Consider the following 126338-nt stretch of genomic DNA (forward strand, 5'->3'; position numbering starts at 1 on the left):
TGTATAGTGCTGTCTTTAGTGATGGGAAGTTCAACTATTTTTACTGACTTGGATCTTTCCAACTCGTTCAGTCAAAATAACAAATTATTTATAAAAGTGTGCATCAAACAATACACTTTTGTGATTGCTAGGCATACAAATAAGATTAGTTCTTGATACCTTTGAAACAAGGTCTATTTGCGGCCGCAGCCGGACTAGATTGTGAACAATTTTTGTCAGAATGCAATTGCTTGACTGCGGTGAGGGAGATTAGCACAATATCGTTTGCGAACTGCAGCAGCCCCGCAAAACGAATGATTCGTTATGGAGTTCGAGTTGTTAAACAGAGTCAGCCTATAGGTTTTGGTTCCACAAAGCTTTGTCCATCGATAACATTAAATAATCAATGAATTGCATTAATTCTTGCACCATGCGATCAATTAATGTATATGATCATATATTTTTATTCTCTATGCTGCCTGCATGATCCATTTTTCTTTCCTTATATATGTTTGTCTGGAGCTGCTCAGCCGGAAGAGTGAGTGTTAATCTTACTGTATTGTCACGCCCTGACCTTAGATATCTCTGTTTTTCTATATATTTTGGTCAAGTCAGGGTGTGACTAGGGTGGGTACGCTAGTTTTTGTATGTCTAGGGTTTTTGTATGTCTAGGGTTTTTGTATGTCTAGGGGTTTTTGTATGTCTATGTTGGCCTGATATGGTTCCCAATCAAAGACAGCTGTTTATCGTTGTCTCTGATTGGGGATCATATTTAGGTAGCCATTTTCCTCGTTTGTGTTGTGGGATCTTGTCTATGTATAGTTGCCTTAGTGCACATCAGTAGCGGCACGTTCGTTTGGTTGATTGTTGTTTTGTTAGGTGATTTTCAGTTTATTAAAATGATGTGGAACTCTACTCACGCTGCGCCTTGCTGTCATCATTATGACGAACGTGACATGTATTCATTGCGGCCAGCATGTCAAACGAAAATGACTTAAATTAATGAGTCACTTGAAAACAAAAACATGACTCTCAGGTCAATAAAAAGAGTCGTGAATCGTTCGCGAACTGCACATTATTAATTGTCTTAATTTTAATGACAACGTGTTCACTTAGGATCTCACTTCTGAGGGCTACTGGACTAAAAATGAATGAACGCAACAACCATGTCTCTGTCACTAGCAAACACGGTCATGGGTGGTACTGGTAACACTAAAATAGACTCGAAAGGCATCCAGGGAAACATGCAAGTAACATGCTGACCAAACTACACACGCAAGTTGTTTGTTCACCCACACCAGGTTGAAACACACAGGTTGAACCAATTATATTAATTTGGGTTCCGGTCAAAAAGCATGAAACATTTATAGCAATTTAGCTGGCTAGCTAATTTGTCCTGGGTTGTTATTTCACCTGAAATGCACAAGGTCCTCTACTCCGACAATTAATCCACAGATAAAACAGTCAACCGAATTCTCCTCCTTTCTTCAGGCTTATTTTTCTTCTTTGGACTTTATATGGCGGTTGGCAACCAACTTTACAACATTACTAAAACCAACCGGAGTGTGGACCTGAGTTCATCTTTCAATCACCCACGTGGGTATATGCTCCTAAAACACAATGATGAGATGGGAGAGGCCGGACTTGCAGCGGCGTTGAGCGCCACAAATAAAACCAATTGCTATTTTAGCGCCTGGCCACGCAGACGCTCGCAGTATGGCTGCAACGATTGAATAATGTGAATGTGTACATTTATTTTGCAACGCAACACGAGTGGTGTGGTCAGCGTGTAAGGCTTAAACAGCAGGGCTATTCAAATCCGGTCCTGGACGGCCAAAAACATTTCTAGTTTGTGATTTTCTTATGATTCCTTAAAGAACCATCCCATTCATGGTTGGTTCTTCAGAGACCCTAAAATGGTTTCCCTATGACATAGCTCTCAATAATCTTATTTGGTTCTAACTTGCACCTTTATTTTTAAGAGTGTACTACATCAACTCATCCTGATCTTATCTCTCCCTCAAGTCTTCCTGGGGTATACCCCTCTAGTCAGCCTGATGGAACTATATCTTATTTGATTGGCTGTCATCATTATCCTTTATCCTTGGAGTGTGAGTGACATGAATAATCCTCTCTTTGATTACTGATTGAGCATGCTCAAGCCCTTTGGTTCCTGCCTGATTATATCAAACTATGATTCTACCTGCAGGCCAGCAAAGATCAATTGCACCCCCCAAAAAATGTGCCTGGCCAATCACGGTAAAAAGAAACACATCATAAATGTTACACTTTAAAAAAAAACATTTATTTCACCTTTATTTAACCAGGTAGGCCAGTTGAGAACAAGTTATAATTTAGAACTGCGACCTGGCCAAGATAAAGCAAAGCAGTGCGACACAAACAACAACACAGAGTTACACATGGAATAAACAAACGTACAGTCAATAACACAATAGAAAAACATCTATATACAGTGTGTGCAAATGAGGTAAGATTAGGGAGGTAAGACAATAAATAGGCCGTAGTGGCGAAGTAATTACAATTTAGCAATTAAACACTGGAGTGATAGATGTCCAGAAGATGAATGTGCAAGTAGAGATATTGGGGTACAAAGGAGCAAAAAAATACAAAAATACAATATGGGGATGAGGTAGTTGGATGGGCTATTTACAGATGGGCTATGTACAGGTGCAATGATCTGTGAGCTGCTCTGACAGCTGATGCTTATAGTTACTTTACATGGGGCTCAGTTTCCTCTGTTTGGATCCCATGAATGTCTGGCTAAACCAACACAAGGCAGTAGCCCTCTTTTCCATAAGCAGTGAGGACACAGCTGTTGTTAATGGGTGCAATATTGACATTATGAATCTGTGCCTTTTTTTATGACCTCACATCTGACATAACTCATATAAAGCAGAGTACACATCTGCACAGAAGCCTCAGATACATGCGCAAATAAATCAACAACATTACTCAGCTCTCATTTACACTCAACAACAAGATAAACAAAGTTAGTGAATAAATCTACTATCCAATCCCCACTCACAAGGCCCGAGTCAGTTCCCCCTTCATGTTCTTCCCCCACTGCCCTCTCTTTCCCTCCTATCCTATTTATTCCCTCATCCCTCTCTCTCTCTCCTCCGTCTCTCAGTGGGAGTGTGCAGTAATTACACAGTCAGACTGTGTTTACAGATGAAAAAGCTATTTAATTTATTCCAACAGTTAGCAGTAATTCCCCCACTTTAATTTATAGCTCCCCCACCCCAGGGAGAGAGAGGGAGAGGGAGAGGGAGAGGGAGAGAGAGGGAGATGGAGAGAGCATACACTGAGTGTACAAAACATTATGAACACCTGCTCTTTCCATGACATAGACTGACCCGGTGAATCCAGGTAAAAGCTATGCTCCCTTATTGATGTCACCTGTTATCAGTGTAGGTGAAGGGGAGGTGACAGGTTAAAGAAGGATTTTTAAGCCTTGAGACAATTGAGACATGGATTGTGTATGTGTGCCATTCAGAGGGTGAATGGGCATGACAAAATACCTTTGAACAGGGTATGGTAGTAGGTGCCAGGCGCACCGGTTTGTGTCAAGAACTGCAACGCTCCTGGGTTTTTCTGGTGCCAGAAGTCAACATGGGCCAGCATCCCTGTGGAATGCTTTCGACACCTTGTAGCCACGACAAATTGAGGCTGTTCTGAGGACAAAGGGGGGTTGCAACTCAATATTAGGAAGGTGTTCTTAATGTTTTTCACACTCAGTGTATATTATAGTATCAACCCTACACACTGCACACTACTATACTTTAAGAGGTCTAACAATCTGTTTCAGATTTTTTAGGCCTTTTCCTTTGAATGTTTCAGTTCTATTGAAAGATTTCAACCCACAGGACATTTTAAGGGACTTTACTCTTCTATTGAAACCAATTGGAATCAGTGGCATAGGACGCACACCTACAGCTGGCCACCGAGCTTTAGTGGAAAGGAAAATAACCCAAATGATCTACTTTAACATGACCCATAAATCTGTTCATTCATTCATGTCCCTGGAAAGTATGTGGTGTTTGTGTGCTGACTGCTGTGCAGTGGTGGGAAAAGTACACAATTGTCATACTTGAGTAAAAGTAAAGAAACAATAGAAAAGTACTCAGTAAAATACTACTTGAGTAAAAGTAAAACAGTATTTGGTTTTGAATATACTGTACTTAAGTATCCAAAGTAAATGTAATTGTAAATGCTATGAATCATTTCCAATTCCTTATATTAAGCGAACCAGACAGGACGATTTAAAAAAATCTGTTTTTATTTATGGAGGCCAGGGGCACACTCCAACACTCATGAACAAACCAAGTATGTGTGTTTAGTGAGCCACCAGATCAGAGACAGTAGCGATGACCACGCGTTATCTTGATAAGTGTGTGAATTTAACAATTTTCCTGACCTGCTAAGCATTCAAAATGTATGGAGTAAAAGGTAGATATCTTCTTTAGGAACGTAGTGGAGTAAAAGTAAAAGTTGTCAAAAATATGATTAGTAAAGTAGAGATGGCACCAAAACACAACTTAAGCAGTACTTAAAAGTATTTTTACTTAGTTACTTCACACCACTCCTCTTAGGTTTCATTATCACCCGTTAACAACATCTCCAGTGTGACAAGCTGGATGGCATGCAATGACATTTCAGACACTGTGTTCGATGACGTCAAACGCCACGTTTAGCTACAGACAGATCAATAATGGGCGTGGGGTGAGCGCAATGTCTGGTCATTATTCATCTCTCCACTTAAAACACATGCAACACCTTTCACTCTGAACAACGCTTTGGCCATATTCAAGGCATTATTTTCTGCTTTAAAAATACCTTCCTCTGCGTATTTTTACAGAAAGCAATAATGGAGTTAAAGATGAGTTATTAACATGTCGTGCTCTATCAATGTGATTCCAAAACAATCAATGACTTTGTGGCCATTAGCATTGTGGTTAATGGTGGTCTTGCTGTGGGAGTTAGTACTTCATACACTCAATATTGACAGTCAGAGGACCCCCATCCACCACGGAGGCCAGAGCGAACAGCATGAGAGAGAGGCACTCTGTCTGGGCATTAAGTGGTGTCGTCAGTCCAGCCTTTTAGTGTTTGGACTTCATATCTACAGAGAGCCTCTGTCCCCAGGGGGAAAGCGAGAGTGTTATGTACTCATGTTGTGTGTTTTCCATGGGCTCCCAGAGTGTTTGTGTCTAATAGACTTTTGAGTGGGAGATGCATGGTGTATCGCTAGACTGGGGATAACCATCCTTTACTTTAAGGAAGAAGGAGAAGGTAGATTCTCCATTCAGGAAGGATACTTTTTAGTCGAAGAGTAAGCTTATCTGGGTCGAGAGAACTGGTCCCAAGATATCCTGTGTCAGACATGGACGTGACATGTAGAGTAGGTGTTCTCTGTTCTGGTGTCAGCATGGATTGAGCCTGGGCTGAGCATGGGGAGAGGGAGGGTTGTCAGTCTGATAGCAGGCCTGGTGGCCCCTGGAGGGTGTTGTACCACTGCTGGGTCGCAGCATGGGGCTGCTCCTAGTGAGGGAGAGGGGCGGTGGGAGGGTAGCAGGAGGGATACTGTATGTGCAGCAGGGAGACATTGTAGTTTAGAGTTGAAAGGCAGTAAAAGACAGGAGGGGCCTGGTCTTGTGTTGATTACTTTTTGGGTGTTCATGGTGATAGGGGTCCCTGCACCAACCTGTGTACCACCGGAAGGCTCACCCCAGTGGAGCAGGTAGAGACGGAGAGAGAAACAAACAGCATTCATCATCAAGGGGACCTGGAGTCTGGTCTCTCTACCGTCGGTGTAATTAACATCAGTGAATGCCCCCATGGCCTAACACAAACATATCCCCAAGGTTCTCGCTCTCTCTCTCTCTCTCTCTCTCTCTCTCTACACACTACCGTTCAAAAGTTTGGGGTCACTTAGAAATGTCCTTGTTTTTGACTTCATTAAATAGTACCCGCAAAACACCAGTCTCAACGTCAACATTGAAGACGCGACACCGGGATGCTGATGCTCCAGATACTCAACTAGTCTAAAGATGGCTAGTTTTATTGCTTCTTTAATCAGGACAACAGTTTTCAACTATGCTAACATAATTGCAAAAGGGTTTTCCAATGATCAATTAGACTTTTAAAATTATAAACTTGGATTAGCTAACACAATGTGCCATTGGAACACAGGAGTGATGGTTGCTGAAAATGGGCCTCTGTATGCCTATGTAGGAAACGGCAAAAATCTGCCGTTTCCAGCTACAAGTCATTTACAACATTAACAATGTCTACATTGTATTTCTGATCAATTTTATGTCATTTTAAAAATGGGCAAATTTTTTTTGCTTTTCTTTAAATAACAAAAGGACATTTCTAAGTGACCCCAAACTTTTGAACAATAGTGTATGTTGAAAACGTTTTTGGGAGATGCGATGGATCATTGGGATCATTCAATATTCCCTTTTGTTGTTCAGTGAAAAGCTCCCATGTGAAGAGTCAACTCATTTAATTAAAGTTCAATTCGTAACTAAATTGTTTTCTTTATTTCTATTGGAAGGATTTAATCATTTGCAATTATGTCTACTTATAAGGTAAAAGGTTTATGTTTGGCTGCATAGTCATTTACAACATTAACAATTTCTATATTGTGTTTCTGATCAATTTGATGTTATTTTAATGGACAAAAAAAAAAAAAATATTTCAAAAACAAGGACACCCCAAACCTTTGAATGGTAGTGTATATATATATACAGTACCAGTCAAAAGTTTGGACACACCTATTCATTCAAGGGTTTTTCTTAATTTTTTACTATTTTCTACATTGTAGAATAATAGTGAAGACATCAAAACTATGAAATAACACATATGGAATCATGTAGTAACCAAAAAGTGTTAAACAAATGAAAATATAATTTAGATTCTTCAAAATCTTGAGGAAAGCTTTGCACACTCTTGGCATTCTCTCATCCAGCTTCACGAGGAATGCTTTTCCAACAGTCTTGAAGTTGTTCCCACATATGCTGAGCACTTTTTGGTTGCTTTTCCTTCACTTTGCGGTCCAACTCATCCCAAACCATCTCAATTGGTTTGAGGTCGGGTGATTGTGGAGGCCAGGTCATCTGATGCAGCACTCCATCACTCTTCTTCTTAGTCAAATAGCCCTTACACAGCCTGGATGTGTGTCGGGTTATTATCCTGTTGAAAAACAAATGATAGTCCCACTAAGCGCAACCAGATGGGATGGCGTATCGCTGCTGTGGTAGCCATGCTGTTTAAGTGTGCCTGGAATTCTAAATAAATCACTGACAGTGTCACGAGCAAAGCACCCCCACACCATCACACCTCCTCCTCCATGCTTCACGGTGGGAACCACACATGTGGAGATCATCCGTTCACCTACTCTGCGTCTCACAAAGGCACAGCAGTAGGAACCAAAAATCCATTGCTCATGTTTCTTGGCCCAAGCAAGTCTCTTCTTATTATTGGTGTCCTTTAGTAGTGGTTTATTTGCAGCAATTCAACCATGAAGACCTGATTCACACATTTAATTGGGCTGCAATCTGATGTGCAGTTAATAATGAACTTATCCTCTGCAGCAGAGGTAACTCTGGGTCTTTCTTTCCTGTGGCGGTCCTCATGAGAGCCACTGTCATCATAGTGCTTGACGGTTTTTGCGACTGCACTTGAAGAAACATTCAAAGTTCTTTACATTTTCTGAATTGACTGACCTTCATGTCTTAAAGTAATGATGGACTAACGTTTCTCTTTGCCTATTTGAGCTGTTCTTGCCATAATATGGACTTGGTCTTTTACCAAATAGGGCTGTCTTCTGTATACCACCCCTACCTTGTCACAACACAACTGATTGTCTCAAACGCATTAAGAACTTTTAACAAGGGACACCTGTCAATTGAAATGCATTCCAGGTGACTACCTCATGAAGCTGGTTGAGAGAATGCCAAGAGTGTGCAAAGCTGTCATCAAGGCAAAGGGGGCTACTTTTCTCAAATATAAAATATATTTTGATTTGTTTAACACTTTTTTGGTTACTACATGATTTCATATGTGTTATTTTATAGTTTTGTTGTCTTCACTATTATTCTACAATGTAGAAAATAGAAAAAAAGAAAGAAAGAAAAACCCTGGAATGAGTAGGTGTATCCAAACGTTTGACTAGTACTGTATATATATATATCTTTTTCAATGCCTCCCGCTATGACAATTAACTATATACTTATCTCGAATGAAATCCCTTCTAAAGCAGAGAACATCAATGATGTTACACATTTAAATGTTGTTAAGAGAAAGAGGACTCTTAAAGTTCTGAAGGGGTGTGGAGACAAATACAGATGTAGGATCTTAATTTGACACAGTTTGCTACAGCTGGAAAATAATCCTGCAGCAACAGGAAATGTGAATTATTATGTGGATTATAATTAATGGACATTTTTGTAGGGGTTGATACATTTTTCTTAAGTCTGAAATTTCAAAGTGGAAATAACCAACTTCAGAAGCCGTTTTAAACCTCAAATACACTACAAGTATAAAATGTTCTCCTGCAGCAGGGTGATCAAACTAAGGTCCTACACCTATAATGTCATTCATGAAATGCAGATCAGAGCTGTGGTATTGTTATTTTGTTGTCTGTCATGTCACACTGTTGTATTGTTACAATGAGTTCTGTAAACTGTTCTCCTCCGGTTAGTCTATAGCACCTTCCATCAACTCAGGCATTTCATCTGTCCACCTCAGTGTTTTTAACAGTTGTTTCTCATTCCCTTCATCTACTGTAATCTGTTTAAAAAAAACTATATTCCAGTGGTGAAACAATCAACATACCAACATGAATAAAACATTTTTTTATCAAATATACAATATGTACCTATATATATATACACCTAACTTACCTTGTGGCAAAACTTCTTATAGGCAGCGTGCTTTGCATTGAAATATGCCCTCTATACCGTTGACTGCATTTTGATATTACATTTTTTTCATTGTTATGGATAGCTTTGAGGGAAAACCCCCTCAGAAAAGCATTAAAACCCCTTAAGTCACGAAAGGTCTGGATTTGAATGGATTCGGATGGAAGCAGAAAGAGGGGAGGTATTTAAGCTCCCAGACAGGCAGACAGAAAGGCCACCAAATCCATCCTTTTATAATTTTAATTATTTATCTCTTTTATTCTCTGGTCTCAACTCAAGTGCCTTTTCTCCTCTTCATATCTGCCTCTTTTCGTTGGCTGGTCACCTGAGAGAAAAATATGGGAGGAGAGGAGACAGGGCTGAGGGGGAGGCAGGACAGTGAAAGAGAACGGCAGGGGTAAAATGAGCAGATAGCCAAAGGGAATGAGGCCAGGGATGCTTTTGTGGCACTGTATGGTCAGTGTGTCTGCTCTGCTGAGCACCAATGGGGAGTGGCGATACTGGTGAGGCCATCTCGCGGTCCCATACCACCACTGACAACAAAAGTAAAACCACTCGCTGCATTACAAATAAACCGGCCTTCTGCAAGCAAATCTGCACCCGCACACACACATGCCCTTGAGATGTTTCAATTTGAATTGGTGCTGAGACATAACTGACAACAGCACTACTGAGTGATTCTGTTCACTCTGAATGTGCGGTACACATTTCCATCTCAATCAAATTGATGAGCAAACAATTCGCTAATGCTATCTCACTTCCTCTCCCTTTCACACCTTCTCTCTGACATGCATACACTCTCTCTCTCACGCTCTGTTGATGTATGGCCTAGGTGACAGGTAAAACAAACACAGGGCCAATCGATGCTGTAAACAGGAGTGGAACGAGGTTGTAAATAAGCCGTCGTGGCAGAGGAACAGGACAGCCAGAAAGGGGCGGAGGAGGAGAGAAGTTCCTTTTTCATTTCCTGCTTTAATATCTAATTTGTCTGTCAATGCAATCAATAAAATCACACGCCTCCCCCTTTCATCATCATTTTGTTACGCCGCAGACCTTTTAGAGGACCGGAGGGGACTGAGCAATATCACTGAACCACTCTGATCAAATCTGGTGCCAGAAGGCAAATGAACATTTGACTTGACAGGAAACACTCCAATGAGCAATACAGAACTGAGATGAACAGATAACTAGCAACACGTTCAAAGTATTTTATACCTGTTTAGTATGCAGCCTTGGTGATGTCATCTGTGTTATTGGTGTGATATATGATACTGTATGATTAAACCAACCAACCAATGATATCATTCATCCCAGCAGGTCCATTGTGTCTGTCCTTGGAACTCTTGTTCCTGCTGTTGTTGTTTCTGGGGGAGATTTAAAGGCGTCACACTGGGACTGCTATAGTAAGGTAGGGACAGGGGGCTGAGGGGGACAGGGAGTTGTGTTGAGTCAGTCTTGCCTGGCAGTTTATTTTTTATTGTCATTTTTTTTACCCCTTTTTCTCCCCAATTTCGTGGTATCCAATTAGTAGTTACAGTCTTGTCTCATCGCTGCAACTCCCGTACGGACTTGGGAGAGGTGGAGGTCGAGAGCCTTGCGTCTTCCGAAACACAACCCAACCAAGCCGCACTGCTTCTTGACACAATGCCCACTTAACCCGGAAGCCAGCCGCACCAATATGTCAGAGGAAACGCCGTACACCTGGCGACCGTGTCAGCGAGCACTACGCCCGGCCCGCCACAGGAGTCACTAATGCATGCGCAATGGTACAAGGACATCCCTGCCGGCCAAACCCTTCCCTAACCCGGACGACGCTGGGCCAATTGTGCGCCGCCCCATGGGTCACCCAGTCGCAGCCGGCTGCAACAGAGCCTGGACTCGAACCCAGAATCTCTAGTGGCACAGCTAGCACTGAGATGCAGTACCCTAGACCACTGCACCACTCAGGAGGCCCTAGCAGTTTTTACGAACCCACCAATCATCACACAGAGGCTAACATAAATCAGACATGTGCATGCAGCATCCACATAGCCATTGAGTGAAGACACAACAGAGACAGAAGGGCCTGAGGTCGGTACAAGCAGACAAACAGCAGAAAAGGAGAGAACCAACAAAATGGAGAGAAGCACAGGGTAGAGGGGACAGTGGAGGTGCAGAGAGACATGCATCTCAGAACCACCACACCCTGTGTGTTTGTGGGTTATCGTCACCACTCGCCTGTGTGTTTGTGGGTTATCTTCACCACACCCTGTGTGTTTGTGGGTTATCTTCACCACACCCTGTGTGTTTGTGGGTTATCTTCACCACACCCTGTGTGTTTGTGGGTTATCTTCACCACACCCTGTGTGTTTGTGGGTTATCTTCACCACACCCTGTGTGTTTGTGGGTTATCGTCACCACTCGCCTGTGTGTTTGTGGGTTATCTTCACCACACCCTGTGTGTTTGTGGGTTATCTTCACCACACCCTGTGTGTTTGTGGGTTATCTTCACCACACCCTGTGTGTTTGTGGGTTATCTTCACCACACCCTGTGTGTTTGTGGGTTATCTTCACCACACCCTGTGTGTTTGTGGGTTATCTTCACCACACCCTGTGTGTTTGTGGGTTATCTTCACCACACCCTGTGTGTTTGTGGGTTATCGTCACCACTCGCCTGTGTGTTTGTGGGTTATCTTCACCACACCCTGTGTGTTTGTGGGTTATCTTCACCACACCCTGTGTGTTTGTGGGTTATCTTCACCACACCCTGTGTGTTTGTGGGTTATCTTCACCACACCCTGTGTGTTTGTGGGTTATCGTCACCACTCGCCTGTGTGTTTGTGGGTTATCTTCACCACACCCTGTGTGTTTGTGGGTTATCTTCACCACACCCTGTGTGTTTGTGGGTTATCTTCACCACACCCTGTGTGTTTGTGGGTTATCGTCACCACACCCTGTGTGTTTGTGGGTTATCGTCACCACTCGCCTGTCTGGGTGGTGAGTTATTCTCAACACAGGGCTCATCCCCCACAGACTCCAAAGACGTGTGAAATTACTAATCAAGGATTCCTTCTTGAAGATTCCCAATTAGAGATCTAATTTTCCACACCACTGGGTCGACTTACTCCGTCACGGAGCATAGGGGACGGAAAAATCGGAGGTGGAGAAGGTTGGAGGTGTTGCCATAGATACATATGGTTAGACGTGCTGTGTGTATCTGTAGAGAAGAAAACCTCTCCGATGATGGCACTTGAATGCATTCAGATATACAGTCCACAACAGGATTGACAGGAGGGACATATACTGTACCACGTAGGGTAAAAAAGACGTCCATTGAGAAGACGACACAACCGCTCCAATGGTTTCAGTCCTTCAGAGTGCAGTCCTAGCTGGCAGAGTGAGGGAGTGTCTGAAATCCATCTGACCTGTTTCCTGTTGGGCACAACTGTTGTGATGACTGCCCCAAACGGTTTCGTCCTGACATACTAGATTGTGAGAGCAGAGCCAACGATGATAATGATGCTGAGGGGGTGGATTGACTGGTTCTGAACGATGAGGTTGCACTCCACTCCAACTGTTTGCTAGGCATGGTTCCCTTCTACTCTACATTTCCCCTACTCCCCACTCCGCCCTGCCCCGTAACCATGGTGTGAATCCCCTCAATGGTAATCATGATGCTACACTGACACTCTGTTTGTGCAGAAGGGTGAGAATGTAGTCAGTGCATCTCTCAGTGGTTTGAGCTAGCTCCAGCACACAGGCAACCTATTAAAGGCATCAGGCCTGTGAGGACTCAGTGACTCTATGCACTGTGAATACAATTCAGCTTCAGATCAATAGAGAGAGAGATGGAGAGAGAGGACGCTAATAAGAGCAGCGGTGTCTCCACAACGCAGTTGATTGTGCTGCCTTTGAAACGGTGGCCCTACACGAGTCGTCTCTGTGCTCGTCGGACTGGACCCTTAAAATGCACACACATGAGAGAGATGGCCTTGACCTAAATCACAGATGGACACGATAATTCATGACGGTTCATCCTTTTGAATGCTCCTCGTCCCAGTAGACAGGCCAACCATTTCACAGCCTCAGTGTCTGATGCCGTCAGGCTTGCATTGAGTTCCCCTCAACGGTCGCCCACATAAGGGACAGTAGGCTACTCATAAAGTACTAAATGGGTGGGGCAGCTTATTTATTTGAGAACAGAAATATGTTTGTGTTGGCTAGTTCATCCCACCCCCTACAGTCCTACATCCCCCATCTCCCCCCGACTGTCCGTCCCATTGTGTTTAACCTTGTCAGAGATGCACTGCAGCATCCCATTAGTGTCTGTCTGCTGTTTCCAGAGAGGGGTGAGCATTATAAGCTCATTTAGAATGACTTTCACTTTTTAATAAACTGCTCACGGCCCTGTAGATCAGATACTGGGGGAGGTGCACTTAACAATGACAGAGAGACAGATATGAGTCGTTATTTCGTGGAAATGATTTAGAAATTATACCAACCAAAGGGCATATGTCTGAAGCCCCCTCTCACTTTGTGCCCTTCCTCTTCACCTCTTCTCCTCTAATTTGACATATTTGACACCTTCAGCTGGCGTCTCATCCTCTCCTCGGTTATGGCCCTAGTGCTTTTTCATACCCTCCAGCTAAATGTATTCCTCTTCTTTTTTACAGCCATGATTCTGTGTCTGTTCCTCACGCACACACTACACTTCCTCGGCCAACTGGGTCAGTGTGTCAGCCGCAGCAGGCCCCACCTGGTGCATTTGTCGGAATGTATGAATATGCATATGAATTAATCAGTGTTTAAGGGACATTCCCGTTAGTGATAACATCAGTTTGCATTTTATTCATTTGACCGGTCAGAGAGAGAGAGATGGCTGGTGGTCGGTCAGGGCAGAGAGGGGCAGGATGAAGATAATTGGTGTTAAGGGTGGGGGTCAATGTAACATCACAGCCAAGCGACAGAGAGAGTAAGAAAGACAGGGGTCATCCCTCTCTCTCACTCTTTCTCTCTCAAATGAACCAGAAATGAAGGGTTAGGAAAAAAGGGGAAAGGGGGAAAGAGAGAGCAATAGAAGAGGGGGATTGTGCCAGAGGGGAGGGCGAGGTTAATGGAATTGCAGGAGTAAAGTGTGTGTGTGTGTGTGTGTGTGTGTGTGTGTGTGGGGGGGGGGCGGGGTAAATGGCATGTGAATTCAAAATGCCTTTTTAGCCACTGAATCGATGCACAGCCTCTCTCTGTCTGAGAGCCTGTCACAGTAGGGGATGGGGGTAGACGGGTACTTATGACTCGTGGTATAGGGGTGAATGGGTGCAGGGTGAAGAGAAACTGCAGGAAACCGCTGTTAATATTCAAGGAATTAGAAACTAAAATGTCAACAATCGCATAAATGTATTTTAGGCCAGAAACCGATGCACTGCTGTAGTTGCCTCGCTTTGCATTACACATCTCAGACAAATTAATGCTGAGTTTGGAATTAATTGGTTTTACAAGATGAGTTTTTACCAATAAACAAACAACGGATGAATCATTTACGATACATCTGTGAGAGTTTATGCAAAGACTATGCACGCTTCTAATCTCTTTCATTGGCATGCAATGAAAATCATATGCAGAGGACATAGGGGAGCCAACTAAAGAGGAATATGTCCTTATTATAGGAATGATTTTAATTTGTTTAAAAGGAAACACAACAGCTTTTAATTAGCACAAAAAGACCACCAACTGAGTGTTTCAAGCAATGACCTCCAACAATCACCAGTCACAAACCAAATCAACATTCTAATTACTGTAGAAAGAACACAGAGGATCCAGCGTAGGCTAGGCCTGCTATAATTATGATATAAATATTCAATACTGTTCAATAATCCAAGGCCCTCAACAACAAAGCTGTTCAAAGGAAACATCTATCAATGTTTAAAAAGTATCCACTTGAAACAATGCACGATCATTTTGTTATTTATCAAGCTATTTAACTGCCAGTGTCGAAGTGGACTCTCACTGCAGTGACAGGAAGATGCAAGCGAGCGAATGTGTGAGGGTGTAATTGTGTGTGTGCCCACACGCTGTGGCTGCATTTACACAGACAGCCCAATTCTGATATGTTTTCCACTAATTGGTCTTTTGACCAATAACAGATCTTTTCCCGTCAGATATTTTTCCCGAGCTGATCTGATTGGTCAAAATACCAATTAGTGAAAAAGAAAACAAATTGAATTGGGCAGCCTATGTAAACTGCAGTCTGAGTCCGATGTCTCAGCTCTACTCAGATTTTGACTGTTGCAATAATAGTGTATTGCGTAAATGTCATTGAGTGAGAGGCGGAGAGCGGTAAAGGGGTAGAGGGACAGACACAGAGGATCACTCTTACCTCCTCGTGGCAGCTGGCTAATGCAGTATTCAGCAAGCCATCTCCCAAAGCAGAAGGACACTGACACTGCCACCCCGCACTTGCTGTATGGAGACACACACACATTCCTTCCTTGTTTCCCCTCTGCGCCAGCAACACATCAGTCAATGTGACTAGTGCTTGGAGTTACAAATGAGCACTCACCACCAGTGACCTTGCATGCGGACACCCTCTTCGCCTCTACAGTCACATGATTTCTGGTTTGGCTCTTTCTACCCCCTACGACAGGAACTACTTGGGCTCCATATAGTACATGCTGGTGATGGAATGTTACCTCATCGAGTCCTATGGTGCGCAGAGGTCATCTTTAGTTTTAACAGGAGTTGTCGGAAAGCAAGTTACATTTTGACGGTACATCTGCCATGAAATCAACCTCACTGCATTGACTGACTCGGGTAGAGCTGCCCTTCTCTACTGTTCCTTATTTAAAAGCTTGGTGGAGGAATGCGAGACGAAGTCTGTATGTGTGGTCTGTTCGCAGGGCTTTCGGGTCTGCCAAGAGTTTGTGTGTATCTGTGTGAAAGGGCTGGTGTATCTGCTCACGTATACATTTCATCCATTCCAGTGTGTGTGTTCTCCACCGAAGGCAGGCTCAGGCCTCTTGGGGCACTTCCAAGGCTGCAGATTGTAATTGATGGAATGGTTTTGATTTAGCGTTCCATCTGTGTCATGCTCAATATATCACAATTTCCTATGCAAATGATCCACTCAAGGATCGTTTTGATTAATGGCACAATGAGTCACATTATAGCCATTGGTTTTCAATGGCTCATTGTGCCTGTTGGCCTGGTACTGGTAAGCAGCCTACTGTCCCCTGCTGGCAGCGTAATAATACTACAGGCCATTTCTGTCAACTCTCAATAATACAATTGATAATGTATGTCACACATATTTCCTGGATCCACAAAATTAATACCAAGACCGTTGAATTTAAAAACATAAAATGGTCATCATACTAAATGCTAAATTGATGTCTGAGACTAGGAACACAGACTACGAGCAGATAGAGAAAAGTCATTTATTTTGCTCCAGAATGAAGTGTTCTTGACCCAAACCAAGCATCACAAGCTATCGTGACATAGGGAATCTCAACGTCATGATATGCTTTGAAGAAAGAATTGAAAATGTTGGGCAAAATAGGACGGCAAAACATGAAGTGGGTAGTAGCTCATAAAAAAAAGTCAAATTCATAACATTAAAAAAACACAACACACGACATCAACAGCCAAACAATAGCATTGTGACAAAAGCTCCCGACAAAATAATGTTTAGGAGTAACTAATAAAAGATGTGATCAAAACAATTATTTACTACAGTAACTTGCAATAATACTTTACCTGAAGACTAATAAGGAAGAGCACATCCAATCCCCAGAACCAGTCACGCCGCACTTACACACACGCACATGACAACCATTACCACAGCATTATAAAAACACATGACATGTAATAAATACTAAAATAAGCACTGTTTAAATCTGAAATAAGTATCGCTGATTAAAATGACTACATTTGTGTGATATCCAGGTACAAATCAAATCAACAGTCAATATATTCCGGTAAAAAAAGTGATTAGTAAATGATCAGTGTAACTGACATTCAATGATCAAACACCTAAACGTCTACAAAAACACTAACCTCTAAATCAGGGTGACAATATTTACTCACAGTAAAAAATTATTCATTTTTTTCATTTGGCCCTTCACACAATATAATGAAAAGTTGCCCTGCTCAGAAATGTACATCATAAGCCTTAGGGCACTGTGTATGGGACTATGGTATCAAATCAGAATGTCTATCACCAAGTGTTCCATCTCCCGGTCTTCCCTGTCAGAATCATGATGGTTGTTAATGAAGCACACTTATGCATACAGAACAATGGATGCCGTTATTTGATTCGCAGGTGAACTTCAGCGAACCAGTTAACTATGCAGACAGACACCAACGTCGATAGAAGGCTGATATCTCAAGCCAAAGGAAATGATTCTACGGGTCCTGTAAATTGGCAGTATGTGACTAGAACCATTGGGTTACAAAGACAGCGTCCCATGGACTGGGACCATCCCGCAAGGTCAAAGTTCATTTGAACAGCTGTCCAACATTCTTAATCTCAACCACATCATTAAAAACAGCGAGACTTCCAACAGACTCCCAACCACTGCCTCTCCGTTTTGCCACGCGATGAGCACTGTGTATCGATCCATAAGTGCTCTGTTGTAGAGGCCATGACCTCCCTGTGTATATATGGCTTGTGCTCATTCATGGCTCTGCATTTCCCCCTTTAGGACTCTCTCACTCCGCTTTTCTCTGACACGTTCTACGACAGGGCTCCTTACCTCAGGTACTGACAACATGCAAAACGTCAGCATAATCTCCAACTGCGTGCTCATCGTCACCCTGCTAAAAAAGTGACTGAAAACTTCATAAGTATGATCTTAAAGCCGACGAAAATGTCTTCCATAACTTACCATACTGATGTAAAGCCTCTGACCGGAATTTAGAAAACAATAGTCTAAAGCTTTGTTCCATTCAAGAAATGACACGTTAGTTCATTTCTTGAGAAAAGGTACGAGATGGGACAAGCTACTGCAGTGTACTGCAGCTGGTATAAATACATACAAAGTCCTTGCATCATTACGATAATACAAAATGCCATTCAGCATATTCTTTCAAAGGAAACAGGGACGTGAACCCTTTTGTTTCATCTTAAGTATTGGACTAGTCTTAGTTTGTTCATAAATAAGATCTTAGAATTTGGAGATTCTATATGACTTTGGACTTAGAGGGGATATAACAAATCAAATCATCTCTGGTCTTTCAGAGCCAGTATTCCAATCTGTCATAGCTGAATTAATGTGCTTTATTCTCCTAACTCCATTCCTCCCACTCCTCTTGCTCCCCTCCTCGGCTGCTAGCTCTTTTCTAGCTTCGGGGGCAGAGTTTGGTGTGGTGGCTGTGTTTTTAGGTTTGTTGTAGAGGCAGAGGCAGCCGAGGAAGATGACGAGGAGGAGGAAGAGGAGCTCCGTCGAGTCTCCACACCTGTACTTGTCATCTTGAGCTTGCGTCGCTTTGCAAGGGGGGCGTTGTCGACACTCTTCAGAAAGAAGCCCTCCCTCTTCCCCTTGTTGAAGGCCTAATGGAGAGGATGTACATAGAATAAGTAGGCTATATTATTGTATTACATTGCACATACACCTCCATTATATACTCAGTGGACAGTCTATTAGGTACACCCCATTGTTCACGAAAACGCTTCGCTCCTACAGACAGTGAGTCACGTGGCCGTGGCTTGCTATATAAAAATCAGGCAGACAGGCATCAAGGCATTCAGTTACTGATCGATTGAACGTTGGAATGGGCAAAAAGACTGACCTAAGCGACTGAGCGTGGTATGATCATCGATGCCATGTGCGCCAGTTCTAGTATATCAGAAACGGCCGGCCACCTGGGATTTTCACGCACGACAGTGTCTAGGGTTAATCGAGAATCGGGCGACAAACAAAAAACATTGAGTCAGCGGCAGTTCTGTGGGCAAAAACAGCTCGTTGATGAGAGGTGAAAAGAGAATGGCAAGAAGCTAACAGGTGGGCCACAAACAGGCAAATAACTGCCCAGTACAACAGTGGTGTGCCAAACGGCATCTTAGACTGCACAACTCGTCAGTCCTTGTCATGGATGGGCTATTGCAGTAGACGAGAGAAAAAAAGCATCTCCAGTGGGCACGCAATCACAAACTTTACAATTGAGTGAAAAAACACATTGCCTGGTCTGACGAATCCGGGTTCCTGTTGCGTCATGCTGATGGCAGAGTCAGGATTTTTACGTAAGCAGCATGAGTCCATGGCTCCATCCTGCCTAGTGTCAACAGTACAGGCTGGTGGCGGTGGTGTAACGGTGGGAGGAATGTTTGGTCCCTTGATACCAATTGAGCAATGTTTCAATTCCCCTGAAGAATTCCGGATGTTCTGGAGGCAAAGGGGGCTCCGACCCAGTACTAGATGGTGTACCTAATAAACTGGCCACTAAGTGTATTTCTCTATTGTCGTTACATTGCACATACCATTTATTATATTAATATATCTTATAGTCATATTGTGTTGTTAGGCCTGAGACTAAGTCAATATATCCTCCAAAAACCAGCTTCGAGGGAATGATCACTTTTACATGGGTTACCAACACATTCAAATATTGATTGACATACTTGTCATTAAAAATGTTATTTTGATGAATTTATTCATACTATTTCATCCTTCCATGAGTTATAGTTCCAACGCAAATCTAGGGTTGATACCCAAGTTGGCTGGTAGCTCATTCTATCGGTTAGGTTGCCAGAGACCCAGTCCTGAAGTTTCTACTCCACATCTATGGTCGTTCATTCTATCGGTTAGGTTGCCAGAGACCCAGTCCTGAAGTTTCTACTCCACATCTATGGTCGTTCATTCTAAATGTTCCCAACTGGGGCTAACAGTCACGTCAAACATTGCAGCCAGATTAATCGAACATTTTCTCCATTTGCGCTTCTTTAAGCTGCTTAAGTGACATTTACTTGGATACATCCATAACAATGAGCTAATGATGCGCGATTTCGCCTGGCATAGAAAAGAATTGGCTCTTTTGCAAGGACACTTTAGTGGAGCTAGCCAACTACACAGCTAACAATGATTCAAACTGTTGGAAAGACAGCAAAATAGCTGCATTTCATTTGACCTGTTTTTCTATTGACATTTCTCTGCATATACAGTACCAGTCAGAAGTTTGGACATCTACTCATTTAAGGGTTTTTAAATGTTGACTATTTTCTACATTGTGGAATAATAGTGAAGACATCAAAACTATGAAATATCACATTTGGAATCATGTAGTAACCAAAAAAGTGTTAAACAAATCAAAATCTATTTTATATTTGAGATTCTTCAAAGTAGCCACCCTTTGCCTTGATGACAGCTTTGCGCACTCTTGGCATTCTCTCAACCAGCTTCATGAGGTAGTCACTTGGAAAGCATTTCAATTAACAGGTGTGCCTTGTTTAAAGTCAATTTGTGGAATTTATTTCCTTCTTAATGTGTTTGAGCCAATCAGTTGTGTTATGACATGGTAGGGGTGGGGTGGGTATATAGAAGATAGCTCTATTTGGTAAAAGACCAAGTCCATATTATGGCAAGAACAGCTCGAATAAGCAAAGAGAAACAACAGTCCATCATTACTTTAAGACATGAAAGTCAGTCAATCTGGAAAATTTCAAGAACTTTGAAAGTTTCTTCAAGTGCAGTCGCAAAAACCATCAAGCGCTATAATGAAACTGGCTCTCATGATGTCCGCCACAGAAAAGGTAGACCCAGAGTTACCTCTGCTGCAGAGGATACGTTCATTAGGGTTACCAGCCTCAGAAATTGCAGCCCAAATAAATGCTTCAGAGTTCAAGTAACAGACACATCTCAACATCAACTGTTCAGAGGAGACTGCGTGAATCAGGACTTCATGGTCGAATTGCTGCAAAGAAACCACTACTAAAGGACACCAATAAGAAGAAGAGGCTTGGGTCAAGAAACATGAGCAATGGACATTAGACAGTGGAAATCTGTCCTTTGATCTGATGAGTCCAAATTTGCGATTTTTGGTTCCAACCTCCATGTCTTTGTGAGACACAGAATAGCTGAGCGGATGATCTCTGCATGTATAGTTCCCACCGTGAAGCATGGAGGAGGAGGTGTTATGGTGCTTTGCTGGTGACACTGTCTGTGATTTATTTAGAATTCAAGGCACACTTAACCAGCATGGCTACCACTGTCATCAAGGCAAAGGGTGACCACTTTGAAGAATCGCAAATATAAAATAGATTTTGATTTGTTAAACACTCTTTTGGTTACTACATGATTCCATATGTGTTATTTCATAGTTTTGATGTCTTCACTATTATTCTACAATGAAGAAAATAGTAAAAAATAAAGAAAAACCCTTGAGTGAGTAGGTGTGTCCAAACTTTTGACTGGTACTGTAACTATAAAAACAATATACCAATTCATGATTTCGACTGGCTGAGAGAAGCTGCCTGTCTGTCTGGTCCCTACACATTCATTACTGTGTGGGACAGCTGGAGATCGAATTTCAATATTGAAACATTGCTGCAAAAGTCAGAGACAGATGGCAAGGTTTATACACGTCTCTGCTGTTGAAAATCAATTGCTAGTCTAAAAGAAATGGAAGATAATGTCTAGATTATTTTTTACAGTGGAGATCTAGTTGATAAATTGCCTGGCTGGGCTGATGACAGTGGATTGATTGCACAGGGAGATGGAACAGTAGATAGGCATTCCAACATCATAGCCTTAGCCGGTGGTAACTTGTGGAACAGCTGGGACACGGTTTTAACCAATGAGCATCCAGGATTAGACCCACCCGTTGTATAAATACTCATATTTTTTTCACTATATTTTTTTATTGAATACTTTTTTATAAATGTTGCACTGTTAGAGAGAAGAGCTTGCGAGTAAACACTTCATTGTACAATACGCAGTACTCTGCAAATGCCAAATTGACTTTGATTTGGTTAGGGAGAGTAGGAACAATTAAATCAAAAAGTTAAAAGGAACACAAGGAATGCAACTACTTTTCCCGCACTGGAATTGAGTAAAAAAAAAAAAAAAAGAGATTAAGAGTTCCATTACCTTGTAGGTGGCGTTGACATAGGAGCGGACGATGGGGCCACTGGACTCGAGCACATCTGGGGTGCAGAGGGGGGTGGAGGATACGATGGCCCCGCCCTGCAGCCAGCTGTTCTCTCTCAGAGCAGACAGCTTGAGACGCCGCTCTGGATCCACCGTCAGCAGCCCTGAACACAAACAGGGAGGGGGGTTGGTTTAGAAGATTTAGGGAAGGAGAGCAAAAATTAGAGGTGGGACAGGGAGGGGTAAGGAAGGGTAGGGAGGGGCAGAGAAAACAAGACGATAAGGGAGTGACAGATAAAGGGATTTCATTATTTTTAAATATACAGTCGTATGAAAAAGTTTGGGCACCCCTCTGAGGCTGCATAATAATTTACTCTGTCGTCACAGAAAATGATCACAGTGGCATGCCATTCATTTTCTAATAAAAGCTGAGTACTGGGGTATTGTCTAGACAAAGATTTTTAGTGTAGCAATATTAAGTTGTATGAAATTAAATCAGATGTGAAAAATAGGCTATGCAAAAATGTGGGCACCCTTGTCATTCTGTTGATTTGAATACCTGTAACTACTTAGCACTGAATAATTGGAACACACAATTGGTTTGGTGAGCTCATTAAGCCTTGAACTTCATAGACAAGTGCATCCAATCATGAGAAAAGGTATTTAAGGTGACCAATTGCAAGTCGTTGTTCTCTGACTCTCCTCTGAAGAGTGGCAACATGGGGGCCTCAAAACAACTCTCAAATAACCTGAAAACAAAGATTATTCAACATTATGGTTTAGAGGAAGGCTACGAAAAGCTATCGCAGAGATTTAAGCTGTCAGTGTCCACTGTGAGGAACATAGTGAGGAAATGGAAGACCACAGGCACAGTTCTTGTTAAGGCCATAAGTGGCAGGCCAAGTAAAATATCGGAGAGGCAAAGGCGAAGGATGGTGAGAACGGTCAAAAACAGCCCACAGACCACCTCCAAAGACCTACAACATCATCTTGCTGCAGATGGTGTCACTGTGCATCGTTCAACAATTCAGCGCACTTTGCACAAGGAGAAGCTGTATGGGAAGCCTTTTCTGCACACACGCCACAAACAGAGTCGCTTGAGGTATGCAAACGCACATTTGGACAAGCCAGCTTCATTTTGGAATAAGGTGCTGTGGATGAAACAAAGATTGAGTTATTTGGTCATAACAAGGGACGTTATGCATGGCGGCAAAAGAACACAGCGTTCCAAGAAAAACACTTGCTACCCACAGTCAAATTTGGTGGGGGTTCCATCATGCTGTGGGGCTGTGTGGCCAGTGCCGGTACTGGGAATCTTGTTAAAGTTGAGGGTCGCATGGATTCCACTCAATATCAGCAGATTCTTGGGAATAATGTTGAAGAATCAGTCACAAAGTTGAAGTTACGCTGGCGCTGGATATTTCAACAAGACGACCCAAAACAATGCTCAAAATCTACCCGGGCATTTATGCAGAGGAACAAGTACAATGTTCTGGAATGGCCATCCCAGTCCCCAGACCTGAATATCATTGAGAATCTGTGGGATGATTTGAAGCGGGCTGTCCATGCTCGGCAACCATCAAACCTAACTGAACTGGAGATGTTTTGTAAGGAGGAATGGTCCAAAATACCTTCATCCAGAATCCAGACACTCATTAGAGGCTATGGGAAGCGTCTAGAGGCTGTTATTTTAGCAAAAGGAGGCTCTACTAAATATTGATGTGATTTTTCTATTGGGGTACCCAAATTTATGCACCTGTCTAATTTTGTTTTGATGCATATTGCACATTTTCTGTTAATCCAATAAACCTAATTTCACTATTGAAATATTACTGTGTCCATCAGTTATTTGATAGATCAAAATGAAATTGCTGATCCAAACACCCAATTATTTATAAATGGAAATTGTCAGGGGTGCCCAAACTTTTTCATACGACTGTGTGTGTGTGTGTATATATATATATATATATATATATATATATATATATATATATATATATATATATATACACAGTGGGGAGAACAAGTATTTGATACACTGCCGATTTTGCAGATTTTCCTACTTAAAAAGCATGTAGAGGTCTGTAATTTTTATCATAGGTACACTTCAACTGTGAGAGACGGAATCTAAAACAAAAATCCCGAAAATCACATTGTATGATTTTTAAGTAATTAATTAGCATTTTATTGCATGACATAAGTATTTGATACATCAGAAAAGCAGAACTTAATATTTGGTACAGAATCCTTTGTTTGCAATTACAGAGATCATACGTTTCCTGTAGTTCTTGACCAGGTTTGCACACACTGCAGCAGGGATTTTGACCCACTCCTCCATACAGACCTTCTCCAGATCCTTCAAGTTTCGGGGCTGTCGCTGGGCAATACGGACTTTCAGCTCCCTCCAAAGATTTTCTATTGGGTTCAGGTCTGGAGACTGGCTAGGCCACTCCAGGACCTTGAGATACTTCTTACGGAGCCACTCCTTAGTTGCCCTGGCTGTGTGTTTCGGGTCGTTGTCATGCTGGAAGACCCAGCCACGACCCATCATCAATGCTCTTACTGAGGGAAGGAGGTTGTTGGCTAAGATCTCGCAATACATGGCCCCATCCATCCTCCCCTCAATACGGTGCAGTCGTCCTGTCCCCTTTGCAGAAAAGCATCCCCAAAGAATGATGTTTCCACCTCCATGCTTCACGGTTGGGATGGTGTTCTTGGGGTTGTACTCATCCTTCTTCTTCCTCCAAACACGGCGAGTGGAGTTTAGACCAAAAAGCTCTATTTTTGAATCATCAGACCACATGACCTTCTCCTATTCCTCCTCTGGATCATCCAGATGGTCATTGGCAAACTTCAGACGGGCCTGGACATGCGCCTGCTTGAGCAGGGGGACCTTGTGTGCGCTGCAGGATTTAAATCCATGACGGCGTAGTGTGTTACTAATGGTTTTCTTTGAGACTGTGGTCCCAGCTCTCTTCAGGTCATTGACCAGGTCCTGCCGTGTAGTTCTGGGCTGATCCCTCACCTTCCTCATGATCATTGATGCCCCACGAGGTGAGATCTTGCATGGAGCCCCAGACCGAGGGTGATTGACCATCATCTTGAACTTCTTCTATTTTCTTATATTTTCTAATAATTGCGCCAACAGTTGTTGCCTTCTCACCAAGCTGCTTGCCTATTGTCCTGTAGCCCATCCCAGCCTTGTGCAGGTCTACAATTTTATCCCTGATGTCCTTACACAGCTCTCTGGTCTTGGCCATTGTGGAGAGGTTGGAGTCTGTTTGATTGAGTGTGTGGACAGGTGTCTTTTATACAGGTAACGAGTTCAAACAGGTGCAGTTAATACAGGTAATGAGTGGAGAACAGGAGGGCTTCTTAAAGAAAAACTAACAGGTCTGTGAGAGCTGGAATTCTTACTGGTTGGTAGGTGATCAAATACTTATGTCATGCAATAAAATGCAAATGAATTACTTAAAAATCATACAATGTGATCTTCTGGATTTTTGTTTTAGATTCCGTCTCTCACAGTTGAAGTGTACCTATGATAAAAATTACAGACCTCTACATGCTTTGTAAGTAGGAAAACCTGCAAAATCGGCAGTGTATCAAATACTTGTTCTCCCCACTGTATATATATATATATATATATGTGCCTTCAGAAAGTATTTAGACTCCTTGACTTTTTCCACATTGTTAGGTTACAACCTTATCCTAAAATGTAATAAATAAATAAATACATCTACACACAATACCCCCTAATGACAAAGCAAAAACAAGTAGACATTTTTGCTAATTTATTCTAAATTGAAAACAGAAATATCACATTTACATTAGTATTTCAGACCCTTTACTCAGTACTTTGTTGAAGCACCTTTGGCAGCAATTACATCCTCGAGTCTTCTTGGGTATGACACTACAAGCTTGGCACATCTGTATTTGGGAGTGTTTCTCCCATCCTTCTCTGCAGATCCTCTCAAGCTCTGTCAGGTTGGATGGGGAGCGTCACTGCACAGCTATTTTCAGGTCTCGCCAAAGATGTTCAATCGGGTTCAAGTCCGGGCTCTGGCTGGGTCACTCAAGGACATTCAGAGACTTGTCCCGAAGCCACTCCTGCATTGTCCCGTTGGAAGGTGAACCTTCACCCCAGTCTGAGGTCCTGAGCTCTCTGGAGCAGGTTTTTATCAAGCATCTCTGTACTTTGCTCCATTCATCTTTGCCTTGATCCTGACTAGTCTCCCAGTCCCTGCCGCTGAAAAACACCCCCAGAGCATGATGCTGCCACCACCACGCTTCACCGTAGGGATGATGCCAGGTTTCCTCCAGATGTGACGCTTGGCATTCAGACCAAAGAGTTGAATCGTGGTCTCATCAGACCAGAGAATCTTGTTTCTCATGGTCAGAGTTCTTATGGTGCCTGAGTGGCGGCTTCCGTCTGGCCACTCTACCATAAAGGCCTGATTGGTGGAGTGCTGCAGAGATGGTTGTCCATCTGGAAGGTTCTCCCATCTCTGTCAGTGACCATCAGGTTCTTGATCACCTCACTGACCAGGCCCTTCTCCCCCAATTGCTCAATTTGGCCGGGCGGCCAGCTCTAGGAAGAGTCTTGGTGGCTCCTAACTTCTTCCATTTAAGAATGATGGAGGCCACTGTGTTTTTGGGTACCTTCAATGCTGCAGAATTTTTTTGGTAACCTTCCCCAGATCTGTGCCTCGTCACAATCCTGTCTAAGAGCTCTACGGACGACTCCTCATTTTTGCTCTGACATGCACTGTCAACTGTGGGACCTTATATAGACAGGTGTGTGCCTTTGCAAATCATGTCGAATCAATTGAATTTACCACAGGTGGACTCCAATCAAGTTGTAGAAACATCTCAAGGATGATTTATGGAAACAGGACGCACCTGAGCTCAATTTTGAGTCTCATAGCAAAAGGTCTGAATACTTCTGTAGAAATCTCTGAAAACCTAATTTCGCTTTGTCATTGTGTGTAGATTGCTGAGGATTTCATTAAAAAAAAATGTTTTTAATCCATTTTAGAATAAGGTTGTAACATAACAAAATGATGAAAAAGTCAAGGGGTCTGAACACTTTTCTGTATGTAGTGAACAGATGGAAAAAATTATGAATTGCCTCAATGTCAATGAGTGAATAAGGAGGGATGCACAACACACCTTTCACAAGCTCTTTAGCCTCGTCTGATACACCCTTCCAAGCCTCTCCAGCCAATGAGAAGTCACCCTCTTTAATCTTATGCATGATGTCGGCAGCATAAGATGAGGTCATCCCCGCCCGCTGCTGCTGCTCACTCTGAAAGGGCACCTGTCCTGACAGCATGGTGTACTGCCAGAGAAAAACACAAACATCATCAATAACATAACGATAATTCGTTTTACTAATGACACATTACAGAGTCAGTTAGTAGTGTAAGTACCAGGATGACCCCAAGGCTCCAGAGGTCGCAGGCCTGGTCGTAACCGGTGCTGTGGAAGAGCTCAGGAGCCGCGTACTGCAGTGTAAAGCAGGGAGTCTGCAGGGGTGCACTGCCCGCAGGGCACAGCCGGGCAAAACCAAAATCTATCACCTTGAGCACCGAGTCCTCCCCCTCGTCTGCAAACAGCACATTCTGCCAGGCGGAGAGAGAGCGAGAGCAGTGAGTGGGTAGTGCAGGACCAACGGCGTCAACAGAAGGTTACATTCATTGGCTGATGTAATGGAGCAACAAATGTCAATTTATTTCACCCTGAACCAACAAAATAAAATAGGCCATGCTTAGTGGTTTTTACAGCATTGCTAAACACCTTGATCTCATTACACTCACTGCCTGCAAAATGTGGTCGGTGTAATATTGCAGCTATTTCAATGTGTGACTTCTTCCTGGCCATATATTTCTATAGATTCTAGAATATATTCAGACTCCCTCTCTGTGAGTCAGTCTGTTGGCCCACCTCTGGTTTGAGGTCTCTGTGCACCACTCCAGCCTCGTGCATGAAGCCGACAGCTGACACCAGGCTCCTGAGAAGCTGACTGGCCTCTGCCTCCCCAAACAATTTCTTCCTCTTGATCCTCTCCAGCAGCTCCCCCCCACACAGCAGCTCCATCACCAGGTATGTATGGAACTGAGAGAGGGAGGAAGAGACAGGGGTGATTGAGATGGAGATGGGAGAAGAGAGAGAGAGAGAGAAGATTAAGGTTGTGTCTGTGATGAGAAAATTGTTTATTGCTGCATGATTGCTTAAGTTTCCCAATATATTCCCCAAATGTCAAACATTATTGTGATTCGAGTCCTGCCACCTTGTAAGTAAACACAGCCAATGAGAAGAGAAAGAACACCTGACAGTTTTGTCAGTGCTTGAGTGTGTGTCTGCTGATGGCATTTCTACCATCATTGTGTACCTGATCAGTGTAGACCTCGTGCAGTTTGACAATGTTGGGGTGAGCCTCACACTGCCTGAGGGCAGCAATCTCCCTCTGAGTGTTTACTTCCATTCTAACGAGACAGAGAGTGACACAGGAGACAGAGAGACAGACAGCCAGAGAGACAGACAGACAGAGTTCAAAGGCATTCATGCACTAAAGGTCAACAACACAAACCACCTCAGTGCACCAAACAGGTATGGTAATGCATTGGAATAGAATATATTAAAACACAGCAGCGTGAAGTGTGTAATTCATCATGCTGGTGTAACAATGACACATTGCATTAGTGCGTGACAGTCTCTCAGCCAGCGCCACGCCCGGCTCACCTGCGGCTGATGATCTTGACGGCGTACTCATGGCCGCTCTGGTGGTGTCGACACTTCCTGCACACAGAGAAGCTGCCCTCGCCCAGGGGCGCCCCCTGCAGGCACAGCTCATACAGCTGGAAGAACGTCGAGTCCTGCAGAGGACAAGAGAGGGAAGTCAAGTACAAACTACACAGGAAACTGTGAAATGTGTCAAAATGTGCTCCACTGCAGGAAATGTCCAAATCCTACCCTTGCTAAATGTGAAAATGTTGCACATAGATTTTTTTTTTACTAATGAAGCACAGGTTGAGCTCATGTCAAACAGTGTTGTACATAAGACCCTCTCTGGATACATTCCAGTGATAGTGATTTGTCAAATGCCTATTTTCCAGTGGCAATTGACGACACAATAACTGACTGAATAGACCCAGAAAAAAAAAAAAATGTTTCCCCCCCCCATTTCGGTTGATGAAAACGAGATGAAATTATCTCTGTGACTAAAATATGACTAGTAAATGAACTGGAAAAAACATTTGTACAGAGATTGAGAGCTTTTTAGTGTTATTTGTTTTGTTCAATCAAAAACATGACATTAGCAGAATTGTAAAGGCTTTCTCAATGCAATGTTGCAATTCTGTTATTGGTGGGAAATAAATACCATGCTCAGGTCATTCATGATTCACCTCTCTGCCCGGCAACCGTTATCCAATCTGGCAACACAAATCATTGCTGCAAATAAGGCACACGCCGTGGCTACTCTCCCGGTGGTACAAGCTCCCGGTAGAAAAAGGGGCGATGTTTGGAGCCATCTTGTCAATTCAAACAAGACCGAATGCAACGTTTCCACAGCGTTCGCACCCACAAGTCGACAGGGAATAAAATTCTACCAACTTCAAGAGACATCTGATAACTCCGATAACAGATTGATAATCCTAGCTAGATAGGTTGCAGCAACCTGTCAGACCACTACTGATGACAGAACTTTCATTACAGTATAGCTACAGTATGTCAAGGGGTGGGATTTTTATCTGCTGCAGAGTAATGTGTTCTTCTGCCAACTTGGCTGTTGGGTAGAGAATCATGCGATAGGATGTTGTGCAGAAAAATATGTCGGTAGGACAAGGCTATGTATGTTTGTGCGCATGGAAGACAGTGATTTGTGTTTACTATAGGTTAATGAGGCACAAAAAAATGAATAAGTGACTAAAATTAAAGGATTTAGTTGACTAAAACGGCCCACTGTTTATCATTTTGACAATAACTAGACTAAATAATTATTCAAATGACAAAAATGTGACTAAGACAATGATATTTTATACAAAATGACTAAGACTAAATAAAAAATTAAAGGAAGTGCCAACATTAACACCGATACATTCACCGAACCTCTTGTCTATCCTGAGGCCATGAGAGGACTAGTTCCATACCGCTAACATAGCACTGCGACGAACAGTGGCTGAGCCTGGCCGGTCTGCTCCCATCTGGCCCTCCATGAAGTCACCCATCACCACGTTCTTGTTGAACAGAATGGAGGGAGCAACGAAGGAGTAGCCCTGAAATGGAAGACAAGAGTCTTGTGTATGTAGGGTGTTTTTCTGTGACAGTGGAAGCACACAATGTGTATTTAACGTACCTGGAACAGGCGGTCAGTGCTTGGTGGGGTGCTGGCTGGAGAATAGACAGGATTCATGCCAGTGAACTCCTCAGCAAAGTTCCCTGTATCCAGCTCGCTCCTGATCTCTGGTTTGAATGGGCTGACTACCTTCTTCTCAGCAAGGTCTGACCAACTGAGACCCTATGAATATAGAGCAATTGGAGGAGAATGGTGAGCAGAGTGTGTGTGTGTGTGTGTGTGTGTGTGTATGTGTGTGAGCATGTTGGGAGAGAGAGAAGGAGATGGGCCTAGAGACAGAGAGCGGCAGGAGAGAAGAGGAGCACCTTGAAGAAGGCATGACTCTTGATGTCCTCGGCCCCTCGTGGCCCCGAGCCTAGTCTCTTGTGGGGGTCTTTAACCAATAGCTTCCTCAGCAGGTCCTGAGCCACGACTCCGATCATAGAGGGGAATGGCGGCTCGCAGCGTAAGATACGCCTGAGAGGAGGGCAGGAGGGGGCGGGCCGAAGAAAAGAAACAGGGAAGAGCAATCACTTTGCCTTCAGTGCCTTCAGAAAGTATTCATAGCCCTTGACTTACTCCATATTTTGTTGTTACAGCCTGATTCAAAATGGATTCAATAACCATCTACACACAATACCCCACAATGACAAAGTGAAAATGAAATGCAGAATTTTTTTTTTTTAAATTATCCCTTTGCTGAGACTCCAAATTGATCTCAGGTACATCTCATTTCCTTTGAACATCTTTAAGATGTCACTACAACTTGATTGGAGTCCACCTGTGGCCAACAACTGTTTGGACATGATTTAGAAAGAAACCCACCTGTCTATATAAAGTCCCACAGTTGACAGTGTATATCAGAGCAGTCCAAGGAACTGTCCGTAGATCCCCAATTGTGACGAGGCATATCTGGCGAAGGGTTTAAAACCATTTCTAGAGTGTTGAACATTTCCAAGAGCACAGTGATCTCCTTGGAAAACATACGGAACTACCCAGACTCTGCCTAGAGCTGACCGTCCGACCAAACTGAGCATCAGGGCAAGAAGGACGTCGGTCAGGGAGGTGACAAAGAACCCAATGACAATTCTGACAGAACTACAGAGTTCCTTGGTTGAAATTGGAGAACCTACCAGGACAACAGTCTCTACAGCACTTCACAAAACTGGGCGTTAAGGGAAAGTTGCCAGACAGAAGCCACTCCTGAGAAAAAAAGCCTGACGGCATGCCTGGAGTTTGCAAAAAGGCAAGTGAAAGACAGATCATAAGGCATAAGATTCTGCGGTCTAATGAGACAAAAATGTTACTCTTTGGACAGAATGCAAAGCGCCATGTCTGGAGAAAACTAGGCACAGCTCATCACCCATCTAACACCATCCCTACCGTGAAGCAAGACTGGTAAGGAGAGAAGGAACAATGAAAGAAGTCAAATACAGGCAAGTCCTTGATGAGAGCCTGCTTCAAAGTGCAAATGACCTGTAGGAATGCTCAACCGGTGTCGCTCATTCAGCCGAAATAAACTTTCAATCAGTTCTCCCCATTAAGCAACGAGTCGGAGTCAGAGGCCGACTCCATTACCAGCAGTATTAGACTTAAAAATAATCATCCAGCAATCATACACTGTTTACCAGGGGGCAGAGCTACCGAAGTTAAGGCTAATCTGAAGATGGTGCTGGCTAAGGCTAAAACTGGTGAGTGTAGAGAGTACAGGGATATTGTTATCCACGTCGGGACCAACGATGTTAGGATGAAACAGTCAGAGGTCACCAAGCGCAACATAGCTTCAGCGTGTAAATCAGCTAGAAAGATGTCGGCATTGAGTAATTGTCTCTGGCCCCCTCCCAGTTAGGGGGAGTGATGAGCTCTACAACACAGTCTCACAACTCAATCGCTGGTGGAAAACTGTTTTATGCCCCTCCCAAAAGATAGAATTTGTAGATAATTGGCCCTCTTTCTGGGACTCAACCGCAAACAGGACCAAGCCTGGCCTGCTGAGGAGTGACGGACTCTATCCTAGCTGGAGGGGTGCTCTCATCTTATCTACGAACATAGAGAGGGCTCTAACTCCTCTAGCTCCACAATGAGATCAGGTGCAGGCCATACAGCAGACTGTTAGCCAGCCTGCCAGCTTAGTGGAGTCTGCCACTCGCACAATCAGTGTAGTCAGCTCAGCAATCCCCATTGAGACCGTGTCTGTGCCTCAATCTAGGTTAGGCAAAACTAAACATGGCGGTGTTCGCCTTAACAATCTCACTGGAATAAAGACCTCCTCCAATCCGGTCATTATTGAAAGAGATTGTGATACCTCACATCTCAAAATAGGGCTACTTAAATGTTAGATCCCTCACTGCCAAGGCAGTTATAGTCAATTAACTTATCACTGATCATAATCTTGATGTGATTGGCCTGACTGAAACATGGCTTAAGCCTGATGAATTTACTGTGTTAAATGAGGCCTCTCCTCCTGGTTACACTAGCGACCATATCCCCCACGCATCCCGCAAAGGCAAAGGTGTTGATAACATTTACGAAACCAAATGTCATTTTTGTTTTCCCAATAAAACTTTAAAAAACACTGCGTTTTCATCTTTTGAGCTTCTAGTCATGAAATCTATGCAGCCTACGCAATCACTTTTTATAGCTACTGTTTACAGGCGTCCTAGGCCGTACTATTGTTTGTACAGATGAACGTGGTACCTTCAGGCGTTTGGAAATTGCTCCCAAGGATGAACCAGACTTGTGGAGGTCTACAATTATTTTTTTGCTGATTTCTTTTGATTTTCCCATGATGTCAAGCAAAGAAGCACTGAGTTTGAAGGTAGGCCTTGAAATACATCCACAGGTACACCTACAATTGACTCAAATTATGTCAATTAGCCTATCAGAAGCTTCTAAAGCCATGACATAATTTTCTGGAATTTTCCAAGCTGTTTAAAGGCACAGTCAACTTAGTGTATGTAAACTTCTGACCCACTGGAATTGTGATACAGTGAATTATAACTTAAATAATCTGTCTGTAAACAATTGTTGGGAAAATTACTTGTGTCGTGCACAAAGTAGATGCCCTAACCGACTTGACAAAACATTAGTTTGTTAACAAGAAATTTGTGGAGTGGTTGAAAAACGAGTTTTAATGACTCCAACCTAAGTGTATGTAAACTTCCGACTTCAACTGTACATAACATTGCAAAAATCAGAAACTTTGTCTAAAAATGATGCAGAAAAATGTATCCATGCTCTTGTCACTTCTAGATTAGACTACTGCAATGCTCTATTTTCCGGCTACCCGGATAAAGCACTAAATAAACTTCAGCTAGTGCTAAACATGGCTGCTAGAATCTTGACTAAAACCCCCCAAAATTATCATATTACTCCAGTGCTAGCCTCTCTACACTGGCTTCCTGTTAAGGCTAGGGCTGATGTCAAGGTTTTACTGCTAACTTACAAAGCATTACATGGGCTTGCTCATATCCATCTTCCCAATTTGGTCCTGCCGTACATACCTACACATACGCTATGGTCACAAGACGCAGGCCTCCTTATTGTCCCTAGAATTTCTAAGAAAACACCTGGAGGCAGGGCTTTCTCCTATAGAGCTCCATTTTTATGGAATGGCCTACCTATCCATGTGAGAGACGCCGATTCAGTCTCGACCTTTAAGTCTTTATTGAAGACTCATCTCTTCAGTAGGTCCTATGATTGAGTGTAGTCTGGCCCGGGGGTGTGAAGGTGAACGGAAAGGCACTGGAGCGATGAACCACCCTTGTTGTCTCTGCCTGGCCGGTTCCCCTCTCTCCACTGGGATTCTCTGCCTCTAACCCTATTACGGGGGCTGAGTCACTGGCTTACTGGAGGGGTGTGTCACTTGAGTGGGTTGGTCAACTGGCAGCTTCATTAAATTGTACCCGCAAAACACCAGTTTCAACGTCAACAGTGAAGAGGAGTCTCCGGGATGCTGGCCTTCTAGGCAGAATTGCAAAGAAAAAGCCATATCTCAGGCTGGCCAATAAAAAGAAAAGATTAAGATGGGCAAAAGAACAGAGACACTGGACAGAGGAACTCTGCCTAGGAGGCCAGCATCCCGGAGTCGCCTCTTCACTGATGACGTTGAGACTGGTGTTTTGCGGGTACTATTTAATAAAGCTGCCAGTTGAGGACTTGTGAGGCGTCTGTTTCTCAAACTAGACACTCTAATGTACTTGTCCTCTTGCTCAGTTGTGCACCGGGGCCTCCCACTCCTCTTTCTATTCTGGTTATAGCCAGTTTGCGCTGTTCTGTGAAGGGAGTAGCACACAACATTGTACGAGATCTTCAGTTTCTTGGCAATTTCTCACATGGAATAGCCTTCATTTCTCAGAACAAGAACAGACTGACGAGTTTCAGAAGAAAGGTCTTTGTTTCTGGCCATTCTGAGCATGTAATCGAACCCAAAAATGCTGATGCTGCAGATACTCAATTAGTCTAAAGAAGGCCAGTTTTATTGCTTCTTTAATCAGGACAACAGTTTTCAGCTATGCTAACATAATTGCAAAAGGGTTCTCTAATGATCAATTAGCCTTTTAAAATGATAAACTTGGATTAGCTAACACAATTTGCCATTGGAACACAGGCGTGATGGTTGCTGATAATGGGCCTCTGTACGCCTATGTAGATATTCCATTAAAAATCTGCCGTTTCCAGCTACAAGTCATTTACAATGTCTACATTGTATTTCTGATCAATTTTATGTCATTTTAAAAATGGGCAAACATTTTTTGCTTTTCTTTAAATAACAAAAGGACATTTCTAAGTGACCCCAAACTTTTGAACAATAGTGTATGTTGAAAACGTTTTTGGGAGATGCGATGGATCATTGGGATCATTCAATATTCCCTTTTGTTGTTCAGTGAAAAGCTCCCATGTGAAGAGTCAACTCATTTAATTAAAGTTCAATTCGTAACTAAATTGTTTTCTTTATTTCTATTGGAAGTATTTAATCATTTGCAATTATGTCTACTTATAAGGTAAAAGGTTTATGTTTGGCTCCATATGATATGGTAAATATATTCAATGCAAAAAACATGTACATTTATATGGTATTAATATTAATTTGCATATATTTCCGTTAATTCCCATATATTCCCATTAATTTCCAAGGAAAGTCTCCACCTCTGAATATCCTCCAAAATGTGCAACCCTACTTGAATCACATTGAAAATCTGAGGAAAGGCTTGAAGATTGCAGTTTACTGCCGCTCTCAATCTAACAACAGCGCTTGAGAAAATCTGCAAGGAAGAATGGAAGACAATCCCTAAATCCATATGTGCAAAGCTGATACAGACAAACCCAAGACGTCCTTAAAGCTGTAATTGTCGCCAATGGTGCTTCTACAAAATATTGACTCAGGGGTGTGAATACTTACAGTACCAGTCTAAAGTTTGGACACACCTACTCACTCAAGGGTGTTTATTTTTACTATGTTCTACATTGTAGAATAATAGTGAAGACATAAAAACTATCAACACATATGGAATCATGTAGTAACCAAAAAAGTGTTAAACAAATCAAAATATATTTTAGATTTTAGATTCTTCAAAGTAGCCACCCTTTATGACAGCTTTGCACACTCTTGGCATTCTCTCAACCAGCTTCACCTGGAACGCTTTCCAACAGTCTTGAAGGAGTTCCCACATATGCTGAGTACTCGTTGGCTGCTTTTCCTTCACTATTCGGTCCAACTCATCACAAACTATCACAATTGAGTTGAGGTCGGGAGATTGTGGAGGCCAGGTCATCTGATGCAGTACTCCATCACTCTCCTTCTTGGTCAAATAGCCCTTACACAGCCTAGACGTGTGTTGGGTCATTGTCCTATTGAAAAACAAATTATAGTGGGACTAAGTACAAACCAGATGGGAAGGAGTATCGCAGCAGAATGCTGTGGTGGCCATGCTGGTTAAGTGTGCCTTGAATTTAAAAAATCACAGACAGTGTTACCAGCAAAGCACACTCACACCTCCTCCTTTATGCTTCACGGTGGGAACCACACATGCAGAGATCATCCGCTCACTTAGTCTACATCTCACAAAGACACGGCGGTTGGAACTAAAAATCTCTAATTTGGACTCATTAGACCAAAGGACAGATTTCCACGGTCTAATGTCCATTGCTCGTGTTTCTTGGCCCAAGTCTCTTCTTCTTATTGGTGTACATTAGTAGTGGTTTCTTTGAAGCAATTCAACCATGAAGGCCTGATTCACGCAGTCTCCTCTGAACAGTTGATGTTGAGATGTGTCTGTTACTTGAACTCTGAAGCATTTAATTGGGCTGCAATTTCTGAGGCTGGTAACTCTAATGAACGTATCCTCTGCAGCAGAGGTAACTCTGGGTCTTCCTTTCCTGTGGCAGTCATCATAGCTCTTGATGGTTTTTGCGACTGCACTTGAAGAAACATTCAAAGTTCTTGAAATGTTCTAGATTGACTGACCTTCATGTCTTAAAGTAATGATGGAGTGTCGTTTCTCTTTGCTTATTTGAGCTGTTCTTGCCCTAATATGAACTTGGTCTTTTACCAAATACGTCTATCTTCTGTATACCACCCTTACCTTGTCACAACAAATGATTGGCTCAAACGCATTAAGGAAAGAAATTCCACAAATTAACTTTTAACAAGGCACAACTGTTAATTGAAATGCATTCTAGGTGAGTACCGCATGAAGCTGGTTGAGAGAATGCCAAGAGTGTTCAAAGCTGTCATCAAGGCAAAGGGTCTACTTAGAAGAATCTGAAATATAAAATACATTTGGTTACTACATGATTCCATATGTGTTATTTCATAGTTTTGATGTCTTCACTAATATTCTACAATGTAGAAAACAGTAAAAGAAAGAAAAACCCTTCAATGAGTAAGTGTGTCAACTTTTGACTGGTACTGTATGTAAATGAGATATTTCTGCATTTCATTTTCAATAAAATGTGCAAAAATGTCTAAACATGCTTTGACTTGATCATTATGGGGTAGTGTGTGTAGATGGGAGAGAAATCCATTTTGAATTCAGGCTGTAACACTACAAAATGTGGAATAAGGCGTATGAATACTTGCTGAAGGCACTGTGTGAACACAGCCCTCATTACAAGACAACCATTATGGCCATACAGAACATGATTGAAAAGAAACAGCTTACCAGAATGTCTAATTAGGCTGCAGGCTTTATGTTACACATAGGACGCAGCACAACTCATTTATTTGTTATTGTATTCAGACAGCGAGATAAAGAGAGGGAGAAAGAAGCCACCGTTGCAATAGATGTCATTATTTTGATAAGTAGCCGGGGGCCACGGGCAATGATGAAAGAGTTGGATGGAACCATGGTGTGTGTGTGAGGAGGGGTGGATGACACACAGCACTCACTTGGACACCTCACTCTGGGAGTTCCTCTCCCCCTCCAGTGTGAATGGGGACGCCCCCGTCAGCAATTCAAACATCAGGATACCCAAACTCCACCAATCTACCGACTGAGGTGAGCAGTAGAAAAGGGTCAAAAGGAAGAATGAAAAAAATACATTTGTGTTCTACAGTAATTGATGTCTAATGAACCGCCGTAGCTCATAGCCATGCTCCGGATGATGGGTTAACTCTTACCTTTCCATGACCAGACTTCCCCCTGATGATCTCTGGAGCCATGTACTCTATGGTGCCACAGAACGAATACGTCCTTTCCTTCTGTAGTGGGGGGAAATAAAACACACGTCTCAGTCTGTAGGGACAAGAATATATGCATGGATGGATGCACAGATTGCATCCACACAAATATAGGCATCAATGAAAAAGGTCTTCCTTTTTGTCTTACCTCCTCCTCCAGGAACTCTTTGCTGAGCCCAAAATCTGTCAGCACCAAATGTCCCTCGCTGTCCAATAGGATGTTCTCCAACTTTATGTCCCGGTACACGATGCCTAGCTGTACACATCATACCGAGCAAGAAGTTACATACACAGGATAACATAACATGAACAGATAAGAGCAAAGTATCCAGCCTAAATTTGATCATGTAAGAGGACCACAGATACAATTAAGGAATGGGATATCAGCAAGGTTACGTAAAGGACAGAAAGGCTCGATAACATACCTTGTGGAGGTGCTCCAGAGCCAGGATAATCTCCCCGATGTAGATCCGCACCTCTTCCTCAGAGAAGTGATCCCGCTGGTACAAGTGTGTGAACATCTCCCCTCCGCTCACATAGTCTATACACAGACAGATACAGATAACACTTGAATAGACAAGCAAAAAAAACACACACACAGGCAGAAACCCAGTATACACACACAGAGACACAGTTTCAGCACTTCCACAGTCATAGTCAGAGAGTTCCACGTATAGGTTTGTTTGATCCAGCGCTCACCCAGGATGAGATGGAGCTTGGTCTGGGTCTGGAAGGCGTAGTGCAGTGTGACCAGGAACGGGGACTGGCGGATGTGCTCCAGCACCTGTCTCTCTGTACGCGTGTGCTCCGCTGTCTTCGCCTTCTGAACAATGGCTGCTTTCTTCAGCACCTGAGACGTTATCATCAACAGGTAGGTCAACCCGTCCATGAATTCTCCCCACATCAGACAATGTCAACGCTTTGGGTTGTCTTTGGACCAATGTCAAAGACGATACAGAGACTCACCTTCATGGCATACAGCTTCCCTTCATCGTGACCACTGTTCTTTCTGACCAGAAACACTTTCCCGTAGGCTAGACAGAGACAGAGAGGAAAGGTTGGAAACATTTATCACATTTGATTGGAGCCCCTACCACCCATCCTACCACCCACCACATTTACAACCTTAACTTTTCATTCTAAATGTTCCACAAAAAAACAGACAGCAAAATTAAGTTATCCAGGTCTCCAATAATACTATGGCGCTATCCCGATTGGTAAAGTGGTCTAAGGCACTGCATCTCAGTAAAAGAGGCGTCACTACAGTCCCTGGTTCGAATCCAGGCTGTATCACATCTGGCCGTGATTGGGGGTCCCATAGGACGGTGCACAATTTGCCCAGCGTCGTCTGGGTTTGGCCGGGGTAGGCCGTCATTGTAAATAAGAATTTGAGCTTAACTGACTTGCCTAATTAAATAAAGGTTCAATTTAAAAAGTATAAATATATACACTGAGTATAAAAAAACATTATGAACACCTGCTCTTCCCATGACAGACTGACCAGGTGAATCCAGGTTAAAGCTATGATCCCTTATTGATGTCACTTGTTAAATTCACTTCAAATCAGTGTAGAGGAAGGGGAGGAGACGGGTTAAAGAAGGATGTTTAAGCTTTGAGACATGGATTGTGTATCTGTGCCATTCAGACGGTGAATGGGCAAGACAAAAGATTTAAGTCCCTTTGAACGGGGTATGCTTGTAGGTGCCAGGCACACCGGTTTGTGTCAAGAACTACAACACTGCTGGGTTTTTCACACTCAACAGTTTCCCGTGTATATCAAGAACGGTCCACCAACTAAAGAACATCCAGCCAGCTTGACACAACTGTGGGAAGTATTAGAGTCAACATGGGCCAGCATCCCTTGTGGAACGCTTTCGGGGGGCTTGGAGTGCAACTCAATATTAGGAAGGCATTTCTAATGTTTGGTATAGTCAGTTTATAAGCAATCGACCCAAGATCGGAGCAGTGAGCCTCACCTCCTGTGCCCAAGACTTTGAGAAGCTCGAAGTTCTCCATGCCCACTCTCTCAGAATGGCCTGTGAGGTTCGCTGGCGGGGGGAGAGTACAGTATTAGTGTTTGCACGCACACAACACACGTTCGCGCAGGCAGGCACACATACACAATCAATCAATCAATCAAGTTTATTTTATATAGCCCTTCGTACATCAGCTAATATCTCGAAGTGCTGTACAGAAACCCAGCCTAAAACCCCAAACAGCAAGCAATGCAGGTGTAGAAGCACGGTGGCTGGGAAAAACTCCCTAGAAAGGCCAAAACCTAGGAAGAAACCTAGAGAGGAACCAGGCTATGAGGGGTGGCCAGTCCTCTTCTGGCTGTGCCGGGTGGAGATTATAACAGAACATGGCCAAGATGTTCACACACACACACACACACACACACACACACACACACACACACACACACACACACACACACACACACACACACACACACACACACACACACACACACACACACACACACACACACACACACACACACACACACACACACACACAGTAAACTGAATATTTTGTGACAACACAACAAACATGATTGACGGTCTGCTTCTATTCGTCCATGGCTGTGTTCCCAGGTGTCATGGTTCCCTGAGACACCACCACTCACCAAAATATAGCACATCAATCTGCACCTGAAGACAACTGAACACAGCTTGAACATACACTACTACTTCTGCTATTGCTGTGTCAGTCAAGGTCAGGATGCAATTGTGTCAGGAAACAGATATTGATCCACACAGAATTACAGAAACTCCAAACAATCACTTTTAACTCCAAACAGCTTACATAGAGCCCTAGTACAATAGCTAAATTACAGAAGGCAATATTTACCCAATGTGTACCACATCTTGAAATCCTTTGGCAGATTCAAATAATCAATTATGAAACAGTGCAGAGCTAGATTGCCTGATTAATCAGACTGTGCTACACAACTGAATTGGTATGCAGTCAAACAGGAGTGCAAAATCGTGGACATGTTCTTTACAAAGCTAGAATGTTTAATAAAATGACGTTTGAACTTACTCTACTGTTGGACTATCAACTGCTAGAAATGTAAGACAAAATATCCCCAGGAAAGTATTATTAAACTGACTTCGCAACCCAGGTCTGTGTGGTGATCAAGATGTGCCTTCGGTCATAAGCAAACACGTGCACAAGACAGAAGTGCATGCATGCATACTAACCAAAGTCTCACGGGTGTTTGTGGTTTTGTGCATGTGCCAGGTGATAGAAATTTAAACTACAGTACTGGTGCTCTAGTCTAAAAAGTTGTATAAACAATACTTTCCTGTGGATATAATCTCCACCCGGGAAACAGCCAGAAGAGGACTGGCCACCCCTCATAGCCTGGTTCCTCTCTAGGTTTCTTCCTAGGTTTTGGCCTTTCTAGGGAGTTTTTCCCAGCCACCGTGCTTCTACACCTGCATTGCTTGCTGTTTGGGGTTTTAGGCTGGGTTTCTGTACAGCACTTCGAGATATTAGCTGATGTAGGAAGGGCTATATAAAATAAACTTGATAAACTTGATTGATACTTTGTCTAAAATGTAGAGCAGCTGAAGGACCAACCTTACAGACAAGCAGTAGAGTAAGTTCAAATGTAATTGCACTAAACAGTCTGGCTTGTAAGGGACATTCCACTATTTTGTACTCCTATGTTTCAGACTGTATACCAATTCCATTGTGTAGCAGTCTGATTAATCAGGCAAAGCGCTAGTTACGTTGATGGTTACTTACCATTGGTAATCTCATGTTTGACAGTGCAGGCTTTTCTCCGGATCCCTGTATCGGAGTCATCGCTGCTACTACTACTATCCGAGCCGTCCCCAGACATATCAAATATTTATTTGGCTACTCTTCAAATTAAATAAACCGATTTAGCAATATTCGTATGTGTGTTCTATAACCTAAGACGCACCAGATGTGATGTATAGTCAGAGAAAAAGAAAAGATGCGCCTTATACGATTTCATTTGGGGGCTTTTGTATGTATTGTGATCATGGTTGTGTTGTTGTGTTTTCTAAACAATATCATTGCTGCACTAAATCCCCTAGACATCCTGCTGTTCCGCCTAATCTTCAGGCACACATTGATTTCAACTACACGACAATGATGATCGTCTGAGTCAGAAATCACAAAGCAAGGCTTTACTTGTACACTTGTACTGAAGGGCAAATACTATCACCATCTACCAAATATAACTATCACTGTAATAATCAACCAGTTGTCGTCAATCTCTAGCTAGCTAACGAACTGTGCCAATAAAGAGGATGTTGTTGTTTCCTATTACGACAGACAGACTGCTACTGATCTCTCTATCACTGACCTGGTTACAATGTAGCGCCGATCTGACCAGACAGCGTTAAGTTGGCTACATAGTAACCTATCTCTTGCTTGCTAGCTACCTTTTGCAACAATATATTTTGACAAACTGAAACTAGCTAGTCATTTGTAGCAAAGCAGTAAGAAACAATTACAACTAACTTCAGTAATACCACAACGCCAACGCTATGTAAATGCTCGCTAACTTCACCACCTAGCTGGCTATCTTGTCAGAGATAGCTAGCCTGCCTGCTGACAATCGGTTCATTTTAATTTCATAGCAAGCTTACTGTTGATAGCATGTCGCGAATAGGTTTTTTATCCGGTTTCGTCCGGATAGGATGTGACTCGCGCTTAAGATATGCCCCTTATGTGTCCAATTCATTTGACAACAATGACTGAAAAAATAGCTACCGGTGGGTTAGCTATCTAGCTAGTTGATGTTATGGCTGGGATTTCGTAGTACGGAAGCCGCAATGTTAAAGCTTTTATAACTTTTGGAGATACCTGTTAGACCTCTGAAGTTGGTTTCTGCAGCAGGTGACATTTTTGCTGATATTAATGAGGATGATTATTATTATTTTATATTGATGAATTATCAGCTATTATTTTTTATTTAACCTTTATTTAACTAGGCAAGTCAGTTAAAGAACAAATTCTTATTTACGATGACGGCCTACCCCGGCCAAACCCGGAGAACGCTGGGCCAATTGTGGCAGCCCTATGGTACTCCTAATCACGGCCTGGATCATAGTTAATTATAATTACTCAGTAATTTTATCTAGTAGGCCTACACCTAATTATTTCCACTTGTTTAATCTTATTCCATATAATGTTGGTTGTATTTCTGGTTTGCATAATAAACCACATATACTGTATGTGAACAGTACATTTACCCCTTCTCCACATACATTTTTGTCATTTAGCACAGGGTTTCCCGAACACTGTCCCCCTGGGTGCACGTTTTGGATTTTGCCCCAGCACTACACAGCTGATTAAAATGAAGCTTTGCTTATTTGAATCAGCTGTGTAGTGCTAAGGCAAAAACCAAAACACTCTTATCCAGAGTTACATTTGCATACTTTTTAAAAGATATATAGATTATTTCTTATTATTTTGCACTGCTCCCCCTTGAGAATCGAGCCCACAACTCTGGCATTGCAAGTAGCATGCTCTACCAACTGAGCCACACGGGACTTCATGGCCTTCCTGTATGACGACTGCTGGGGCAGCAGTTGGAGTATTATCCCTGCGATTAGCAGAGTTGTGAAGGGTGTCAGGACAGAGGACACAGACTCACAGCTTTCATTGCATTACTGACATCAATCATCATCTTCATAATCCTATTCCTCCCACTGACTGACACTTAGAGAGGTGAGGAGGGGTTTAGTGAAAGGCAGAGAAAGAATGAAATGGTAAAGGGAAGCTGGTCAACAACAAAAAAATTACAGACAAAATGACAGAACGCCACAAAGCAATTAAAAGTGGTAAACTTTAATAGATTCTCTGTCATAATAGTTCTGTAATACAGTGCTGTGTATGTCATTTTGCTACGTGTTAAGTAGCAGAACATTGAGCACTGTTTTGTTCTACAGTCAGCTTTACATTGCAAGTATTCCTCAAAAAAAATATTTTTATTTGTGTCTTTATCAATTTGATATAGCTCTATCCCTCAGTAATTGGAAATATCTTTACATTGTAAGTGTCAACCATGATATTATTGTGGTATTGACTGTTGAACACTGAAATTGTGAAGTAATTCAACGTATCCAACTAATTCATGTCATGACCATGTTACCGCTGGTTTTGTATCTTTTTCTATTTAATTATCTTTCAATGAACCACAACCAAATTTTCCATCAAGGTGGATTGTGGACCGGTAGAAATAATAGTACAGGTCAATCCCCGGTTCTAAAAAAAGAAATGTGTTCTTTATTTCTCCTTTGGGGAGTACATGGAATTGACTGAACATCAAATAGCTTCATTAATCATGAAAGGATTATGGAGGGCTTGGGGTGACGTTAATGTGTTTAATGTGTATGTGGTGTGCGCGTGTGTGTGTGTGTGTGTGCGCGCGTGTTTGTGGTTAGCGTGGCCATGGGTACCTAAAACTCAGACTGGGACAACTGATACAAAAATATATTTGCCCTCAAGTGACTGAAATAGATTGCAACATTCAAATCACTCATTTGGGGTAAAACATTACAGAAATATATCAGCATTGGAATGGATTGTGATATCAAAGAAATACCAAATGAATTGATCAGTGTCTAGTTAGATTATTTATCACCCAATAAAGTGTCATGTTTGCCCTGTACACCACCCGGTTTGAAACATTTTGATTTCTCCGCATTATTTGGCGGGGGTCTCCCCAGCTTCAGCGTCTTCACTTCCCACCTGGTTCAGCTGAAGGAAAACCAGCACAGGAGTCACGTACTCCATGATCGTCTCCTTCACCCCTTTTTCCAGCAGGTAGCCCTCTGTCTCAATCTCAGTGTTCTCCTGCCCTGCCACCGCCTCCATGGCTGTCTGCAGGTACCGCAGACTTACCAACACTGATGACTGGGGGGAAGGATAGGAGAAGGTAGAAAGGTTATACAGGAGGATGGACATACTGTATTACTCAACAGCGAGCTACAAGTATAATTGTGGCCACTCACAGGAGTCTGTTCCGGGGACCCTCTGATTGCCACACAGGACATTATCTCACTTTTAGGTTTTTAGATTGATATATATATCTGCACAGTACCTGGACCAGGAAGATGGACAGCACCGCAGCACCAATAGTGTTCATCAGGCCCATGTAGTAATTGACCAGAGCCTCCCTGCAGCCGCGGATGTAGATGTTGAGCTCCTCGGTCTGGTGCTCGTAGTTGTAGTGGGCTGAGTTGTTGGTGAGGCGGTCCTGGATGCAGGGTCTTGGGGAACTGGGGTTGCAGCAGCTGAAAGGGACCCCATCAAACAGGTAACGCCCGTCCACGTTGCTCTTAACACGGCTAAAGAAGAAGAGATGGGGAAGTATGTAGAGAATAAACAGTCTGCATCATGGCTTTGTATCACCTCAACTGCATAATTTCCTATAACCTTAAGGATTTATTTAAATTATAATCTGACATGGGATTATTCCTTTACCAAAGACTGTCAGACTGCTCTCTGTCCTCTAATAGTCTCTGCCAGTACTCACTCCTTCACTTCCTTAGAGCTAAAGTCTAGGTAGCGGTTGCTGATCCACTGGACCTCGAACCAGTCCTTGAAGTCGGTGTTTCCACAGCACTGGAACTCCATCTGCAGGTGGTCAATGGTCTGCTTCTGGAAGCAGCGGCCGGGTGTGTCTGTGTCCTTGTAGAAGCGGATGCCGTTCTTCAGGCCGATCTTCAGGGACCACTCCAGATTCCCCTTCATAGCGTAGCTCATGATCACAGTCGACAGCATGAGGAGTGTGAAAAAGAGGGAGACTCCCCAGTAGGGTTGTAGGAAGGTCTTCCAGCGGGGGAAGCGTCCGGCATCCAGGGCATCCTGGCACATACGGCCAGCAAAGTAGTTGATACCCAGAGAGGCCAGACCCACTATCATCAGGGTGTTGGGCACAGCATGGATCTCTGTGTTATCCATTACCTGTAGGCAGAAGAACCTCATGCATCAGTGATACGGCAAACTATACAGTATAAACTGATATGTTAGGCTCTCAACCCATTGATCCCATATTTGAGTAATATTGAATGTGTAGAGGTTGGTGATTTATCTCATACTTTAAAGTGGGAAACATAATTATGTATTTGAGGAAATCAATTAGGTCGTTTTTACTTCTATGCCGAATTTGACATAAAAACTATATTTGCTGCAAAAAGGCTGCATTGAGGGAAGCCTTGACTTCCAGGCCTCGCTCTGAGGTGAAAGCCTTGTAGAGGCTACATTGAGGTTAATTTTGTTTCTATTTATGTATTCAACAAGTGCAATAGTTGATAGTATATTATTCCAAATTCTGAAATCTCAAGAGATAGATGGTAAAGTCTACACCCCGTTGTATGTGACAAGTAACATTTGATTTCACTCCGCGTTCTGTAGGTCAGTTAATCTTATCCCTATTCTCAGTTTATCACCCGTATGTTCAGACCAGAGACAATTGCCCCCTGTTGATAATGTCCACACCTAACCCCTTATCAAATATAAATACCTCATCACAATCTCACTCATAAGAGCATTATCAAAGGCTCCTACATTCTGCATGAGATATTATCGTCAACCCTCCAATGCATTTTATTGTGTCATGTCTTGAAGCACTTAAAAATAAATCTTCATTTAAGCTCTAATACACTCGAAGAATGAATTTCCCCCGTTTTCACCCTCATGCTTTTCATGCAGTTTATGACCAGAAGTTCACTAGTATCATTCCATTCTACTGTAGAACTTCACTGAATACAACCCTAAACACCAGAGGAGAAATTTGAGAAAGTGAGGCTTCTGGATAAGTAATATGTATTGTACTGCAAGAATCATAGTGGTGTTGTGTACAGTGTAAAGCTGTAGAGCATTGTGGTACCTCTGCCCTCCTGCGGAGCTCGGTCTTGAGGAAGCAGCCCAGGGTGAAAGTCAACGCTCCGGCCAGTGTGGCCATCCAGGAGAGCAGCCACAGCCCCTGGGCCAGCTTCATTCTCTTCTCAAAAGGGAACTTCATCTTCATCAGCACCATGGTGTTAGTGGGAGCCCACGGAGGCTCCGAGGGTCACTGTGAGAATTGGATGAGGAATGTGGTGATGAAGGGATCTGAGGGGAAGAAGGAGAGTGCAGCAACAGACTGCTGGAGCGATCTGAGAAAGGCGGCCTTGAGAAAGGATCGGATCAAAGGTGAAGAAGAGTAAGTCTGGAAAAACTTCAAACGGAACAGGTAGAATTCTGAACTGGAGATGGAGTATTCTGATGAGTGTTTCTCAAAGGAGAGACAGTAAGATAATTCTTGTTGAAGAAAGGTGGTTTTGTTATCCAAAAGTAAATAAGGAATAATACAACCAAATGGTTTGTGAAAAAAAATCTGTGGGGAGAAATAAAAGCCACAAAAAACTTAATTGGTATCTTCTGGATTCATTAGTGGAGGTGTGTTAACGTTCACATGCTTGATCCCCCCCAAAAATGTATTAAAGAAAGTCCAGATGCCCCTTCAGTCCTGTTCTAGCACCTGTGTGCCCATGCTTAGGTAGGTGAGACACAATGGATTTGGACAATGTTGGACGTCTAGAGAGTCTTAGCACTAATCCTTCACCTATCCTATTAAACGGCCTTTCCAATTGGAATTCAGGCCTCTGTCTGGTCAGCAAAGGTAGCCTCCCTTGAAGCAGGGGTGGGGACATGGATGAGCTCTGACGAACCAAATTGAAGATGACAGGGCGATTGATATAAGCATGGGCACTGATACGTCGGCCACTCCTATAACTCTTCCTAACCTTTCTGAAATGTTAGCATGAAGCTTATGAGAAAATTTTTAAAAAACGGTGTATGGCCTTGCTCTCAAGCACTGCAGGTGAACATTTATTCGAGATTGACATCAAATTTGATTTTTAAAAAATGTTTTTATTGTCACACTGGTTAGGGGTGTTGTTTTACAGGGTCAGCCATAGTAGTACGGTGCCCCAGGAGCAAATTAGGCCTTGCTCAAGGGCACGTCGACAGATATTTCATCTTGTAGATTGATATAGTCAAATCTCAAGACCCCAAATCCATATTTTTTCCCCAAATCCATATGAGACAGATAATGTAAGGCCAGAAAAGGATTACAGTAAGAACTGGAGTGAAAATGATGTACAAGCATCCTGGTAATAAACTCATCGAGGATATACTGTAGTAGGCTACTCTTTAATTTAATTGAGAAAGCAAGAGATCCAGGGAGAGAGAGGGAAACGGAGGATTATCCTTTCTGAAGCTCCTAGAACAGGCTCAGCAGGGTGAGTTTAAACTCTAACATGGAAAACCATTGACAGCCTAAAAACCTAAGATCCAGTACATAGAGCACATTGACTTCTCTGTTAACTGGGTGTTTTCTGTGACAGCAACACCCATGTTAAACTGCTATAAAGTGGCTTGCTCTTGACAAATCAGACTGAATTCACCTTGATTCATTGATGTGACACATAAAGGTGGACTGACATGACCTTATGGCAGTATATCAGTGTTAATGAAGCCTTAGTAACAGCATTTCACAAGACAAGCCAACCCTTAAATTAACAGGCCACTAAAATGGCCTGAGAAGTGGGTAGAAATACATATACTCGTATACTACTCATATCTCAGTAAAACTGCTGCACGCCGAGGAGAACCCATAAATCAAAGAGTTTCTCCCCTTTGTGATAACTGACTGACTCTCCTCCCCTCAATCTAACACCGTCGCCGACGATCAAACACAGCAGTGTAACGTGTTCGACTTAATTATTTATACTCGACTTTGTGTGTCATTATTTGTTTTAACTCATGTTAAATTAGTACATTATAGACGACTATATTTATTGAGAACATTCAGACACATGTGCAGTACACAACACGAGGATAACAAACACAAACAGTAGTAGTTCTACACAGCTCTGTAATATCGTGCATGGTTAATGAAGTTCAACCTGGGGATGTAGAACAGGGAGACATATGGTGAAAGCAACAGCTATTTCTAAATAATAAATATGTAATATATACAAACATTATCGTACATAATCTATATAGTGGAACTCTATCACAAACTACTGGTCCTGCAATACACCATTAAGGATAGAGGTATGGATTGGAGGGGGAGGCAGAAGGAGGCATGGCAGTACAGTCATCATAACACACTGTGCTTTCATTACGTTTTGACACGTGACACACTGACTATGATTTTGGTTGAAAATAGCAATATATATTCCCGACACACCCTCTCTCTATATGCCCCTTCCGATCCATCTCAATACACTGAGTGTACAAAACATTATGAACACCTGCTCTTTCCTTGACTGACTAGGTGAATCCAGGTGAAAGCTATGATCCCTTCTTAATGCAACTTGTTAAATCCACTACAATCAGTGTAGATGAAGGCGAGGAGACAGATTAAAGAAGGATTTTAAGCCTTGAGACAATTGAGACATGGATTGTGTATGGGTGCCATTCAGAGGGTGAATGAGCAAGACAAAAGATTTAAGTGTCTTTGAACAGGGTGTGGTAGTAGGTGCCAGGCGCACCAGTTTGAGTGTGTCAAGAACTGCAACATTGCTGGGTTTTTCACGCTCAACAGTTTCCTGTGTGTATCAAGAATGATCCACCACCCAAAGGACATCCATCCAACTTGACACAACTGTGGGAAGCATTGGAGGGCCTTGAGGCCGGTACGTGGAGCTTATTAAAGAGCAGTGTGCGGGTTTCTTCATTTTTTCTCATTTTAGTCAACTGTTACCATGCACCTGCAAAAAAAGGTTGCTCAGATGTGCGAGTGCCTTCTGAATTTTGAACATTTGGAGTCAACATGGGCCAGCATCCCTGTGGAACGCTTTCACACCTTGTAAAGTCCATGCCCTGACGAATTGAGGCTGTTTTGAGGGCCAAAGGAGGTGAAACTCAATATTAGTATGGTTTCCTAATGTTTTGTACGCTCAGTGTTTTTTATTATGGTTACCAGAGGAAAATCCCCCACAGGACAAAACTGACATTTCATGTGGCATAACATTGCTTATATCATATCATCAATTTTATTTTATATAGCCCTTCGTACATCAGCTAATATCTCGAAGTGCTGTACAGACACCCAGCCTAAAACCCCAAACAGCTAGTAATGCAGGTGTAGAAGCACCTGCATACATCTCTCAACTGACTGTTGCATGCCTGTGGTGACCACAATGAGAAATGGTGATTCAGATTTACATTTTGTCTTGTGGTTTTTGCCATAATATCAATATGGAGACTACAGCATGTACACAAACATCAATATTAAAATATAAAACATACTGTAGTTTGCATGTACATAAACATCAATATTTTCAAGATAAAACATAGTTTTCATGCAAGAAGAATAAATACGTTTCTTTTTTTTGTTTTCCCCATGGAAGGAGGAAACTATCTAGCAGTTGGAACCAATCACACCAGACCACACAGATCCATCGGCAAAATTCATAAAAACGTATCAAATGGTTCTGTTTTCATTTTATCTCCATCAATTAAAACCTGACTTAAAATATATTGTTTCCCATCCACAGTGACGGTCCAACGGACACTATTTATACTGTATGTTATTAAATATTTGACTATACACTGTACAGATTAGACCTGGTATTATTTCTATATCTGCAGGTGAATTAACTTATGAGGATAAACAAAGTCTATCAGCATGTCTTACATCTTACCTAAGGACCTAAATTCTATGAAACACTCCTCTTCTTATCTAACATGCACTGAGGGAAAAACACAAACCATTATAATGAATTATGCACAAGAGGTTCTGAAAGGATCTATTATTATATAATCCAGAGACAAGGGTGGGATTCGGCTGTGGTCTGCTATGATGAGACAGGAGTGAAGCCTAGGACAGGGTTTCCCAGAGTGAGGGAACAGGGAAAATCAAAGCCACATGCTTTTTGTTTGATGTTACCTCTGGAGGACATCAAAGCAAAATCCCTGCATACTGGAAAAAAAGACCTCAGGACATGTCTTTGATTATGAATCGAGAAAAATATCACAAATATTAAAATGTGGAGCTGAGGATCTCCAACTTGGGCCGCTTGCCATTACAGCTCTTTGCAGGCGTTAATTACTTAATATCTTCAAAAAGAGGAAAACACTATGTTTGAAACAGTTTCTTTATCTTACTTGTTTTTAATGATGAATACTCTTTGGGGCCCTGTTATTTACCCCTGAAAACGTTTTAAATCAGATGAAAATTTAAATAATTATAATTAAAAGTATTATTATTCAAGTGGTCAATTCTGTTGCTTTATGTTCAAAATACAACACACTCAAAGGTGAATTATGAATATCAAATGTCATCAAAATCATGCTTACTTCAGTAACCACCAACCCAGTCGACACCTGTCCACATCTGTGTCTCTGTGAAGAGATCAGGTGTCACAGCTGTGTTCTCTCCCCATTTAGCACTTCATCCGACACCCCTCCAGTCCAGCCCCGCCCCTCCTCCACACTGGGCTGCAGCTGGCAGATGAAGTGATTGAGCATATTTTGGGCCGACTGCAGGTTGTCCAACCTGCTGCCAGGATCTACCTCCCTGACATCCACACCCATGTCCTCGCTCCTTGTCCTCCAGTTCCGGATGATCTCATCTTCTGAGTCGTCCATGGTACCGTCCTCTGGTTGGTGGAGGTCCATCATGGCCTCTGTGCCCTTCAGCTGGCCATGCTGCTCCTCCTGCCTGTGCTTCTGTCTCCTGGAGGAGGAAATCTCATCCAGACTGGCTGACAGGATGCGGATGGGAGAGCCCAGTTTGCGGCTCGCAGTGACCCTGTACCCGTCCTCCTCTGTTGGGCCATAAGCTGAGTTCTTGAAGCTGGTGGTGAGGGTGACATCATCCATGGGGGCTGGTAAGGTCTCAGAGTGAATGGTGACATGGAGATGGGGGATCTGTAGGGAGGGGGGAGGGTGTTGTCTGACAATCTCCTCACCCCCTGACTCACTCTCTGTGTCTCCCTCTCCCTGTCCTGCCCAGCAAATACGCTCCTGTCTCCACGGTTGAAACGCTGTGCCACCATGATGACCTCCCGCTGACCTCAGAACGCATTTTGGAGCCTCATCCCCCATCTCTGACCAATCAGATTCCTCCTCTTCTGGCAATGTTCCCAGCGATAGGTCTTCCCCTTTGGTGGTGACCTTTCCATAATGATGACTATCCATGAATTGGACTGGAGGGGGGGCAACAGGGAGAAGGAATTGATTGACAGAATCATCTGGGTGGAAATGTTTGTCAAGGGCTTCCTGTAGCAAGGATGTTACCTAAGGAATGAAAATAGACGACACAGAACAGAATACAGTTATGTTGTTATGACAATGAATGATGAAGGATGAACAACAGTACATCAAGAAAAAAGCTGAGTCAAGACTAAAAGACAACTCATAGCTTTATAACAATGGGCTTCAGAAAGAATGGGCTATGTAAAACAGCATTTACTAACTACACGCAGCTCAAAGCAAAAACAATGGTTTCTAATGGTGGTTTCACTCTGAACTAAAATGGGTTTGATGAATAAACAAAAGGTCAAACTAATGGGAGACGTGGGTGGTGGAAGGAAGGAGACATTCTATACAAAGAGGAACATACACTACATGACCAAAAGTATGTGGACACCTGCTCGTCTAACATCTCATTTCAAAATCATGGACATTAATGTGGAGTTGGTCCCCCGTTTGCTGCTATGACAGCCTCCACTCTTCTGGGAAGGCTTTCCACTAGATGTTGGAACATTGCTGTGGGGACCTGCTTCCATTCAGCCACAAGAGTATTAGTGAGGTTGGGTACTGATGTTGGGCGATTAGGCCTGGCTCGCAGTCGGCGTTCCAATTCATCCCAAAGGTGTTCAATTCGGTTGAGGTCAGGGCTCTGTGCATGCCAGTCAAGTTCTTCCACACCGATCTCGACAAACCATTTCTGTTTGAACCTCGCTTTGTGCACGGGGGAATTGTCATGCTAAAACAGGAAAGGGCCTTCCCCAAACTGTCGCCACAAAGTTGGAAGCACAGAATCTAGAATGTCATTGTATGCTGTGATCCCTTGTGATCCCCTCCCCCACACTGGGCTGCAGCTGGCAGATGAAGTGGTTGAGCATATTTTGGGCCAACTGCAGGTTGTCCAACCTGCTGCCAGGATCTACCTCCCTGACATCCACACCCATGTCCTCGCTCCTTGTCCTCCAGTTCCGGATGATCTCATCTTCTGAGTCGTCCATGGTACCGTCCTCTGGTTGGTGGAGGTCCATCATGGCCTCTGTGCCCTTCAGCTGGTCATGCTGCTCCTCCTGCCTGTGCTTCTGTCTCCTGGAGGAGGGAATCTCATCCAGACTGGCTGACAGGATGCGGATGGGAGAGCCCAGTTTGATTAAGATTTACCTTCACTGGAAGTAAGGGGCCTAGATCAAACCATAAAAAACAGCCCCAGACCATTATTCCTCGTCCACCAAACTTTACAGTTGGCACTATATATTGTGGCAGGTAGCGTTCTCCTGGCATCCGCCAAACCCAGATCAGTCCGTTGGACTGCTAGATGGTGAAGCGTGATTCATCATTTCAGAGAACGCGTTTCCACTGCTCCAGAGTCCAATGGCAGCGAGTTTTACACCACTTCAGCCGACGCTTGGCATTGAGCATGGTGATCTTAAGCTTGTGTGCTGCTGCTCGGTTATTATGCTGACGTTGCTTACAGAGGCAGTTTGGAACTCGGTAGTGAGTGTTGCAACCGAGGACAGAGGATTTGTATATGCTTCAGCACTCGGCAGTCCCATTCTGTGAGCTTGTGTAGCCAACCACTTTGCGGCTGAGTCGTTGTTTCTCCTAGACGTTTCGACTTCACAATAACAGCACTTACAGTTGATCGGGGAAGCTCTAGCAGGGCAGAAATTTGATGAACTGAATTGTTGGAAACGTGGCATCCTATTACAGTGCCACGTTGAAAGTCACTGAACTCTTCAGTAAGGCCGTTCTACTTCCAATGTTTGTCTTTGGAGATTGTATGGCTGTGCGCTCGAATTTATACACCGGGTGTGGCTGAATTAGTCGAATCCACTCATTTGAAGGGGTGTCCACATACTTTTGTATATAGAGTGTAGTTACAATTCGTTAATCCTTTACACTCGTGGGAATTGGCCTATATGGTTAGGGCTAAATTTTAATTTCTTACAGAAGAAATATAAAAAGCATATACATAACCATGGTAGCAATTGAAAGGGAACAGTTTGGAGATAATGGAAAAATTATTAGACGAAAGGTGAGTGCACAACCGTTCATCTGACACAAGACTGAATCCAAAAATTACACTTTTGATTTGAGTGCATTTTACATATGCTTTTCCCCGCATTTGTTGATAATGAAATCTGAAAATACTCCGGATACATTCATCAACATGATAAGACTAATCCTGGAAAATGTGGAGTAGGTGCAACATAAGACAAAGAAATTACAAGGGTTTGAGTGAGAGGACTAACTGGTGTCGCCAAGTGGCCACACCTCTCCAAAGTTCCTAAGCAATTTCAATGCACTTTTATGACTCATAGAAGAGTCTTCAACTATAAGGTGCCTTCCTGAGCTCTCCTAGCTGGGCTGTCAAGGAACCAGAGCAAGCACACTTGTGGTTGTTTCGTTTGGAACACAACTGTTGTTGTTTACGCAATCCAAAATCTGACCATTTTTAAATCGCAATCTGGGTCAGGTGGGCATGATTTAAAATCTTCTTCTATTGCCAACATAAGTTATAAAATACTATCTTGCAGTGTTAGGCATCATAAGGCAATTCAGAGAAGCAGATTGTATTTTTGCAGCAGATAGAAAGGAGTCCTGAGTGCATTCAGGTGCGTGTGCCGTGTCAAATCTCTTCAAAATAAACAAAGATAGGCTCATTCTGTTCAGAACAACCCAGGGTATGATGCCATGTCATCTTGTAACTGTACATCATACAGAGTGATCATAAATGTTGTCCCTGTACAGATAGATGTAGGATCTTAATTTGAGCCAGTTTGCTACAACAGGGAAATAATCCTGCAGAAACAGGAAATGTGAATTATTATGGTGATTATAATGAATGGATTTTGTTTTAGGAGTTTATTCATTTGTCGTTGGGGCAAATCAAGTCTGACATTTTAAAGTGGAAATTACAAACGTCAGAAGCCTTTTTAAACTTTGAATGCACTACAAGTTAGCATTTCCTGCTGTGCATGAAAATGATGAGCAACAAAAGAGTGATCAAATTAAGATCCTACATCTGTATATGACATGCGTTTTAGGATTTGGAGATGTGAAGTGCACATTTGGACTCTAAGGTGTTTGGCTTGCTTGTTTGACATCAAAGCGGGATTTATTATAATCCACAAAGTCTTATCTTTCAAAATACATCGAGTCATCTTAATTTACAGCATTTCCCTCGCTCAGACAATAAAAAAACGGTAAAAATTGCCCAATTACGGGGCGGGGTGGGGTGGGGTAACTTCTTGTCGCGCAGTGCTCAAGTTCAGATCGGCTGTCAGTCAAAACCCATACAGAGCTCTGACATCATGTAGAGCGTGTTACTGTACAGCCACTACGTTCCAATTTAGGAGCCATTTTCAACCAGTATACGGGTACGAATGTAAAGGGATAACATTGTGTAAGTGCATGCCATGCACTACAGCTAATTATTATTGCAACGCATTCCAAGGTTGGGGCTTGAGGGTCAGGGGATCATAAAGGTCAGGCGGGTTTGATTCAGGACCTGTACTAGCAGTATTTCTCTGTACTTGGCCACTCTGATCTGGTTTTGCGCACGTTTTAGGTTGTCTTTTTGTCTCGGCTAGATCTGTTCATCAGGAGTTCTCACGTTAATAGTCTCCATGCTGTGGATGGTGGTCTTGGCTGAGGACAGCTGATCTGTCAGGGCTGTGATGCGCTGGTTCAGATGCTCACGCTCCCCGTCCATACTCTGAGCCTGTCAGATAACACATAACATAACACACACATAAACATGACTAAAAATTGTAATACAATTTTCCAGATACGTAAACAATGTACTTCTATCGACTTCAAAAAGTCAAATGAGCCATCTGCTGGTGCCTCACCACTGAATGAAGCTTCCGCTCCAAGAGATTATTGGTCTGTTGAGTGTAGGAGTAGTTATCCCTAAGTCTGAAATGCGAGAGAGAGAGAGAGAGAGGATTGTCAGAGTTACAGTAATAACACTGTCTAAGCTTGTCAATGTCATGTATATCAACTCAAAATAAATGGCAAATAAAAGAACATTGTAACTGCCACACTAATTTTCCTCCCTGAACCCCCCTTTTAATTCTGAGGTACCCATCCCAATGACTTATAACTCCTCCCCCGACCTTTTGAATTTGTCCAGGAGGCTACTCAGCTCCACACGCGTGTTCTGTAGTTCTGACTCAAGGAGCTGGTGACTGCTCTTAAACTCCGTCCCCATGCACTCCATTCGCACGGCAGTCTGGAGCAAACTGTGGTGCAGATCCTCATTTTGCTCCTGAAGCGTCCTGAAGGGAGTAGGAGAGAGGAGGGCGGAGGGGTTAGTGCTCAGTTAGATCATCATTTGTATCTTAATGAAACATTTATTCATTTGTTAAACAACAATAATATGGAACATATGACAAAAACTTTTATTTTACATTCCCAATTTTAATTATTCCCCCGATAAGCAACAAGACAGAGATCAAATGAAACATAAAATCAAACTCACATTATTCGATCAACCTCGGATCCTTCCTATATGGGAAGGACAAAACCAAAATGGATTTTTACAGTAGTCAACAACGTGCATTTCATAAATAGAAATGGATTTTGCAGCTTCCAGTTAATAGACATTGATAACCAATAGTGACACGTTGTGTGATCATTTTGATGTGTCATCCATGATTATGTAGGTAGGTGCCTACATGTTTAATGCCACAATCAATGAAAAGCAAATTAATGGAACATTCTTACATAATTAAGAATGTAAAACACGTGCAACGGTACAAATTGGTTAATAAATATACATTGCACAGTAGATAATGCATGACATAACTAGCAATAGTAATAAACCCAACCCCAGGAGCAGTCATACTTTATGTAGAGAGGCAGTTGAGCCGATGTAGCCTGTCTGCTGCTCGTCCTGATTCGTGGGGCTGGTGGTATTCCTGGAAGACTTGCTGGAATGGGACAATGACTCCAGCTCTGCAGCTGATACACTGACAGGAGAGTTCTCCTTAGAATGGCTTGATGGGCTGTGGTGATCGTCATGGTGATGATGGTGGTGGTGTGTGTCTGCAGGTGAGGAGGGATGGTGGTGAGATACAGAATGGGAAGGTTGGTGGTGATGAGATTCATGGTGGGAAGGTTGGTGGTGATGATGAGGTTCTAGGTTGCTAGGACTGTGATGGGGTTCAGAATGGGAGTGTGGATGGTGAGATTCTGAATGAGAGGGGTGGTGGTGATGGTGAGAATCTTGGTGGGAACTATGGTGGTGATGGAGAGATTCTGGATGGGAGCCATGGTGATGGAGATATTCTGGATGGGAGCCGTGGAGATGGAGAGAATCTGGATGGGAGCCATGGTGATGGAGAGATTCTGGATAGGAACCATGGTGATGGAGAGATTGTGAATGGGAGCTATGGTCATGGAGAGATTCTGGATGGGAGCCATGGTGATCATGAGATTCTGGATGGGAGCTGTGGTGATGGAGAGATTCTGGATGGGAGCCATGTTGGTTGCAAGATTCTGGATGGGAGCCATGGTGATGGAGAGATTCTGGAAGGGAGCCCTGGTGATGGAGAGATTCTGGATGGGTGCCGTGGTGATGGAGAGATTCTGGATGGGAGCCATGGTCGTTGCAAGATTCTGGATGGGAGCCATGGTGATGGAGAGATTTTGGAAGGGAGCCCTGGTGATGGAGAGATTCTGGATGGGAGCGGTGGTGATCGTGGGATTCAGGGTGGGACAGATTATGGTGGTGGTGCAATTCTGGATGGGAGCCATGGCGATGGTGAGAATCTGGGTGGAGAGGATGGTGGTGGTGTTCATGGTGATGGGGATGAGTTGGGCTGTGGTGGTCTCCATGGTGATGGGGATGAGTTGGGCTGTGGTGGTCTCCATGGTGATGGGGATGCGTTGGGCTGTGATGGTCTCCATGGTGACGGGGTTTGCTTGGGCTTTGGTGGTCTCCATGGTGATGGGAATGAGTTGGGCTGTGGTGGTCTCCATGGGTATGAGTTTGGGTGTGGCTGTCTCCATGGGGATGGTGATGGGTTGGGCCATGTTGGTCTCCATGGTAATGGGGATGAGTTGGGCTGTGGTGGTGTCCATGGTGATGGGGATGACTGGGACTGTGGAGGTCTCCATGGTGATGGAGGTGGCTTGGGCTGTGGTTGTCTCTATGGGGATGAGTTTTGCTGTGGTGGTCTCTATGGGGATGAGTTTGACTGTGGTGGCTTCCATGGTGATGGGTTGGGCTGTGGTGGTCTCCATGGTGGTGAGGATGAGTTGGGCTGTGGTGGTCTCCATGGTGATGGGAATGGCATGGGCTGTGGTGTTCTCCATGAGGATTAGTTTGGCTGTGGTGGTCTTTATGGGGATGGGGATGAGTTGGGCTGTGGTGGTCTCCATGGTGATGGGGGTTTCTTTGGCTGTGGTGTTCTCCATGAGGATTAGTTTGGCTGTGGTGGTCTTTATGGGGATGGGGATGAGTTGGGCTGTGGTGGTCTCCATGGTGATGGGGGTTTCTTGGGCTGTGGTGTTCTCCATGAGGATGAGTTTGGCTGTGGTTGTCTTCATGGGGATGGGGATGAGTTGGGCTGTGGTGGTCTTCATGGGGATGGGGATGAGTTGGACTGTGGTGGTCTTCATGGTGATGGGTTGGGCTGTGATGTTCTCCATGACAATGGGGATGGCTTGGGCTGTGGTGGTCTTCATGGGGATGGGGATGAGTTGGACTGTGGTGGTCTTCATGGTGATGGGTTGGGCTGTGATGTTCTCCATGACAATGGGGATGGCTTGGGCTGTGGTGGTCTTCATGGGGATGGGGATGAGTTGGGCTGTGGTGGTCTCCATGGTGATGGGTTGGGCTGTGATGTTCTCCATGACGATGGGGATGGCTTGGGCTGTGGTGGTCTCCATGGTGATGAGATGGACTGTGAAGACCGTGATGGTGATGGTGGTGAAATGGAGAATGGGAGCGATGCTGGTGATGATGGTGGTGTGGTGTTGAATGACAGGAGGGATGTCTTGATGAGGAGGGGCTATTATCTGGGCTAGTGCTGTCATCGGTGTGGCTGCTGGGACTGTGGTGTATGTCTCTTGCAGGCTGATGGTGTTGGTGGTCCTGGTGTTTGCCGAGATGGGAGCGAGAGTGCTTGCTGGAGCGGAACTGCCTGCGGATATGGGAGTGGACACTGAAGGTTGTAGAGCTTGCACTGCCAGGCCGACTACTCTTTTGTCTTTGCCTTTCCTCCCCTCTGTGTTCCATCTTGGGGGACCTCAGGGAGGCTTGTCCGGGGCTGCTGGGCCTGTGCGCAGCTGTGACCCCAAGAGAGGTGAGTCTGTACGGGCTGAACACCTGCCTGGTGATCTCGTTCAAAAAGGCAGAGAACTTCAATTTTTCCTGCACTAAGTTCTTCTTAGCTACCTGCTCTCTTTTCTCCAAGTCCTTGTCTACAATGGTATCTGCATCTCCATCTCTGTCCTTACAATGGGACAGTGCCTCCATTGACTTTGCCTTGCGAAATTTGCCAGCCATTCCTGCCCCTTCAGAACTCTCCTGCTTCTTCAGGATGACATTGGCAGGGGTCTGATGAGAGGACATTGCTTTCTTTTTCTTTTTTTCTTTCAGGCTCTTTTCCTGTCTTGGGAGGTGGCCTTCATCATCTATCAAAGGAGATGTGTCATCTTCCTCATCTTCCTCCTCGTCATAGGCCTTCCTCCCCCTGTAGATGTCAGTGCAGGACTGTGAGTACTTGGGCTTCTGCAGTGGATGTTTGTTATCCTTCACGGACTCATTAATACTAGTCTGAGAGGACCAGGTGGAGGAAGTGCCAGAGGATGACGAGGAGGAAGAGGATGATGCTGAGGAAGAGGAGGAAGAGGATGAAGATGATGATGAGGAACCAGAGGAGGAGCTGGATGAGGTGGCTGCAACCTGAGGGTGGGAGGTCACATCTGTAGCATGGTGATGCAGACAGTGATGGTGATGATGAGGATGGTCAGGGGAAGAGGGATGAGATTTCTCATTGTGGTGGTGAGGGTGATTGTTGTGGCCATGGTGATGGTGGTGGACAATGCTGCCCCTTGATGTTGAATGGTTGCTACTGCAAGAGGAGATAACAATGACAGAATTGAGCAATATTTCACTGAGGCAGAGACCATACTCTTAGGCTGAGTTACACGCTTTACTATAATGCAGCGTTGGTAAATTAACTAGGACAAGATAATTTTGTCACATCTGCATAATATTGATTAAAATATGTACAATTTCCAAAATATTGAATACCAAAACAAGAAATTACAGTTCCATCCAGACAAACTTTCAGAACTTAGTTAACTAATAAAGTAATGTAATCAAACATACCCATGATCATTCTGATCTTCTGACCAATCTGTCTTTTGCTGGTGAGGATGAGGATGGTGATGATGATCATGGTTGTGGTGGTGGCGGGGATGGTGTTTGTGGTGATACGTTTTTTGGTCAGCCATCTTGCCATGCTTGGGGTCCCTCTCCTGATGCTCATGGAGGTGGGGCTTGCCATGCCTGTGGCCCCTGGTCCCCTGCTTAAGCTGCACAGGAGTGAAGTACTTCTCCATCACCTGCTGCTTCCCACTCCACTGCTTCAGTGTGGTAGTCCTGGGTGCAGGACCAATCTGTTCCTTTACTTGCTGTGCAGTCTGCAACTGTCTTTGAACTATTCCTCTCCCTGTGTAATGGGTGTATTTTCTTGATTATTTCTGATGATTCAAAAATATTTTCTGGACCAGAACTCAACTGTTTGGAAAAATGCCATATAATTATAGCAAAGTTAGGACATTAGTACATGTGAGCTAATTCAAACAGCACATTCATAAGTGCGCAATAGTTATGCTGACTTAAAACAGGCCATTTACCACATTATCTTGCATCAAGTACAACTATTTTTATTACTAAACTAATAACATGTTGCGTTATTATTGAAATATTTTAAGAGGTCAACACAAATAGAAAAACATATCAGCAAATACAATCAATCTCAGATCCGTCAAATCAGTCAGACTTACCTAGAAAAATGGTTTGAAAATACTTCGATGTGCCATTAATTCAAGAATCCTTATCAGGACTAATGAACTTGATCTTATTAATGAATTCAGATATTATCCTAAACCACATAAGCAGTGAGTGCCAGCACATACTCTGTCAGAGAACCCACAAGAATGACACAGGCTGAGATGCTCATTGATGTTTTGTACTAGGATTCTGCTGGCACTCTCCATCTGATGAAACCATTTTCCAATTGCGCTGGAGCGTGCATGAAACACACCACACAGAAACATCAATAAATTCTCTGCACCCACCCATTAGCCACAGGCTATTTCAGAACACATGTAGAAGCTACTTAATAATAGACAAAACACGCAAACTTTTCCTATTTTTGTGATGCATAATAAAGTAAAACATTGGTCAGCTAGTCTATTCAAGTGACGTGGTATGGGCAATGTTACATTTTAAAACGCGTGTCATTTGTGCAACATGCTTGGGAGATGTAGTTTATTCAAACTCTATTATATTTAAGAACTCATTGTTTATGTTAAGCTTAAACTGAAACCAAATATATCTCTGAATTTGATCAAATAATGTTGCCCTTTAAGTTATCTATGAATACAATTAAACTGTGTGGACTTCAGTGTTTAGGAGATTGCCTGGTTATTAATGCCCAGCTTGCTATTGACCTACCTGCACCTATTGTGTCACTGCAATATCCACCATGATATGGACCAATAAAATGTGATTTGATTTGCAATAGTCCATGATAACTAAAAGGAATGGCATTGAAAATTCCATTTAATTCCAATGGCATGACACAAGCAACCACAACCCAAGAAACATGATTATTTGTCGTGAATGATCACATCTTAATCCCATATCACTACACCCTGACAGCTATGTACAGAGGACACATAAAAATTGCTTCTGGGATGTTTGACACCAGTAATATACAATAATTTGCCTCCTGTCTCTCTGAGGTTATAGCCATACAATACTAGCGTCTGTAGTTGTCCATCGCCCGCAGCCCCTTTCCCTGAATTGATTATCAATTGTGTGATACAGCACAGCCCTCCACTCGCAATCAATGGCAGCACTGCACTGATGTGACCCTCCAGCAAAGAGAATGGAAGGTCAAAGCAGTGTGGGGCTGAAACCCAGCCCACAGGTTATATAATTCAGAAATCAAGTGTTCTCTCCTTCAATTCTAAAGGACAATGTTATTTAGGAGACCTAGAACATTGATACTCAATATAAACAAAATTGACATTTTTAAAATCACTGGCCTGGTAAAATGTTACTTAAAAAAGTATCTTTAAAAGATAAAAATGAATGACTATAATGAACGCATCATGTAGCACAGTTTTTATAACAAACGCATAGATCAAAGGGAGAAAAAAATTCTAACTTAGTTTGAATAATTACTGTATGAAACAAACTGGAAGAGTTACACAGAATAACAAACTATTTATTATATTCATGATAGCAGAACAATTCTAAAAAGCAACATTACTTCTTACAAAAAAAACAAAACAAAGCAAAGAGACATCTTCAACCATATGATAGACTTGAGTCAGTAACGGACATGGTCAGCCAATAAGAACGCGTTTCCAATTGATATGGAGTAGTGATCAGATAATAAAAGTCTTAATCACTAACATCTAAACTATCATCTATGAGTGGAATAAAGAAACTAATTACATTTACACTAACACAAAAGAAAATAACAGTGATGGAAGAAGCCACAAAGAAGCCACAATGAGAGGGTGAGCGCAACCTCTAGGGAACAAAATGTGATAGGTTAAAACACACCTGTAATCCAACATTGATTTAGCAAATAATTTGAAATATAAAGGGTGCTCATCAACACAAATGTATGTCCCAGTGACATAATGAAGTTGTAATTTCAAAAAACAAATAACTATCAACATTTCAAAGTGACAGGAACATCCTTGAAGCTAGAATTATTTCTTGAGATACACTGTTGATGATACCAATCTGACATTTCCAACTGGAAAAAAATAAAATAAAAATCAACATTTCTGTCTTATAAATTAATCCTGTTGGTTTCCCATAGGCGGCCTTTTCATGCAAATAAAACCTTAACTCTTCATTGTCTTTGTAAATCAATAATGAAATTAAAAACATTAACTTTCTCCAGTATTGGCAACAAGTCTTTCTAGTCACATGTCAAAGTCTTTGTCCATGACCCATGAGTTTATTCCACCAACAACTCAAATCCTTCTGCCTCTTCAAACTCTGCATTCATCTTTGCCGCAAGGTCATCCAGCTCTGCCAGCTGGTTAGGAAGGAAATTGAAAAGTAGATCAACAAAGGTACAAATGCGTGTAGTGTACGTGCTGGTAAGCGCTGGTTTTCATATCTTGTTAAGTGATAAAGTACACTGTAGTCTACTATAGTTTAGTTGTCCATCAATGTTGTCAACAGTGACATCATTTGTCCTCACTTTTATTTGAGGAACCTTCTTCCTCCTCTTCTTCTCCTTTACCACAGCGACACCAGGGATGTTGACATCTGGCTCTGGGTCGGGAGCAGCGGCAGCACTGTTGTCCCCTTCCAGCAGGGTGAAGGAGCTGACTCCACAGAGAGACCTGGAGGCTTCAGGGCCCACCCTGAACTGCTCCACCTTGCGGAGAACCTGAGGTGTCTGAAGCTTCTCAAATCCAAACAGGGTCTCCCGACGCTGAGGAGATGGGGAGTACACGGCCTGGTGACTTTCAAACGAAGGGTCCCCTAGGCTTAGGCGGGTATAGGACCTCCGCACCTTTTGTGACCATGCTGAGTCTTCTGGGTTTGCTGCAGCCTGTGGACAGGGTGGTGAGGGGGCCAAGATCGGGGAGAGCATGGTGGCTTTTGGCGGAGGGACCTGGGCAGGTCCGGGGGTATAGATTTGTGACTTCTTCCGACTGCCTTCAAGCAATCTTTGTTCATTTTCTGTGTGTTCCTCGGAGGGGACCTGAAACAAAATCAATTGTGCACATATGACTGGGCTGATATGAAATAGCAGAAGGACCAAACATTTTAAAACTATGCAGCTTATTATGGAAACCGATTTGATGTGTTCTTTCAACTCACATTGACTTGTGTTTTCCTGGGCGCAATCTTCCTCACAGTGATGAGGCGTTTTACGGCATCTGTAGGAGCCTGTGGATTACAGTAACATAATTCGACAAAATACTGAAATGACTGAAGATGTTTGCAGGATGCAGTTTGACTAGGTCAATAGGTAAATTGAAATGTTAGTAGTTCTGAAGGACTGGTGGTGTTCAGTTCTAGCTGCTGACAAAGGTACTACTCACAGAGTTGGGGACATTTTCAATTGGAGAGCTCAACCGCATTGACCTCCTTCGTAGATGGCTGGTAGAATCTGGTATAAGACAAAGAATGGTCCAACCATCAACAATTTTACCTCAACGGCAGCTTACAACCAGCAGCTGCACATCTATCACTCCAGTGTTTAATTGCTATATTGTAAATATTTTGCCAATATGGCCTATTTATTGCCTTACCTCCCTTATCCCACTGTATATAGGATTTTTCTATTGTATATGTTTGTTTATCCCATGTCTAACTCTGCATTGTTGTTTGTGTCGCACTGCTTTGCTTTATCTTGGCCAGGTTGCAGGTGTAAATGAGAACTTGTTCTCAACTAGCCTACCTGGTTAAATAAAATAAAAATTTAAACAATTGTGTGTAATCTTTGTAGCCAGTAGCAACATGACTTGACTGGTAAAGACCCTTGACTGGTAAAGTTGAAGTGACAGTTGTTTTTAGTCTAATGTCAAGATGAGTCCATGTCCAAAGCCATCTGTTGTGAAGATCCAGCTGTATGCTTTAATATGTAAAGGCATGGGGAGGATAGGCAATAGTTTGTAAGTGCAGCCTGCAATTCAGGGCGTTCCCCCTGCCTACCCTTACCACCTGGGGGAGGACCGTCAGGAAGTCCAGAATCCAGTTGCAGAGGGGTGTTCAGTCCATGGTTCCTGCAGATGTAGTAATGCCCACATGCAGGGACGCCCTGAATTGCAGGCTGCAGTTGTACCCTTCTCAAGATAGACATCAAAATGATGGAAATAGATAGATGATCTTGCATTGATTTGAGATTGGGGCATATAGTTAGCTGTCTAACTAAGTCTAGAAAATAGATAACATTTGACACTCATCTCACCATAGAAATGTTTAAAAAATTAAGTTTGATTTAGTGAACCACACATTTGCTAGCTAAGACGTTTAGGTATCAAAAAATGTTCTGATAAAATATTGACTTTGGCCTTACTACTAAAGCCCATAGAAACGCATTGAATAACACATTCATGGCAAAAAGGACAGTATACAGCATATATATACAGTACCAGTCAAAAGTTTGGACACACCTACTAATTCAAGGGTTTTTCTTTATTTTCCCATTGTAGCATAATAGTGAAGACATCAAAACTATTAAATAACACATATGGAATCATGTAGTAACCAAACAAGTGTTTAAAAAAAATCGAAATATATTTTAGATTCTTCAAAGTAGCCACCCATTGCCTTGACAGCTTGCACACTCTTGGCATTCGCTCAACCAGATTCACCTGGAATGCTTTTCCAACAGTCTTGAAGGAGTTCCCACATATGCTGAGCACTTGTTGGCTGCTTTTCCTTCACTCTGCGGTCCAACTCATCCCAAACCATCTCAATTGGGTTGAGGGCAGGTGATTGTGGAGGCCAGGTCATCTGATGCAGCACTCCATCACTCTACTTCTTGGTCAAATAGCCCTTACACAGCCTGGAGGTGTGTTTTGGGTCATTGTCCTGTTGAAAAACAAATGATAGTCCCACAAAGCCCAAACCAGATGGGATAGCGTATCGATGCTGAATGCTGTGGTAGCCATGTTGGTTAAGTGTGCCTTGAATTCTAAATAAATCACAGACAGTGTCACCAGCAAAGCACCCCCACCTCCATGCCTCACGGAATCCTCGAGCTGACAAGGTAAAAATCTGTTGTTCTGCCCCTGAACAAGGCAGTTAACCCACTGTTCCTAGGCCATCATTGAAAATAAGAATTTGTTCTTAACTGACTTGCCTAGTTACAAAAAAAGGGGCTTGGTCTTTTACCAAATAGGGCTATGTTCTGTATACCACCCCTACCATGTCACAACACAACTGATTAGCTCATACGCATTAAGGAAATAAATTCCACAAATGAACTTTTAACAAGGCACACCTGTTAATTGAAATGCATTCCACCTCATGAAGCCGGTTGAAAGAATTCCAAGAGAATCCCGAGGAACATTTTCGGATATAGCGGGTGTGAAATAATTTACAAAATAACAAAAAATACTGACCAGGCAAAACGGGTTGTGGTGTCTCGTTGCTCATCCTTGCCGCCTGTCAAGCTTGATTTACCAATATAAAATCAGTAGCTAACAAGCTAGCTTACGAAATGAGAACAAAGACAATTGTATAGTTAACAAATACATATAATTGTTAACGCTAACTAGGCCCCTAATAACTAATGCAAAACCGATGTAATGCAATATTGCGAGTGGATAACTTGCTAGCTAGATAGCTACTGTAGTAGTTCATTTTGTTTGAACTCCCTAGCTGAAGTCCTACATGTTTCAAAATTGCCCGCCTGGAAGTACCGGAAGTGTTAGATTGCCACTTCCTGTCCGTTGTTTACGTCTTTCTCCACAACAATTTACTTCAGTACTGCACAGGTACTACATTAACGATAAATGTGCGATTGCAGCTAAACTATGATAAACTCCAGAATAGTAGGCGGAAACACAGGGCTAGATCAAATAAATAGATTAACACTCCAGTATACACCTTTCAGTTTGTTGCAATCCGACAAATACAAATTTAAAGAAGAAAACCTACGATAAACATTTGCTAGATATTTCACCGGATGTATACGTTTGAAGCATCCGGTTGGCGTTTCCACTCACTACCGAATATGGTGATGACAGGAAGCTCAGTGGGAAAGGATGGCGCGAGATGGATTTGGCCGATATTATGCAAATGTTCTAATTATGCTAATAATACCGTTTCATATTGTCAAAACAATAATTGTATATTCCCAAAACTAAAACCTGTTACGAACAGAGTGGACTAAGTTTTGTAGATTTTAGCCTGTGCCAAAGTTTTAAAAATTGCGTTGTTTAGGAGTGAAAGGGCGAATTGAGTAAATACACACGTGCACGTCATAGAGTAGGCGAAAATATGCAACTACGTGCTAGAACGCGCCAATATTATTATTATGAACAAAACAAATACAAAAACAGAAATATACAAACAAGAGTACATCAACCTAACAGACAGTATTACATATCGAGGTACATTTTCAATTTGTCAAAAGGTTTTATGGTACGTAACGTTATTGCTTTTTTGTTTTTACACTTACTGATCATTTCTTAATAATTTAGAATTCTATCTTAAACAATGTGAAGAATGGTTTGTTCTCCGCCCACTTCATTTAAAAAATATATTTTACGATAATATCTGATCGTTGATCAGGGGCCTGTTGCACAAAACTAGGATAAGGGATTAAGCCAGGATATCTTGGTGATCCTGGCTCAATTGATCCGTAATCCGGTTGCACTAAAGATGGATAGGGGGCAGGAGGATATGTTATGGTATAAATTACCATGGAGATTTATTCTGTGGAGCTAGCCTGCTCCAGACCAGGCTAAATTCCAGGATCTATTTAATCTCATCCCTAATGTCAGTCAGCAGTCACCACAAATGGAAACCAATAGTTATTTCACTGCTCACTATACATTGTTATCACATATAACTAGACCCACTGTTATTATTTAAACGTTTGTGATCATTAATTTCAATGATTTTGGATAAAAAATGATTTTTAGATGATGTTGCTATCATTAGATAATTTACAGTTTCCCATAGACTATAAGGCTATATATAAAATGATAGAATATTAGGGCCACAGAGGGGAAAGAAACACAAGTCATAATATTGTAACCAGTTGTTTTAAAGGAGGACAGTTGTTAAAATGACAGATGTGGGGCATTTCGTGAAATTGTACTTCAGTATGGTTTCATAAACAAAGACATGCTGATGTGCCAGAATATTAAGTATCACATTGTCATAAGTATCAAAACTGTAAAAACAATATGTAGCTTTTCTGCAGAAAGAACCAGCCTCATAAATTTATGACTTTATCCTTTTTCTTCAGTGTGGCCCTAGTACTCTGTCATATAAACAAATACACATTCCATATGAATATAAAAACACAATGTGTAACATTATGTTCCTTTATTGAATAAGGACAAAACAAAGCAGGTAAACCATCAGCTCCTTTCGAAACTGAAGTCACAGTGACTCTACAAGATGGAAAGCACAGAATCCAAGCATATTATACAAAATGATACATACACATTCAAAGGTCTGTATATAACACACCCTGCATGTCTGCACACTAAAATAAATGCAGGACAAATCCATACACATCAACTGAACAGACAAATGAATGGATGCAGTAGCCTCCCTGCAGCCTTGTATTACACACAGTATACCGCACAAACATCATAAGAGGCCAAATTCGTCAAAAAACGAACCCAAAAAAACCCAAATTCCTCTGCCACCGCAGGACATATTTAACCAAAATTGAAAGCACACATACTAACTAAAATAATTCAACACATATTGGTCCCTCAGCAGCCGACCACTGTCGTCATCAGGGAAGATTGCCGGATTGTCCCAGTCCATGGCTGGTGGCACTCTGGGGGCCCTCTCCTTCCTCAGGCAGGCCACATTGTGGAGGACAGCACAAGCCACAGTAATATCACATGCCCTAACAGGGCTGACCCTTAATTTGTGAAGGCAGTGAAAGCGTGCCTTCAGGAGGCCAAAGGTCATTTCAACTCTGGCCCTGGTCCTGGCATGGGCATGGTTGTAGGCCTGCTGTGCTTCCTGGGGGTCTGTGAAAGGTGTCAGGAGAAAAGGCTGGCAGCCATACCCCCTGTCTCCCAGCAACACACCAGAGAATTCACCTGTCAACACAAAATCTCATCATTACTACCTCATAAACACAGTGATATTCTTGACACAGCCATGATGGTTATAAATAGGGGTTGTGTGGCTTACCTTGTGATAGGCACTGATAGATTTCAGAGGCCCGAAAGATTCTGGAGTCATGGACTGAGCCAGGCCATTTTGCCACAACATTGCTGATCACACAGTCAGCATTGCAGACCATCTGAAATCATAAGATGAGGAATATTACACCAATCAATGCACATCACTGGCAATGCAGAGTGTTCGTCAATGGACAATATCAAAAAGTTATGTTCACCTGAACATTAATGCTGTGAAAGGATTTCCTATTCACAAAATCGGCCTCATGGGCACCTGAGGGGGCTTTTATCCTTATGTGTGTGCAGTCCACTGCACCAATGACATTGGGGAAACCTGTCACACAAAGTAATGAGTATCCTACTATGTGTTAACAGTTGTCCTGTAATTTGTAGATCCTCTTACCTGCAATCCTATAGAACTCCTCTTTGATGTCACAGAGTCTTCTGTGGCCAGGGAAGGAGATGAAGACATCTGCTAATGCTTTGATAGCCAGACACACACTCCTTATTGTGCGGCAAATTGTGGCCTTGTTCAGCTGTTCTGCATCCCCCACTGAGTACAGGAAGGCTCCACTAGCAAAAAAGCGCAAGGCCACACAAACCATTTGCTCCACACTCAGTGCATGGCTCCGTGCAGTGCGGTGCTTAATCCTGGGACCCAGTAGTCTGCATAGATACCTGATGCCATCTGCAGAAAACCTGTATCTTTCATATAGATGGTCATCAGGGAAGGCCAGTGGGTCCAACCGGTCCCTGAAGACCCTTTCTCGCCTGAAGGCTCTCCTCAGCACAAGTGCTTCTTCATCCACCACATCTCGCACGAATGGGCATGCCATTGTCAGAGCAGAAAGGAACACACAATTTTGGGCCTTCATATAGGCTAGTGGCCACACCTGGTGCTGGGGGGGTGGGCAAAAGAGGGCGATGCCTTATAACGATGACTTGGTTGTACTGATTGCTGGGAAAATAAAAAAAACCTTAGAAAGATGCCACCGTCCTGTGTGCTCACAATAAGAGCTCATATGTCATGGCTCACTTGACTTTACGAGAATATACCTAATTTTTATTTTGAGCTGTGTCATCTTCTTGGAGCTGGGGGAGGAAAGAAAAATAATGATTAATACATTTGTGTTACAGTTAGCATACAGTGTACATTGAAGGCATATCTCACCTCCCTCTCAAGTTTTTTTATTTCAAGGTCCAGTTTCCTAATTGTCCTCTTTTTTATTTCGGACTCCAGTGCAAGATTTTCCATCTTTTTCTTCTTGTACTGAATGTCTATGTCTGCCAGTTCTATTTGGCGCCGGAGGTGGTTGCCATACAACTTTCTGATAGCTTGTGAGCTCTGTGAACACAATACAATTAGCGCAGCTGGAATTTGGCAGGATGTGGTGTCCTTTTATTAATACGCACTATGTTGCCAGGCTGGTTTTCCCACTGTATAGCATCTGGGTCCTGTAAAAGAAATTAGATTTTTTGATTTTGATGAGGACTCCTCACCATTGTAGAGTAAATAGTACTTTCACAGTCTTAACATGATACCTCATGCCTTCTGGAATCCAGAGAGATGGTCTCCTCCTCATCATCGTCTCCATCATGTGCTGTTGCTGCTGCACTGGGGCCTTCACCCTATCACATTTAATCGGATTCATATTGAAGCTAGTAGACAAGACATGCCAGGCCTACAGTATGCCTTTGATGGAGTACTCACTGGATCAGCATCGTCTGGTGCTTGTGCTGGTGGCTCTAACAGGAACACAGTGCTGCCAGACACTGCAAGGCAATAGGTAAACCAAAGTCAGACAGTCCAAATTGATTCAATATGAATGTGGTTGTATCCCATGTAGAGATGGAAGGACATACCTTGAATGAAGCGGGTGGCATCTTGGGAGGAACCTATGCTCGTCTCTTTCCCCCCAGGGATCCCCTCTAAGACGGGCCTGCCTTTATTTAGCTCCAAGGCCATGTCCTCTGCTGGGGTAAGGTCAGCCTTTGGTGACCCACCACCCGTGCCTTGTCTGTGGGTATTCTTTTTCACTGCTAAAACAGTACAGACAATGTGTGAGCAGGCACCTTCTGGGTACAATATATGCTTGTGCTTTGTTAAATATTAGTCAGGGACCATACCATTCTGCAGAATGTTCTTGTATTTGATTTTGACCTGCTGCCATGTCCGTTTTGGCCCGTTCATGTTTAATCTATACACACACACACACACACACACACACACACACACACACATTTAATGGAGTCACACTGCAAAAAATTACTTGGTATTTTTGTCTTGTTTTCAGTAAAAATATCAAAAAATTTATCATAGCTTTATACAGTGTGATGGAGTTACTTTACACAATTTCACTCATATCTGCAGTGCATTTCAATTAAAAATTTAACCGTTTCATAATTACAGTACAACTGCATTTTTGGAGATGTGAATTAAATATTTGAATTGTAATTGTGATGTTTCAGCGGAGCGGTGAGTGTGTAATTGTGCACTACTTACGCATTCAGGCGGTCTGCAATACTTTGCCACGCTTTTTCTCTTTGCTTTATCACTGTGGCGGTGTTGCCTTTCTTCTTAATTATATCTTTTACCTCCTCGTATGCCTCCATGAGGATTTGTGCTTCCGACGAGGAAAAGTACGCGGCTCTAGTTGCCATGGTAAATCAGTTAATCTGTGATCTGTGGCGGGGTCTATTTGAGTGAGCCGTGAGCGCGCACCTATCCAGGATTGGTTTCACCTGGCTTAATGAATCAGTGTCTGCTCATCCTGGCTTGGTCTTTGTGCAACCAATTAAGCCTGGACTCACATGTTTTGGCTTCATTGAGCTCAGCTGAGTCATTTATCCCGGATGTCTTAATTCTACTTTTGTGCAACAGGCCCCAGCTCTCGCCAAACCAATTTTAACCTGACAACCTCACACTGTTTAGATTCTATATCACTGATAGAGTGAACATTATTCAGTGAGTTAAAAAAACATATCTGTGGATTCCCGACAGTACGTAGAGCTATACAATTTTCTGTAAAAATTGCTACAGTATTTAGCGATTCATTTTTGGTCATCTGTAATAACACCATCAATGTTTAATTTATGGATAGTGTTATTTTTAGAGTGAAATTTCTCAAGTCTAAAGAAATAGGATGAATTCTGTTCTCCCTCCTCAATCCATTTTTTCCTAGATCTAGGCTCCTTCTGCTATTAATCTATATATATTATCCAGTTTATTTTGTAACTCAATTAGTTCCATCTTCTCCTACTCCTCGCACAAACTAATCTTGGACCAGCTGTGCCGTGCTCACGTGACATCATTATTCTGCGACTCTACCGGAAGAGACGTGGCAAAATGTCAGCATCTGAAAACATTCGCATTTTCTAGATTTAGCTGACCAAGTTGGTAGGGCAGAACATCAGTATTTTTACAACCCCTTCCTTCATACGAAAAAGCATCGAGGAGAAAGCTTGCGTAACAGGTAAGTTTGAGATAACTTATTAAGGCCACCCGAAACACATCTGATGCTAGTGAACTAGCTATATCTATCAATACACGAAAGCAGTGTCTTACACACCCATATGTAATCATCAAACTTAATTTGATCCATGAGTAGATTTGACTGGGATATCAGAACATTGCTTAGATAATACCCATAACTATGATGTCGTTGCTGAAGCTTGTTTTGGTGGTCACTTGTGTCTGAATCTGTGTGTACAGTACTACAGACAGACCATGGGTCTGTGCAAGTGTCCTAAGAGGAAGGTGACCAACCTGTTCTGCTTTGAACATCGGGTGAATGTTTGTGAGCATTGCCTGGTCTCCAACCACAACAAGGTCAGTGGATGGACAGCTCTAAATATTCATGTAATGTGAAATGAAATATAGATCATATAGGTCGTTAACAATAAAACGTCACAATATGGTGCAGAGCGTTCGATTTGGCTGCTGGAGGGAAAGAAGACTTCCAACTCCGCTAAAACCATTGAGAATTACGTCCCGTTTTCAAGGGATTGTTAAATAAACTATTTGGTTCATATCACCTCTTGAAGAGCATAGTCAGAACTACACATTTCCAATTATTCAAGTGTAACTATCATCAGAGTAATGCAGCAAGTAACTGCATGCGTTTCATGATCAGTAAACATAAATTATCATGAGATTTCAGATATGTGAGGGTAGCCAATCCGATTGGCATGTAGCTAGCTAGCCCTTGTAATGGAACGGCGAGTCATGATCATTACACATTGGACGAAGGTGTCTTCTGTACCTGGGAATGTTAAGATCCTCAACACTCGTTCTGAACATTACTATGTAACGCTTGCGGTACAGTTTTGGAAGCGTAAGGAACTTTATCATATCAGCGAGAAATAATGTCAAAAAATATATTTATGTACAACATTGATACAGGGTTAGTGTTCCCACATGGCCATATCTCCATGTTACAGCGCATGTTTACGGAAGATGGTGGGACCACACCTAGCATGCTCCGAACACCTGTGTGTAACGGATGAATGCCACCAGAAACGTGTTGTCACTGAAACATATTGTTGGCTGCAACTCTGATAAGGCCTGTTAAAACAGTGTACAGTAAGTGTATATTTTGCATTTGTGAAATTATTTTGATGTGACATGAAAGTAAAGGGCTTTATGTTTCTAGAACCTTATCGCAATTGAGAATCGATTCACTTGTAGATTGAGTTTGTGGCTGCCTGAGCCAGTCCACCTCTGGAAATAACATATACTATCCTTGGACCTTAAGGAGTAACGATAGGCTTCTTAAGAGTATATCCTGGGCTAGTAGCTAGCTAGCTAAGCAATCAACATGTGTCATTTAGCTTGCTTCATCAGAGATTATCCTTTTGGAAAGAGCTTGACATCGGCAAGTCCTCATCCTTTCAGACTTCTGTCATCACCACTATAGATGGCAAGAAAATCAAACAATATTTGGATATAGCCATCTAATTTATCCTCTGAAACTTAGCTTATATTGACGTGATATGTTATTAGCTAGCTAGTTAATTTGACGTGATCCATCAATCAATGTAGCCTATCATGTTTGTCAGCAGCAAAAAAGTATATTAGCTAGGTCTACTTAACACTAGCAATGTTTAGCCAACTGTACAAAGTTTATACTGGTAGCTTGCAAAGTAAACGTTATCAGTTAACTGTACATCGGTAAATGCGCCCTTCTGCTGCTTGACAGGCAGAGCCCTCAAAGGATGGGAAATTAACCTAAAAAAACATTCATACTTGTCAGGTATAGTTCACTTTTATTTTATATCACTCAAATTTCCAATTCATGGTGGCCAATATTGAGAGATATCTTGAGGCTACTCTCACATATTTGAAATTGCATGATAAAATTGTTTACTGAAAAGCATGCAGTTACCTGCTGTATAACTCGGATAGAGCTAAATGTGCGCAATTGTTTTGCATGTAATAATCTGACATTTGTAGTTCTGATTATACCCTTCAAGAGGTGATGATATTATGACCAAACAGTTAAGATTTATTTAACAATCCCTTGAAAATTGCATTACGTCGGTGTTGGAGGTACGGGCCAGAGGTGCCAGCCGACAGAACCATGTGCAAATCGGCGTACTGAAGGTGGGACTGGTAGCAGTTCTTTGTGGATATATTGTCTCAGATTACCTCCGACATAAATCATTGCCAACAGGTAAAGTAACATTCTGACTTGTAATGGGACTATTCGGAAATGTTGAGCTTACATGTTAGAGACGAGAATGTAAGTCTTCCACTCTCGGATTCTAAAAGGGACTAATAGTAGCTGTGTTTGCTACTAAACTATGAAGTATTTTCTCTCCATTCTGATTACCAGTGTATAGTGCAGTCCTACCTCCAGTGGCTTCAGGATAGTGACTACAGCCCTAACTGTCAACTGTGTAATAACCCACTGATCTCCCAGGATACTGTCAGATTGGTCTGCTATGGTAAGATTGTCAACATCTTGGATTTGTTATCCTTTGTGCTCTTATTGAATTTGGTATAGTCGTGTTCTTTTTTGAGAGGAACTCTCCATATTATTGTTGTTGCTTGATATTACTGCTCTGTGGAATTTGCACAAACCCACCTGGATCATTGCCCTGTCTCTCTATCCAAGATGTATTCCACTGGGCCTGTCTTCATGACCTGGCAGCCCGGTTGCCCCTACACACTGCTCCTGCGGGATACCAGTGCCCCAGCTGCCAGGGTCCAGTGTTTCCCCCCTCCAACCTGGCCAGCCCAATAGCTGACATGCTGAGGGAACAGCTCTCCTTAGTCAACTGGGCAAGAGCTGGACTAGGCCTACCTCTGGTGAGGAATAGGGTTGGGATGGGTCACACTAGTGGTTAGAGAAATTGAATAGTGATGGTGACAGGGATATACTGGTTGAGATGCTGGGTACCGACATTAAATTGTGTATGATATTAGTGTAAAATATTTTTAAGGCTTTAATTACGTTTTAGGACCCAGAAATCAAGTGTGTCTTTCAGCGAGATGGCAAGTATTCTGTGACAATTCAAATCTAACATGCACATACTCTCTCCACTGCAAGATTGAAGAACCTGTAGAAGCTATTCAAGACAGCACACAGGATGTCACTGATTATGCTGACTGGTCCACATTTGATGGTGAGTCATTGTCTCTGGTCTGTTACTGCCTTGTTGGTCTACAATAACGGGAGCCTGCATTGCAGCCAAAGGCATCATGACATAATGCTAAGCTAAATGTTTGGTTTGTTTGTTCGAATCAGAAAGGTTACTGTAACATTTACCTTCTCCCCCACTGTGCTAGCCTCAGCATTGGAGACCACTGAAGCTTACCCCACCCACCCCTACACCCCCAGCCCGGCCCCTACTCTAGTTCCACCTCCAGTACAGGAAGATCATGGAAATCTCCACAACAATGGGGGGATGGTAGCACAAGAACAACACTCTGGGGTCAACATGATCACTGCAACCACTAGTGACACAATCACCCTACACACAGGTAAAGGACTATGAATGTTACTCTGGTTTGCAGGAACTGTACTAATCCTCAGTTTTATTAACCATACAGTGTTGTCATGCTATACAGGCTAGTCCAAACCTTAGCCTCAAATCTGATCTTAGTTCCTGTCATTTTTGATAACGCATCTGATATTCTTCACGTAGATGCATGTGTGTAATGTATCCTCATATTTGGTTATTCATTTGATGTTTATTTTTGCTTCCAGCATCAACCCCAAGGAAAGTCTATGACACACGGGACTCTGGTCCCAGCTCTGGTTACAGCTCTGGACACAGCTCTGTGACACAGATTGACTTTGACGACGACAAGTACCGGCGACGACCAGCACTCAGCTGGTTTGCACAGATTCTCAAGTCAGTAATTGAATTGTGTTACTAGTTATTTCAAGTAGGTGCTATTCATTTAGTTATTGCACAGCAAGTACACCTTTCTGAGCAAACTACATTGCATATGGACAACAGTACTTTTTCTTTTTATTTAACCATTATTGAACTATTTAGGAGAAGTTTTATTTTTTACAACCAAATCTCTATTATATGGAATGTTTATAGAAGGGTCCAAGACATCTTTTTTGTGATTTCACTTGTTTTCGATATACTTACCCCAAACAGCAATTATTTTCCTCGTTGTGTAATATGGGGGCCAAAGGCTCCGAAAACACCCAAATACATCCTTTTAGAAACAACAAACCTCTTAGTATAGCGATGCAGGTCTTTAGATGCTGTACACATGAAATTGTGTCATTCCGAACTTTATCCTCAACGTTTTATTCCCTTTTGTGCGACTCAAGCTGTTTCCCCTATCTAGCTGTTTCATTCTCCATGTAGCCTGCTGCTACAGGTAGCTGCCAAAATAAAAGAAACGCCAACATAAAGTGGTTTTAATAGGGTGTTGGACCACTAGGAGCCGCCAGAACAGCGTCAATGCACCTTGGCATAGATTCTGGAAGTGTCTGGAACTTCCTGTGTGGAGTCACCCTATGCTTTCAATATACTGTACTTTGTATCCTTCATTTACTTAAGTGTTTATTTGATTTATTTTTGGCAGTTACCTGTAGAATGGACTGAGAGAGTCGCAACGAAACTGAATATAACATTGCAGATAAAGTTCGTAATGACACAATTTCATGTGTACAGCATCTAAAGACCTGCATCGCTATACTGAGAGCTTTGCCATTTCTGAAAGGACGTCTTTGGGTGTTTTTGGAGCGTTTGTTCATGGTTTTTCTGGGCCCCCGTACTACACAACGAGGATCAGGAATTGATTTGCTGTTTGGGGTAAGTCTCTCAAAAACAAGTGAAATCACACAAAAAAGATGTCTGGACTCTTCTATAACAACATTCCATTTACATAAAAAAAGATTTGGTTGTAAAAAAACAACTTGTCCCATCTTACATTTTTATAGATCTTATTTATCAGTTACTCTGTTTCCAAAGGTGGAGTCCCATTTCTCTTAACTCTGAAGATATACATTTATTTGTGTTCTCAGAAACCGGACGGGTTCAAAGAGGACAGGCTTGTCCTGGAAGCAGAGGGTCTTCATGCTCCTTCTGGTTGGAGTGCTGGGATTCTTTACCTTGATTATCATTATGGCTAAACTGGGCCGTGCTTCAGCTGACTCCGACCCCAACTTAGACCCCCTACTAAACCCCAACATCCGAGTGGGCAAAAACTGACCAGCACCCAACTCCATGTCCTGGTGAGTGTTGAACATGGGGCCGATCTAAGTCCATCTAAGATGGTGGGACCAGTAGAGGCAGAGAGGCATCTTCTCTTTTGGAGATGAAAGAAGAGGACAGGATGTTGCATTTTTGCCCTGGAAATGATAGCAACCTTACACCCTTGTCCCCTCTTTGGAATAGGCAGGTGCAAATTTCCTATTCATCTACTACTAAGAACTAATGGGCTATATAACCTGTGTGTGTGTTAACACATTCAATTATTTACATTGCTTTGAGATATGTCAAATTAATATATTTTGACCTACTGTACATTAAAGTAACTGTCCAGTGACAATCTCACTTTAAGTTCATACTCTGTTTAACTTATACCCACATAATGTTGTTGACTCATCCTATACTTATATTTGTGGCCAAAGCATAAATTGGAGATTTTGTTTTTATTTAAAAAAATTTAACCAACTCAAACTGAACTCAAACTTGTATCTCAAACAGGCCGTTTAAAAAAATGCTAGCTATTTACTCAGAGGATGATGTCATCCTGAGGATCAGCTGGTCAATCAGCGCTTTACTTGCATTAATATTTTTTAACATAATTACCTTTTTTTTGGAAGGAAGGAACTATTTCACTCCTATTGTAATTAGTTATAGGTCATATTTAATATAAATCTGGAAACACTGGACAGTTACTTTAAATGAGATTGCAGTGTTGGTAATAATGGTGATGGGAAAACAGAAATACTGTATTCTATGTATGGCACACAAATATGGCTTGTTGCAACATCTGCTAAAAACAAAGGTATTTTTGGAGTGGGCATCAATAACAGTTTTTCAAGTTACTTGAGTGAGTGTGAGGTTTGTGTTGAACTGGAAGAATGCTGTGTCTGACATTCACATATTGTTTTTGTATGTTGATTAAATCTTAAAGTATGTAAATATAGAAATTGAATGAAATGCGGTGTGTTTTGTGTTGAACTGGAATAAATGTTTCTTACCAATTGTCTCCCAAATTCTGAATGCAATATAAGTTGTAATCTTTGGATTAAGAAAATGTTGAACAGATAGTCTGAGGATATTAAAATTGAGTGGTTGTTAACCCAGGGGACATTGTTCATCTTGGTATAGCATTAAAATAACATAGTGTTCTGAAATCCACAAGTGCCCTGTGCCCCAACCTGGTCCCAGAGTACTTTGTATTATTCTGTATGTAAATCCGAAACACTCCATTTTACTATGTTATGTTTCATATGGTATGTATTAATTTGTGGATGTCCATCACCCATTTCATGACATGTTACGAATTTGCTAAACGTATGATATGTTATGAAATCTAGCTAGGTGGCTAACATTAGCTAGGCCTGGGGTTAGGGTTAGCTAACATGCTAAGTAGTTGTAAAGTTGCTAAAATTCTAAAGTTATCCGTGATGAGATTGGAAATCGCACCCATCCACCACGACCAACCGCCCTACTTCCAATTTTGCCTTAAGTAATCATCTGTCTTACGTAACTATACCATACTAAACGTATCATGCTATTTTCAGGGTTGTGGATTTACATTCGCTATGTTACATATAGTCTATGAGGCCAGGCTGTGTGCTCAGACACTATGTTTGACAGAATGGTCTACTTTCAAAGATCCTTAACTTGCTTCTCTTGAGTTTGAAGTGTTACTAAAGGTGTCTGCGCATTGCTGTGGTTCAAATTTGGTTGTAATATTTGGACAATTCTTTGACCATTTAACTTGCCATTTTACAAAAACAAAATGTGTTAGTGGGTAGGTGTGTTGATAGGACCTCTTTTTTTAAATGTTATGTATTGAAATCACATTGTCTACAGTACACAATATCAATTTGCTGTTCTTATCTTTGCAATTTTATGAAAAATTAGACTTTCAAAAATATCTCTCTTGCTGATGCTTACTCTGCAGAAGACAGTTCTGTCAATGTAAGATGTCAATGTAAGAAGCTGTATTTTTATTTTGGAGCAATATGTCCTTTTGATAAAGCTGACTTACAACCCCAATTTTGTTTTGCTGTACTATTCACATTTCTCAATTAAATTATGCTCTTTGTAAAGACTTAACTGTTTGAAAGGATCTATGAACACACATGTCATATTGTTACTTTTCACATCAGATTTTAAAAGAATTGAATGGTTTGACATAGCTACTTTCTGTCCTCAGATAATGATGACTCTTGCAAGTGTTCTGTTTCTTGAGGGGAAGATGATTACTTTATTGATATCTCAGAACTGCTCTGTACAAAACATACAAAATATTGTGGAATATAAAGTTACTTGCTTGATATGTTTTCCAGTTTCTTGAAATACTTTGCAAAGCAACTTTATTTCTATGTGAGAACTGAAATGGTCTATTAATTCCTTTTAGTAGATGCTCTTATCCAGAGCAACTTACAGTGGCGAGTGCCTACATTTCCATACCTATTCATACTGCTCCCCTGGTGGGAATCAAACCCACAACCCAAGTATTGCAGGCACCATGCTCTACCAACTTGAGCCACATCATCACAAACCGCTTGCTATCTCAATGTACTCAATTATATTGGTCATTGTTTTTCTATTCATGGTGATGGAAAGTCTACAGGTACGAACTTAGATGACCGGCCTATGTACAATACAGTAATGTACATTAAGTGGGTTGTAAGGATGGTCAATTAATTTCCATGTTATTTGATCAAGAAAAATGTTTTGTGTCTTTGCCCATAACTTTGCACCTTTGGATGTAAATGTTTGAGGACAGGGTTTTGTTCCTGCTGGATTCAATTAGAATGACAATCACAGAGAACGGGACAAGGCTACAACTCTTTCAATTCCAACTATTGAATCCTACAAGATACTGTTCTTAATTATTCAACTTTTTTTTGCCAAAGCAGATATGCTGAATAAATGTTTTTGCCCGCACTATAGACCTCTACATCCGTCCGCTAATACTAGTAAAGGGCCAGTGCACTACTTTTGGTGAAAAAAATCTTTTGTTGTATTAATCATATTCTTTTTTTTTTTTACTACTTCCCGCAGCTATGGTGCCTAGTGAAAGTCTACACACCCCTTGCATTCTTCATTGTTTTTTTCCTACTGATCTACAAAACATACTCCACATTTTCAAAGTGAAAGAAAGATTATAGAAAATGTACAAAAAAGTATAAATAAGATATTCTTCACACCCCAGAGTTAATACTTGGTGGAAGCACCTTTGACAACCATTACAGCTGTAAATAATTTTGAATAAGATTCAACCAACTTTGCAGAACTCTTACTGTAACATATCCATTGTTTTTGTCAAAATTGCTCAAGTGCTGTACATTTGGTTGGGAATCATTGATGGGCAGCAATATTCAAACTGCAGCTAGACCACTCAAGAACGCCCAACACCTCTTGGAAAGCCATTCTGGTGTGTCTTTGGCAGGAAAATGTGTCTAATTGTCCAGCTGAAAAATAAAACTATCCCAGGGATAGGCTTTCAGAAGACTGGCGTTTTTTTTAAGGCGTGTTTACATGTTTGCGGGGCAGCAGACGTCTTTTGTTGCGTTATGTACTGTTTCCACTACTTCCGAATTCATTTTCAACGAGAACACACGGTGCAAGAGGTTGTGGGAAGGTGAGCAGCTTGAACCGTGCTATGGGAGCCACCTGAAAAAGTTCAGCACTGCTCTACTTTATGCAAATTGCACGTGGCTGCCGTTAACCAATCAGGCGAGGAGCAGATGTTTGCTTGAAGATCTTCGGTTCATGAAACATTGTTCCGCCTGTCTTGATTTTGCTTTGCTAAAATACAGAAACAAAATCATAAGGTCAATGGCATGGAGGAAGATTGCAGAGATTGTTGGTGTTGATGGTGGGTGAAAAGAGATTTTCACAACAGTATATGCTAGTGCTGCTAGCTACTGTAGCTATGAAAATTTTTTATAAATTTTTTATTTAACCTTTATTTAACTAGGCAAGTCAGTTAAGAACAAATTCGTATTTACAATGACGGCCTACATTAAGCAACCTAAACCTCAAAACTGTGATCAAAGCCACCGTTTATGTAAATGTGTGCTCCTGAGTAGAATGGACCCTTTTACTGCGACACAACGTACAGAAAATTGTGTACGGTGCAATAAATGATAGGAGTACACACACAAAAAACAGTTGACCATTTAGGCTTGAAAAAACAAAAAACATATCTCATATAAATCCTTTTAATGGTTATTTCTATGATAACTAGTATAAAATATATCGATAATTGTGCACTATCATTTTTACCTGAATTTTTCATTTACGAAGTAAACAGAACAGACTCTAATTCTGGAGGTTTCCCAAAATCCGGGACCCAGAAGTACTTAGTTATTCTTGCCTGTTTTACAGCGGTGTGGACAACTACAGAGTCAGAGCATTTGTTCCAAGACCAATGGAGTGTGATCACTGTAAAGTTTTTGGACATGTTTCAAGTCTTTTCAGAAGGGAGAAGCCAAGATGTCCAAGTTGTGGAAAAGATCATATGTGTTTTAAAAGTGATGAAAATGTGATATGTTGCAATGTGGTGGGAACCATGAAGCCACGTTTTTGGAATGCCCAACAAGGGTGAAAGAGAATGATGTGGCCAAAGTCAGGGCTCTCCAGAGCATTTCATATGCAGCGGCTGTTAAAAGTGTTGAGGGTTCGAATGGTGCTCCTGAAGAGTCCATGGTGGTGGATTGGGCTTCACTGAAGGCTGCAGGGGTTGCCGTTCAACAGCAGGATCCAGATATGTTAAAGTTTAAGAAGGTGGGCTTTGTGGCCTTTATAGCTATGGTGATTGATTGAACTGCCAAGGTGGAGAGGACGTCCAGTAAAATAGATATCATTGTGGATGCTGTGGAACGGTTCCTGGGACTGAAAGACTTCTTAGCGGAGTAGTTGCATGGAGTATCGTCACAAGCCGTAACACCCTCTCAGGTCATGGAGTTTGGAAGCAAGGAAGAAGTGGGAGTTTTGGGGGTTTGGTTTTGTCAATGTGTTTTTTTATTGTTTTATTTGGGTGGATAAAGTTAGTTCTCCCTATCACGTATGGGTTTTATTTTGACCTTGTTTTTTTTTAACCCCGTCCAGTTGGTGGTGGTAATACACATTTTGGGATTGTAGTCTGCCATAAACCCACAGAAGAAGAAGAGGAAGAAGAAGCACAAAGGGCGCAGTACATTAGTCTAGGCAGTTGTCAGTGTGCTGGTAAACTGTTGAAGTTGTTGTTTTGACAAAATATATTCTCATACGGAGTTTTTTATTTTTATACTATCTTGTGGACTGTCAATTCTACATTTTCAGTAAAAGAAGGTAATTGAATGTCATCTCACCGGATTAGCCCACCGCTGTCTTCTTGCTTGGTAACTAGCTAGCTAGTAGCTAACGTTAGCATAATATTCGTAATTGAGCTGTCTACAGTTTGTTGGCAGGATACCAGCTTACTTAGATGTGAAATGTCGTTTCAGTAAAAACTATTACGACTTGACAACGAGAAAATCAAAGCCTTGATATTGAACATAATTATAGATAACTAGGACATGGAATTGTAAGGCACCTCACGATACGATATATATTCTATAGTTAAATTAGATATGTATTGCGAATCGATTTTCCAAATATTGCTCACTATGTGTATGCTGCAGAGGGACAAGTGAGACCCATGAGAAAACGGGTTATCATCAGTCAGGGAATAAAACTGCTGAAAACAAATTGGCTCACTATTTAAAAAGAAGATGGAGAACAACTGTATCGATCCCCACCATCACTACAGCTATTGTTAACGTTACTCACGGAGGTGGCTAGCTAGCTATGTCACAGTGAATTTGCTAGTGGATAACATATATTTTTCGAAAAACTCATCTTGATTTGTGTGTCTCACACAGATGGAAGTAGATGAGTGTGGGGGGTTTCCTCCAGAACCATCGGAGGGGAGCTCACAGAGAGGAAGTGTGGCATCCTCTGTCACCCGCGGTCAGTTCCCTTTTTTCTTTGTCTGGTGTTTACAATATAACATTTTTGTCTCTCTGTGTGTTTTCTTATTTGGAACATTGGTGTTTAATAGCCCTGTGTATATATCAAACGGATTCATGTAAGCTCATGACATCATCGTGGCTTGCAAGATGTTTCTGTTTTGCATTAGATTATTATGTCAACTGTCCTCCCTGTGTTTGTTCTCCTACAGCTCAAGATGTGCTTGTGTACCTGGTGGGTGACAGTGCGGTACACTTGTGTGTGGAGGGGGTTGCCTGTGTGAGTGTCCAGGAGCTAGGCCGCAGTGTCCGGGAGGCTCTCCACATTCCTGATTCTGCAATGGATGCCTTTGCCTTCTGGCTCAGCTCTCCTCTGCTCGGTAATGACAGCTCTCTCTGTATGCACCTCCCCCTTCCTCCTCCCCTAGCCCCATGATGTTATTTTAATATAAGCAACTTGGCCATTCATTTGACAGTTTCTTGATTTGATCAGGGGGAGAAGGGCAGATATGTATTACAAAGGGATAGGGTTGTCTGAGGCTGGTCTGGTTCATTGTATCATGTATTGGTGGTGATTGAAGAGAGCCCTTGGGCCATAAGAGGAACATTTGACAGTTTGAATGTTTCTCTTTTGAACTACTGTCTTGCTGAACGACTGGCATTGTTTGTAAAATAGGGAAGGGATCACTACAGCGAAATGAGTGTAGGCCAAGTCTACGGCTTGTGGATATGGTGCTATAGATTAGCATGCTTTGTCATGCCAAATTCCTTTCTTTGTTATGCCATGAGAATGCTTTTCATCATCCTTCTCATTAATTATCACATCGTTGCTTACTCCCTGCCTTTTCCTCCTCTCTCAGAACTGCAGTTAAAGCCGAAGCATCAGCCTTACAAACTGTGCCGCCAGTGGCAGGACCTGCTGTATCGCTTCACTGAGGCCTCAGAGGAGTACATATCTCAAGGTGAGACTGCCTGTGTCTCTGTGTGTAGGGATGAGCTTGTGTGTTTCTGTAATCTTTTCTATTTGTTTCTGTATTTTTGGCAGATGAACATTTTTGTCTCACATCTGTTAGAATTTTTTTTTCATCCCCACTGCTGAATTCATATTGCTTTGTCAACCTGACCTCATGTTGCCACTGACCCAACATCACTAATCCTAAGCCGTACATCTGCCATCATATAAAAATGTTCAGTAATACCCTCCTCATGCCCCCATGCTGTACTTTCCTTTTTTTCTCCAGATGAGCCATGCTTGCAGTACAGAAGGAATGTGTTTCATCCCAAGTCTAAAGAGCTGCAGGTACTGCTTGTTCTGTTTTCTCCTTAAACTTAACATGAAGCTGTTGGGGGGGGGGAGAAATATCAGTCAAGTTGTGTTGTGTCAAATGGATAGATTATACTTTCCTGGTTGTAGACACATACCCCAGAGCACTCTAGCACCAGCCCTAAGACAAAAGGTTATGTTTGTCCCTTGGGCCCCCCCGCACCTACATGCCCCTGTGTTTGGATCCTCCTATATTCCACATTTCATTGCCACATTTCATCCTCCTATATTCCACATTTCATTGCATGGTATTTCCCTCCAGATTGATGACGAGGGGGTGTTGAGACTACTTTACGACGAGGCACGGGTTAACATCCTCGCTGGCCGCTTCCCCTGTGACCCTGAAACCTGGACGAGTTTGGGAGCACTGTCTTTTGCTATGGAACTGGGAGTAGGTCTGGATGACCAGAAAGCCACTGCTGCTTTAAGGTAAACTATGCCAGGCATCTGAACGTCTGCCTCTTGGTGACGTTGTGTATTATTTTTAATTTTTTTACCCCTTTTTCTCCCCAATTTCGTGGTATCCAATTGGTGGTAGTAGTAGTTACTGTCTTGTCTCATCGCTGCAACTCCCGTACGGACTCGGGAGAGGCGAAGGTCGAGAGTCATGCGTCCTCCGAAACACAACCCAACCAAGCCGCACTGCTTCTTGACATAACGCACATCCAACCCGGAAGCCAGCCGCACCAATGTGTCGGAGGAAACACCGTACACCTAGCGACCTGGTCAGCATGCACTGCGTCCGGACCGCCACAGGAGTCGCTATGGCGCGATGGAACAAGGATATCCCTACCGGCCAAACCCACCCTAAACCGGACGACGCTGGGCCAATTATGCGTCGCCCCATGAGCCTCCCGGTCGCGGCCGGCTGCGGCAGAGCCTGGGCTCGAACCCAGAGTCTCTGGTGGCACAGCTAGCATTGCGATGCAGTGCCTTAGACCACTGCTCCACCCGGGAGGCCGTTGTGTATTATTTTTAAGAGTATAACTCAAAATAATTTTTCCCAATAGCTGGCTGCATACCCAGACTATTGTTTCTCCTCTCCCAACTCCCTCAGAGAGAAGAAGCTAATATCCTTCCTGCCTGCACATGTATCAGGGGGAGGTGGAGGGCTGTTTTCTACCTTGAGGGGAAAAGGGGGCCGTCAGGCAGGGCTGGAGCACAACCTGTTGGAGGAGTATCGTAAGATCAGCACCTTAGGCAGCACCCCCCCAGAGCCCACTCAGCATCTACGCCAGTACCTCAGCACATGCCACTCTCTGCCTTACTATGGGTAAGGAACAGGCGAAACTAATGGCCTCAACTTAACTGCATGGAACACATTCACAGTTTGGATCTCCTTCACGTGTCACTTGCATCATGTTTGTTTCTTGTCTGGCCAGGTGTGCTTTCTTCTCGGGGGAGATTGACAAGCCAGCTCAGGGGATTCTTCATAGAGCAGGACGGAAAGCTGTCAATGTGGGGATTAGTCTGGAGGGGGTGTATGTAATGGACATCAAAGAGAAGGTGAGACCTGAAATGTCAAGCTGTGAGTGGCTGTGTCACATCCGGCCGTGATTGATTTGATTTATGTGATTGGGAGTCCCAAAGGGGCGGCGCACAATTGGCCCAGCGTCGTCCGGGTTTGGCTGGGGTAGGCCGTCGTTGTAAATAAGAATTTGTTCTTAACTGACTTGCCTTGTTAAATAAATGATAACTCCTCTACATTACTAGCAGAATATGACCTATTTTACTGTGTGTGATTGAGTAAGATATGTACCTTATCAATGCAAAAAGACTTCACTGAATACCCAACCCTCTACCTTTCTGCCTTGTTTTCTCCGGTGCATTCCTACTCCACGACAGCATGTTCTCCTGGGACTGCGTTTCAGTGAGTTGTCTTGGGACCACAGCTACCCCGAGGGGGAAGGTGACTCGCACATCCTGTGGCTTGAATTCGATGGGGAGGAGGCCGGCACCCCTGTCAATAAGTTACTGAAGATCTATTCAAAACAAGTAATGAAACCTAAACCTACCTTTAAAAAATATATATATATTCAAAATAAACATTCATTAGGTGGTGGTCATAGATGCCATTGAAGTGACCAGAGTTGCTACTGTTCTTTCTTCCCTCATTTCTCTAGGCAGAGCTTATGAGCGGCCTTATTGAGTTCTGTGTGGAGCTACAGTCTGCAGCCGAAGGAGGGGCGGCGACGGAAACGGACAGTGATGTCAGTCTATCCCATCAGCCTGCTGGACAGGCAGGGAACAGTGACAGAGGAAGGGGCGGTCGGCGAGGGAAACTGCGCAGGCAGAGCAGTGTGGTGTGCAGTCGGGTCCATACACTGAACACCATCAGCTACGTGGACAACGGTGAGTCTGGGGAGAGGCCATCATCATGCATGTCATTCATTTCGTCAGTATTAACCATCCATATAAGCTTCATTTGTTTATCAGGTTAGGTTGTAAAACTAACTGTTAAATGTGTTTGTTGTCCTCCGGGCAGGTAAAGAAATCAAACGCTTGAAGCCAAAGAGAGCTGCTTCCTTTTTCACCAGGCAGGCACAGCCACCCACATACTCATCAGTACAGGTGGAGCAAGGTTGAGCCTCCATCTCTGATCTAGGCACTGCTCTATGCTAACTGGAGACCAAAACTGAACATGCAAGTTGAGATTAAGACTAAAAGATATGTAGGGAGTTGGAGAGGTTTATCTTCTTGATTGCAAAAATACTATGGACCAAGAGTAGGATTTAAGTGTGAATAAATATTTATGGTTAAATGTTGTGTATATGAAGTTACGTTCTTTAGGTGCTGGAAAGTGACATTGAGTGGCATTGCTTCACTGGTCAAGTTGAACCAGCTACCTATTTGGTAGAAGTTGGAGTTTAATATGAAATGTTGATGTGTAGTGGTAACAGTGACACCACCTTTTAGATTTTACCCTTGTGATAGGGGACCTTTATTACAGTTCTCCTTCAGATGGAGTTTATGTGCAATGACTATGTACACTATATATACAAAAGTATGTGGACACCCCTTCAAATTAGTGGATTCGGCTATTTCAACCACACCCGTTGCTGACAGGTGTATAAAATCGAGCACACAGACATGTAATCTCCATAGAAAAACATTGGCAGTAGAATGGCCTTACTGAAGAGCTCAGTGACTTTCAATGTGGCAGCGTCATAGGATGCCACCTTTCCAACAAGTCAGTTTGTCAAATTTCTACCCTGCTAGAACTGTCCTGGTCAACTGTAAGTGCTGTTATTGTGAAGTGGAAACGCCTAGGAGCAACAACGGTTCAGCTGCGAAGTGGTAGGCCACACAAGCTCACAGAATGGACCGCTGAAGCATGTAGCGTTTAAAAATAACCTGTCATCCGTTGCACCACTCAATACCAAGTTCCAAACTGCCTCTGGAAGCAATGTCAGCACAAGAACTGTTAGGACCTTCGTTAAATGGGTTTCCGTGGCCAATGAGCCTAAGATCACCATGCGCAGTGTTAAGGGTCGGCTGGAGTGGTGTGAAGCTTGCCACCATTGGACTCGGTGGAAATGTGTTCTCTGGAGTGATGAATCACGCTTCACTATCTGGCAGTCCGACAGACGATTCTCAGTTTGGAGGATGCCAGGAGAACGCTACCTTCCCAAATGCATAATGCCAACTGTCAAGTTTGATGGAGGAGGAATAATGGTCTGGGGCTGTTTTTCATGGTTCGGGCTAGGCCCCTTAGTTCCAGTGAAGGGAAATCTTTACGCTATAGCATACAATTACATTCTAGACGATTCTGTGCTTCCAACTTTGTGGTGATGACAGTTTGGGGAAGGCCCTTTCCTGTTAAAGCATGACAATGCCCCCGTGCACAAAGTGAGGTTCATACAGAAATGGTTTGTCGAGATCGTTGTGGAAGAACTTGACAGGCCTGAACAGAGCCCTGACCACAACCCCATCGAACACCTTTGGGATGAATTGGAACACCGACTGCGAGCCAGGCCTAATTGGGGGGGCGGCAGGTGGCCTAATGGTTAGAGCGTTGGGCCGGTAACCGGAAGGTTGCTGGGCCGGTAACCCCGAGCTGACAAGGTAAAAATCTGTCATGCTGCCCCTGAGCAAGGGAGTTAACCCACTGTTCCCCGGGCGCCGAAGACGTAGATGTCGATTATGGCAGCCCCCCGCACCTCTGATTCAGAGGGATTGGGTTAACTGCGGAAGGCACATTTCAGTTGAATGCATTCCCTTTCCCTTTAAAAGAAAATTACAAATATATTGCCCAACCTCACTAATGCTCTTGTGGCTGAATGGAAGCAAGTCCCCGCAGCAATGTTCCAACATCTAGTGGAAAGCCTTCCCAGAAGAGTGGAAGCTTTTAAAGCTGCCCATGATTTTGGAATAAGATTTTTGACAAGCAGGTGTCCATATACTTTTGGTCATGTAGTGTATCATTCATTGAAATGTATGCTACGCTCTTGGAAACCAAACAACACGGGGGGGATTGTATTATCTGAATGGAGGGCGATATTGGAGGCTCTGCAACTATCTTGTTCAAACCTCAGTCTTTGTACCAAAACAAACGTGTATCTTGTGGTAGTCTTTGCCGCTCTGTGCTAAACACAGATTCAGAGTCTCATGGTTATCATGGACTTTATCTGCATCCCCCTCCCAGAAATGACAAGGCCTAGCATTCTAGCACTGTTATTGTTTATATTGTACACCATGCAAGGGCAGCTTGACTTGGGAGGGGAGCGACTAAAGGGAATTTTCTGATGTGTAAACCGATATTTATTTTTAGAATTGTTAAATGGTTAAATGTGGGTCTGGGTTAAGGTAAGGGTCCGTTTTAGATTTGGCTAGTCGGTTTGCACATCAGAAAAGTCCATTTAGTCTCACCCACTTAGCTGACCATTCAGCAAGAGGATGTGTTTCCTGATGACAGTTCTTCTGCTGGCCTCTCTTCAGTATGAGAGGAGCGATTCTACTGTATATCTCTGATGCAATTAAGTGTTCATAAGCTGAAGAACGTGGTTTCCACTATGCTATAACTGATATTGTCAATTATGCAAACGTGGATGCAAAGACAACAAAATGTTCCGATTCATAATTCTTAAGGCACGCGATCTATGGATGTGGTATTCCTTTTTAAAAAGATTGTAGTGTACTCACTTGCTGTACATGCACAGCATTCAATATCTTAGACATGCACTATTGCTACATCAGAAATACTGTAAAGTTTTTACCTTTGGTCATTATTTGTATTCTTAGTATTATTATTGGAGTAATAACTTGGACTAATATTTTTTGACTCTCTGTTTCTGTCTCTGTTTCTGTCTCTCACACTCAAATGAAGCAATAGTCTGGATAAAAAGACCAAGTGCCTTTGTTTCTTTCAGTATTAATTTGGCCATTGAGAGACTTACCTGGTAAACGTGTAGGCTTGTTTGTCAAACATGATCTGCTCTGTTGGCTGTGTTTACACAGGCAGCACAATTCTGATATTTTTCCCAATTAGAGGCAAGATGGCTTATCTGATTGGTCAAAAAAAACAATTAATCAGATCAGCTATCTTGCCTATATTTGGGCAAAATATCAGAATTGGGCTGCCTGTGTAAACGAAGCCGTAGACACTAAAATATATCGAACCCTGTAACTTCATCGTTTTCTTTCCTTTGTAATTTATATAATGTGCACTACCAAACTTAACCAGTGACTGACTAGGTTTAGTTAAACCCACAAAACGTTTTTTTATTCAGCTTTGTACTGTTTTGACAAAACTATAAGATTTGTTATAATTGTGTTTTAAACCTTACTATCAACGTTTTTTTTGTCCATATTTGATCAATAAATTTTTTTGAATATCAGATTCTCCGTTCCTTGACTTTGTGTTCTTTGAGTCATTGCTGCCACCTACTGGCTCGTTTCTCCATCACGGGCTTCTCATCGGGACATGTACGGTAACTTCTCTGTTTGCTTTAGTGGCGAATAGCTGGTTGTCTGTTTATCTGGCTGTCGGTTACATTTAGCTGTTCTTTGGTCTGTCCTGCAATTCATAACAATTTCGCTGGTATTTAGTCTAAATGGACGGGGATATTTGTGCTTCCGCTACTGCCACCACACCACCTGACTCCGACCCAACACGGAAGCGCCGAGTGCACGGTATGTTGAAGCTCTATTATGGGTTGAACGAGGAAGGAAAGACCGTGGATCAAGCAGAGTCGATGAATCCTTGCGATATAAACGGCACGCATTTCGATCCTGAGGTTTATCTCAATAAGGTAAAATCCAATTTCTGTGTCTGGATGCGACACATATAGTTAGCTATTCTTTGACCATAAGACAACAAATGAAATCCAGAGGCAAACGATTGTCTGTACAAGAGCCAATGCCAACTGCTTATCTGGCATTGGTGTCAGTCACCCAAGTAGTACAGTCGCTCAGTGATGTCTGTTAGTTGTCTTGTCTTCAAAACTGACCTTTATGTCATTGGTAACTGCAGCTTAGGAGAGAATGTTCCCTTGGAGAGCTGATGGACCAGGAGAGCTGCATGGTGAAGCAGATCCGCTCCTTGGACAGTGACATGCAGACATTGGTGTATGAGAACTACAACAAGTTCATCTCTGCCACAGGTAAGCAAATCGGGGACAGTGTAGGCAGTGCTTTGGATATCATGTTATTACATTGGATCATGTTTGCGTCACTCACTGTTCAGTATACATACCATGTAATGAATGAATGCCCTCATCTCCTCCCACTAGACACAATCAGAAAAATGAAGAATGATTTTAAGAAGATGGAGGACGAAATGGACTGTCTCTCTACTAACATGGCTGCTATCACAGAGTTCAGTGCACACATCAGTGGGACTCTTCAGGACCAGCATGCACAGATAACCAAACTGTCAGGTTTGTAATGAAACCTGTGGTGACACGCCTCCATCGCCTGAAATAAACTAAATAACAAATCGTAGTTGTTGGTCATATACCTATCATTGTCAGATTACTTGTTCAAACCTTTCCTCTCCCTCCCCCCACCCAGGAGTCCACACTCTCCTTCGAAAGCTGCAGTTCCTGTTTGAGCTGCCTGCCAGGCTGAATAAGTGTCTGGAGCTGCAGGCTTATTCCCAGGCGGTGAGCTCCCATCGTCGTGCCCGCTGCGTGCTGCAGCAGTACAGCCACATGCCCTCCTTCAGGGGCATCCAGGATGACTGTAATGCCATCATGGACAAGCTGGCACAGGAGCTTAGGCAGAAGTTCAGGTAGGAGAAGTAGTCACTTGTGGAAAGATTCTGCGTGCAAACCGAGAGAATCTGTCGGGACTGAATGGGATGCTAGGATAACGAGCAGCAGTAGATCCGGTGTTTGGTTTTTCCTCACTGGCGATTTGGACAAATCATGATTTCACAGGTGTTCGCATCATTTGAATTTCAGAAGGGAAGGGGACATTCGGCCCCTAAATTGCAAAGAGAAAGGGTGGCGATCCTCGTTCCGGTTCCGCTCCTTCTAGCATTTCTTGATCTCTTCTCTTAACATGTATGGACCCAGAACTTAATGGAGAAGCTGACCAATTACCTGAGACTTTAGTTCTGTGTTAACTGAGATTAGTATGGCTGCAAAACAAGGTTCTTTGAATTTTCATTTCTAGTTCATATTCTATAGTAATAATACATTATGCCTCTGCATGGATGCCTTACCTCTGCTAGGTGTTGACTGTGTTTGCAGAGATGGAGGTTCGAGTGCGAAGGACCTTTCAGAGTGTGTGGAGCTTCTGCTGCAGCTGGATGAGCCAGCAGAGGAACTGTGTGACAAGTTCCTGATCCACGCCCAGTCACGACTGGAAGCAAACCTCCGAGGACTGGAGGCGGAGCTAAGACCACCATTGTCCTCTGGACCCACATCAGTGATAGATCCCTCCATTGGCCCTGCCCGCAGACTGTCAGCTGCACCCACTGCTGGATCTCCCACTGACCCCACCTTTCCAGGCAATCCCTTCCTCTCTCCCAGCTCAAGGACTGATATTCTGGAATTCATAGACAGAGGTTGCAATGAATTCGTCAGCAGCCTTTGCTTGGCCATTGCCTCGTACCAAGAGTTGTTTGTCAACCGTCCGCAAGAGGGTAATCTGGCCTCCAAAAACATCCCCCATATGGCTATTGGCAAGCTGCATGCTTTCGTGGATGCCCTGGCCACCTGCTACTTCTCGCTGGTGGAGAGGAGGATACAGGAGGAGAAAAGTGTTGGAGACAACTCTCTTCTGGTCCGGGCTCTGGACCGTTTCCACCGCAGGCTCCAGGCCGTAGCCAAACTGCTGCCTGGGTCTGCTGTGCCCAGCCAAGGGACTGAGATCGTGGTGCGAGCAGCCAGGGAGAGGATCAAGCAGTACCTGGCAGCCCTGCAGAGCTTCTACCTGGACAGCCTGAGAGACGTGAGGCAGGCCCTAGCAGCCCCTCGGCTGGGTGGAAGCTCAACTGGAGGTGGCTCTCATCTGGCGGGACCAGCCACTGGGAAAGATGCTCCCGCCAGCCTGCCAGAGCTCCTCTCCTCTCTGTCTGCCTCCATTCTCAATCAGATCAAGTCAGTGCTGGCATCAGTGCACCTCTTCACCGCAAAGGACATCACCTTCTCCAATAAGCCTTACTTCAAGGTGAAATTAACACTGATGCTTTTGTGGGTTAGTTGTATCCCTCAGTTTGTGAGTTGCTCTGATAGTATGCCTTATTTTCTGAATTTGGTATGCTATTTATTTCATTGACAACTCTCTTTCACCTCTCTATTTCAGGGGGAGTTTTGCAGCCAGGGTGTGCGTGAGAGCCTTGTGGTTAACTTCATTAAGTTTGTGTGCCAGTCCTCACGTCAGTTCTGTGAGAGTGCGGGAAACAGGGGCGGCTCTACACCCCCTGCCCTCCTACTGCTGCTGTCACGCCTCTGCCTGAACTATGAAACCTCCACCATCACCTATATCCTCACCCTCACAGACGAGCAGTTCCTCGTGCAGGTAAATATGCCAATGAGACTCTGAACACTTCTTCAATGCTGTTGATGGGAATGTAAGAATATCTGTCCAAATAATAGGTCCTCTTTAGTCATGAGAAATGTGTATCACATGCTGTTATATCCTCTTGTTTCTCTCGTTTTCACAGCATCGCTCTCCTGTAACTGCAGTCGCAGCTTTATGTGGAGAGGCCAGAGAGGCAGCACAGAAGCTACTGAACCATTATGTTAAGGTAAAGTGCCTTCAGAAAGTATTCACACCCCTTGACTTTTTCCACGTTTTGTTACATACAATACCGTATAATGTCAAAGTGGAATAATGTTTGACATTTTTACTAATTCATTAAAAATGAAAAGCTGAAATGTGTAGCTCAGTAGAGCATGGCACTTGCAACGCCATGGTTGTGGGTTTGATTCCCACAGGGGACCAGTATGAAAATGTATGCACTCACTACTGTAGGTCGCTCTGGATAAAAGCGTCTGCTAAATGACTAACATGTAAAAATGTTAAGTCAGTAAGTATTCAACCCCTTTATTATGGTAAGCCTAAATAAGTTCAGGAGTAAACATTTTCTTAACAAGTCACATAATAAGCTGCATGGACTCATTCTGTGTGCAATAATAGTGTTTAACATGATTTTTGAATGACTACCTTATCTCTGTGCTCCGCACTTACAAGGTCCCTCAGTCGAGCAGTGAATTTCAAACACAGATTCAACCACAAAGATCAGGGAGGTTTTCCAATGCCTCGCAAAGAAGGGCACCTATTGTTAAAAATAAAAAGCAGACATTGAATATCCCTTTGAGCATGGTGAAGTTATTAATTACACTTTGGATGGTGTATCAATACACCCAGTCACTACAAGCGTGCTTCCTAGCTCAGTTGCCAGAGAGGAAGGAAACCGCACAGGGATTTCAACATGAGGCCAATGGTGACTTTAAAACAGTTAGAGTTTAAGGGCTGTGGTAGGAGAACATTGTAGTTACTCTACAATACTAACCTAATTGACATAGTGAAAAGAAGGAGTTCTGTACAGAATAAAACTATTCCAAAACATGCATCCTGTTTTCAACAACAAAAAGCAATTAACTTTTTGTCCTGAATACAAAGTTATGTTTTGGGCAAATACATCACATTACTCAGTACCACTCTCCATATTTTCAAGCATGGTGGTGTTGGGTGCATCATGTTATGGGTATGCTTGCAATCGTTAAGGACTGGGGAGGTTTTCAGGATAAAAAATAAATGTAATGGAGCTAAGCACATGCAAAATCCTAGACTAAAACCTGGTTCAGTCTGCTTTCCACCAGACACTGGGAGATGAATTCACCTTTCAGCAGGACAATAACCTAAAACACAAGGACAAATCTACACTGGAGTTGCTTACCAAGAAGACAATGAATGTTCCTGAATGGCTGAGTTACAGTTATGATTTAAATCTGCTTGAAAATCTATGGCAAAACCTGAAAATGGTTGTGTAGCAATGATCAACAACCAATTTGAGGTTGAAGAATTTTGAAAATAATTTGTAAATATTGTACAATCCAGGTGTCAAAGCTCTTAGAGACTTACCCAGAAAGACTCACAGCTGTAATCGCTGCCAAAGGTGATTCGAACATGTATTGACTCAGGTTGTGAATACTTCTGAACATTTCTGAAAATACGTTTTGACCTCATTATGGGGTATTGTGTGTAGATGGGTGAGAAAAAAACATATTTAATCAATTTTGAATTCAGGCAGTAACACAACAAAATGTGGAATAAGTCAAGGGGTAGGAATACTTTCGGAAGTACACATTTTCCCACTTTACCAACAAATTACTATTGCTGCGACTGGCCATTTCAGGCCTATTTCTTCTATTTCAATGCTGACCCCTTCTCTCTTGTTGTGGATAGGTTCAGGGCCTGATCATATCCCAGATGCTGAGAAAGAGTGTGGAGACACGAGACTGGGTCAACACTATCGAGCCACGGAACGTCCGTGCTGTGATGAAAAGAGTGGTGGAGGACACCACCTCTATTGATGTGCAGGTAATGTCCGTTATCTATATAAAACCCTTTGGCATGTAGGAAAACTGTAATCACTGTATAAATGTGAGTGGACAAAAGCATCATCAGTGCTAGGAATCTAAACGGCTTTACTCCCTCCCCTGATCTGTCTCTCCTTGTGTTTCCCTACAGGTGGGTCTTCTCTATGAGGAGGGGGTGAGGAAAGCCCACAGCAGTGACTCCAGCAAAAGGACCTTCTCTGTCTACAGCGGCTCTAGGCAGCAAACCCGCTACGCCCCCAGCTACACACCCAGGTACCAGAACTACAGTCGCCTACCACACAACCCTTTCATAACAACATAATACATTAACACTGCATCACAATGTGTGGATGTTTAGCAGAGGCAGGATCAGTCTAATGTTAGTATGATGGCTATCTTTCCTAATGGCTTATGAACGGTTTTTGTCTCCCTGCAGTGCTGCTATGGATACCAATCTCCTGAGTAATATACAAAAGCTCTTTTCTGAGCGGATCGACATCTTCAGTCCTGTGGAGTTTAACAAGGTGGGTAGGGAGGGATCACAGAGCTCTGGTAGCTTAGGGCCTAGAGTAGGGTTCTTCAACCGTTAGCTCGCTGCCCACCTATGAGTAGCTCGCAAAGCAATTCTAAAAGTACAGGCAATTTTTTTTCAGGTGTTCCATCGCAAACTGTCATAAACATAAAGCTCCCGGCTACTATCCAATCAAAGCAACATTGACATTATCCCACCCCTGTTTAGCGCCTCTTGGCTTTAAAATCCAAATGGAACACAATATCTGCCAATTAATTTGCAGCAATATTGCATTTCTGTCTGTTTGGTGCGTGCATTTGTCTATGCTCACTCCGTAAGTAGCTAGTTAGCGATGTTAGTAATGATAACATTTGAGAAGGTCGTTGACTGCAAAGTAGGCTTACCTCACAGATATCAAAATTATTTGTATCAATTGGGTGGCCATTGTTTTTGCAAACTCGGCCATGACATGTTGCAGCAGTAGGCCTAACAGAAACATTGCCAGACTGAGCAATGAAATGCAAAATTAAAGGGGAATTACACTCAAATCAAACATTGTTATTTTAATTTTTTCAGACATTAAAATTGGTCTTCGGATGTGATTTGAGAATTGACATGGACTCAGAACATCCATTTTCATTGTTTCTCTATAAATAATTGTAATATGGAGAGTTTAAAAAAAGGGAAGAAAATCCAAAACCAGGGAAAATAAAACAGAACTGAATTCTGGAAAATACAATAGAAAATGTTATGGGGCCCCTTAGAGGTGTTTATTAACCATTATTTTACCAGAAAACAGAAAACACATCTCTTTTACAAGGACCTGGTGAAGAGTTGCAGGGTAGAGGAGAAGAGAAGAATGTGCCTATTTGAAAGCTATAAAAAAAAAAAGGGTAACATTTTTTTTAAAGTAGCTTTCATGCTAGAAATGTTGGAGACCCCTTGCGTAGAGACTGTCTCTTACACCCCCCAATTTGACAGTCTTAATCTCCTCTCTCAGGTCTCTGTGTTGACAGGAATCATAAAGATCAGTCTGAAGACGTTCCTGGAGTGTGTCCGCTTGCGTACCTTTGGTCGTTACGGCCTGCAGCAGATCCAGGTTGACTGCAACTACTTGCAGATGTATCTGTGGCGCTTCGTCTCCGATGAAAACCTGGTCCACTTCCTACTTGACGAGATTGTGGGCAGCACTGCCCACCGCTGCCTGGACCCCGCTCCCATGGAGCAGAGCGTGATTGAGGTCATCTGTGAGAGAGGTTAAAGGCCAGAGGTCACATTGGTTGAGGAACTGGTGAATTGTGATGGTGAAATTGAAGAGTGTGTAACAGGTTAAAACCAACAAAATACCTTGAAGTTAACTGAACATTGAAGATTGGACGAAGAGGGCTTTTACTTGATACTCTCGATTCCCATGATGTAAATGTGGGACAGGAGGGGGATTGAGGTTACCGTACTATGAATGTTATTATGAATGATGTTTGGGTGGGATGCATCTATATTAATTTGATTAGTAATTACAAACATTATCATATGGTAATATGAATTTAATTTAAAAAATCTAACTCATAAACGGATATAAAGCAGAGTTGTGCCTCCTGCCTTCAAGGACATGTGATCTTAATTATTTGTATTTCTCTTGTTTTCCTTTTGCACACTTATTCTTGCAATTTAAATTAGAATAATTATGTTACAATTAATAATCTCTGTAAAGTATGTTATATAAAGTGTCAGTAAGTAATAAGTTTAAGTAATAACTTTGTGTTTCAATTAATTTTGAATCATGATTGATTAATCATCATACTTTGAATCAATTATGGAAATAATGTTTGCGTAGGTGTTGCGTGAGTACTTTCTCACGTCATAAGCAAGAGTCCCGTCTCTAGCAACCAATAAGAGCGATGTAGAGTAAAAAGGTGTACATTAAATTTGACCATCACTTTTCTCGGCCCTATGATATATGTGGTCACCGCCCCAGCGTAAATTTGATTGGTTTAACGCTCCCCTCTCCATGCTCTTCTGATGACCATGGCTTAATCCCATTGGTTTAGAGATGGGTCATGTCAGGGGGGTAGCTTTGGGGCAGTTCCACGCACGCGTTCTTATCGTCGCACTGTACTTGTTGTTTGGCGTGAGTATACATGAGGAATAAAGGTGAGTGACGCTATAAATTATGCGATGTTGGAAAAAAACATTTTAATATTCTTGGTTTACGTCCAACGCAAAAATGTTCTCTTTTGCTGTTATCTATTAATGCGCATGGAATTGTTTTTCTGTGATGTAACCTGTCTATGTTGTAGTATCTGTTCACATTGTGTAATTCAACCGAATCGTATCCTCGTTACGCTAGAGAATAACTATATTGGCAGAGTTATGTTTTTATTTCTCAACATCAACAATAAAGTAGGACATTATAGTAGTCACTATAGTCTATACTAGTCTAGTTCATTCAGAGAATATGAGATAAAGGTCTTTATTGCTGCCTATACACATTTGTCTTGAGCGTGCACTCTACCAGTGTCCTCCTTTTAACATTTTCACAGGAGACAGATAATGAAGTTCAACAAACAAAAATCCCCACAAGCAGAAAAAGAATTTGGGGGGACTTTGGGTGAGTCGAAGTTTGTTTGCTTTATTAAAAAGAAAACACATTTTGCATGTTCAGTTTAAATAGGCATATTGCAATCCCATCTCCCACCCATTTTCTTCTCTACCAACTTCACTTCCTTGGTCTCTCTTCCTCTTCTCCCTTGAAGGTGCCACCTGTATCCCTGTCTTCTTGCCCCTGACGGTACTTTACCTGCTCTGTGTATGTCGCTCCCCTGTGGCCAGCGTGCTCCAGTGGCCCCCTGTCCTGCCCCCCACAGCCCAGCTATGGGACCCCCTGGCCCCTGTTCTCATACTGGGCTGGATGGCCCTTCAGAGCTTCTTTTACCTGCTGCCTATGGGGAAGGTGAGACGAGCTGTTAATTATGAATACCTTTGAGTTCTGGAGTCCTTGTCACGTTGTCATGTGAGGTTCGGCTGATACACATATCTCTGTCTTACCTGCAGGTGTCTGAGGGGATGGTGCTAAAAGATGGCTCGAGACTCAAGTACCCCATAAACGGTATTGTAGGGTTGGCGGGTGCAGAAATAAAGCTTTGAAGTAGTGTGTTCCAATGTGTACAGTTTCAATTTTAGGCAGGTTTGATTTGAGCTGGGTGTGAAGAGTTAATTGGTTATGTTTTCCTTTCATTTACTGCAGGTGTCATTGACCTTGAGCTATGCAGGCCATTAGTCCACAATGATTTATCTTGTTGCAAGCTACTCAGTCCAAACTCAACAATTTTTTTTAATGATTCCTTCTCCCAACTAATTATCTATTGTATCTATCCCTCCCACCTGCTCCCTCGCCCTTTCTAGCTCTGTTTCTATCTTTCTCTATTTCGCTCTCCCTCTACAGGTTTTCATGCCCTTTGCATCACAGCTGTTCTGTTGACATTGTCACTATGGCTGGGGATGCCTCTGGGGTATCTCTTTGAGCTGTTGTTGCCCCTGGCAGTGTGTGCTATTGGGGTGTCATTCATCCTCTCCCTCTACCTCTACATATGCTCCTTCTGGGCCCCTCACCATGCCCTCGCCCAGGGGGGAAACACAGGTAAGGGTGGTGCAGGATTAGAGAAGTAACATAAAATATCAAGTAAACAACATACATCAAAATGTATTAGAGGTTTTCCTGTATAGGCTCACGCCTGCTATATGTCACACAGGAAACCCCCTGTATGATTTCTTTATGGGACGAGAGCTGAACCCACGGATTGGAAGCTTTGATCTGAAATATTTTTGTGAGCTGAGACCAGGTCTGATTGGCTGGGTGAGTGGAAATGGAGCAAGGGTGACTAGATTATATGAAGTAAAATATAATTGTGTTGATATATATATATAAAAATCTGATCGAACATACTCTCTTCCAATTAGGTGGTGATTAACTTTGGGATGCTAATGAAAGAGGTGGAGCTACGGGACTCTGCCTCCCTGGCCATGATACTGGTCAACAGCTTCCAGCTGCTCTACGTGGCGGATGCTCTGTGGAATGAGGTGAGAGGACAGTCCACAGGAATAGCTAGGAAATAACAGTGGTATAGCAGCGGTAACAGAGTGATGCCAATTGAATGTGTTGTGATGTTACACTGCGGATGTATATTGAGCCCTAAAATTCATTTCATTTCTGCAGTGCTGTATGTTTCATTTGACAGTGGAATATATTTTGACTGATGCTCTCTCTGTGATGTTGCAGGAGGCTGTGCTGACCACCATGGACATAGTGCATGATGGCTTTGGGTTTATGTTGGTCTTTGGGGACCTGGCCTGGGTTCCCTTTACGTACAGCCTGCAAGCTGCCTTCCTGGTCATGCACCCACAGTCCCTCAGTCTTCTAGGAGCCACAGCTATAGTCACATTGAATGGTAAATCATGTTTCAAGATGTGGGGTGGGGAAGTGTGCATTCTTCACTTAAAGATTTGTTATATTTGTTTGTCCCCTTATTAATGGAATGTATTTTATCTCTTCTTGTCATTAGGTGCTGGGTATTATATCTTCAGAAAATCAAACTCCCAGAAGAACCAATTCAGACGGGACCCTACGCATCCCAGTGTTGCAAGTCAGTATTCAACTTCTTGATTCGATTTCCTGTCATGGCAACTTACACACGTTTTGAATTAATACACTTTTCTTAAATCAGTTTAACAGTTTTGAGAGGATAGATAGAATTGGGCCATCTCTCTGATGACATCTTTATTACTGGCTGTTTCAAATTTTGTTTTCCATAATGGAACAAAGTGCATAATGAATACAGTGGACGGTAGGAGGCACCACAGAGTAGAATCTGGCCCCAACAGAAAGAGCAGTCGGAGTGTGAATAATTTGCAGTCTGATCTCTCTCAAATGGGGCGGCACACCGCTACCGCCTAGTGGTTAGAGTGTTGGACTAGTAACCGAAAGGTTGCCAGATCGAATCCCCGAGCTGACAAGGTGAAAAGCTGTCGTTGAACAAGGAAGTTAAACCCACTGTTCCTAGGCAGTCATTGAAAATTTGAATTTGTTCTTAACTGACTTGCCTAGTTAAATAAAGGTAACGCCACGTCCAAAACGAAATAAAAATATAATCTTCCCCCGTGCCTGTAGACCTGGAGACTATTGCCACAGCAACTGGGAAGCGCCTTTTGGTGTCTGGCTGGTGGGGCCTCGTACGCCATCCTAACTACCTAGGAGACCTTCTCATGGCCCTGGCATGGTCTCTGCCGTGTGGTAAGTAGAGCTCAAATAGACCCTCTCTGCATCCAGCCGGCACGTGTCCATAACCAGTGGCTGTACCTGAACAGTGCTACTGACTACACAGTGCCTTCGAAAAGTATTCAGACCCCTTGACTTTTTCCTCATTTTGTTACATTGCAGCCTTATTCTAAAATGGATAAAAAAATATTATCATTGATCTACATACAATACCCCATAATGACAAAGCAAAAACAGTTTTTTGACATTTTGGTAAATTTTTTACAACTAACAAAACTGATATCTTATTTACATAGGAATTCAGACCCTTTAATCAGTACTTTGTTGAAGAACCTTTGGCAGTAATTATAGCCTCGAGTCTTCTTGGGTATGACGCTACAAGCTTGGCACACCTATATTTAGGGAGTTTCTCCCATTCTTCTCTGCAGATCCTCTCAAGCTTTGTCAGGTTGGATGGGGAGCGTCACTGCACAGCTATTTTCAGGTCTCTCCAGACATGTTCGATCTGGTTCAGGTCCGGGCTCTGGCTGGGCCACCCAAGGACATTCAAAGACTTGTCCCAAAGCCACTCCGGCATTGTCTTGGCTGTGTGCTTAGGGTCGTTGTCCTGTTGGAAGGTGAATCTTCGCCCCCCCCCCCAGTCGGAGGTCCTGAGTGCTCTGGAGCAGGTTTTCATCAAGGCTCTCTCTGTACTTTGCTCCGTTCATCTTTCCCTCGATCCTGACTAGTCTTCCAGTCCCTGCCGCTGATAAACATCCCCACAGCATGATACTGCCACCACCATGCTTCACTGTAGGGATGGTGCCAGTTTTCCTCCAGACATGACGCTTGTCATTCAGGCCAAAGAGTTCAATCTTGGTTTCATCAGACCAGAGAATCTTGTTTCTCATGTTTTGAGAGTCTTTATGTGCCTTTTGGCAAACTCCACACGAGGTGTCGTGTGCCTTTGACTGAGGAATGGCTTCCGTCTGGCCACTCATAAATCATAAAGGCATGATTGATGGAGTGCTGCAGAGATGGTTGTCTTTCTGGAAGGTTCTTCAATCTCCACATAGGAACTCTAGAGCTCTGTCAGAGTGACCATTGGGTTCTTGGTTACCTCCTTGACCAATGCACTTCTCCCCCCATTCCTAATTTTTGCCGTGTGGCCAGCTCTAGGAAGTCTTGGTGGTTCCAAACTTTTTCCATTGAAATGATGGAGGCCACTGTGTTCTTGGAGACCTTCAATGCTGCAGAAATGTTTAGGTACCCTTCCCCAGATCTGTGCCTCGACACAATCCTATCTCTGAGCTCTACGGACAATTCCTTTGACCTCATGGCTTGGTTTTTGCTCTGACATGCACTGTCAACTGTGGGACCTTATAAAGACAGGTGTGTGCCTTTCCAAATCATGTCAAATCAATAGAATTTACCACATGTGGACTCCCAAGTTGAAACATCAAGGATGATCAATGGAAACAGGATGCACGTGAGCTCAATTTGAGTCTCGTAGCAAAGGGTCTGAATACTTATGTAAATAAGGTATCTGTTTAATATTTTTAATACATTTGCAAAAATGTCTAAACCTGTTTTTGCTTTGTTATTATGGGGCATTGTGTGTAGATTGCTGAGGATAAAAATAAAAAATAAATCTATTTTAGAATACGGCTGTAACGTACCAAAATGTCAAGGGGTCTGAATACTTTCTGAAGGCACTGTATTCTGATCTCATGTACTGTATGTCTTGTTCCAGGATTCAACCATCTTCTACCTTACTTTTATGTTGTGTACTTCACTGTCCTGTTGATTCACCGAGAGGCCCGTGACGAGAGGCACTGCAGGGCCAAGTATGGCCTGGCATGGGACAGCTACTGCAGGCGCGTGCCCTACAGGATCTTCCCCTATATCTACTGAGCTAAGCTCGACCGAAGCAGTCAGGGCAGAGCCGGGGCCCGGGAGCATGCAAGGGATATACACTGCATCTGATAGCCAGCTGTGTTGTATAAAGTGCACTTTCTGAACCTCAACAGACTAGACTGAACAAATACTACTGAAATACTGTCTTTTCACTGTCATAATGAATATGTACTTTATACGTGATGACTGTGGAGGAAATGGCACTTCTGACTCTATATAAACTGTCCAGACAAGCTGACAGTTTGGCCCAGCAGCTTTACCAGTTGTTCACAGTAGTGATGTCTTTCTAGTGAGTCTCAAGCATGATCAATCTTGAGCATTAGCTTTCATACTGATCTTTCCATTCTTCCTCAAGATTGGACACTATGGGCTGGTTTCCCAGACACAAATTAAGCCTAGTCCTGGACTAAAAAGCATGCTCAATGGGTAATCTCCATTTTAAAGTGCATTTTAGCCCAGGAGTAGGCTTAATCTCTGTCCAGGAAACGAGCCCTACACTTTATTTCAAATGAGTCACATGTCAGTAACTGTGGTGTATTAGCACTGATCTGAAAGATATTCAAATGATCAGGAAAATGTATGCATGTATTGAAATGGTCATGTTGGATGATATTTGGATAGTGACAGAGTGTTAGCCTGTTTCTTTAATATTTCAAAACTGAAATTGAAGCCTTAACTTTATTGCATAACTTTGTTGTGAATTTTTACAACAAAAAACCCCCAATAAACAATAGTAATTGCAGTCAGAATAAATGTTTACAAAATTGTGTACAAACAAATAATACCAGACTGGCCCTGAATTTGAATTGAAAATAAGATGGGTAAACATGAGTCTCTTTATTAACTGTTATAGAATACTAAAACATTCTCAATCAACACATCCTTCACTTTTCTTTCGTTCTTCCAGCGTTCTTCAACTCTTCTCCAAAGCACTCATCTCATCCTCCCTCTTCCTGTGCTCTCTCCATAACTCAGCAGCCAGTCTTCTCACCTCCTGGGTATTGTCAGACCCCCAAGCTTGAAAGAACTCAGATTTATTCCCAGCCAGGAAATACTTATTTCTCATATCCCCTTCGGGCAGAGTTGCACTGGCCTGGGATAGCACTGTACGGAGTTGTCTCAAAGCTGCCAAGCAGTATCCAACATCATTCTGCTTACTTCTCCCAGTCAGAATATGAGCCACGGATTCCACAGCTCTGGCTGGGGCGCTGGGGTCCTCTCGGTCAAAATAACCCCCTGGACAAAATGGCTGCCTCCCCTCCCTGAAGGGCCCCCCGAAAGGAGCTGAACACCCTGCCTGAGCTCAGAGCCTCAGACACAGTCAGAACCATCTGGCAGAACTCCTGAGTTAGGTCTGACTCGATGTCACCATTGATCAGGCATAGGGCGAAGGTGTTGCCAAACAGAGCATTGATCAAGCCATTGCAACAAGAGGGGATGGATGGATGGGAAGACCAGGAGCTCAGTGGGATTTTGTCATTGACTGGAGGCACATTAGAGGTTGGTTTTGTCCCCTTGGCCTTCCTCACCTCCTTTCTGTGTTTACCCTTTCTCTGTCCCTGCTCTTTCACTGATTTACCCACACTCTCAAGTCCTTCCCCAGAATCCTTGACTTCGATATCCGCGATGACCACAATTTGACTTTTAGACTCTCTTTCTTCACAACTGGATGAACATGCCCCTTCTGTCCTTTATCATGTCTTCACTGCTTCTCTTGTACTGCTCCCTTCCTGTCCTGCGGTATCATCTCCTCTTCCAGTAGCTCCATCTGGGCTTTTCCCCCTCCTTGTGCTGCTCCCACTAGGGTTTCGACAGGGGGACCAGAGCACCTACAGCCCCACCCTTCACCAGATTCCTAAACTTCTCCTCCTGGCTGCTCAACAGGTCCCACAGTGCCTCTTCAGAGAAAGCATCGATATTCAGCCCGGAGAGCCTGTCAGAAAGTCCAGCTCCTCACTGTCTTCAAACCCCTTCTCCATGTACTCCAATATTTGCAGCGACCACCTGCACTGCTTCTTCATCCTCGTCTCCTAACTATTTGAGTTTGGTTCAAATGTTTTTAATCTCCTCCACACTCACTTCTCTAGATGACTGAATTTCTGCTAACCTGGAGAGGAGCTCTATAACCTGTGCGCTTTCCTTTGTCTCCTCACTACCTCCCATTTTCTCCTCAACAGCCTTTAAAACATTCTCCATCCCTCCCTCTGTCCCATGTTTCAGCCTAAGCAGAATATCCTGCATCTTCTTCCTCCCCCCACTCTCCGTATCTCCCATGTGTTCAGCTTCTGTAAAACAAATTCCTTATAGAATTCCTCTGAGCACACGGAATGATTTGTAGTGCGGTAGTATTCCAGTCCACAGTATCGTGGACAGGTATAGCAAGAGGGTTTGGATAAGCACAGCCTGCACACTTTGCTTTGTGGTATCTGTATGATCAGCATCTCCATTCTCTTTCCCTGCAGCTGGTGTCAGAAAATCACTGTTATTGGTGATTACTCTGGCAGGAAGTTCGATTCCACCTCTAGTGATAGTATCAGACTCCATGTCAGTCCATTCGGCGCTGATCCCTTGGTCCAATGTCAGTCAGTAATTTCCTCACAGATGGAGGGATTCTCTAAGTATTGGATTCATTATTTTGGGTGGGCAAATGAGTTTCTAATTCTGATTGCATGCGGATGTAATAATGTTGAGTGAAATGATGAACGTCCAATTTGCCTGGAAGGAAAGATATTTTTGCATCCGAGTTCACTCACAGCATTCAATGTGAGAGAACTTGGTTCACTTGGGCCGTACCATAAGTATCAGTACATCGTCAGACACATGCAAATTCCGATATGGTACAGTAATTCTAATTAGCTCGGCGTTTTATCAACCTCAAACTGTCAAGGAATTAAAAGTGTGAGACTTAACTTTGGAAAAACTCCTACCCTAAATGGTTTCTGAGTTTGTCGCATATACGTCGTAAAACGATCGCAAAAGCAACTAACCCGCGGACATGGAAGCTGGATTATGAAATGGGGTGCGTTTCAGTCACAGGCTGTGTTTCCATTAACTTGTCCAGTGACTTTTGTCGACATTTAGAAAGTTCGCATAGAAAAAAGATACGGTAATTGCCTGCTAGGGTGCGTTTCCATTCAACTATCTTGGGTTGATAAACTGCTGGATGTAATGACGTTACACCTATATAAAAGTTTTTTTCTCGCAAAAACCTAGTTTCGAATGACAAGTGTTTCCATCACCCATTTAGGAAAATTTCCCATTACTAAGTTGGCGCCAGCGTGTATGCCCTCACACCTATATTTCATGTCTCTGGTAGCCCACCTAAACCAGCATGGATAGAATGTGATAATTGACTAATATTTGCCCTATTTTAATAGTTTATGTCGCCACGAGTCCACTCTATGGTAAAACGTGCACTCCTGTAGATCTTAAATAATTGCATGGTAACTTTTCAGCCAACCCGAAAAGGCCAAGCAATTCAGGCATTCTTGAAAGTCAGGATATTTTTCTTGAAAGCATTAGGCATTTTTAATTAAATGTAGAGTTGAGTTTATAGTGATGACATCACGTGCTCCACGTACCTTCAAATGTAGTCAATAATTACTTTTCATCATTTGTCGCAATAAGAAAGTTATCGATCTTCAGAAAACTATTTGCAGTTTCCATGAGCATTGCAAGGATTGTTTGCTTTTGGCGAATAAACCTGTGCCAATGGAAACCTGTCTACATAAACATCACAGCATCGTTCGAGATACTTCCCTCAAGTATACTTCCTATATGAAAAATGTATAATACACCAAATAGTAAATTAATTTGTCAGTATTGACTACACCACTAAAACAGGTAATGGTGATATTATTTTATAGCAATACAACTCATGAATCAAACTTACAACTGATATTGTTCCTGTGGATATCAAATAAAAATAGAGTAAGTGGGTAAAGCAGCCCCCCCCCCCACCCATAGGAAAGGGCCATTTAATAATTCAACTTTCAAGTATGTTTATCAGCTGAGCGTAAGGTATTCCATACAAATATAATTGACAGAGCACATCTACAAACAACTGTCTCTTAATTATCTATTCTATTTCAATACAGGATGCATTTCAAATTGTTGGGTTTCATGTAGAAAAGTATGCACTCTTTCTCTGACAACTCTTCTGCAACAGTTTATCAGCGGTTCAGTTAGAATCCCTTCTCCACCAGCCACTCCTTCAGCTCTGTATCAAAGTGACCTTTGACCCGAAGTGTCATGGTCACCTCATTGACCTGTGTTGGCAGGTCTTTGCCAGTAAGCTGTTGCAGGTACTCCTTAACATCCTTCTCAAGAGCCTGACAGGAGAAAGTAGCACCATTAATTAGGAGGAAACAATTGCATATTGACAGGAAAACATAATTCAACCCAGGGTTTGCTAGATAAATAAAGCTCTTATACTTCGTCAGTCATCCATATTGATTTGCAATTCCGCCAATGTTACAAAAATGTCTTGACAGAAGAACCATAGAAATTCTGTCTCGCTCACCCAGATGTCCCCTTCAACCTTGCGTACTAGGGTTGTCTTGCGGCTGCCATGGGTGAGGTCTGTGTAGACAGGAACATTGTGCATTCGGGAGCGACGGATCATGTATGGCAAAGCAGGAGGCACCTCTATAAAATGTTGGGTTAAAGGGGGTGAGGAAAAGATGGAAAAACATTTGAGGTTAACCGTAAATAGCACCTGATAAATCGTGATCAAAGATTAACCTAGTTCCATTACATTACACATAAGAGTCATTGGACAAAGGCGTTTTCTGTATAAGGGGGGTTTTGTTAATAAGAGCCCCGACGCTCGGTCTGAACATTAACATGAATCAGTAGCGGTATGGTCTTGGAAGCATAAGGACCCTGTCTTTCATATCACCGAAAAATATACTGTCGGCTGCAACTGGCCATATTTGCACGTTTACAGCGCTTGTTTACGGAAAACAGACGGAAGACAGTTGAATACCGATGCTAATTAGCTATCAATCAACGGTGTCAAGCTTTACCTGATGGAGGAGTCCAGCCAGATGGGGAAGGACCGTCATGTTTAGGGGGAATGGGCACTCGTGAAGGTGGGATCAGTCGTTCCACAAATTTGTATTCTTCTGTAGATTGTAATATCCCAATATTTGCTTCTCCAACTGAGCTACACAATGTCTGTTTTTGAAGGGGAAGAGACAGGGAGAAATGTATTCCTGCATACCCATGATAACTCATTAATGGAAAAAAACAATCCATCCCAATTCCACACATTACGTATTGCTTGACATTGACACGAGCTAGCTAGTATCCTTGTTTTCATGCTAGCTAACGTTTGTTACTTCGATTTGACCAACATTTCGGCCATGTAAATATATATTTTTTATGAATATATTGACATCAAATAGCCAACTCACTCGTAATCGTATCGTAGTATTTGGAATCCTTGTCGTGTGGTCGTAAAGATTTAAACTTGCCCTAAATCCTCTGCATAACATCGCGGATCTGTGTATGAAGGGGAGCGACATGTTTCTTTAGACCACCACACGTGGGCGGGATCAGAGAATACAACGTCATAGGTATGCGCAGTTAAATACGTCCTTTTCATTCATAAACTGTGTTGGAATATTTTAGTTATTTAAATTTTTACCCCCTTTTCTCCCCAATTTCGTGGTATCCAATTGTTAGTAGTTACTATCTTGTCTCATCGCTACAACTCCCGTACGGGCTCGGGAGAGACGAAGGTCGAAAGCCATGCGTCCTCCGAAACACAACCCAACCAAGCCGCACTGCTTCTTAACACAGCGCGCATCCAACCCGGAAGCCAGCCGCACCAATGTGTCGGAGGAAACACCGTGCACCTGGCGACCTGGTTAGCGCGGACTGCGCCCGGCCCGCCACAGGGGTCGCTAGTGCGCGATGAGACAAGGATATCCCTACCGGCCAAACCCTCCCTAACCCGGACGACGCTAGGCCAATTGTGCGTCGCCCCACGGACCTCCCGGTCGCGGCCGGCTGCGACAGAGCCTGGGCGCGAACCAAGAGTCTCTGGTGGCACAGCTAGCACTGCGATCGAATACTCATACTAACAGTACTATTTGTGACGGAAATTGAGTATATAGTATGCTTATTGGTCAAAGTATGGATATAGTTAGTATACCACAAGTTATCGGAGTCCAACGAGAGCAGATATGAATTCGTTGCTTTAACTAATTATGACAAATGTTAAGAAAATGTTGAACAATGTAATAAAGTGAATTACGTTACACGTTATGTTGGCTGACAATTTGTAAGGTACGCTATCCTTAGGAACCACATAGCATATCATTACAGCAGTATGTACCGGGTATGTTAGCTACCTACTGTAACGTTAGTTGGCTACTAGTACATCGAACTTGCCAGTGTATTTACTTTAAGCTATCTAACTAACTACCCAACATTGATTGACTTGATTATTGTCATTCATAGGAACAACCGATGAATTTACAAACGCTCAACACCGGTTGGATGTGGTAGGCTGTCATTGTAAATAACAATTTGTTCTTAACTGACTTGCCTAGTTAAATAAAAATACATGTAAAAAAACAAAATGTGGCCTGCATCAGTAAAAGTTGGCAAAAAAAATCGAGCAACACAGTTACAGTCACCAATGCTCTGGATAAACTGCCTAACCAGCTCTGCTAGGGCGATTAAAATGATCAGAGTGAAGTATTCTCTTATTTTTGTTTGGAAGTAGCTAGCCAGTTAGCTTGGGTGCTTGACTGCCATTGTGAGGTCAGAATGCTTGGAACAACCCTACTCCTCGGCCAGAGCGTCCAGTGTGCGCTCTGAACACTCGAGAGCGAAACGCTTTGAATTTATGAACTAGCACACTCTGGCACTCCAGGTTGAATTTACAAGTAGGTTGCATAGCAACAGCATCAACTTCCGGTAGACAGGCAAAGCGCTAGTATGCTCAACTGAAAGGATACCGTTCGTTTACAGTATACTAAAATTAACTTATAGTAGTATATACTCTTTAATAGTGTACAGTATGTTAGTATGGGTATTTGAACACAGCTTTAGTCAAGACCATAGAGATAGAGGACTCATCTTTGTATCTGTGCCACTATAGCGTCTGTGACAGCAATTGAGGCTATCTTCATTTTAAAGTTGTTAATTTTCCTCTTCACGATTGGCTCATCCCTCCTTATGACCCAGTTGGACATGACTCCGTCGTTGTCACCAGGAGGGATCAGCCAATGAAGTTGGAAGTCCCACCCAGTTGACTACATTAAAATCTGTCTGTGTTAAAATGGTGGATGCCCTCAATGGTGCTTGCTGCCCGTGCTAATATGGCCTTTTGGTCCAGATGACAGGTGGCACGCTTGCTGACCTGCGACTTTTTGGTGAGATATAAAATACATTTAAACTCTGTGTTGTAACATACACTACATGACCGAAAGTATGTGGACACCTGCTTGTCAAACATCTCATTCCAAAATCATGGACTTTAACATGGAGTTGGTCCCTCCTTTGCTGCTATAGCAGCCTCCACTCTTCTTGTATCCTGTGCACGTGACAAATACACTTTGATTTGACTAGCCAGAGTCTCTTGATATTTCCTGTCGACTTAAATGTCAACAAGGACAACTTCTTAATAGGCGATATTTAAAATATCATGAAACTTGAGTCCCTTTGTTATTAGTACACTGTACAAAGTATGTGGACACCCCTTCAAATGAGTGGATTGAGCTATTTCAGTCACACTGGCAGTAGAATGGCCTTACTGAAGAGCTCAGTGACTTTCAACGTGGCACCGTCATAGGCTGCCACCTTTCCAACAAGTCAGTTCATCAAATTTCTGCCCTGCCAGAGCTGCCACAGTCAACTGTAAGTGCTGTTATTGTGAAGTGGAAACGTCTAGGAGCAACAACGGCTTACCTGGGACCACCGAAGCGCATAGCGCATAAAAATCGTCTGTCATCGTTTGCAACCCTCACTACGGAGTTCCAAACTGCCTCTGGAAGCAAGGTCAGCACAATAACTATTAGTCGGGAGCTTCATGAAATTGGTTTCCATGGCAGAGTAGCCGCACACAAGCCTAAGATCACCATGCACAATGCCAAGTGTCGGCTGGAGTGGTGTAAAGCTCGCCGCCATTGGACTCTGGAGTAGAGGAAACGCGTTCTCTGGAGTGATGAATCACTCTTCACCTTCTGGCAGTCTGACGGACTAATCTGGGTTTGGAGGATGCCAGGAGAACACTACCTGCACCAATGCATAGTGCCAACTGTACAGTTTGGAGGAGGAATAATGGTCTGGGGCTGTTTTTCATGGTTCAGCCTAAGCCCCTTAATTCCAGTGAAAGGAAATCTTATGCTACAGCATACAATGACATTCTAGAAGATTTTGTGCTTCCAACTTTGTGGCGACAGTTTGGGGAAGGCCCTTTCCTGTTTCAGCATGACAATGCCCCCCATGAACAAAGCGAGGTCCATACAGAAATGGTTTGTCGAGATCGGTGTGGAAGAACTTGACTGGCCTGCACAGAGCCCTGACCTCAACCCCATCGAACACCTTTGTGATAAATTGGAATGCCGACTGCGAGCCAGGCCTAATCACCCAACATCAGTGCCCAACCTCACTAATGCTCTTGTGGCTGAATGGAAGCAAGTCCCCGCAGCAATGTTCCAACATCTATTTGGAAGTCTTCCCAGAAGAGTGGAGGCTGTTATAGCAGCATGAATGAGATGTTAGACGAGCATGTGTCCACATACTTTTGCTTTTGTAGTGTAACTTATTACTTCAATATGATGGTTACTATATCAATATTTAGAATAATACATTTTACAGACATAAAAGATCCCATCGTGTCGAACGAACAAATGGTCTGTCGGCATTTATAAAATTGTACCAGCATTTCATGTTTCCATCAGCCCGGTCGCAACTTTTTTCATGCATCACGTAAGTCATCCGCGCTAAATGTTTGGATGGAAAACTGGTTATTGAAAGGTATTCAGCTCTTTATTTTCTTCCCTTCTCCCCAAGGCTCATATTGAGGAATTGGAAGGACTGTCCTGTGATAACCAGGTGGTGTACCCCTGCAGTACAATGCTGTGATCAGCCAGTCTGCACTGGAGTTCAGCACACTTGAGGTTACCCCCGGATTGTTGGGAGGCAAGTAATCAATAATTAAATCTAGTCCTTAATTGAAACAATAACCAAATGGTCACCCCACCTCTATTTTGGTTCAAAGCTGGGGGATGTGCCTGGAGAAATGTAACCACTCTCAAATTCATTGACAGCTATGGACGCAAGGACTGATTATCTACAGTATGATATAAAAATGATAGTTTTAACCATGTTTTGAGGCTATACAGTGTTTATTTACAAACATTGGAATAAAAAAAAGCTTACATTTTGGGTACTGATGGGGTAGGAGTTGAACTATGCTCATGAAGCACTGCAACCTGATCTCAGAGCATTTCGTATTATTCTGTACTTAAATCCAACACTCCATTTAGTATGTTATGTGTTCATTTGTGGATGTTCATCACCCGTTTTGTATGATTTATTTTTTATTTAATCTTTATTTAACTAGGCAAGTCAGTTAAGAACAAATTATTATTTACAATGACAGCCTACCGGTGTTAACTGCCTTGTTCAGGGGCAGAACGACAGATTTTTACCTTGTCAGCTCGAGGATTTGATCCAGCTACCTTTCGGTTACTGGCCCAATACTCTAACCACTTGGCTACCGACGTACGAATTATAAATCTTATTATATGTTACGAATTTGCAAAACGTATTATATGATACAAATTCTAGCTAGATGGCTAACGTTAGCTAGGCTATGGGTTAGTGTTAAGTTTAGTAGTTAGGTTAAAGGGTTTGGCGACCCATCCACCTCGACAAACCACCCTACTTTCGTTTTTGCCTTTAGTAACCATCGATCTTATGTAACCATACTAAATGTAATATATCATACTAATTTGAATGTCCCAGATTTATATTTACTATGTTACATCTAGTCTGAGACCAGGCTGGGCGTTTTATAAGTTATATTTTTCCAGAATCAATGGGTATATGTCATTCATTTAAAAGTTACCCAAAATGATGTAGCAACTAAGAATCTAGCTTTAAACATTCTAGAACATTACCGTAAATATGTGAAATTATTCAGGTCTGAGCCATTTATTTGTGTACCATTATTTCAAGAGATTATTTGGAGGGGCTTACTTTGATTCATCTTTTCCATTTCCTTTTCCTATCCCAGTCCAAGCTCCTTGACCAGAGCATGGAATGTCAGGGGACATACTCCCAAGGTGGGCTTTTGTGTTTAATAGAAATTAAATTAACTACTAAAATGAATGTGGCATATTCAACATGATTTGCACTTCTGGCAAGTTTGCTTTGAAGACGCCACACTTCTGACCCTTTGTTTGTAACCATTCTCACAGGTGGACAAGCAGGAGAAGAATTAAGACTGGTAGGCTAAAACAAAGATCCAATATAACGGGCGCTTTGTGAATGTGGTACCAAAATTAAGCAAGGAGGGACCAAACGCCAACTCATCAAACTATTTCCCCCAAAGCCTGTCTGCTGTGTCTCACCAGTCGAACATTGACATGACCATTCACACTGTGTGAGCAATGGACTTGAACCAAGTTCTGACATTTGGAATTACATTTGGAATTGGGCTGATATTCACTGTGATTAAATTCAATAAAACTCAGTGAGGACAGAAAGTGTACTCTGCACCAATTTGATGGTTCTATTACATTGGGAAAATAGAGCAGTTGTATGACAGGATGTCCTTCTGATCGTGGTTAAGAACCAGTGATGAAATGGACTCTGGCATGAATACAAGGTAGTTCAAATGCACATTCTCAATTTATTTCATGTATTGGACAACGTTTACAAGTCACACTGACAGATGATATGAGAACAGTCTTTGGCCTTATCTCATCCAGTATGCCCTGATCACTCTTATCTGCCAAAGTGATCTTGGATATGACCATGGTTCCATATCCAACAGGGAGGATGGATTATACTTCAGCAGCTTTAAAAAACATATCTGACAGTAGGGCATCATCACATCTTCCTGTGTGATTTCCCCACTGGATCAGATATGACAACATTTCCCCAAGCAGCCAAACCTGAAACAAAAATATTGAGTTATGACTGCACCTCCAACACAAAGGCCATGTTCTTACTCTTAATACTCTCTGTCATGTCTCAAGCTCTGAAAGATAGTCATGTAGGATAGCCATGCTTCACCTGTGCAGTTGTGGTGGATCAGGTATTACTACTACAACACAGGAAAGACAAATACGTTTAGAAATACTGACAGTATTTTGCAGCAGGTACTCACTTGCTGCAAACGCGAATTGTGCAACATTTCCCATAGAGGTTGTCCCACCTTGGCGCATCACCTTTCGGGCAGCTAGGAACACATACAGTGGCTTGCGAAAGTATTCTACCCCCTTAGCATTTTTCCTATTTTGTTGCCTTACAACCTGAAATTAAAATGTATTTTTTCGGGGGTTTGTATCATTTGATTTACACAACATGCCTACCACTTTGAAGATGCAAAATATTTTTTATTGTGAAACAAACAAGAAATAAGACAAAAAAACAGAAAACTTCAGTGTGCATAGCTATTCATCCCCCCAAAGTCAATACTTTGTAGAGCCACCTTTTGTAGCAATTACAGCTGCAAGTCTCTTGGGGTATGTCTCTATAAGCTTGGCACATCTAGCCACTGGGATTTTTGTCCATTCTTCAAGGCAATGCTGCTCCAGCTCCTTCAAGTTGGATGGGTTCCGCTGGTGTACAGCAATCTTTAAGTCATACCACAGATTCTTAATTGGATTGATTGGATTGATTCCAAGACATTTAAATGTTTCCCCTTAAACAATTTGAGTGTTGCTTTAGCAGTATGCTTAGGGTTATTGTCCTGCTGGAAGGTGAACCTCCGTCCCAGTCTCAAATCTCTGGAAGACTAAAACAAGTTTCCCTCAAGAATTTCCCTGTATTTAGCGCCATCCATCATTCCTTCAATTCTGACCAGTTTCCCAGTCCCTGCCGATGAAAAACATCCCCACAGCATGATGCTGCCACCACCATGCTTCACTGTGGGCATGGAGTTCTCAGGGTGATGAGAGGTGTTGGGTTTGCGCCAGACATAGCGTTTTCCTTGATGGCCAAAAAACTCAATTTTAGTCTCATCTGACCAGAGTATCTTCTTCCATAAGTTTGGGGAGTCTCCCACATGCCTTTTGGTAAACACAAAACATGTTTGCTTATTTTTTTCTGGCCACTCTTTCTGGCCACTCCGAGCCCAGCTCTGTGGAGTGTACGGTTTAAAGTGGTCCTATGGACAGATACTCCAATCTCCGCTGTGGAGCTTTGCAGCTCCTTCAGGGTTATCTTTGGTCTCTTTGTTGCCTCTCTGATTAATGCCCTCCTTGCCTGGTCTGTGAGTTTTGGTGGGCGGCCCTCTCTTGGCAGGTTTGCCATATTCTTCCCATTTTTTAGTAATGGATTTAATGGTGCTCCGTGGAATGTTCAAAGTTTTGGATATTTTTTTATAACTCAACCCTGATCTGTACTTCTCCACAACTTTGTCCCTAACCTGTTTGGAGAGGTCCTTGGTCTTCATAGTGCCGCTTGCTTGGTGATACCCCTTGCTTAGTGGTGTTGCAGACTCTGGGGCCTTTCAGAACAGGTGTATATATACTGAGATCATGTGACACTTAGATTGCACACAGGTGGACTTTATTTAACGAATTGTGTGACTTCTGAAGGTAATTGGTTGCACCAGATCTTATTTAGGGTCTTCATAGCAAAGGTGGTGAATACATATGCACGCACCACTTTTCCGTTTTAGAATTTTTTGAAACAAGTTCTTTTTTTTCATTTCACTTCACCAATTTCTACTATTTTGTGTATGTCAATTACATGAAATCCAAATAAAAATCAATTTAAACTACAGGTTGTGTCACGAAGTCGTCAGGGTGGAAATGACCAGACCAAGGTGCAGCGTGGTGAGCGTACATTTCTCTTTATTACGAATGTCGCCAACAAAACAAGAAACAACAACAACAACAACAACAACAACAACAACAACAACAACAACAACAACACGAACGTGAAGCTGACTCGGGCTATACAGGCCACTAACACAGACAACTACCCACAACTAAGGTGGAAAAACAAGCTGCCTAAGTATGATTCCCAATCAGAGACAACGATAGACAGCTGTCCCTGATTGAGAACCATACCCGGCCAAAACATAGAAACAGAAAACATAGAAATAAAGAAACTAGAATGCCCACCCTAGTCACAACCTGGCCTAACCAAAATAGAGAATTAAAGCCTCTCTATGGCCAGGGCGTGACAGGTTGTAATGCACAAAATAGGAAAAACGCCAAGGAGGATGAATACTTTTGCAAGGCACTGTATCCAGCTACTAACAGCAAACCTCCACCCGTGAGTATCTGACAACTCCAGCAGCTCCCAAACATTTGACCCGCAGCCGGTGATACTGGGCCCGGTGGTGCGGATACTGGCTCTGGTGTTGACGTTGCCAAAGTCTATGGACATATCGTTATGCTAGCTTGCTTGATGTGATGATTACTACCAAGCAGCTAACTTGACAAATAACTATAACTGCTCTTTCCTAAAACTTACATTATACCTGCGACAGTTATAGATCCCATTATTCCACGGGCACTGCATGTGTTGTGCTTAAAGATTCAACTGCTGCAACCTCTTGGTTTCGACTAGATCACACAGCCACAAAATAGTTTATATCGTAAAAATGTGTCATTTGTTTAACCCTCCTGTTGTGTTCGTATCATGTTAATTCATTCCGTGTTCCTGGTCCAAAATGCCCGCCCCATTATTGCTGATTTATAAATCCATAATAATGCATATATTATCACCTAATGTTGTGTTAGATCTTTTTATCAACTTAAGTTATCATGAACATTACAAGTTTTCAACTTCTTTTTGATATTTAAGGCCTGTAGGCCTCATTGACCTGACCTCAAACAACTCGTTTTTGAGTTTAGAAAAAGCATAATGTATGGATTATTTAGACTATAACAAATACTCAGATGAAACATATTGTGCTATTTATCACAGACTACTTTGTGTCAAAGTTTAACAAGGACTCTCTCCTCCTCACCAGTGTCATGATCAAAGATATGACCAAGAGCCTCACATACAGTATATTGTTTGGTCATTGTGCCACCACAGAATGAATTGTGAGCAAGGCTTCAACGAGAAAAGTGTTTATATACACTGCTCAAAAAAATAAAGGGAACACTTAAACAACACAATGTAACTCCAAGTCAATCACACTTCTGTGAAATCAAACTGTCCACTTAGGAAGCAACACTGATTGACAATAAATTTCACATGCTGTTGTGCAAATGGAATAGACAACAGGTGGAAATTATAGGCAATTAGCAAGACACCCCCAATAAAGGAGTGGTTCTGCAGGTGGTGACCACAGACCACTTCTCTTCCTATGCTTCCTGGCTGATGTTTTGGTCACTTTGACTGCTGGCGGTGCTTTCACTCTAGTGGTAGCATGAGACGGAGTCTACAACCCACACAAGTGGCTCAGGTAGTGCAGCTCATCCAGGATGGCACATCAATGCGAGCTGTGGCAAGAAGGTTTGCTGTGTCTGTCAGCGTAGTGTCCAGAGCATGGAGGCGCTACCAGGAGACAGGCCAGTGCATCAGGAGACGTGGAGGAGGGCGTAGGAGGGCAACAACCCAGCAGCAGGACCGCTACCTCCGCCTTTGTGCAAGGAGGAGCAGGAGGAGCACTGCCAGAGCCCTGCAAAATGACCTCCAGCAGGCCACAAATGTGCATGTGTCTGCTCTAACGGTCAGAAACAGACTCCATGAGGGTGGTATGAGGGCCCGACGTCCACAGGTGGGGGTTGTGCTTACAGCCCAACACCGTGCAGGACGTTTGGCATTTGCCAGAGAACACCAAGATTGGCAAATTCGCCACTGGCGCCCTGTGCTCTTCACAGATGAAAGCAGGTTCACACTGAGCACATGTGACAGACGTGACAGAGTCTGGAGACGCCGTGGAGAACGTTCTGCTGCCTGCAACATCCTCCAGCATGACCGGTTTGGCGGTGGGTCAGTCATGGTGTGGGGTGGCATTTCTTTGGGGGGCCGCACAGCCCTCCATGTGCTCGCCAGAGGTAGCCTGACTGCCATTAGGTACCGAGATGAGATCCTCAGATCCCTTGTGAGACCATATGCTGGTGCGGTTGGCCCTGGGTTCCTCCTAATGCAAGACAATGCTAGACCTCATGTGGCTGGAGTGTGTCAGCAGTTCCTGCAAGAGGAAGGCATTGATGCTATGGACTGACCCGCCCGTTCCCCAGACCTGAATCCAATTGAGCACATCTGGGACATCATGTCTCGCTCCATCCACCAACGCCACGTTGCACCACAGACTGTCCAGGAGTTGGCGAATGCTTTAGTCCAGGTCTGGGAGGAGATCCCTCAGGAGACCATCCGCCACCTCATCAGGAGCATGCCCAGGCGTTGTAGGGAGGTCATACAGGCACGTGGAGGCCACACACACTACTGAGCCTCATTTTGACTTGTTTTAAGGACATTACATCAAAGTTGGATCAGCCTGTAGTGTGGTTTTCCACTTTAATTTTGAGTGTGACTCCAAATCCAGACCTCCATGGGTTGATAAATTTGATTTCCATTGATCATTTTTGTGTGATTTTGTTGTCAGCACATTCAACTATGTAAAGAAAAAAGTATTTAATAAGAATATTTCATTCATTCAGATCTAGGATGTGTTATTTTAGTGTTCCCTTTATTTTTTTGAGCAGTGTATTATTGAAACAATGTGGCGATTGTTTGTGAGAATGCCGACAGGTGTGGTTCCCGTGGGGGAAAGATTATATTGGGGAAAGGTTCATGTGGGGGTTGCAATGGAAGCCAAGAACGGGAGTGAGGTGTGTGTGTGTGTGTGTGTGTGTGTGTGTGTGTGTGTGTGTGTGCTCAAACACACATGCATGTGCAGGTCTGGGAGAGGAAGTGTGTCCATCTGATGAATGGGAATGTGCCTGAACTCAATTTTATACACTAATTGTAGTCTCACTCATTCATTTATAATGACCTGTCATTTTTGACCAGGAACACCACAGGTGTACAAAAGTTAAATAAAACACCCAAAATGTTATGAAAATCATCAAAATGTATGTTGTGTGTTCAGATGCCCAGTGTGGACAAAGTCATGGAACCTTATGACAATCAGATTAAATGAACTACAGTTTTCAGAGAGAAAATTTGGAAATCGGTCCAATTCGACCGGAACACAGCAGGAGGGTTAATAGGCGGGGTTTATGACTTTGTGGCTGTGGTAAATAGTGACGACCAAACCTCTTCGACCAGAGTTTTGAAACGTTTCTCAAACCGGAAATGGATGCAACCGGTAAAACGGACCCATTTTTCTTCAAGTTTTATGGCGAACTACACACCAAAAATTTGTACGGGGGTGAAACATTTAAAAAAGAAAAAGTCACTTCCAAAAGGGGTCATTGTCCTGTTGAAAAACAAATGATAGTCCCACTAAAAGCAAACCAGATGGGAGGTGTATCGCTGCAGAATGCTGTGGTAGCCATGCTGGTTAAGTGTGTCTTGAATTCTAAATAAATCACTGACAGTGTCACCAGCAAACACCCACACGCCATCACACCTCCTCATCCATGCTTCACAGTGGGAACCACACATGCGGTGATCATCGGTTCATCCACTCTGCGTCTCACAAAGACACACGGCGGCTGGAACTGCAATGAAAGTCTGTCCTTTGGTCTGATGTGTCAAATTTGAGATTTTTGGTTCCAACCGCAGTGTCTTTTTGAGATGCAGAGTAGGTGAACGGATGATCTCCGCATGTGTGGTTCCCACCGTGAAGCACGGGAAGAGGAGGTGTGGGGGTGCTTTGCTGGTGAGACTGTCAGTGATTTATTTAGAATTCAAGGCACACTTAACCAGCATGGATACCACAAGATTCTGCAGCAGTAGGCCATCCCATCTGGTTTGCGCACAGTGGGGCTATCATTTGTTTTTCAACAGGACAATGACGCAACACACCTCCAGGCTGTGTAAAGGCTATTTGACCAAGAAGGAGAGTGATGGAGTGCTGCATCAGATGACCGGCCTACACAATTACCCGACCTCAACCCAATTGAGAGGGTTTGGGATGAGCTGGCCCGCAGAGTGAAGGAAAAGCAGCCAACAAGTGCTCAGAATATGTGGATAACTCAGAATAACTCTTTCAAGACTGTTGGAAAAGCATTCTAGGTGAAGCTTGTTGAGTGAATGCCAAAAGTGTGCAAAGCTGTCATCAAGGCAAAGGCTGGCTATTTTTGCTGAATCTAAAATTGAAAAAATATTTTGATTTGTTTAACACTTTTTTTGCTTACTACATGATTCCATATGTGTTTTTGTCATAGTTTTGATGTCTTCACTATTATTCTACACTTTAGAAAATAGCAAAAATAAAGAAAAATCATTGAATGATTAGGCGTTTCCAAACGTTTTACTGATCAATTTTATGTTATTTTAATGAATAAAAAATGTGTTTTTCTTTCAAAAACAAGGACATTTCTAAGTGACCCTAACCTTTTGAACGGTAGTGTGTATATATATGAGAAATGCCATGTTGGCCGTGGTACAATATAGTAGTAGCTGAAAAACGACATTGTTTTCCAAGTATAACATTTTTTGAAAGCTGCGAACAGGCAACCCTGAATCTACCTTTCCTTGTGCAGCTTTTTTTAGGTGAGTAATGTGACGTCAAAGCAAGTTTTTCTATTTTAATTCCAAAAGTGGACCATATTTATATTAATGTTATTTTAACTTCAATTGAATACTGTGTATTATTACGATTAACACTGATTTGTCGATGCGTATTAGAAACCACGTACTATGCGCTTAATTGTGCAGTTTTTACCACCAGGTGTCAGTCAAGTAGCGTCTTCATTGTCATATACTATTGTTCTAGTTCACTATTTCTATAGAAAATCTCCTGTGTGCACATTGGCAGAAAGTGTGTGTGTGTGTGTGTGTGTGTGTGTGTGTGTGTGTGTGTGTGTGTGTGTGTGTGTGTGTGTGTGTGTGTGTGTGTGTGTGTGTGTGTGTGTGTGTGTGTGTGTGTGTGTGTGTGTGTGTGTGAGAGAGAGAGTCACAGTGTGTGTGTGAGAGAGAGAGTCACAGTGTGTGTGTGAGAGAGAGAGTCACAGTGTGTGTGTGTGTGTGTGTGTGTGTGTGTGTGTGTGTGTGTGTGTGTGTGTGTGTGTGTGTGTGTGTGTGTGTGTGTGTGTGTGTGTGTGTGTGTGTGTGTGTGTGTGTGTGTGTGTGTGAGTCACAGTGTGTGGGTGTGTGTGTGTGTGTGTGTGTCTGTGAGAGAGAGAGTCACAGTGTGTGGGTGTGTATTAAGTGTTGATTCTGTAAGTGCTGATAATATGTATTCATCAGTGTCAGGTAGAGTGCAAAGAGAGAGCATTGTCAGGGTTGAGTGCCAGCTAATTATATAGTGGAACTCAGTCCTACTGTGATATTATGCACCAAAATAGGCACCTAACTCTGCTAGAATGGATGACTAAAATGGACACCTAACTCTGCAAGAGTGGATGACATTGGGCAATTGTAAAACCAGAGACCACCCGGAAACATTTTTAGTTAGCTACTGTTTGAAGGTGGTTCACTGATAATACACTTTGTCTTATATGTGTAAATTGTGTATAAAATCTAAGATATCTGATGTCTTACAGATCTGCTTTTCCTTGATTGAGTAAAATATAAATACATTTTTATAAAAAATATATTTTGCTGTAAATGATGAGGCCATGTGCTTCAGTGCTTTCTAAGATAATTAAATTAAACAAATGTATGTCTCAAGACAGTTTTCTAGACCCAGTCCTTTTTACTTTGTCGTTCTTTTCCTAAATATTTGTTAGCCCTAGGCATAACACTCTGGCCTTTAAGAATTATCCCACTGTCCACAAATGTCAATTCAACGTCTATTCGATGTTGGTTCAACGTAATTTCATTTTAATGATGTGGAAACGACGTAGATTCAACCGGTGTGCCCAGTGGGACGTGTAACACAACAGCACATCCCATTTTCCCCTCTTTCTTTCTCCCCCCTTTCCTTTCTCCTTGATAGCTCAGTCAATAACGACACTTCTATCCACCCCTAGCCCCACCCTGTCCTATCCTCCATCCGTTTCCTTTCAGATTGCAACAGTAACGCTTGCAGATGCCCGTTCCCGTTGCCATGACACCGTGTTTCCCGAAGGTGCTATGTGCTTCAGCGTGAACATCCATGTGTACATTCTTTGTTTGCTTGGGGCTTAAATCCCGTACCACTCTGTTTGCATGGTTAATTTTGTTCTAGTACATTTTTGTCAGAAAGTGTTATAGTATTCTTGAATATTAATCATCATGTGTTTGTGCATCACTCAAAAAATAGAATCTGTAGCATTCTTCACACCACCATGTGGTCCCTATTCCCCAGCTGTTTCAGTGTTATATTTCACAGCTTGACACAGCAGCAAAAAGATGAGACTAAGAGCGAGGGAAGACATGTCTTTAGTTGTTTTCAACTATGTTTGTCATGATTTGCGACACATACAACATGTTCATTTATGGATCTGGGCTCTCTTCAGAATGCATTTTAGGGTGCAAATTGGCCATCAAAACAAAGCAGGTGTGTGTGTTTGAGAGAGAGAGCAATAGAGTGAGAGAGAAATAGAGAGAGAGAGTAACCTTGGAGAGAGAGAAGGGGGGAGGGTATACATTGTGTTAATTCGGTTATACCTTTATTGACATATTAGTGTGCATGTGCCTTTTACTGTGAGATTTAGTAGAAAATAAGCTCCAGTGTAGAAGTCTTGCTTCTTCAACTGTATGTTGCAGATTTGGCTGCAGATTGGGGAAATCTATTTGTGAGTTAGCCATAGCCTTACCGCTGCCCAAAAAAAGGATGATACGCAGATGTTATGCATAGGCTGCGTTTCTTATTCAGAGAGCCAGGCTTGTCTCCAGCCATATGGACTCACTGGGAACATACTACATGACATACGTACATATTCAGTTTACTGAGTCTTGTATCCACCAGTTCAGTCCATTCATCTCACACATGCATGCTCGTAGATTGCATGCAGTCTAAATATAGGCTGTCACGTCATGACAGATCCTCAACTGACACAACCCAAATGGACAGTATTTAATACTCTCGTTTGTCTTTGCAGTCCATGCCCAGTTGTTTAATAATCCCATCCAGACTCCCCTGTCTCGCTCACCCAGCTATCTCCACATCACCCTCTTTTTTCCTAATCCCCAGTATTTCATCACTCTATCCATTTCCCCATCCCTCCTTCCCTTCCAGCTAAGGTGTTTTCTTATTTCTGGCCAGGTATAATTATCTGAAATCTTCTCTAATGTATAATTCATATCTCTCTCCAATGCCCCTCCCTGCTCTCTGACTCTTTACCTTAGCTCGTGGAAATGACTTCCAAATATAGGTGATGGGTTCACTTCTAGAAACCCAAGAATTTTGTAAAGTATTAATTAGCCTCTTTGTCAACTATACATCAGTGGGCGTTACATACCACCAATTACTTGCACTATCCCCTGCATGCGTGGACACACTATGTCTGAGTCCTAACATTGCTTGATGTCTTGCTTACACTTTATAAGGAGGCGAGTACAGTATAGGCACCAAGTAGACATCCTAGTGCATAAACGAACAGAGTATTTTTAATTTGTTCTAGATATTATTGTGTGTGTGTGTGTGTGTGTGTGTGTGTGTGTGTGTGTGTGTGTGTGTGTGTGTGTGTGTGTGTGTGTGTGTGTGTGTGTGTGTGTGTGTGTGTGCGTGTGCGTGCGTGCATGCATGCATGTGCATATGCCAATCACGTACTTTATGTTTCAAACATATTTATTGTAACCAGTTTCCATGGAAACATCTCCCTGGAGGCAGAGAGAAGGGAGAGAGTGCAGTGACAGAGTTGAGAAATTATTATTGCAGAGGGGGCAAAAAAGGAAGAGCCACAGAATGAATTAAAGATGTGGTATTAGTATCTGAGAAGGGGGGGTGCATTTATGTGAATCCTTACGTACACATGTGTTGTGTATATAATACGACTTGTGTGTGTGTGATGTAGAGAGATGTTTTGCTGTGTGTCTGAGTTTAATAAGGATACGATTTGATAATCTCTTTGCTATATCGTGTATATACCTCTACTTCTACCATCCCATTTAAGTGTTCTATGTGTTTCCATTGTGAATTTATTCTCCAAGCTTTAGCACACGCTTAGCAGAGTTTTGAGTAAGAGCAATAGAGTGAGGAAAAGATAGTTTCCTACTGACTCACCCTAACTCAATGTGGTTGCCATGGTGACACCGGAGAATGAGATTCACTCTATGTCAGGTTGTCTGTCTCTACCGCTCCAACTCTCCCTCACCCACTCTGCCCCCAGCCCCTCCAACCCCCATAATTAACACACTCACTTCCTCCATCATACTGGCTCTTTTGTAGATGTACAATCCTGAGCTGTTGTATATTGTATTCTTCTCATGGTGTGTGCCCTGCACTCTATGTTCCCTCCAGTCCATAGCAGATGGAATTTCTTGGGATAGAGACATAACAAAGGTATGGCCTTCAGAATTCAAACCTGTGTAACCTTTAACTACACACAACGTATTGGCTGCTTCCGCTGCACTATACTTTCCCTTCTTCCAATTTTCTCTTGATCACCTGTTACTTACAGCTGAGACAAAATCAAACATTGAATTTCCATCACTTGCATTTTTAACTATGCACACCCAGTGCACCACTACCGGATCACCGAATCAAATTATTAACAAATATACAGTACCAGTCAAAAGTTTGGACACACCTACTCATTCAAAGGTTTTTCTTCATTTTTACTATTGAGATTCTTCAAAGTAGCCACCTTTTGCCTTGATGACAGCTTTGCGCACTCTTGGCATTCTCTCAACCAGATTCATGAGGTAGTCACCTGGAATGCATTTCAATTAACAGGTGTGCCTTGTTAAAAGTTCATTTGTGGAATTTCTTTCCTCCTTCTTCTCAATCAGTTGTGTTGTGACAAGGTAGGGGTGGTATGCAGAAGATAGCCCTATTTGGTAAAAGACCAAGTCCATATTATGGCAAGACCAGCTCAAATAAGCAAAGAGAAACGACAGTCCATCATTACTTTGAGACATGAAGTGACCAAAAAAGTGTTTAACAAATCAAAATATATTTGAGATTCTTCAAAGTAGC

General features: G+C 42.7%; 11 protein-coding genes, 1 long non-coding RNA gene and 2 pseudogenes across 25 annotated transcripts; 5 read left to right on the forward strand and 9 right to left on the reverse strand.

Moving 5' to 3' along the window:
• Window positions 1-16322: 16322 nt before the first annotated feature.
• rps6ka4 (ribosomal protein S6 kinase, polypeptide 4) lies at window positions 16323-41992 on the reverse strand. Of its 2 annotated transcripts, XM_071337960.1 has the most exons (18): window positions 41758-41992; window positions 39978-40049; window positions 38968-39035; window positions 38701-38851; window positions 38427-38542; window positions 38150-38257; window positions 37942-38022; window positions 37711-37814; window positions 30647-30797; window positions 30342-30503; window positions 30136-30261; window positions 28727-28860; window positions 28377-28470; window positions 27929-28099; window positions 27415-27606; window positions 27155-27323; window positions 21983-22146; window positions 16323-18450 (listed from the first exon to the last, which is right to left on the reverse strand). In XM_071337960.1, exons 1-18 carry the CDS (start codon window positions 41852-41854, stop codon window positions 18229-18231), a joined length of 2382 nt encoding a protein of 793 aa, XP_071194061.1. In that variant the 5' UTR covers window positions 41855-41992; the 3' UTR covers window positions 16323-18228. The 2 variants fall into 2 exon arrangements, with proteins under 2 accessions (XP_071194061.1, XP_071194062.1); XM_071337961.1 differs by lacking the exons at window positions 37711-37814; window positions 37942-38022; window positions 38150-38257; ... (3 more) ...; window positions 39978-40049; window positions 41758-41992 and adding an exon at window positions 33018-33152.
• A 2702-nt stretch (window positions 41993-44694) lies between these two features.
• On the reverse strand, window positions 44695-47032 carry LOC139536662 (peripherin-2-like). The gene is made up of 4 exons (XM_071337288.1): window positions 46883-47032; window positions 45527-45957; window positions 45092-45338; window positions 44695-44904 (listed from the first exon to the last, which is right to left on the reverse strand). Exons 1-4 carry the CDS (start codon window positions 47030-47032, stop codon window positions 44695-44697), a joined length of 1038 nt encoding a protein of 345 aa, XP_071193389.1.
• A 1821-nt stretch (window positions 47033-48853) lies between these two features.
• Window positions 48854-52279, reverse strand: LOC139537082 (uncharacterized). Its single transcript, XM_071337963.1, has one exon. It carries the CDS (start codon window positions 52186-52188, stop codon window positions 51409-51411), a length of 780 nt encoding a protein of 259 aa, XP_071194064.1. The 5' UTR covers window positions 52189-52279; the 3' UTR covers window positions 48854-51408.
• Window positions 52280-57381: 5102 nt separating this feature from the next.
• On the reverse strand, window positions 57382-60761 carry LOC139538028 (mucin-2-like). Its single transcript, XM_071339946.1, has 4 exons — window positions 60584-60761; window positions 60196-60323; window positions 59463-60154; window positions 57382-59341 (listed from the first exon to the last, which is right to left on the reverse strand). The coding sequence occupies exons 1-4, from the start codon at window positions 60759-60761 to the stop codon at window positions 57382-57384; spliced, it is 2958 nt and encodes a 985-aa protein (XP_071196047.1).
• Window positions 60762-62693: 1932 nt separating this feature from the next.
• LOC139537085 (sororin-like) lies at window positions 62694-67128 on the reverse strand. 3 transcript variants are annotated; one of them, XM_071337974.1, is made up of 6 exons: window positions 66595-67128; window positions 65842-66061; window positions 64567-64634; window positions 64343-64411; window positions 63714-64223; window positions 62694-63545 (listed from the first exon to the last, which is right to left on the reverse strand). In XM_071337974.1, the coding sequence occupies exons 2-6, from the start codon at window positions 65981-65983 to the stop codon at window positions 63465-63467; spliced, it is 870 nt and encodes a 289-aa protein (XP_071194075.1). In that variant the 5' UTR covers window positions 65984-66061; window positions 66595-67128; the 3' UTR covers window positions 62694-63464. The 3 variants fall into 3 exon arrangements, with proteins under 3 accessions (XP_071194075.1, XP_071194076.1, XP_071194078.1); XM_071337975.1 differs by lacking the exon at window positions 65842-66061 and having other exon boundaries at window positions 66595-67123; XM_071337977.1 differs by lacking the exons at window positions 65842-66061; window positions 66595-67128 and adding an exon at window positions 66474-66580.
• A 1366-nt stretch (window positions 67129-68494) lies between these two features.
• LOC139537083 (putative nuclease HARBI1) lies at window positions 68495-72231 on the reverse strand. Of its 10 annotated transcripts, XM_071337973.1 has the most exons (11): window positions 71855-72231; window positions 71479-71549; window positions 71215-71391; window positions 71063-71124; window positions 70894-70980; window positions 70765-70806; window positions 70523-70696; window positions 70408-70443; window positions 69755-70309; window positions 69362-69473; window positions 68495-69267 (listed from the first exon to the last, which is right to left on the reverse strand). In XM_071337973.1, exons 1-8 carry the CDS (start codon window positions 72010-72012, stop codon window positions 70408-70410), a joined length of 807 nt encoding a protein of 268 aa, XP_071194074.1. In that variant the 5' UTR covers window positions 72013-72231; the 3' UTR covers window positions 68495-69267; window positions 69362-69473; window positions 69755-70309. The 10 variants fall into 10 exon arrangements, with proteins under 10 accessions (XP_071194074.1, XP_071194073.1, XP_071194067.1 ...); XM_071337972.1 differs by having other exon boundaries at window positions 70408-70696; XM_071337966.1 differs by adding an exon at window positions 69570-69685 and having other exon boundaries at window positions 69755-70443; window positions 70523-70806.
• A 408-nt stretch (window positions 72232-72639) lies between these two features.
• Window positions 72640-80339, forward strand: LOC139537086 (zinc finger protein-like 1). The gene is made up of 8 exons (XM_071337978.1): window positions 72640-72824; window positions 73064-73180; window positions 75186-75297; window positions 75468-75661; window positions 75903-75978; window positions 76142-76336; window positions 76563-76710; window positions 77847-80339. Exons 2-8 carry the CDS (start codon window positions 73079-73081, stop codon window positions 78031-78033), a joined length of 1014 nt encoding a protein of 337 aa, XP_071194079.1. The 5' UTR covers window positions 72640-72824; window positions 73064-73078; the 3' UTR covers window positions 78034-80339.
• Window positions 80340-83176: 2837 nt separating this feature from the next.
• Window positions 83177-91166, forward strand: LOC139537088 (FERM domain-containing protein 8-like). The gene is made up of 11 exons (XM_071337981.1): window positions 83177-83346; window positions 83919-84006; window positions 84218-84385; window positions 84866-84967; window positions 85247-85305; window positions 85592-85758; window positions 86387-86602; window positions 86712-86835; window positions 87175-87324; window positions 87453-87681; window positions 87815-91166. Exons 2-11 carry the CDS (start codon window positions 83919-83921, stop codon window positions 87913-87915), a joined length of 1404 nt encoding a protein of 467 aa, XP_071194082.1. The 5' UTR covers window positions 83177-83346; the 3' UTR covers window positions 87916-91166.
• A 23-nt stretch (window positions 91167-91189) lies between these two features.
• Window positions 91190-98581, forward strand: LOC139537087 (vacuolar protein sorting-associated protein 51 homolog). 2 transcript variants are annotated; one of them, XM_071337979.1, is made up of 11 exons: window positions 91190-91580; window positions 91802-91931; window positions 92061-92207; window positions 92341-92560; window positions 93024-93945; window positions 94081-94296; window positions 94442-94525; window positions 96190-96324; window positions 96475-96596; window positions 96760-96847; window positions 97835-98581. In XM_071337979.1, the coding sequence occupies exons 1-11, from the start codon at window positions 91383-91385 to the stop codon at window positions 98093-98095; spliced, it is 2523 nt and encodes an 840-aa protein (XP_071194080.1). In that variant the 5' UTR covers window positions 91190-91382; the 3' UTR covers window positions 98096-98581. The 2 variants fall into 2 exon arrangements, with proteins under 2 accessions (XP_071194080.1, XP_071194081.1); XM_071337980.1 differs by having other exon boundaries at window positions 91325-91461.
• A 281-nt stretch (window positions 98582-98862) lies between these two features.
• Window positions 98863-104755, forward strand: LOC139537089 (delta(14)-sterol reductase TM7SF2-like). Its single transcript, XM_071337982.1, has 11 exons — window positions 98863-98985; window positions 99375-99442; window positions 99588-99784; window positions 99886-99940; window positions 100277-100471; window positions 100584-100687; window positions 100792-100911; window positions 101111-101279; window positions 101394-101474; window positions 101999-102121; window positions 103839-104755. Exons 2-11 carry the CDS (start codon window positions 99385-99387, stop codon window positions 103997-103999), a joined length of 1263 nt encoding a protein of 420 aa, XP_071194083.1. The 5' UTR covers window positions 98863-98985; window positions 99375-99384; the 3' UTR covers window positions 104000-104755.
• Window positions 104756-104825: 70 nt separating this feature from the next.
• Window positions 104826-105687, reverse strand: LOC139538029 (zinc finger HIT domain-containing protein 2-like; annotated as a pseudogene).
• LOC139538030 (uncharacterized) lies at window positions 105590-106956 on the reverse strand (annotated as a pseudogene).
• An 890-nt stretch (window positions 106957-107846) lies between these two features.
• On the reverse strand, window positions 107847-110075 carry LOC139537090 (large ribosomal subunit protein mL49-like). The gene is made up of 4 exons (XM_071337983.1): window positions 109420-110075; window positions 109030-109180; window positions 108525-108649; window positions 107847-108333 (listed from the first exon to the last, which is right to left on the reverse strand). The coding sequence occupies exons 1-4, from the start codon at window positions 109528-109530 to the stop codon at window positions 108187-108189; spliced, it is 534 nt and encodes a 177-aa protein (XP_071194084.1). The 5' UTR covers window positions 109531-110075; the 3' UTR covers window positions 107847-108186.
• A 1144-nt stretch (window positions 110076-111219) lies between these two features.
• LOC139537091 (uncharacterized) lies at window positions 111220-114732 on the forward strand. Its single transcript, XR_011667461.1, has 4 exons — window positions 111220-111390; window positions 113033-113161; window positions 114261-114309; window positions 114445-114732. It is a non-coding gene; the product is annotated as an uncharacterized lncRNA (long non-coding RNA).
• The last annotated feature ends 11606 nt before the right edge of the window (window positions 114733-126338 follow it).

This window comes from Salvelinus alpinus, chromosome 13 (genome assembly GCF_045679555.1).
Source record: "Salvelinus alpinus chromosome 13, SLU_Salpinus.1, whole genome shotgun sequence".
NCBI lineage: Eukaryota > Metazoa > Chordata > Actinopteri > Salmoniformes > Salmonidae > Salvelinus > Salvelinus alpinus.

What these genes read in the sequence shown, in the direction of transcription:
- LOC139537090 (XM_071337983.1), bottom strand. Translation starts at nt 109,530, where the DNA reads ATGTCGCTCCCCTTCATACACAGATCCGCGATGTTATGCAGAGGATTT. An exon ending in ATACTACGATACGATTACGA is followed by an intron (nt 109,181 to 109,419) that starts GTGAGTTGGCTA and finishes CTTCAAAAACAG; the next exon opens with ACATTGTGTAGCTCAGTTGG. An exon ending in TGGCTGGACTCCTCCATCAG is followed by an intron (nt 108,650 to 109,029) that starts GTAAAGCTTGAC and finishes AACATTTTATAG; the next exon opens with AGGTGCCTCCTGCTTTGCCA.
- rps6ka4 (XM_071337960.1), bottom strand. Translation starts at nt 41,854, where the DNA reads ATGTCTGGGGACGGCTCGGATAGTAGTAGTAGCAGCGATGACTCCGAT. An exon ending in GTCGCAGTGCTATGTTAGCG is followed by an intron (nt 28,861 to 30,135) that starts GTATGGAACTAG and finishes TGTCCTCTGCAG; the next exon opens with GACTCGACGTTCTTCCAGCT. An exon ending in GGCTAAAGAGCTTGTGAAAG is followed by an intron (nt 22,147 to 27,154) that starts GTGTGTTGTGCA and finishes GTTTGTGTTCAG; the next exon opens with GGCTGCTGACGGTGGATCCA.
- LOC139538028 (XM_071339946.1), bottom strand. Translation starts at nt 60,761, where the DNA reads ATGGCAAGCCCCACCTCCATGAGCATCAGGAGAGGGACCCCAAGCATG. An exon ending in GAAGATCAGAATGATCATGG is followed by an intron (nt 60,324 to 60,583) that starts GTATGTTTGATT and finishes CTCCTCTTGCAG; the next exon opens with TAGCAACCATTCAACATCAA. An exon ending in GAACACAGAGGGGAGGAAAG is followed by an intron (nt 59,342 to 59,462) that starts GCAAAGACAAAA and finishes GGCAAACACCAG; the next exon opens with GACCACCAACACCATCAGCC.
- LOC139537085 (XM_071337974.1), bottom strand. Translation starts at nt 65,983, where the DNA reads ATGACCTGGCCTCCACAATCACCTGCCCTCAACCCAATTGAGATGGTT. An exon ending in CTGTTGGAAAAGCATTCCAG is followed by an intron (nt 64,635 to 65,841) that starts GTGAATCTGGTT and finishes GTCTTATACCAG; the next exon opens with ATTCTACCAGCCATCTACGA. An exon ending in CCAGGAAAACACAAGTCAAT is followed by an intron (nt 64,224 to 64,342) that starts GTGAGTTGAAAG and finishes ATTTTGTTTCAG; the next exon opens with GTCCCCTCCGAGGAACACAC.
- LOC139537083 (XM_071337966.1), bottom strand. Translation starts at nt 70,226, where the DNA reads ATGAAGGCCCAAAATTGTGTGTTCCTTTCTGCTCTGACAATGGCATGC. An exon ending in TTCACAGCATTAATGTTCAG is followed by an intron (nt 69,474 to 69,569) that starts GTGAACATAACT and finishes TTATGATTTCAG; the next exon opens with ATGGTCTGCAATGCTGACTG. An exon ending in CTATCAGTGCCTATCACAAG is followed by an intron (nt 69,268 to 69,361) that starts GTAAGCCACACA and finishes TTGTGTTGACAG; the next exon opens with GTGAATTCTCTGGTGTGTTG.
- LOC139537088 (XM_071337981.1), top strand. Translation starts at nt 83,919, where the DNA reads ATGGAAGTAGATGAGTGTGGGGGGTTTCCTCCAGAACCATCGGAGGGG. An exon ending in GGCATCCTCTGTCACCCGCG is followed by an intron (nt 84,007 to 84,217) that starts GTCAGTTCCCTT and finishes GTTCTCCTACAG; the next exon opens with CTCAAGATGTGCTTGTGTAC. An exon ending in CATCAGCTACGTGGACAACG is followed by an intron (nt 87,682 to 87,814) that starts GTGAGTCTGGGG and finishes TCCTCCGGGCAG; the next exon opens with GTAAAGAAATCAAACGCTTG.
- LOC139537086 (XM_071337978.1), top strand. Translation starts at nt 73,079, where the DNA reads ATGGGTCTGTGCAAGTGTCCTAAGAGGAAGGTGACCAACCTGTTCTGC. An exon ending in TGGTCTCCAACCACAACAAG is followed by an intron (nt 73,181 to 75,185) that starts GTCAGTGGATGG and finishes TCTGATTACCAG; the next exon opens with TGTATAGTGCAGTCCTACCT. An exon ending in TGTCAGATTGGTCTGCTATG is followed by an intron (nt 75,298 to 75,467) that starts GTAAGATTGTCA and finishes TCTCTATCCAAG; the next exon opens with ATGTATTCCACTGGGCCTGT.
- LOC139537089 (XM_071337982.1), top strand. Translation starts at nt 99,385, where the DNA reads ATGAAGTTCAACAAACAAAAATCCCCACAAGCAGAAAAAGAATTTGGG. An exon ending in ACTCAAGTACCCCATAAACG is followed by an intron (nt 99,941 to 100,276) that starts GTATTGTAGGGT and finishes CTCCCTCTACAG; the next exon opens with GTTTTCATGCCCTTTGCATC. An exon ending in CGCCCAGGGGGGAAACACAG is followed by an intron (nt 100,472 to 100,583) that starts GTAAGGGTGGTG and finishes TATGTCACACAG; the next exon opens with GAAACCCCCTGTATGATTTC.
- LOC139537087 (XM_071337979.1), top strand. Translation starts at nt 91,383, where the DNA reads ATGGACGGGGATATTTGTGCTTCCGCTACTGCCACCACACCACCTGAC. An exon ending in TACTGAACCATTATGTTAAG is followed by an intron (nt 94,526 to 96,189) that starts GTAAAGTGCCTT and finishes TGTTGTGGATAG; the next exon opens with GTTCAGGGCCTGATCATATC. An exon ending in GTCCTGTGGAGTTTAACAAG is followed by an intron (nt 96,848 to 97,834) that starts GTGGGTAGGGAG and finishes CTCCTCTCTCAG; the next exon opens with GTCTCTGTGTTGACAGGAAT.
- LOC139536662 (XM_071337288.1), bottom strand. Translation starts at nt 47,032, where the DNA reads ATGGTGCTGATGAAGATGAAGTTCCCTTTTGAGAAGAGAATGAAGCTG. An exon ending in AGCTCTAAGGAAGTGAAGGA is followed by an intron (nt 45,339 to 45,526) that starts GTGAGTACTGGC and finishes CTTCTTCTTTAG; the next exon opens with CCGTGTTAAGAGCAACGTGG. An exon ending in TGTCCATCTTCCTGGTCCAG is followed by an intron (nt 44,905 to 45,091) that starts GTACTGTGCAGA and finishes CCTTCCCCCCAG; the next exon opens with TCATCAGTGTTGGTAAGTCT.
- LOC139537082 (XM_071337963.1), bottom strand. Translation starts at nt 52,188, where the DNA reads ATGGATAGTCATCATTATGGAAAGGTCACCACCAAAGGGGAAGACCTA.